The sequence below is a fragment of the Eublepharis macularius genome, chromosome 3 (genome assembly GCF_028583425.1).
Source record: "Eublepharis macularius isolate TG4126 chromosome 3, MPM_Emac_v1.0, whole genome shotgun sequence".
Lineage (NCBI taxonomy): Eukaryota > Metazoa > Chordata > Lepidosauria > Squamata > Eublepharidae > Eublepharis > Eublepharis macularius.
The window spans coordinates 157,839,840-157,953,506 of NC_072792.1; the positions used below are offsets into that span (position 1 = coordinate 157,839,840).

General features: G+C 40.2%; 2 protein-coding genes across 7 annotated transcripts; both read left to right on the forward strand.

Moving 5' to 3' along the window:
- Positions 1–19,931: 19,931 nt before the first annotated feature.
- XPO4 (exportin 4) lies at positions 19,932–92,497 on the forward strand. The gene is made up of 23 exons (XM_054974129.1): positions 19,932–20,009; positions 34,884–34,989; positions 36,420–36,561; positions 39,952–40,090; positions 51,086–51,202; positions 52,197–52,350; positions 57,178–57,290; positions 60,344–60,501; positions 60,700–60,874; positions 64,347–64,523; positions 68,423–68,565; positions 68,692–68,837; positions 73,861–74,038; positions 76,222–76,381; positions 78,545–78,714; positions 79,857–80,031; positions 81,431–81,724; positions 83,094–83,274; positions 84,325–84,443; positions 85,129–85,259; positions 86,194–86,311; positions 88,322–88,414; positions 89,177–92,497. Exons 1-23 carry the CDS (start codon positions 19,932–19,934, stop codon positions 89,372–89,374), a joined length of 3,465 nt encoding a protein of 1,154 aa, XP_054830104.1. The 3' UTR covers positions 89,375–92,497.
- Positions 92,498–99,934: 7,437 nt separating this feature from the next.
- On the forward strand, positions 99,935–107,449 carry EEF1AKMT1 (EEF1A lysine methyltransferase 1). Of its 6 annotated transcripts, none has more exons than XM_054974851.1 (6): positions 99,935–100,005; positions 101,967–102,056; positions 103,607–103,759; positions 104,709–104,791; positions 105,908–106,188; positions 107,290–107,449. In XM_054974851.1, exons 3-6 carry the CDS (start codon positions 103,610–103,612, stop codon positions 107,424–107,426), a joined length of 651 nt encoding a protein of 216 aa, XP_054830826.1. In that variant the 5' UTR covers positions 99,935–100,005; positions 101,967–102,056; positions 103,607–103,609; the 3' UTR covers positions 107,427–107,449. The 6 variants fall into 6 exon arrangements, with proteins under 6 accessions (XP_054830826.1, XP_054830827.1, XP_054830828.1 ...); XM_054974852.1 differs by having other exon boundaries at positions 99,950–100,005; positions 101,970–102,056; XM_054974853.1 differs by having other exon boundaries at positions 99,976–100,064.
- The last annotated feature ends 6,218 nt before the right edge of the window (positions 107,450–113,667 follow it).

Below are 113,667 nucleotides of genomic sequence, written 5' to 3' on the forward strand. Positions count from 1 at the left end.
AAGAATGAAAATCCCAGATGTGTCTCTGCTTTTGTAATCTGTGAAATGTTACAAGGTGCGCAAAGGAGCCCATACAAGTTATTACCTCAAGAAAATTTTTGCCTGCCTAAATGTACCTATATTGGTCCCTTGCATCCAGAAAGAACCAACTTTTTAAGCTCTTACCCTCTTGCATGGCTGCCTGGAGTATTTATGTTCGTTAAGGCTTTAAAAGATGTTCGTTAGGGCTTAGAGCCCAGTTTAGGCCAAGCTCTGGGAGACCATGAAGGAAGTCCAGGGTTGGTATGTGGAGGAAAACACAGGCAAACCACCTCCACTTGTCTCTTGCCTGGAATGCCTGTGGATGGGGTTTGCATAATTTGGTTGCAACTTGACTGCACATTCATGGGTCTCACCTGTTCCATTGAATCCTGACAATAACTCTGAAAGATAGGTGAACCGTTTTGGTACAGTGGCTAAGGCTGTCTGATTCGGACTGAAGAAATATGGATTCAAATCCCCACTCCCCATATTTGCCAGTTCTTAAGCCATTACGATACATTCAAGAAAGGAAAATTATTATTCTTACTAATCTGTGGATCTTTGGTTAGAGAATATGGTAGCCATTCAACATTTCTTTTAGTAACTTTATATAGGATATTTTCAAATAATGCTCCTTTTACCAGATAATTTGGGAATACCACAAATCCATTAATCCATTCTATAATCTATTGTTTATGCCAAAGCTATTCTTCAAAAATTAGTGATGTGGCATTTGCTGAATTCCCAGCACTGCGAGTGACTTGGGGGCGGAGGGGGCAGCATTTTCAGATGGCAGTTATTACAAAACACAATTCTTGTCAATAATGCAACTATATATTCTCACACCTTTTCTGACAGATATTTCTCCACCCATCCCAGTTCCTGGCTGTTTCATAACCCTTGTTGCCTGCCGCACAGTTCAACTTTTACATCATTACTGTAAAATGAAAAACCTCAATAAAATGTCTTTAGAAGTGTTTTTTTATTCTTAGTTTATTTATACCCTGCCTTTCTCCCTAATTAGGATTCAAAACAGCTTTTCATCGTTCTCCTTTTGTCTTTTTTCACTCACAACAACCCTGCGAGGTAGGTTAGGCTGACAGTATGTGACCAGCCCAAAGTCATCCAGCAAGCTTCCATGGAAGAGCAGATAATCGAACCTGGGTCATCAAGATCTTAGTCCATCACTCTAGCCACTATACCATGCTGGTGTAGTGGCAAATATGCAGTGATATTGGCCAAAAACAACTTAGAAGACTTTTTGTGCTAAAGTAAATATCTTCTTGTAGGCAATAAAAATGATCTTGCATAAATATCAAATGCTAGAATCTGACAATAGTCTTACTGTTGGTGAAATGTATAAAACAATGGTACATGATGGAAAACGAGATGTTGGCTTTGCTTTCTGCGGAATGACTTGTACGATTTATATGGCTTCTCTATGCTTTTTGCTTAATGAAGTATGAACAAGAGCTAAAGATTTACATTTGGACAATTTAAGTAGAGCATAATGTTAATGTATTCATTAAACTCTCTGTACACTCAGTTACAAAATGTAACACAAAGACAACAGAACTGAAACAACTTAAACTTATATGTCTCACATTTGATTCATATTTTTCAAAGCGGACACATGTAATACAGTGAAATACATATCAACTAAAGGAACGAACATACATGAAGCTGCTTTATACTGAGTCGGACCATTGATGTATCAAAGTCAGTATACCCCGCTCTAACTGGCAGCCGCCCTCAAGGGCCATTGTTGCCAGCTTTCACATCACCTACTACTTGAACTTTTAAGTGACGATAGCCAGTTGAAGGCATATTCTGCTGGGTTTTTAATGATGCACAAACTATCACTAGGAACATATCTAATCAACAGACTGTACCCAGTAATAATAATAACTGTGCTTATATACTGCTCTTCTAGACAGATGAGTGCCTCACCTAGAGCAGTGAACAAGTTAGTGTTATTATTATCCCCACAATACAGCTCGGGAGCTAGGCCTGAGTGGCTTACCCTTGGCCACCTATTCAGGTCATGGCAGTAGTGGGATTTGCACCAGTAGAGTGCTGATTCACAGCCAGACCACTGAACCATTGTGCTACAGCAGCTCTACAGAATAGTCTACAGTCCCTGTACCTTACCAAGGCATTTCTCTCAGTCCTTTCATACAACACAACCCAATTACCTGAGTAAAAAAGCCCTCCTGAATAATTCTGATTTGCATCATTTGTGGAAAACCAGCAGAATGGGAGCTTTCCCGACCTCCTCAGGCAGGCCATTCTATAAGATGGGGGTTACCACAGAGAAAGCCCATTTATGGGGCGGCTATTGATTTTGCCCAACTGCAGAGTGGTATTTGCCCTGTTCAGATGAGTTGCTGCGGTGGAACATAGGAGAAGTGGTGGTCCTGCCACTATTGGAGGGTAAGGCCATGAATGACCTTGTATATGATAGTCATGACCATGAACTGAGCCCAGTAATTGATGGGTAGCCAGTGGAGTGACCAAAGAAAGGGAGTAATATACATGTTCCACCTAGCTCTAGGGTTGTGCACCCCCTCCCCCAATCCTAGAAATCTGGATCCAGATTTCAGGAATCCCCCCAAAAATTGAGATTCTGGAAATTCAAGAAAGATTCTCCAATCTGGTTCAGCAAGATTAGAATCCCAGATTTATCCCGCCATTATTCCTTATGGGGAGAACTATCTGAGGGGGGGCAAGGGGGAATTTTAAAGCAAACTTTAAAGCAAATTTGCAGGGAACCTGTCCACTAAAGACAACCCCCCCCCCCAAGTTTCAGAAAGATTAGGCCATAGGGTCCAATTCTATGGGCTCCTGAAGAAGGTGCCTCCAGCCACTTTCCATTGTTTTCTATGGGGGAAACATTTCCAAGCAGGCTCTCAGGCATAAACACACAGGGGCAAGGCTACCAGTGGCCAAAAGCACACTCCCAAGTGCAAGAGGAAGCCCAGAAGAACCAAACCGAAGCAAGGGAATGGTTGGAATCCCCCCAGAAGTTAGCATCTGTGCCAAACAGGCACAGAGGTACATTTTGTAAATACGCTTCAGTATTTAGACACCAGTCCAATGCATATCACTTATATGATCAACAATAAATTAACTACTGTATTAAATAATGGAGAGGGCAGATGAACTTCTTATTCATGATTTGAAAATGTACTATGAACCTTGTCAGCACATACAAATAGGATACTTTCTGGAACACTTTGAGGAAGGAAAGAACTCGCTGCATTATTGCTGCTGCCGTTGCATCAATGATTAGCAAGGTAGTTGGGAACTGGGATACATCTGCTTCTAAACCCTGTTAATCGAGACTTGAAATAGCACAACAATTTCACTCTCTGCTATCAGGGTTTTTTTCTTGGACAGATTGAACACTGCTGATAATTTATCATCTGCTGGTTGGCATGAACCAAAGTCTTTAATTAAAGGCTGAGATGTTATATTTAGAACAGCAGTAGAATTCACATAAATAAAATGATCTATCAACTTACTTAGGAAAGCTGATAGAGAAATAGACAGAGGACAGGGCATTTAATGGATGCCAAACAGTAGGCTGGCAATGACCTCCCATCTGTTACTTGTATGAATAGTGAGAATACTCTCCAACTCACAGTCCACAGTCTTGCTCACAGTCAGTGTTAATTCTTTATCCTGTATTCATTCTTACTGTGTATTTTCCTTTTCCATCATCATTATAAATGACATGCAGTCTGATTTTATGAATATAGCTGTCACAGACCCTCTTGCTGGTACAAGCAAATCAAAGTCTGGCCAATAATAATTGCCTAAGTCCCCATCTATCAGGACCCCAAAAATTCTTTTAGCAACCACACAAGGAAAGCAGCAATTATGAATGTGCATTTTGAAATGAATTGATAAAAAGCCAAAAATAATCCCTTGTATTCTGATAGTTAAAAAATAACATTCAGTAAACAGAAGTGACTTGTTCCGGCACCCCGCTGTCTGCTTTTCACAGTTTCACAATATAAAAGGAGAGGAAGCAGGAGGGACAGTGAGGTGAGAAAATGTGACTTGACCAATTATTTGACAGGAGTGTCTTCTAACCAGTCTGTTCTCTGCTCTGGGGCTTAGCCTGCCTGCCTGCCTCCACAGGTGCAAATGCTTTGCTTGGTGGCGCACTCTGAAAGCAGGTGTTGTAGATGAGCTGGGGGGGGTGAGGGTGGATAGAGGAGAGATTACATTCCGTCCTCCTCTCCCACAATAGGCAGCACACCTGTTGAGTAGTGATGTAAATAATTTTCTTGTACACCCTGAAAAGTAGGCTGACAACCAGGTTGCTGCATTGCAGACTGTGGAGGGAGGAATAGAGGTAAATGAAGGCCAGAGTCAAATCCATGCTGTTGAGTGGCAATCCTGTGTGGGGGGCACTCATTGGCTCCAGATCTTGATCTATCTGGGCCAGACCACAGGGGACAGCCTGATAAATGCCTCAGGGTCTTTTCCAAGATGAGTAGCAGGGGGAGCAGAAGCCAGAGCAGGCCACAAGCTGGATTTAGGATCAGCAAAACTCTCCACACTGGCTATCTGATGGGTTACCCCGGAAGCCAGTGGGGACGATACCTGCTACATGTAATCCAGAGCAGAGGCAACAGACAGGAAGATGCTGTGGGAGACTTCCCGAGTGGACCCCCCCATGCGTCTCCCAAATGTTCTGGACTGGTGCAGTAATGAAATAAGGCTGCATAAACAGGATAGGAAGCCTGATCATAGGCACCAGTCCAGTTAGACACCAACAGTAACATGAAAAGGGTTGATAGCCTCGGGTGCTCTGCAGGCGCTGGCCTTGACTGTGTCCTCTGATGCCACCGTGAGGGTAAGGAACGTTATGCCTGCATTGTAGAAGGATATGAGATCTAAGTGAGAAGATCAGTGCAAATAAAATTGCCAAGATCTCTCAACGCCTCTTAATTTTTTTGCAAAAGCAGCCAGGCATTTTCCCTGGCATAAATTGCTCCCATTCTCCATCTGTGTAGAGAGAGAAAAAGATAACATTCCCTTTAGGTGTGAAAAAGAACTGGGGGAATCTGCTTTTTAAACAAAATGAGAGAGTTCGGGTTTGGAGGCCTAAACCCATCATGTCCTTCTCTTTACTCTAGTGCTTGAAGCATTTTTTTCTTGGATCTAACTTCCTTAAATACTCAGTAATTAGGATACTTGTTAACAGCTGTTGACCAAGCAGGGAATGCGGTCGGGAACTTTTGTCAAGCTGTAAAGGAGTGAGTATCTTTAGGGGCAAGAATGCAATGGTTGATGAGAATATAGAGATTGCTGTATCACGTATGTGATTTTTTGCAGTTAATTCCCGTGATCAAGAAACTTATGAAACAGGAAGATACCCGGAATCCGGTTGGGAAAATTACCAGCTTATTATCATCATCATATGGACTCTTCATATTTCTGACCAGGAGCTACAGTGTATTATAAGCTCCGGTCTGGACTTCTTTAGCAACTATAGCAATCATTTTGTAGGTTCCAGTGTATTGTGAGGAGCCAATTATTTTGTCTAGCTCCTTTGTTCCTTATTGGTATTATTTTTGTTACATAATTATGGACGCCTAATTTCTTAGGCAGATAAATGGTGTATAAGCTGTGAACTTTTGCTATTGGTTCGATATACAGGGACATTGGTCTGTTTTTTCTAATCAGGAATAAAGGGCAAGATGTAGCTCTTCTTGTCTACACCCTCCATTATTGTTTAAAAATAGACCCCCCCCAAGCTTTGCTTTTAATACGAACCGACCCACACACACACACACACACACACCGCCTGTTATTCATTATTCATGTCCACCAGGTTTCTTGGATAGCCAAACATCTGTTTGTCTGCCAGCACTATTATTTCCACCAAAGCCAGGGGACCACACTGCCCATTACCCTCCTGGTCTCTGCTTCCAAGATAAAATCTTCCTAGATAAAATTCTCATTCTTAGGAGTTGAGTTCCCTAACACCACTCTTGCATTGTGGGCATTTCTTAATCTAGGTATGCATAGTTTGTAACCGGAAGGAATCAAACACACTAGCTAAGCTGTCAGGTTTGAGAACTCTGTTTTTGTAAAGCAAGACGGAGATCAAAACAAGCATCCGGGGCTGCACCAAGTTTTGTGGAGTTACGGCTTGAGGAAGCTTAACAATCCACCACAATCTACTGCATAGTTGGGGTATTGTATAAATCAGATCCATCCTATAGACTATAATGTGAAAACTTGTTTTGTGAAGTTTGGGCGTTTACATGAAATGTAACACGTCATAGGAAGATTACTATGATGTGTGTGTGTTTGTGTATGACAGAGAGAAAGAGAGAGAGAGAATGTGTGCATGCCTGAGAATGAACCAAGATTTATTTCAATATGCATTTGATGATGGCTGAAAAGAGCCATCTAGTGGTAAAGAAAGGCCTTGCTACAGATAAGCACTATGTCACAAATGAGAACCTTTCTTTTCATTGACAATAAATATGAAAAAATAACAAATTCAATGAATCTATGATTGTAAAACTTAACAATGATGCAACCTGTTTCCTGTAAACATTTAATTAATCACCCCTGATTGTGACAGTTTGGCTTCTGCTAACAGCGGGGAACCTGCAAATCTCTGTGGCAATGCTTTGGCCGCATGCCAAGGATCTAGAGGGAAGTCAGCAAATGTGTGTCTGCCTAATGACACAATAGGGCATAAATCCTTAGAATGTTATGATTACTGCCATGAAATGACCTGTTGTTGATAGTCCTACCCTCTGTGAATGTGTCTAACCTGCTCTTAAAACCCATGGCCATCACCACATCTTCTGACAGCAAACTCTGGGCAGTTAATTAAGCAATAACCTAAGTACTTTCTTATGTCTCTCATGACCCTGATCAGTTCCACTGCACTATCTACCATGACTCTAAAACAGATGTGCATAGCTAGCATATTTGCCCTAATGTACATCAATTCACACTTGCATAAACTTAACTTCATTTGCCTTTTTTTTTTTGTGTCTACTTGCTCAGTTTGGAGAAAGCCTTTCAGAGCTTCACAATCCGCTTGTTCACAATCTCTTCATCATTCTGAATAATTTGGTATAACTTGGCTTCTTGGGTGTTCATTCTGTTACTGTTTGAGGGGGCAGATGAGTGAACAATAAAAGAAAGCATACTTGGCTGGCCTGCTCGCTTGGCCACTGCTCCCTCTTCCTGCTGGAAACGAAGGCACTTTGCAGCTGATTGCCTGAGATGGAAATGGTACAAGTCTGTTTCAGACAGATGCAGGATCCCCATTCCGTAACACGAAGAGGGGAAAGAACAGGCAATACTCACAAGTGGCCTGTTAGAGGTTAGAGCATTTACCTGCATAGGATTTGCTGATAATAGTGAAGAGTCTAGTAGCACCTTTAAGACTAACCAACTTTATTGTAGCACAAGCTTTCGAGAACCACAGCTCTCTTCGTCAGATGAATGGAGGGTATGAAGAAACTGGCCAGAGATATATAGGTGGTGAGGCGAGAGGGGAGTATATGCAAATCAGTTGCAAAAGTCATGAAAGAGGTGGAGTGCACAATCCAGTCTCCCCTCCCTAGCTGAATCTGAATGGAATGCCTGAAAGGCAGATACTTCTGATAATGAGATAAGCTGCTACTGGACTCTACTATTTTGCAACTACAGACTAACACGGCTCCTCTGGCTGATAATAAAGTAACATTAGAGAGTTCAAAGCAGATTCACAGGTTGTTTTTAACGTGTATAAGTACAAAAATTGAATAACATAAGGATTGTAAAACATTTTGCATATAGACCTATTCCAGCTCTTGCTTCCTACACAGAACATGAGTTTCATGCAAGAATAACCAGCAATGGTTCTTTGGACCTTCTTTCTTGTTTATTTTGTGTTTTTCAGAATGCTCATAGACAGTCTTTCTTTGCATTGAGGTATTACTCAATAATAATAATAGCAATTAGGAATATTCACACAATATTCTCTAGTTGTTAAGTTACCACTGAACTGTAATTTTAGCCCAGTGATCAGAACTGGAAAACTAAATCCCTCTACCTCCATACCGTCCCTTATTTGAAATTTTAGATCAGGGCAGAAACATGTCCCCTTGCAGTCTGTACAAGGGCACGCTACGAAAAAAGAGGCAAATACTTGCATTGAGCACCACTGCTGAACACATAACTAAGCTTTTGTCATGTAACATGAACACATGACTAAAAAATTTTCCGTTTGTTTGTTGGAGACCAAGGCCCAAGTGTAGTATTTATCTGAAATTTATAACACAATCCAGTTCTGTTCACGTTGGTATTAAAACTCCCATTGACCAGTAACTGGTGGAAATTAAGAGAAAATTGATCATGTCAGAAAAAAAGGTTTGAGGCTTACCAGTAAATGTCAGAAATTTCTTGACAATCACCAGTAAACACAAACATTCAGTTCCTGACACTGTAAGAGAGATTTTTAAAAATGTCCTTTGCTCTTTTACTGTAACAGATTTTTTAAAATGCCCTTTGCTTTTGCTAAAATAGAATCATAACCTGAAAAAGACTGAAGGAAGTTCAAGACAAGACATCCATACAGACATGGACCATTAATCAAGGGATTTGTCTGAGACCACAGACAAGGATGCTCTTTGTGCACATTAAACCGTTTTTCAGGGAGCCTGTGAACTGATATTGAACCAAATGCAATGTATGAAGGACACTTCTCATACTGGAATAAAGGAAATAGTATATATGGGCAACATTCTATATCACTTGACATATCCAAATGAATTATTAGTCATTCCACAATTAATAGATTGCATTCTATTCATAGCTCAGTGGCTTTCCGAGAAAGCGATGTTCTTACAGACTTTATTATTCTATTAACAGACTGTTTTCAGATTGCTGGAGGAAATATTCTAAGCTATCTATGCTGATCTTCACTAATAACCAGTAAGTAGTTAACAGAGAATTAGCCAATACTACCTGCCTCGCATGAGGAAGGAATGGCCAGAAATTACGACAACTTTCAGGCAGCAAAGCCAGCCAAAAAAGGGGTCACTTTCACATGCAACTGAGTCACGTGTTATATCCCAAAGGGAAGTCGCATACACTGCAGCTGTATACAGTTTGTACAACTGCCCAGTGTAAGTTCCCCTTTGGGCATAATCACCCTCTGCTGCCAACCTAATATGGAACCTTCCATTTATTTGACTGTCATCTTGGGATTGGCATATCTTAAAGCTTCAAAATTAGAAACCATTGAGGAAAGCAACTGTTGTCTTCCTACAACTTGTGCTTTATTTTTTCTTCTAGTACAAAATGACTAGTTCACCTGGGTAGTACAGCTAAGCCCAATCTTGTCAGATTTTGGAAACTAAACAGGGTTGGCCTTGGTTACTAATTGGTCAGGGAATCCAGATTTGCTCTACAGAGGCAGGCAATGGCAAACCACCTGTTAGTCTCTCACCTTGAAAATCCCAGCAGTGGTCACCATAAGCTGGTTACAACTTGACAGCACTTTCCATGACTACCAAAGATCTTAAATGTGGTGAGTTCTGTGAATTGCAGAAGCCATCTCATAAAAACTCTCCGAGTCTAATTTCACTCATTACAAGATCCAGAGGAATTAGCCGTGTTAGTCTGTAGTAGCAAAATCAAAGAGAGTCCAGTAGCACCTTTAAGACTAACCAACTTTATTGTAGCATAAGCTTTCGAGAATCACCGTTCTCTTCGTCAGATGCATCTGATGAAGAGAACGGTGATTCTCGAAAGCTTATGCTACAATAAAGTTGGTTAGTCTTAAAGGTGCTACTGGACTCTTTTTGACTCATTACAAGATCATTGTAGAAAGCAGAAGGGCAAGTGACTGATTCCATTCCTCCATTTTTGTTAGTATTTATTTTTATGAGATGAACAGATGTTTGTGAAGTAGGCTAATCTGCAGGGGAGGAAAAACATTACAAATCTGAAGGAATGAATTATTGCAGAATGTGGTTCAGATCAAATCCCATGTCCTTTTGTCCCGCACTGTGGTGGGCCAAAGATGGAGGGCTGCCTTTCGAAAGATGATGGCCCTTATTTCAACAGCTGTCATCAGATACTGAGGGCAAAACTGATTTGTGTTAATGTAAGTGCTGAGGGCCCATACATATTTCATTTACCATTAAACAGCATTATGTCTTCAGAATGTAATAACTAGATAACCTAGTGAATGCACGAAAATATTAAAATACAATGAAAAAATACTAGTGCACTTTCTGTATGAAATAATGTGCAGCAGACATCATGGAAAGCTGGATTTTGCCAGCTGATTTGAAACAATATTCTAATGAAAATACAGGTTTGGGTGGCCCAATTGGTAAAAACCAAGGGGAAAGTAACTCTCAATACTGTAATTCAAAAATGGAAATAATTAGGTTCAACCTTTTGTTTTTTAAAAAATTATTTCCCCTACATTTGCCCTTTACCACGAGCATCCTGATTCTCTGTGCAGTTACTTGATAAATTTCCTGATTTAACAGGACACTGGACTCTAGAACTGGGTGTATTAACAGTTTCAGCATTTTAACTTTAATGACATTTAAATACATTCTACCTGCTCTCTTTTAACTTTGCTCCTGACTTGTTACGATGCTAGCTGAAACTAGCAGGATACAAGGAGCTTGCTCCAATTCAAGCAGAGGCATAGGGGAACCAATTTTAGCATGATTATAAATACATACTACCCTGTCACCATTCTCTAAGTGGCATGATGATGGATGTCAACAATGAGAAAGTCCATTAATAAGAACACTGAACAGTTAAGGCTGCCATTTGAAATACATTTGCCGAACTATTATGTTTTGGGTCTCAACTTTGAAATCTACAGGACAATACTACACAGCTCAAAGTAAATTAGATAAAATTCTCACAGACTTCTTTTGCTTTCATATTTCTTCCTAATTATTCTTCAAAACATATGAAAATAATTAGTGGACAGAGTTTTGAACTTATGAAAACATCTAACACTAGATTTTACCATGTCCCACTTATCACGATTGGTGATGGCAAGTGTTTTTTATGGAAGTGTATATTGTTTTGATCACGTTTAAATTGCCTTGTACAATGATAAATTACATTTTTCATACCTGTGCTTAATTTTTTTATGACTCAGCTGTCCCAGAGACCTTAATGTCTTAGGGCCAAAGGGAAATAGAAGGAAATCAAAATAAATTTAAAAGTCCTGACTTTCAAAACTTATGCCCAGGACAATCTGCATACAGTTACCACTTAGCAATTTGGGTTTTAGTAAATATTTGGAAAACTTGGTCTTGTTTTTTCAACACAGCTTCTGTTCTTACCATCAAGTGAATTCTGTTACCTAAGAATTTCTGTACAGTATATGGCAAAATACACTGAAAGTTTGAGTCTGGCAGTTTGAAACATCTCTTTATTAAAACTCACTTTGCAGAGGGGCATTAAAAGCCATAGACTGGGATTCAAAACACTGCACTCACCCAGGCTTTCCATTTGGGTTTTTTTAACAGCAGCCCCTCCCCGCATCAATAATTTTGATAAGCAGTGAGTGATATTGCATGAGACGATATGCTGTTCCAAGGACAATAAAGTAAACCTAAAGTAACTCTTTACGTCCCTAGTTGTTAAATGAATGAAAATCTGTGCAGTTAAGTCATGAAAAAAAGGAGGGGGCTTCATATCTAACCAATGACACATTCAAGAACTATGACCCTAAGCAATTTTACAATCTGGAGTGAAATTAGAACAAAACAGAATAGACCGGACCTTTATTAGGCATCTGTTACAGTAAATAAAAAAACTAAAATAATACATGTGTGTGTTATGTGCCATCAAGTCGCCTCTGATCTATGGCAACCCTATGAATGAAAGGCCTCCAAACATCCTATCATTAACAGACTTGCTCAGATCTTGAAAACTGGAGGATGTGGCATCTTTTATTGAGTCAAGCCATCTCATTTTAGGTCTTCCTCTTTCCTTCTGCCTTCTACTTTTCCTAGTACTATTGATTTTTCCAGAGAATCTTGTCTTCTCATAATGTGACCAAAGTACGATAGCTTCAGTAGTCATTTTAGCTTCTTGGGAGAATTCAGGCTTGATTTGATCTAAAACCCACTTGTCTTTTTGGCTATTCATGGTATCTTTAAAATTCTTCTCCAGCACCACATTTCAAATGAATTAATTTTCTTCCTGACAGTTTTCTTCATTGTCGAACTTTCACATCCATACATTGTAACGGGGAATACCATTGTTTGGATTAGTGCTCACGTCAGCAGCACACATACTAAAATTGGAACATTACCATTGTTTGGATTATCTTGATCTTGGTCCCCAGAGAGACATCTTTATCTTTGAGGAGCTTTTCTAGTTCCCTCACAGCTGCTCTTCCAAGTCTCAATCTCCTTCCGATTTCCTTGTCGCAGTCTCCCTTTTGGTTGATGATTGAGCCAAGGAACAGAAAATCTTGAACAATTTCAATTTCCTCATTGTCAGCTTTAAAAAGTGTAACTCCACAGTAGTCATTACTTTTTTCTTCTTGATGTTCAGATGTAATCTTGCTTTAGCTATTGATTATATTGTATTCACTTGCAGTATGTATTATTTGATTTATTTATTTTTTTTTTTTTTTGAAAAATTTTTATTGGGTTAGAACATTTTTATTTTTACATTACAATCAATTTTCCCCTAATTTTTCGTTTCTAACCCCCTCCCTTTCCCCCCCTTTTGTTGACTTCCAACAGCTTTCCCACCCTCTGTCCCTTTTCCCTTACTTCTATTAAATTCCTCTGTCTAAAACAGATATACATTCTCCATTATATTAAGCAGTGCATCATTAACTCCTTTAATTATTATACACCCAAACTATACGTCTTTAGATAAACAATTTATCCCATTTTCCAGTTTTGAATAATTCTATATAAACCTATATATCATAAACCATAAAAATTTCCCACATTTAAATCAAACAATTTGATTTGTTCTCTATATATTACTCATTTCAACTTTTTATGGTAATTCTATATAACTCCTCAGATACTCAATCAATTTAACTCTTCTATACATTCAGTTTGGTGCATATAAATCTTGTCAAAGAAAGAAAATATTGTTAGTTAGTCAATCCTCATGTTTAAACCTTATCATTAATTATTCTCTATCAGTTGACCTATACATATCTATATATATCTCAATCAATTAATCTAACTGCTTATAAATTCACATTTCTCTTCCTCCCCCGGTAAAGTCACCCCTCTCTTTTATACTTTTATTATATTTCAGTAGTTCTCAAACTGCCACAGTTTTCCTCCCACCTCCCATTTCTTCTCCAGGTATTGTTTCAGCTTCTCCCAGTCTGTGTTGAACTGCCCTGAGTCCAGATCTCTCAGTTTTCTTGTCATCTTGTCCATTTCAGCCATATACAGCAATTTGTAGATCCAATCTTCAATAGTTGGTACTTCTTGTACTTTCCATTTCTGCGCATACAAAAGTCTAGCTGCTGCAGTCATATAAAAAATCAACGTCCTATGATGGGCTGGAATTCCCTCCATTCCCAAGTTTAGCAGCAGGAGTTCTGGGTTCTTATTTATTTGAAACTGTAAAATTTCACTCATTTCTCTTATTATTTCCCCCCAGAACTGCCTAGCTACCTCACACGACCACCACATATGATAGAGGGAGCCCTCATGTTTCTTACATTTCCAGCATTTATTAGAAGTATTCAAATTCCCTAGCGCAATCTTCTTTGGTGTCATGTACCAACGATAGATCATTTTGAAAATGTTCTCTTTAATATTAATACATGTCGTTGTCTTCATTGTAGTTTTCCACAAGTATTCCCATGCCTCCATTGTTATTTCTTTATTGAAATTTATAGCCCATTTCACCATCTGTGTTTTAACTATCTCATCCTCAGTATACCATTTCAGCAATACTTGGTATACCTTGGATATTCTTTTCTTGTCTTCTTTAAGAAGGGTCTGCTCTAGTTCCGAGTTCTCTGTTCGTATGCCCCCTTTTGCAAAGTCTGAGTTGTATAAGTCTCTAATCTGTCTATACTGAAACCAGTCATAGTTAGGTGATAGTTCCTCTTGCGTCTTTATTCTAAGTTTAGATACTTCAATCTTAGTTATTTCTTTATACGTTAAACATTGTTGTTCATTATCCACAGCTCTCGGATCTATCACCTCATATGGAACCACCCACAAGGGGGTTCCTTCTTGTAAGTAAGTTCTATACTTCTTCCAGATTGTAAATAGACTTCTCCTTACAAAATGATGCAGGAACATCGAGTTGACCTTTACTTTGTCATGCCATAGGTATGCGTGCCATCCAAAAATTTTTTTATATCCCTCTAGGGCTAATAGTTTCTTATTCTTTAATGTCATCCACTCTTTTAGCCAAACTAGGCAGATTGCATCATGGTAAAGTCTCAGATTGGGCAGTTGCATTCCGCCTCTCTCCTTTGCATCTTGTAAAACTTTTACTTTCACTCGAGGCTTCTTGCCTGCCCAAATAAAATCTGATATTTTCCTCTGCCATTTTTCAAATTGTTTAGAGTCTCTGATGATTGGTATTGTCTGTAACAAAAACATTACTCTTGGTAACACATTCATCTTAACTGCTGCAATCCTGCCCAACCATGACAGGTTCAATCTATTCCATTTGATCAAGTCTCTCTCTATCTGAGTCCATAATTTTTCATAATTATTCTTGAACAAATCTATATTTTTTGCAGTCAGCTCAACTCCCAAGTATTTCACCTTACTAGTTACTTCACAATCCGTTGTTTCCATTAACAATTGTTGTTTCTGCTTAGTCATGTTTTTGCATAATATCTTTGACTTCTTTTTGTTAATGAAGAAACCTGCCAAATCTCCAAACTCCTTGATCTTGCCTATCACTTTTGGCATGTTCTCCAGTGGGTCTTCTACAATTAACATTATGTCGTCTGCAAATGCTCTGACCTTATATGAGTAGTCCTTTATTTTTATTCCTCGTATTTCCTCATCTTGTCGAATTTGTATCATCAGAATCTCCAATACTAAAATGAACAACAATGGAGATAACGGGCAACCTTGTCTTGTTCCTTTACTAATCGTCAATTTTTTGGTCAATTCATCATTCACTACAATTGCTGCAGTCTGGTCTCTATAGATTTCCTTGATTGCTCTGACGAATCTTTCTCCCAGTTGTAGCTTTTCCATAGTGGCAAACATAAAATCCCAGTTTAAATTGTCAAACGCTTTTTCAGCGTCTACAAAGAAGAAACCAACCTCTTTGTCACAACGCTTGTCGTAGTATTCAATAGCATTGATCACTGTCCTTAAGTTGTCTCTTATTTGTCTGTCTGGCAAAAAGCCTGCTTGTTCCTCCTCTATGACTTCCGAGAGCCACCCCTTCAATCTCTCCGCCAATATCTTCGCAAAAATTTTATAGTCATTATTGAGTAGTGATATAGGCCTATAATTTTTCACGCTAGTCAGATCTTGGCCCTCTTTTGGGATCAATGATATATTCGCTTCGCTCCAAGTGTCTGGAATTCTTTGATCCCTAAAAACTCCGTTCATCACCTCTTTTAGGAATGGTGCCAGTTCATTGGCCATTGTCTTATAAAATTTAGCCGTAAGTCCATCTGGCCCTGGCGCCTTTCCTAGATTTGCGGATTGTATTGCCATATTTATTTCCTCATCAGTTACTTCACTGTTCAACTTATTTCTCCAAGCTTCCGAGATCTCTGGAAGTTTGGTTTTCTCCAAATATGATGCTATTGATTCTTTGTTTACTTCTTTTTTATTATACAGCTTAGCGTAAAATTTATAAAAGGCTCTGCTAATGGTAGTCTGCTCCAAATACGTTTTGTTTTCTTCACAAATTTTATTTATTATTTTCTTTTCCCTTTTCTTCTTTAATTGCCATGCCAAATATTTCCCAGGTTTATTAGCACCCTCAAAAGCTTTTTGATTCAGTCTTTTAAGGTTCCACTCCAATTCTTTGTTACTCATTGCTGTTAACTGTTCTTGAAGAATTTTGATTTCCTGATGTATTTTCGTTTTCCCTGGTCTCTTTTTTAACTGTACTTCTTTGGCCTTTATTTTCTCCTCAATCTCTTGTCTTTTCTCCTCTTTCTTTTTCCTTGCTCTACCATTTAAGTCCATTAGTATGCCCCTTACAACCGCCTTGTACGCGTCCCAAACTTTACTGGTTGGTACTTCTTTATTCACGTTGTATTGTATAAAAAACTTAGTCTCTCTTCTCAATGTTTCCATATTCTCACTTTCCTGTAACAGGTCCTCATTTATTCTCCAGGCTTTCCTTTTTCTCCTTTTTCCAAATTTCCACATAATTGGGTTGTGATCTGAGCCTACCATCGGCATTATTTCTACCTCCTTAGTCCATAGCGCTAAGTCCTTTGAGGCCCAGATCATATCAATTCTTGATAATGTAAGATGCCTTGCAGAATAAAAAGTAAACTGTTTGGTTTTAGGATATTCTCTCCTCCATACGTCTTCGAGAGTCTCTTGTTGAATCAACTCAAAAAAAAGCTTTGGCAATAGTCCTCTTTTCTTTTGTGCTTTTGTAGTCTTTTTGTCTAATTCCAAATCTGTCACTCCATTGAAATCTCCAGCAAGAATTATCTGGTCATATACAAGATCGTCTAGGTGCTTCCTTAAGTCCTCAAAGAAGCTTTCCTTTGCACCGTTAGGTGCATAAAGTCCGACTACCAACACTCTCTTTAAGTTCCAATTACATTCCACTGCTACAAATCTAGCTTCCACATCTCTCATAACAAATTTTGGCTGCAGCTCCTCTTTTATATACAACACCACTCCTCTTTTTTTCTTGTTGGAAGCCGCTACAAATTCTTTGCCCAATTTTCCAGATTTTAAATATTTTACATCCTGTTTTCTAATGTGGGTCTCCTGCAAACAAACAATATCACATTTTTGTTTTAGTAGCCAATGAAAAATATTTTTTCTCTTATTCGGTGAGTTTAGTCCATTTATATTCCAAGATAATACTTTACACTCCATATTCATGGTTTTGTTGGTAAGTCTTTTTCATTGTCCTTGATAAATCTCTCCATCTCCCGCTCAGATCTGATACGTTTTTTTGCCCCTCCAAACTCAAAGGACACTCCTTCCGGTAACTCCCATCTGTATCTGATATTCATGTCCTTCAAAGTCTGAATTAGCACTCTATATTTTTTCCTGTCCAATAACACTGATCTGGGCAGTTCCTTCATTATAATAATCGTCTTGCCATCAATCTCCAATGGATCTTGAAATTGTTTGGTCACAATCCTCTCTTTCATATTTCTAGTTGTAAACTGCACAATCACATCCCTTGGTAGTTTCCTCTGGGTTGCAATTCTCGAGTTCACACGATACGCCACATCTAGGATAGCCACAATTTCCTCCTCCTCCTTCCCCAGGTAATCAGCCAACACCTCAGTCATCTGTTCTTGCGCTGACTTCCCTTCCACTTCTGGCAGACCACGAAAACGAAGCTGCTTCTCCATGTGTTTAGTTTCTGCAACTGACATCCTCCCCTTCACCAGCCTCATCTCTGTTTGTTGCGTGTCTATTAAATTCTCCATCGCGTCTTCTACTGTTTTAACTCTCTGCTGCGTTCCTTGTAATTCACTGCTAATCGTTTCCACACCTTTTTTCACTTCTGACAGCTCCGACTTTACTGTCTGTGTAACTTCCTTGACCTCTTTAATAAGCTCCAATTTCGTGTCCTTAAGTTCTTTCATCATGTCTATAAGTTTTTTGTCCAAGTTTTCTATTGCCGATTGCCACTCTTTTTTCGACATCGTGGGGCTTGCTTTAGCTCGCTCCCACGAATCTGCTCTCTTCCTCAGCTCCGTGGCGTATAATTAAACGTTTTCCTTTTTTTTAAATGTCCCAATCTTTGCCAAAATTAGTTTTTTATATCCAAAATGTCGGGCGTCTTTTCTCTATGGTTTCTCTATGTTATTATAATCCAAGATGGCCTACTTCCTCTTCCGCTGAAGCCACGACCCTTCCACTTTCAAAGATGGCGATTCCCCACTTCCTGTCCTTTGGCAAGGGCCGCTTCCCTCCAGCCACTCTATTGTTGTTACGCACTTCCTGTCTCCCGTCTTCCCACAGCAGGTCTCGCGATGGTGTCTTTTTCCCACAGCTCCAAAACCACAGGTATTCAAAACAATAGTCCGATTTTTGTAATAACTTCTTTAAACTTAGTCTCTTTTAAAATACAACTCCTGCCGAGTCTTCACCTCCTTTTCGCTAGTCTGTTGCAGTTTAAAAGTCTACTTTCTTTCCTCTCTGTTTTTGTCAATCTGTCCCGTTTCAAGAGATAGCGATCTTTACCTTCTCTCCAGCTTTCTCGGGTTGTAATCGCTGTTTCGATCTTAAATTCTCCTCTCGACTTCCCTCCCCGATCGAAGCTTGGGTATGTAGGTCTTATGCCAGCCGAATTGGCCCCAAAATTGCCGCAGAGATTATAGCCGACCCGTCGCAAGGTGGGACCTCAAGGATCGGGGGGGAGACTCCTTGTGTAGAGCCCCCCCTCGTCCGAGATCTAACTCACCCTAGGGTCTTGAGCGTTCTTTGCCTGCTCCCCGCCTGAGAGCAGTCGGCCGCGGGTTATTTTCACCCCTCCGGCCGGTTAAAACGGCAATCCGGTCAGCTCCACAAATGGAGCTGCGTTAGACCTCCATGAATCCCAAACCGGAAGCCTATTTGATTTATTTATTTATGTCATTTATACTCCGCCTTTCTCACTGAGACTCAAGGCGGATTACACTGTGAGATTAGTACAGTCAATTTCCAGGACATTTTCTTAAACAATGCCATAGGGTAAATAAACATAATTTTACAAAAACATAGCATTAGTAAGAATCCAATATAGAGCTGAAGAAATGTTGAAACAGAACATAAGCAATTCTATGGCTGACATTAGACCACATGAAACACAAGTAGCTCATAGGAGCATATATTTAAGACAACAGGTAGTATGTAAGGCAACATAATGGTGAAGTCTATGGGCCTTAACTCATTAGTGAATCCACTTTGGATTTCAGTGAGAAAGGTGGACTATAAATAAATATATAATAACAATGACACAAGTATAAACATCAAAAATGACACTAAAAACAATCATAAGCTTTATTTATTTACATTATTCAGTCCACCTTTCTCAATGAGACACATCTAAACTAAAAGGAAATCTAATAGGAAAATTGGACTCTAACAGGAAAAAGATTATCCATGATCGTTCACTAACGTCCCTCGGATCTTCATAGCAGCTAAAAAATACCCAGCAACTTGAATATAAGGATTCTGGCCAGACAAAAGGTAGGAAACCAAACACCCGCCTGAATAACTCTGAAATGCATGTAAAAGAGGGCTAATCATAGAGTTCCTCAACCCAGGGTAGAAGCTACACCATAACAAACCGTAGTGAAATTAATCGAGGAGGGTTTTAAAGAAAACCTCCTAAATGCCGCTTCTGTGAACATGTACGAAACTCCCATCCCCCAAATTCAAATCCCAGACATGTCACGAGCATCCTTCGTTAGGATTCCTTCACGGCTTCGACCACGGTTACAACAGCGACTCGCAGGAGGCGCTGAGGGGCAGAGGCAGCGCTTGGGATGAAGTCTGAGGCGCCCTTCCACTCCCTCGTCGGAAGAGGCTTCGGGCCGGCGAGCGGCAGAAGAGCAACGCTCCCAGCCGAGCGGCAGCGCCTTCGCCGCCCGCCTCGCTCTGCCTCCCCGAGCCCCCGCCGGCCCGGCCTCCCAACCCGCTCCCTCGCCCTCCGCCCGCCGGCCTCCGCCATTGGCTGAGCGGCCGCCCCGTCCCAGAATGCACCGCATGGCGCGTCATTGAAGAGAGACCATGATGGCGGCGGCCGCGGCGGCGGGGGGAGCCCCCGAGGTGATCGCCCAGCTGGAGAGCGCGGCCAAAGTGCTGATGGTGAGCGCGCCGGGCAGCGCCGGGGGAGCGGGGCGGCCGAGGGTCTCTGCCGAGAGCGCAGCCCCCGGGGGAGAGATGCCCTCGCCCTGGGGGACTCTCCCTCCAGGCGGCGCCCCTCGTTTCTTTGCGCTCTGCCTGAGTGTACCCTCTGGTAGCCCTGCAGGGGCTCCCTGGCTTTTCCCTCCCAAGCGACGCCCTGGAAACTTTGCGGCAGCCTGGAGCTCCTACCCTCTCTGCTCTCCTAGGCGCTCTTTGCTTGGGCGCGAGCCCCACTGAGCTCGGCGGGCTCTCTTCCAAGGAAGCGTGCATAAGAAGGATCGCGCTGCTAGGCTCGGTTGGCCCCATTTGCCTCCCTTCGTAGCACCCCATTGCTGCCCTCCTTGCAGGTCTGCGAGTTTCGTGCCCCTTTCCCCTCTGGTATAACCTCTGCTCCCGGTGCGACCCTTCTCGCTCCTGCACCCACGTGCTGCTGTCCTTCAGTGCTGCTGAATCCTTCCTCCCACCTTTTGCATCCCCTTTCCTCACAGGTGAAGGTCTTTACTGACACTTGCAAAAAGTATTTTATTAGTACACGCTAATCTGTCTGCTTTACCATCTTTCTTTTTCTTGGCAATTAGTGGATATGAGGAAAGCCTAAGAATGAACAGCAGTGCTTTCCCCCATAATATAGTGTTATGTAGCACAATAGTCAAGTGGTTGGGTTGCGAATCAGCACTCTGCTGGTTGGAATCATAAGCGACGTGGAAACTCCCTGTTGGAGCATATCTGCATCAGCAAACAGTACCCAGTAGCGTAGCATATAGTCTGCGTCCCTACCAAAGCATCTCTCTGAGCGATTTCTTATGACATAGCCCTATAATCTGGCTAGAAAGCCCTCCTGAATAATTCTGGTTTACAGAAAGCGAAGAGTGTGGGAGGTTTCTTGACCTCCTTATGCAGGCTGTTCTGTAAAGTGGGGGCCACCATCAAGCAACCACAGATGCAGGTACCTGTTGATTTTGTCCAACTGCAGAGTGGTACCTGCAGAAGGCCCTGTTCAGATGAGCAAAGCTGCTGTGGTAGAACATAGGGGGGAAAGCAGTTGCACAGATATGCGGGGCCAAGGCTATGAAGGGCTTTGAATGTGATAGGCATGACCTTGAATTGTGCCTGGCAACTGATACAGCAACAGCAACAACATTCAATTTACATACCACCCTTCAGGACAACTTAATGCCCACTCAGAGCAGTTTACAAAGTATGTTATTTTTATCCCCACAACAAAACACCCTGTGAGGTGGGTGGGGCTGAGAGCTCCAGAGAGCTGTGACTGGCCCAAGGTCACCCAGCTGGCTTCAAGTAGAGGAGTGGGGAATCAAACCCAGCTCTCCAGATTAGAGTCCCGCGCTCTTAACCACTACACCAAACTGGCCCTCTGATGGGAAGCCAATGAAGTAACTGCAGAATGAGACTGATATGCATGCTTCATCTAGGCACCACTAGGGAGTTTCAATGTTGCTTAACATGCCATGTAAATTATGTGTTGTTTCAGAAGATTTAATCTCTATGCTCAAATTTATGTTTCTTTTCAAATTTCTGGCTACCATACCCTATTGTATCTATTCAAGGAATATTCTAACTGTTGTTCATTATGATAGTTGATCAGTGAATGTCCAAGCTGTTAATTATATTGTATTTAATGATGATGATGATGATACTAATAATACTGTGAGCTCAGTAGGTGGCCTTGGGTAAGTCACTCTTCTCAGCTCCACTATTCCAGTTGTATTATGGGAATAATAATAGCAGTAACTTTGCTTACCACTCTACGTGGGGCACTCATCTGTCTAGAAAAATAGTATATGAGCACAGTTTTTATTATTATAACAGCATTTTCTATACAAGTGGAAAACTGTGTGTGTTGAATTGGTAATTCCTTGTGAAACAAGGTAGCTGTGGTAGTATTTATTGGTGATGCCAGAACTTGGTGTGTGTGTGTGTGGGGGGGGGGATCTAAAGTGTAGTTGTTGTTTTTGATAGGCTCTTTGGTCTTTTCTATACTATGAATATAACAGGGACAGGACAGCATGAATTTCCTTAAATCCTTTTTAATGGGAAGTGATTTATTTAACTTTATATGCAACGTATATCTGTTTTGTTTTTACCATATGCGCACAAAATAACCTCTTATGCTGTAACATATTAAAGCACTAAAATCTCATTCTTCAAAGCAAGCTTATCAGTGAAAAAGTATCCTGCAAGCAGATACTTTGTAAATATTTCACCAGAATATAAATACAGTTCTTGCATATTCTCATAAAAAGGCCTTGCTTGTTACTCTGTTTTACAAACAGGAAACCTACGGTGCTCTCCTACACCCTTCTAAATCCATTGAAGTTAGTTGACTTAGAATGGTGAGACTTTGCTTAGGGTCTCACTGTAAAGCTGTGAGATTCGCTGGTGCTCTGAATATGCAAGTAGCACTTACAGCTTATCATGTTCCATATCAGGAGCCTTTTCTACAGAAAATCCCCCTGACAGCTGTAGATCATAACATAGCTGCACAAGTGACGCGTGCAATCTGCTGTGTCACTGAAAACATCTGGTAGTGGATTGGATGATATGCTAATTCTATGAGAAAAGACACATAAAATGATAACAGTTTGCTTGGTGTATTTACTCTGCTGAGGGACACTTGCTTGCAGCTCTCCTATTTTGGTCTCTTAGGAACCATATGAGGTAAGAGAGGCTGCCTTGTCCAAAGAGCGATCAGCAAACTTCACAGAAGAGCTGTGATTTGAACCCAGGTACCCCCATGTTCTCTTTTCTACTATACCACATTGGCATGTGAGTGATCTGTAGCAAACTTATGCAAGGAGCTCCATGCTTTACTGGGCTTAATATTTCTGCTTCAGTTAGTGTTGTCCTTTGTACTGCCACCTTGCCTTTCGTTTCTGTAGCTGTAAACCTTTGAATTTCTACTAGATGGCTGGAGTATGTTAGTAGATTGCGGAGGTCTTTTGGCGTCTCCATTTTCTTGTTGCTTGGAAAAGGTGATGCAGCACAAGAGGCTACTGGACTTCACTTTTTGTTCAAGCATATAAATAAAATGCTATTGGTGCATAGTTCCCACTTAAAAGTTGATAGGCGTGTAAGGAGCCAACATGGTGTAGCGGAAGGTTCAAATCCCTGTTTTGCCATCCATGGGTGGGGTGACTTTGGGCTTGCTTGCGGAGCGACCTTGAGCCAGTCACTCTTGTGACGGTAAAATGCCAGAGGGAAGAATGATGTCATAAGCTGCTTTGGGTCCCCGTTGAGAAGAAAAGCAGTATATAAAGCTCTAAACAAAATAAAAAAAATTACTGTCTAGGCTGTCTCGTTCCTGCAGATTATGAATAGTATGGCTAGCTTCCTAGTATACCATATGGATAGCTAAGGAGTAAATAACAGCAAATGCTAGATTAATAACTCTTGTCTGGAGCTATAGTGTGGAAAGGAAAAACTATTGAGCACAGAGACTGGTATGAGGGTGATTTAGCGCACTCTGCATGTATAAACATTTTATTCTAGATAAAAGAACCATGCTTGTCAGCAAAATACAAATCTTTAATTGTCTGTGCAAGACTTGCATGTGGACTGTAAAATATCTGTAGGATTTTGCTGTTCTAGAAATGGAATAAAACTTAAAAGCACAGGTGTTGTGAAGATTTCTCAAACTCTGAACTAAACATATGGCATGCGAACATGAATGTCTTTGACAATAAAGGAGTCCTGGAGGTATGTGGCAGTAAGCTGCTTCCACAATTTACAAACATTGCATTATGTTACAATCAAAATATGCTAGGAGTCATGTACATAAGACTGAAATGGAGATCACTGGGAAAAGGAAGCACCTTCTAGTATAGACTCCAGCCAGCATCTTTGTATAAAAACATATCATGTCTGCTGATAGTAAGAGACCTTATTTAAGGTTGTCAGAATTGTAATGTAGAAATAACAATGTATCATATTATTTTCAAAAGTAGTAAAAAATAAAATTTAAATATTCAGGGAACATACAGAGCAGAGTTATACTGTTGGTGTACTCTCAGAAGTGATGCAAGTACCCCATTCAATTTACTGTTTTTTATGGCTATGTTTAGACTTTCTCATGTTAATATAAAGTTGTGGTATATCTCTTGTGAATTCTACAAGGGATGTAGACTAGAACCTTAAAAACATTGCCACTGGAGTTCTATAAATTCCTGAAGTATGTTTAATTTTAAAGCCTTTTTAAAAAGGCATTCTCAATTGGGGCTAATTCAGGTATTACCCTTTAGAGTGTATTGGAAGTGTAAGAGTTTTGTAGATATTACATCTTTTAAGTGTCATGTACAACCGCTAGCATTCTGAGCTTGCCTTCGGATTCATATATCTCTGGAGCTAATTTTAAGAAATGAATCTGACTACAGATGAGTCTGTGTGACATACTTTTCACAGATACACAGAACTGCAGCTATGAATATGCAAATATTGCCTTAAACCAAATCAGTCTATTGGTTCATCTTTCTGTGCACTTAGTTCAGTTAGAAGCAGCTCACCAAGGTCTTGGTCAGTATCTTTCCCAGCCTTGCCACCTAGGATACTTTAATTAGAGAAGAAGCGGATTGAACCTAGGGTCTTGTATTTGTGTTACGTGTGCTCTGCATGTGAGCTGTGAACCCTTCATAAAGTGAAAACTCTTGATTAGCTGTTGCTGCTGGATTCAAACTAGAGACTGCAGTGACCTGGAAGAGTGCTATGAGGTTTGGCATATGCCACTAAGGTTGCTCTTTAGATATTTTGTTTGAGATACCCAATGGACCATATTGCTTTAAACTGGAAAGCCTTCATAATTCTTCTCTGCTGCCCTTTCATGAGGCAGTGAAAGAATGCTGTTCATTATTTGACAATGGGATATTTTGGGAGAAATAGGTGGATCTTGATCAGGGTGAATTTTCCCCTCTTTGCCAATGTTGTTAAATATGGAGAATGCTACAAGCCGAATCCTTCTGCACAACATCTGTTAATGTTATTAGCAGACCCTTTCCTTGAGCATATTTGCACAAACAGATTACCAATAAGAGCAAGCTGGTCCTGCTATATTTTGGCACAGTGTCCCAACAACTTATTAATACAGAACACTTACAGTGCAATCCTAAGCAGAGTTACTCTAGTCTAAGCCCATTTATTTCAGTGGTCTTAGACTAGAGTAACTCAGGATTGCACTGTTAATAGAGTAATTCAGATACAAGCCTTGTTAATGGAAAAATGCTATTTTTGAAGCAAAGCCTTGTCTTGTGCATGTGGGAGTTAACTTTCACGACTCATGTAGTCAGCTTTAAAACTGACGTTCTGGACAGGGAAGACTTTGAAGTGCATCATATTATGAATGCTTCAGATAAAGGACCCTTTTATCCTGTTAAAACACTTTTGTCTCTAGGGCTTTTATTTATTTTGTCATGACATCAGTAGATACAGTGAAGCAACCCTTAGCTGCAGACCAGAATTTGAGCCCTTAAGTTCATCACGTTTTCTCTGGATGACAGCAGGAAATCTTTGGCTGTATATATGAGTAGAACCTTCTTATTTGCGACATTTTATATTTCTCTTGTACATTTAACAAGAGAAAATATGCTTTCAATGAACTAGCAGAAAGCATTTTTAAAGTTGTTTCCTCTATCCTTGAGCAGGAGTAAGGGTTCAGCCATAATGGCTGCTTTTCTTGAGAGCTTCAAACATTCCTAGCAACCAGTTTACTCACAATTCTGGTTTTTTTCAAGATATTTCCCCCTAAATAATGAGAGACTCCAATTTATGTGTTCAGATGGGCTGAAATTCTGCATTTTGATTTACTGGTAAGCTGGCAAAAAAGGCCCGTGAGAAATGAAATGGCCCATCTTGGGAAACAGACGCTTGAAGATAACTCAAAACAAACACCTGTGAATAAGAGTGCCATTCCTTTTGATGGACCAAGATGGTGAGACATTAATGCCTGTCAAGGTCAGAAAAGCAGGAAACATCAACAATTAGCAACTTAACTGGAAACTAGTTAAATGTGTGTCAGGGCAGGAAAAGAGCAAGATTTCAATCCAGTGGCACCTTAAAGACTAACAAGATTTCCAGGATATATGCTTTTGAGAGTCAAGCTCCCTTACTTTTAATATGCCAGTTTCAAAATTAAGTCTTCAAAAACTTGACTGTATGTAAAATGGCAATGAAGCAAAGTACTACAAAATAAAACCCAAATTGTCTGCATCAAAAGTTTTGTGAAAGGAAGGTACTGTTAAAACCATGGCATAAATAAGCTTAGGCTTGCAACCTTAGCCAGAAAAGTTGTTTGAGAAAAGGATTTAAAAAAAAATACTTTGCACTCAGTTTTTAAAATAGTTCTTAAAACTCTGCATCTCTTCAGAATGCAGAAATATTTAGGAATTATTGTACATTAAGATAGTTAGAATGCAAGAATGATGAATATGAATAGCAAAAGTGATGGTTTTAGGGTAATAAAATCGGGTTTGCATTTGTATAATTCAAAGGAGATTGAGTTACCGTAAATAAACACATGCTTCAATAAACACTATCTGTTGATTTGCATGTGTTTAGGTACGTAAAATAGTTACACCACATCTCTGTTCATATACTGTTGTGCATTATAGAATCTTTTCCTGTGATGTCACAGGTACTTCTAAGTGTAGTTCCATGTGCAAGCTAGTGTACAAATATTGCCTATGATTATTAAATGCATCTCTGTCATCTTTCATGTTTAATAGAATATGAGCATCTGCAAAATAAAACAGTTATTTGATGATCTATGTGCTGCAATTTCCTAGTATTCTAGTAAGTACCAGTACTTCTATCAACAAATAATGGTTTGGGGTTTTAAAAAATATGTTGAAAGGACTGGAACCACCTGTAGGAGGATGGGGTTTTGTTCATCAACCTAATGAGAAATTTGAACAAGCAGATCCCCCGCCCCGCCCCCCCGCAGCCTAATTAGAAGAAGAATGTGTCACAACCAGCTAATGGCAACTCCATCCGTGAGACTCTCCCAGCAAGAGATGAGCAGAGATGGTTTGCCATTGCCTTCCTCTACATTGCAACCCCCTGTCTACCTTGGTGGTCTCCCATCCAAATACTGACTGTGGCCAACCTGTTTAGCTCCCAAGCTCTGACAAACCCGGACAAAGCACAACCACTTTTTTTGATAGAACTTCCTACATTCTGTTCCATTTGACATTACTTGAATGATGAAGAATCTTTACTATCTTTTTTGAAAAACATTATCTGACCATATCCAGTGCCTACACTCTCAAACAAGGGTACATTTAATTTAGCATACAAATTATAAAGGTATTCAAAATATGTCTGTGGTGTCTTTAATAAAAATGAAACAAACACATTTATTGCTCTTTTTAAGTATATAATATGTAGAATATTTTATTATGAGAAGTTGATTGATTATTTGAATTACCGAGGGGGGAGCAACTGTTTTTTATCACTAGGTATTGGAGAGATGGCAAAGGGGATTGACTATAATGATTTAAATTGAGTTTTCCATTTGGTCATTCATATATTACTTAGTTGCTTTAATAATTAAAATATTGATTTGCAACTGAATAGAGCCTTTATATTGTGTAGGATCATACCTTAAAACCTTTGGAGGTGCAGTCATTTGCACTGCAATATTTATGTCTGTTTAGAGATAAGTGTTGTATAGAAAGAACTGTAAGCTGATCCTTGCTTACCTTGTTAAGTCTCTGGCCACTTGAAGAGTTTTGAGAAAGGTTAGTAGTGAGACCCACCACAAAATGTTTGCTATGGTGGATCCTAACCCTCTCCCATATTTTAAACAATGATTTTAATTACATCTTCAGAGTAACCCTTATCCAATTGAAATGAATTGTGATGAACGTAGAAATGTAACATTTGTGGACATTTTGAAGCCGGGTGTGTGTGCTTTTTTAAAGGAATTTAGGGGGAAATTGAAATGTATGCAGTATTTACTTTTCTAGTAATTCTAAACTTATTTTACTGCTTTAACAAATATAAAATTCATCATATATAGCTGTTAATATATACAATGTACTATTTGCCATATTTAAAAAAATTATGAATCCCTCAGTTTTTGACAGCAAACAGAATTGCATGCGTGCGTATGTGTATGTGAGTGAGAGAGTACTGCACCCTGTGGTAGCTTAACACATGTATCTATTTTAATTTTTGCCATCTGAGCAGTATGAAAAACTGTATGTTGAAATTAAAAACAGTTTTTTGTAGTAAATAAAAGTGTTATTTGGACTGGAACACTTTCACAATAGGACTAGTACCATATTTGGACATCTAGTTTATAACATTGTAGATAGTGAATTCTTTTTAATATATTATCAGACATATAATAGCATATTGTTACCCAGGTCATTCACATTTAAACTGTAAACATATTCTTGAAAATATGTTGTATATGTCTAAAGCATACATAGGAAACAAAAGAAAAAAATTCATAGGCCATTTTTCAGTGGAATTCCAAGTTTCCCAATTTTTACATTGGAAGACTTTAAAAAATAATCTTCAGAAAATGATGAATCCCCCCCCTCCAATTTTCTTTTTTCCCTCTAGACCATCACAGCTGGAAGCAGCAGACTTAGTTACCGTCTGCAGATCTTTGAGGGATCAGGAACTCTGACAAAAGAATCTAGACAAATACTGGAAAACTCAAATCTTTGTTCAGTGGCTTTTATTGGGGGCATATGTAAAATATTCTGAATGTGTTAGGAGTAAGGGATGGGATTCCCTGTTTTGGGGAAGCATAAGTTCTCTTTTCTCCTTCCCTGATGGAGGAACTATTACTCAGTGTTAGAGCATCTGCTTGTTGTACAGAAGTTCCCCGGTATCTCCAGTTAAAAGATCTGGCAATAGGTGATGTGAGACCTTGGAAAGCTGCTGCCATTTTGAGTAGTCAGTACTTATTTTGATGGTTCAAGGGTCTGATTCAGTGTAAGGCATCTTCATATGTTAATATCTATAGATGCAAGCTGTGAGTTCAGGTGCCTTGTACATTTTAAGCTGATGCAGCTGCCCAGACTTCATGGGAGGCTGCTGGAACTTAGTTACCCCCATCCCATTGCCACTGCTGAAAGTTAACAAAGAAAATAGAGTATAGGGAGGAGGGAATATGAATGGGGGATCAGGACAGAGTACAGGGGTAACAAAAGAGTATGGGAAGGGTCAGGAAGTGGGATAGCAAGCATAGATTCCATGGTGGCAGTTGCTGCCTCATGGAATGTATTTTTGCCCTTTAATACTGCGGCAGCCTACACACTATTCTTGAAAGTTCATTAAACATTGGGAGCTGAGCAGATTTCAGGGAGTGTGGAGGGGCGGGGGCAGGATTGGCTGAAAGGGGAATTGATCAAAAGTATACACGCCCCTTTCTTGGATACATTAAAGTGTCCTGCCCTTCATGTATGGAGATGTGGATCCAACTCAAAGACAGTTGTGAAACTGATGAATTTCTGTTTGTTTCCATGCATGCAAGAACACCAAGCAAGATCATTTACTTGAAGACTAAGGCTGGGATCCAAAATACAGTGAATCTCATTCTGTGAGCTCAAGCAATATTTAGTCTCGTTCTCAAAACAGTAGTCTCCATGCCATGAGCCTTACTGATTTTGAATATGAGGGAGTTTTAAAATAAAAAATTAGATGCCCTGTGATGGTTTAATGCAAAAATTAAATCAAGAATTCAACTGAGCTGGTGCAAACTCCCTGTATTAACCTTATTTGACTTGTCAGGGCTCGCCACTGCCACTGTGCGGGGCGCCAGAGTGCCTGGCTCTGCCTCCAGGGGGGTGTCAGAGATACTGCAGGACCCTGCTCTGTGGAAGGAGGAGCAATATACCTCACCCTGACTCCCTCTCGGTTCACTCGCTGTCCCGCTCAACCTGATCCAGCCCTTGCTCTTACTTCCCTCCTCCTCCTCCTCCTCCTCCATCAACCTTCCTCCTTGCATCCTCATACTCTCTTGTTTACAACCACTCCTCCTCTACTCCATCACTCCTACACAACCCACCACCAACTCTCTCCTGAGCCAGCTTTTATAGGGTTTTCTCCAATTTCCCCCACCCTTTCTTCCAGGCTCCTTCCCTCTCCTGATGCTGCCCAGCTGTGCCTGCCCTCAGGTGTTCTTCCCCTATCATTAGCTTATCCTGACATCCCTGGCCTCTCTTGCAGGGTGGGGCTGAATGTATCCCAGCTGGGGCTTCCCTCAGGTGTGCCTCCTTTCCCTCGTCCCTTCTCCCTCAGTCTTTCCTGCAGGACAGGGCTGGCAGGGCCCTTCCAGGTGATGTGGTGCAGCCTCCTCTGTCTTTGCTCACGAGGAGCTGGGCCGGTCTCCTGGAGTTCAGTCAACCCCCTTTGGTGGCTGGGGTTGCTGGTTTCTCCTAGGGCTTGGGCATGGGCTTCCAGTACCCCTAACCCCTCGTTGGCACCTTGGACTGGTGTGTGTGCCTCTTGCCCTTGGGGGTGGGGTTGGGCGGCATGCCCCTGGCTGGTCTTCCCCTCTGGCTCCCTTTTCCTTTCCCTTGCTGTTGTCTGGAGCTGCACCCCCTCCCTGGGGCTTCCTGCGCCTGCCACTGGCATGCCATCGGCTTTCAGGTAAGGGGGCTGTGGCAAGTCCGGGGTGCTTGGGGTGCTCAACCCCGGACAAGACTTAGTAAACCTTTGGATGCCTGAAAGGCTCAGGCTAGCAGATCTTGCTAGCTCTTGGAAGCTAAGTAGGGTAGACGCTGGTTAATACTTGAATGGGAGACCTCCAAGGTCACTATGCAGGGGTAAACAATGGCAAACCACCTCTATGCAGCTCTTGCTTTGAAAACCATATGGGGTCGTTGTAAGCTGGCTATGACTTACAGCACTTTATACACACACACCTTTCTTTGGGTACCTTGTCCAAGTGCACAAACTTTCCTAGAACCAGAAACAGATGCATTCTGATTATAGAGTATTGATAAGTTTATTGGTTTCAGAATAAATTCATAAGCTTGATTGTTTCAAATTAGGTATAGATCCTCAAACGTTTATTCACAGACCCAGACATGAAGTCTAATTTTCCACACAGTTGCCTCTTAGGCTAGAATGAATAAACAGACTCAGTCACAAAGACTTATTTCCCTTGGTTCTTCATGAAGAGAATAAACCCTCCCCTCACCCACACAGACACAGATTCACTCAGGCTTTTCTACACAGACTTGCTGAACCTGACAGGACTCTCTGGCAGACTTAACTCAACTGAACACTTTCCTTCAGCTCTCTGACTAAAAACCACAGTTCACTACTTAGTTTTCACACTGAGGGAAAAATACCAGTTAGATTGATCTGAGCAAACAGCTTAGTTAAAATAGGCACCCACTAGTCAGAAAAGGATTTAATCAACTCAGGAGGGATCAGGTCCTCACCAGAGGACTTAACCAGAGGCCTCCTGTCGCAATGTCTGAAATAAGAAGCAGACCTAGAAGTGGTGTCTGCTCCACTGCCTCATTCTTCAGAATGGGGGAGGGGGCTTCTGAATACCTGGCTGTAGTGAGCATGCCAGTCTTTTGCAGGGATCTGAGCTTACAATAAAGGGGGTGGGTGAGATCTGCCTAAACTGAAGGAAACGAGTTCCAAAACTGAGACTCCCTCTTTTTTGGGCTGCTAGGCTGAGTTTGTATCATTGCAGTTTAGCAAAGTCAAGCTTCCTCTGCCTAAGGAGCTTCTTATAAACTGACTTTAAAGAGATGCTTTGACTGATGATACGGTGATGAATCTGTCGAGCGTAGTGTACTAGCTCTTTCCTGGCTGTTCTGCTTTCCTGATCAAACCACCCTCTGCCCAGATGAGTTACAATTTTAGGGGGTCTGTTGATAGAGAACACAGGTTTGAGGAGCTGGGTTGTGCCTTCAAAACATTTGATGGCATCAGAGCTGTCCTGCATTAATTCTTGACAAAGAGATGTAATACATAATTATGGATTAAAAATATGGTACAAGCACTGTATAGCAATTTTGCAGTTAGCTGTTTGGCATACATTTCATGTTGTTAGATATCAGCTGCTATGAGCTCAAGCCTCTTGTGCTTCTACTATAGCATTGGTCTATGTTCACCAACCAAGCATATATCATTCTTCTTTCTAGCCTTAGCCTTTTGAATAATGGGCTCAGGCCAGAGGGGAGCCTTATAGAACACCATGCTCAGTCTTCTCTGTTCTTTTATTTACTTCATTTATACCCTGTCATTCTCCCCATTGGGGACCCAAAGCAGCACACATCGTTCTGTTCTTCTCTACTGAGAGTATGCGACTGGCCCAAGTTTCCATGACAGGGTGATGATTCGAACCTGGCTGTCCCAGAGCCTCATCCAGTACTGACCACTATACAAGAAGGGTGGGCTATGGAGACTATGCATGTGTCTTTGTCTTCATGGAATAATTCCACAGAGGAAAGTGGAAGAGGAGAGTGAGCAAAGTAGGAGGTAAGAGGCAACTCTTTAAAAAGGCTGAAATATAGTATATTTATTTTCAGAATGTTCTGTAAAGCAGCAAAACATTTAGACATATTGTAATTAAGAAGTTTGAGTAAGTTAATAATAATAACAACAACATTTGATTTATATACTATCCTTCAGGACAGCTTAATGCCCACTCAGAGCAGTTTACAAAGTATGTTATTATTATCTCCACAACAAAACACCCTGTGAGGTAGGTGGGACTGAGAGAGCTCCTAGAAGCTGTAACTGACCCAAGGTCACTCAGCTGGCTTCACGTGGAGGAGTGGGGAATCAAACCCGGTTCTCCAGATTAGAGTCCCACACTCTTAACCACTACACCAAACTGGCTTATCACTTGCAATAGGCTAACTTACACATTACACTAGAGGGCAGTATATCACTGCTGATATCCTGCTCCTAAATGTTTGCAAATTAGTATCTCTAGACTTCAGCTTCTCAGGATTGCCATAGCTCAGGAAAAAAACTTGAATTCATTTTTAGATACCCTGACTTGTCCTAGGAAGTATGCTTTGACTAGCTTTGGTTTATCACATTTTCACGCCTTGCAGAATGTGTCTTGAGTGTTGTAAAATTTAGCTGCGGCTGTTTGCTGCAGGCAAGGACCAGCTTACATATGACAGCCATGGCAAAGTGGCATCTTGGGGCCTGAATCCAGCAATTTTGATTTGGCTCCTATCAGCATGAGGCTGTCATATTGTTGTAAAGAAAATAATTTTGCTGAGGGAGAGGGAGAATTGCATTTTAATGTTACATCTAGTTTTATGTTTCATAACCTCTGCCCTGGCCATAACCAGGTTCGTAGGTCCTGTAAACCAACCCCCCTGAATGTATACCTTGCAGTGTTCCTTTGCTTAAGTACTGATATTTTAAAATTAGTTGCCACATTTTTCAGCGAACTCAGTCACTTGATGAGCACCATGTGGGTTGAACTTTGTTCTGGGTGAAGATACTAAGTTGTTTGCGTTCATTGTGGCTTTAAAAACAGTTGAATTTGTTTTATTTTATTGAAGGTTTTGGGGAGGGGGGCAATAGGACCTGGCTGCTACCAGCAGTAAGCCCAATACATACCTTGAAAGGAAACGGAGACGTGTCTGCTTGTTTTTCTGCCCAGTGGGGATCCAAAGTGGCTTATTACATCGTTCTCCCCTATTCAACTTCATCTTCAAAACAGCAACCTTGTGAGATAGGTTAGACTGAAGGACCCAGCAAGCTTCCACAGTAGAGGAGGCATCTGAACCCCATTATCCCAGATTTTAGTGTGACTCTGTAGCCACTGTGCCAGATTTGTGCATGGAGCAATGTGGCCTAGATGCCAATGTGCCTTAACGCTTTTGAAACTTTCCCCGTAGATTACATTGACTTTACTACAAAACCTGATCAAAATGGGGTTGGGGTGTATTGCAAAATTCTTTTCTGATCCTCAGACTATTTTGTAAAATGAGCCTCAAAATAGAAAGCTTATCTTCCTTGTTATGTATACATTAGATCTGTGCTGTTAATGTGTCCAAGTGTTCATATAACAAAGTATTGCAAGATAAGGCTGAAGTTTGAATTTCCGTTTCTCAGAAGATATCTCCACGGAATTTTCAGACTGCCTTTTCAGCTACCCGAGATGAAAAATCTGCTTGGGAGTAGGTACATACATGTTTTATGGGACATCATGAGCTTTGAGACAAAACTTTTCCAACAGATGTCTTATTGGTGGCATGGCTGATTAAGATCTGAATGACTGAGTGCTGGTGTGGTGTAGTGACCGACTCTGAACTGTTAACAGGGAAATCCCTTAATTAGGAATAACCCTACCGGCCTCCTTGATAAGGCTACTATGTGGAATGCTGCTGTAAAGTGCTTTGAACACTTCAGGTGTGATACATAAACACTAAGTACCACTGTAACTGTTAACCTTTGCCACCATATTTTTGGATTGGGAAAGATTTTTCCCAGTGCTCAAATTTGCAGTGACATTGGCGTCTCAAGAGGTATGCCCCATAAGCATCTTTTGGCAGTGTGCCTGCTCTTTCCTCTTTGGTTCAATTCAATAGGCTGGTTGGACTGGGGTAGATGGATGGGCTAGCCTTGTGGCAGTAGGTGTGACTAGTAGGTTCTCTTTTGGCTCCTTCCTGCTAATGCTGATTAAAGAATTTGCTGTCATTTTCAACTATTCTAAAGGATATAAGTAGTATGTCATCATTTAAAAGGAGGGAAACGATTGCAGTAGTTACCTTCCTATATGTGAGAATAAGTGCTCGTGGTAATTTATATACAATTTCCAACAGAAATGTCACTTTTCTAGATTCCATCATTAAAAGACATGTTCATTTCTCCTCTTAGGCACCACCTTCCATGGTCAATAATGAACAACGTCAGCATGCTGAACACATATTCTTATCATTTAGAAAATCAAAATCGCCATTTGCTGTTTGCAAGCATATTTTAGGTAAGTCCTAAAGTGTATTTTTAAATACTTGACCTATAATTAAGGCAGGTGGTGCAGCCCATTAAGGCATGTGACTTACCCCGAGGGCTGGGCATGCTAAGTCCTGCTCACCAGTTGGATGGCTTTTCCAACTTTGGCTTCAGAGGTCAAAAAGCTAATGATTCTCAAAAGTAAAAACTTGGGGTTTAAGGGCTCAGTTTCCTGTCACTGGCGTGCAGGTCAACTGACCTGCCATACTGTCAGCTGACTGCCTGTCCTTTGACCATGGCCAAGTATTGTCAGATATTCCCTGAAGCTGAGTTGCAGCTTTCATTTTGTGTTTTGTATTGGTGTTTGCCAGGGTTACGAGTGACAGCAGCTTGCCCCCTTAGCACTGCCAAACATAGGGATAAATCTAGCAACATAGGAAAGCATCCACGTACTCGAACAGTGACCATCTCTGAAAAGAATTGGTTTGTTGCCTACATAACACAATTGTCTTTGAAAAACTCACTTTAGTTTTTTAATACCTGCCGATTCTCTCTCCCTCTCTTTCCCCCTCCCTCTCTCCCCCTCCCTCTCTCTCTCTCTCTCTCTCTCTCTTTCACAAAATGGAGACTCAAGGTGCTTCACATAGTTCTTTTCACCTCTATTTTATCCCCACGACCTGGTTAGGTAGGTTAGGCTGAGTGTATATATTGTGTATATAAGCTGAGTGTATATAAGCTGTCATGGCAGAAGAGGGATTCAAATCCTAGTCTGACACTCTTAACTGCTATGCCACACTATTTTAATTTCATTTTTAAAAATAAAGAAACCACACCTTTGATTAATATTTAATGGGTAAATTGACCAAATCTTTTTTGACTGGTGGAATGTTTACTTTTACACTGGCCCCGCTACCCTGCCATGTATAATAAGTGGAAGTCCAGATCAGTGAAAACTTTCTGCATGAACCTGCTGTGCTGTACTATTTTATTATTAATTGGTTGCTGTCAGGTATATAGTTTATGGTCTTTATTGAATGTAGAGGCTAACTAAATGGTTTAATATTCATAAATAGCCAGTATATGTTGGGAGGAGAGGATGAGTGAAATAGAATTCATTGGTGCTGGAGGAGAGACATAATGTGCATGGTATATGTCAATGGTGTCTCTTGCCTTGAACAACTATTTTTCCTACATTTGCTGGCCACAAGTGACTGCAGACATCAGAGGTGGAGCCCCTGCCCCCTTCTCCAAAACTCTGTGATTGGAACAGGAGAATATTTTTGACTCCTGCCAACGGCTTCTTGATTTAGTAGACTGGGTGTAACCTAAATGTTTTGGGAGTAATTCTTTGACTTATTTATTTTCTGGTTCGACTGTTTTTATTTTGGTATATTTGTGTGGAGAATGTCTCTCAGGTGAATTGTTATAAATTATGGACATAATTTTGGGTTTCTTCAACAGAAACGAGTAAAGTAGACTATGTCCTTTTTCAAGCCGCCACAGCGATTATGGAAGCAGTTGTACGAGAATGGATTCTGTTGGAGAAAAGTAGCATTGAGTCACTACGAACATTCCTTTTAACATATGTCTTACAAAGGCCTAAGTAAGTACACTTTTTTCAAAATATTTGTAAGGGTGCTCTAATAATGTTTTTCACTTCTATATTCAAATGGAAACTATTTTAATAATAGACTTCTGTTTCATAGATGCAAATAAATGGTGGATTTTTTTAATATGAACTTTCTCATAAGGCTTATCAGGTTTTCTAAATCTTTTTACTTTTTCCTACCCCATCTTTCTTTTTTCCAATGGGAAACAAGTTCAAAGTGGCCAACAGATGGGTCAGAGTTGGGCAGAGGAAGGGACATAACTCTCCTCCACTCTCCTGCAGAATGGCTGGCCTCCAGTGGAAGGTCTGTGGGACTGAGGAATATTTAAAAAAAAAACCTGTGCAAAACAGAGAACTGGCAGAACATACTAAAGAACAGAGAAAAGAACTTGGAGGGAACTGCTTGAGTGGCTTGTCCGCAACTAGCTTTCCAAAAAAAGTTTTTAAAAATTCAGTGAGCAGAACTCCATGTATCTAATCTCTCTGCTCATATTTGATTATAGCTGTTGCAGTTTCCTCACCTTATTTTCAAGTTCCAACTGCAACTTGTGTGCATTTTTAAAAAATACCAAGTTCTAAAATTTATTTTCCTCCCTTTATACAAAAATTGTAAAGCAGACAAGCTTATTTTTTGGTATTCTGAGACGGGGCAGTCTAGCTTCATGGGTAAAAAATTAAATGGTTTGTGACCTCTACTTGCATCACTACAGCTAAAAGAGTTCAGTAGGATCATGCAGCTTATTTACTTATTTATTTACTTACTTATTTATGTCATTTATAGCCCACCTTTCTCACTGAGACTCAAGATGGATTACATAGTGTGAGATTAGTACAGTCATTTTCAAAGACATTTCAGTAAACAATGCAATAAGGTATATAAATGTGAATTTGCGAAGCCATAACATCAGCAGAAATCTGATACAACTTATTAAACAACATAGAGCTACTCATACTTAAAGCAAGAGATAGTACAGAGTAATGAAGTCTATGGTCCTTCTCTCTTTAGTGAAGCATTTTTGAGACCACCTCCTTACTGTACAGCCCTCCTATCTGAGTAAAAAAGCCCTCTTGAATAATTGCTTTGCATTGTTTAAGAAAAGCCAGGAGAGTGGAGGGCTTTCCTGACCTCTTCAGGTAGGCCGTTCCATAAGGTGGGTGCGACCATGAAAAAAGCTGTTGATTTTGTCCATGTGAAAGGTTGCACCTGCAGGAGGCTTAGTTGATAGGAAAACAGAAGAGCAAGATACTGGTCAGGGAGATTGGGGTCAGAATCAGGGAGCTCTGACTCTCAAATGCTCATACCTTGGAAGTCTAGTTGGTCTTTAAGGTGCTATGGGACATGAATCTTGCTGTTCTACCACAGACCAGCACAACTATTCACCTGGAACTATCTTCAGGGAAACAGAAGAGATTCAAGAAAACATTAGAGCAAGTCCTATTGATCTGAACAGAACTCACTTCCAAGCAAGTGATTTTAGGATTACAGTTTAAATGAGTACTTTATGATGCATAGGTGCCTAAGCATCTCTGAGTTTATTAGAGAAAACAAACATCCTTTGTCTCTGATTTTACAGAGAATCCATGTTTTGAACCGGAGAGTATCATACAGCCATTGAAATTCATAGTTAACAAATTCTTCAAAATTATTGTAACCTGTTGAATCATAAAATTTGGAAGCCTGCTAAGGAGAAAATAACAAAAATATAACAAGTTAGCAATTCCAAATATGTGAAAATGAGGAGTAGGGAAGGAAAACAGAGGAAATATTTTGCACACAATACAATGTAATATTCTATAGCAACTAAGATGCAGCCCAATCCTGTGCATGTTTACTTGGAAGTAAATCCCAATGTATTCCATAGGACTTGTTCTCTAGTAAGCATGCATTGCATCCCATCTTTAATCTCTCTGAACACTTACATAAAACTGTAGATTAAATTCTGTTCTTTGTATGGCCATTTATGTGGATTGTATGATGATGATGATGATGATCCCTACCTTTTCCCCCAGTTGGGTTCTGTGCATTGAAGTATGCTTTTAACTACAAAAACTTGTGCCATAATAAATTTGATAGATTTGAATATGCCACAACTTTATTCAGGTCATGTCAACTCTTATTGTATGTAGCCATAAGCCATTACAATAGAACATGAATGCTTCTTGGCAGTGGCAGGAAAGATTAACAGATATGTTTTACAATAAAAAATTAGACACGAGGATAGTCTATTCAATTGACAGCTATCTAATTCCGCCCAGTAGACCCTTTGTTCTCTTATGATTATTCCTCTAGAATATGTAGTCATTTTGTGTCTATTAACATCATATTTTCATTAATTGTGCTCATGGAAGATACAGCCAACATATTTGACTAATACTAAAACAATACTGAAGGCAAACAACCTCTATAGGTTGTCTGTGCTACTTAGATAAGTCACCAGGTTTGTAGATATAGGAACATCCTAGAACTTTTGAAGGGCTTGAACATATAGCCACTTTTAAAATGCGCTCACACAACATTAATCTATCAAGATCAAGCGGTTTGTCAGTATAATGGTCTAAGAGTGCAAAGATAACCAGTTGTTGGCTTATATCTAGTTCATGACCTTCTGCATTTGATTTCTTCAAACCTCACCCTGTCTCAGGCTGGGAGTGACACAGAAGTCCCAGGAACTGGTTTTGGTTCAGGCAGTTTTGCTTCTCCAGGCAACACTGTGGCAGCTTCATTTCATTCCTTGAGATGTGTCTGCCAGATTTTTCAGCCTGAAGGAGAACTTCCCCCCTCAAGTAACAGTGATGCATGGAACAGGGGGTCAGGCTTCAACTTCTTCAAATGGTGGCCTCAAACCCCCATTTGAAGAAGTTGGCTATCATGTAATGGGGTAAAAGAAATCTCTTTTAAATATCTTTCCCACTGTATTTGGATCGGCTCCAGCTGAAACCTTCATCTTCCTCTTTTTGGCTGCTTAGCTGCCATAGTTGAGATCACTCCTAGATTTAAACCTAAGAGAACCTTCTCCTGGAATATCTTTATGATCTTGTGTATAATTTATAACCATATATTTGTACTAATGGAAGCCACTTTGGGAGACAGTTTTTGGAAAGCAAAAGTGCCAAATAAATATTCTGATAGCATGTTAAAATTGCTACATAAAGTTCAAGGTGGTGGCTGACACACATTCAGCTAAGATGCTGAATTCTTGCAAATGGAGTTGACCTTGTCTGCTTCCATGACTCCAACAATGGTAAAATTCAGTATTTTACATACGTGCCTTGAATTTTGTAGATATGTCTGTAAACCATAAATGAAGAGGAAGAAGATGTAAATTCAGGCTATCTGGCTCAGTATTGATACTAAAGATTTATATTTTGAATTGTTATATGCAGCCTCCAGAAGTATGTACGGGAACAGATATTATTAGCAGTAGCAGTTATAGTGAAACGAGGATCATTAGACAAATCAATTGAATGCAAGAGCATTTTTCATGAAGTCAGCCAGTTGATAAGCAGCGGTAACCCCACTGTGGTAAGTGCTTACAATTTTAAATGTACTTTAATTTAATTGCAGAAACTTGTCCACACAAACTTAGATTCCCAAAGCTTCAGTTATGATTACAGAAAAATGCTGCTTCTAGAAAACTTTTGCATATGAAAAATGAATAGGTAACTGTTTAAAGTGCATTTAGCAATCCTGGCACAGTAACTAGGTAAATCTTCATGGCATCAAGTTAAATTTGTATATTGTGTAAAATCTTGGGCTCGATTTGGCATTAAAATGCAAAGATAATGATTTTTTTAAAATGATCTTTGTGCTTCATTATATCTATCCCCAGTCAAATTAAATGCAATGACTTTATCTAAATGTAAGGATAGGAGAACTGAACTTGTTTGAATCTCCACAGTTTCACATCAAAGTGGTTTTTTCCTTAGCTGGCAGTGATTCCCTCGCACCCGGTTCAGTTTACATCTGTCCCTTGCTGTGCCCTGTCTATGATTCAGCTGTTGGAATTGTCTGAGGAAAGACCTTTTCCATTCCCCCGGGGAAGTGGTGTGGTTGGGAAGAAGGGGTGTGAGCAGCCACAGAACTGAAAACGGCAATACAAATTTTACTCATGTTACATTCTTCGAATCAGATGAGGAAATATCCTCCACCCTCTCATGAAGCTCTAAATAGATTTACAGCACCTTATTTCCACGTCTGCATTTAGTTCAATTCCATATACCGAGCCAGAAGATGAAGTTTAAAAGATTCCATTGTATAGAATGTGAAAACATTAGTAGTTGCCATTGATAAATTTGAAATGCTTATCTTCAGCGAAAGTTTGCCCAGAGATGAGACTTTTTAATTCTCCAGATGGTGAGTGGGAACTACAGGTACTTTGTGCTTGTAAAAAATCGTATTGGGATAGTGAGAGTAATGCAATCGATATCGTAAAACTACAGAAAGTAGAAATTTTTAAAACTTCCTTGCCCAGAGGGAGCAATGTTAAGTGTATTTGAATCCAGATTCCCAGTTTATCAGAAATGGTGTTCTGTCTAAATGATGAACCGTTTCACGCTGATAGATTCCACATGATTATATTTTGCTGGTGTATGCATTTTCTTAAGTTAAATGTGTTTTCCGGCAGAAAGCCAGTTGAGTCTTCCAGACCTATGAAGTTGCTCAAGGCAGCTGTTTATACCTTTCCTGCAACTTTCCTACTGCTTCCTGTTTGGCTGAAAGAAAATAAGAGCCCTGATCTTCCACCCTCTCCTACCTCTCAACAGCTTAATTCTGTTTGCCCACCCCAGCTTTCATACTTGATGTATTCTTCCAGAATTCTGGTTACATGTATCTGCTGACCTGTGCCAGAATTCCTTTACCAACACATAATTAGCATGATTGGGGCCCACGACTCTTGTCCTGCATCATCTTTTGCCAGGGGAGTTTGGTTGCCAGCCCTCTGAACATGCTTGCTGTTCACTCCACTGGTCTCTCTGGCATGGTGCCACCTGTCTTTGGCCTGCATAAGGGGGTTACTGTGACCCCCATATGCAGGCCATTCCTGAGAACACCAGTAATTGTGCCCCAGGCGGTTCCTGTGCCCAGTAGGTGCTTTTAAGGGCTTGGTAGGGGTTCACCACAGGGGGAATGAGCAGCACCTGGAAAGGGGCGGAGTCAGATAAAGTTGAAGGGGTGGAAAGCCTGAAGGCACACTGGAATCGAAGACTGCGTAAGGAGGGGACAGACGAGAGAGAAGGCGAGGACTGAATTGGGAATCGCTGTCAGCTCTTGGTTTGCTGGAGCTTTGGTCCCTGTAGAGTCCCCAACCCTAGACCCTCCAAATAAGAGTCCTAGCACCTACTGATCCCAGAGACAGAGCTGAGGTCTGGGCTGTCACTATACAAAAGCAAGGTAAAGGGGGGGAAATAGCTATTTAGTATCCACATGTTTGCTGGGATAGAGACTTAAAGAACAGATGTCACATTTAGTCGAGTTCAAGAGCATATTGTAAGATCAAAGGGAAGAAGCCCAAATGGCCCTTTTTGATTGCACAGACCTTGGACTTGTGCAGAGGAAAAAGAACATTAAAATTATGATTATTCTTTTCAGGTTGTTGAAAAATGTTTATTGCTTTGTAAACAGTCAGGGGCATAGGTGTATGTGGGTGTGTGAGAGATTCTACTTACCAGTTATTAATTTTTTTCCTTTCTTTGCCTGGGCTAATTTGTGATATTTTCCATTCTTCGAGAAAATGTTGTGTGTATATCCTCTCTTCTTTCCCTTCTAACTTCCCCAGATATTAGAATAATAACTTACTATCTTCATTGCATAAAATCATTGGAAATAATTTTATGGATGTTCTTGCTTGCCACACTTCATACTGAAGGTGATTATAATACAAACATGATGCAAAGTTAACTACCTTTTCCGCTCTGGCTATTTTTATTACACTATAGATCCTATGGTGTGATTGTGAGGGATGCAAATGAGACCCTCACAGCCACATAAAGTAATTAAAGTGCTTTACCCTCCCATCCAAATTGGTCACAATCCATGAAAATCTGTCCATATTCTTATAAAAGTATTGTGGAAGGAACTTAGGATATTACCTGTCTTGCCTGTTTCATGTTTTCCATCTTTCAGTGGACATAAAACTACTTAGGGAATCTTTTTATGGGGTGGGGGAAAGAGATGATTGGATCAGCAGTAGTGGATAACAGCTGATCAGGTTCCAGATTTGTATCCTGCAAGAACTGCCAAACAAAAGAGCACTCTATTTTGGGATTGTTCCATTCTTCAGCAAAGACCCAAACTGCTGCCGATAGTCATGATCACTGATAGCAGTCATGAGCACTGATAGCAATCCTCTATATTCTGGTGACATCTCTGTTCTCCCTCCCCTTTTGCAGTTTTATTTTTTTTAATATACGTTAGGCTGAATGTTCAGTGTCCCCAGTAAAGGTGGTGTTCTCCATGAGAAAAAGCTTCCGGGAACACTTCTGTGCAATGCGCACACTGCATACAAAATCATACAACTGTGAAATGTAGAATATCTTGCAATTTGAAGGCCATCATTCTCTTCCTTACAAGTGAAAGTGTGATTCATTTTTTTTCTTGCCACTCCTCAAAATTTGATCAGGCTTCCATGGGCCAAATAAAATTACCTCGGGAGCCAGATCTAACTCCTGAGATAATTGACCACTTCTGATCTAGATCTTTAAATAGGCAGGTAGACACTTGTTTGTGAACTGCAAAGTCTATTTTAAACACAAGGACTCTTTAAAAGCCATTAACATTTATGAGACGGAATGGTGATAGGCTGCATACACAACCAAAAGCACCCACTATGGGAGAGCCTTAATGAAATGGACCTTATTTCTTGTATCTTTTTGTGCTGCTTCCTGGATGACTGACAAAGCTATTGGTAAAAAGCCCATGACTAATTTTAGCCAGCTCAATTCATCGTTTCCACCACTGATTCCAAGATGTTGAAAAAATGAATGTGGGATAGACTCCTTTAACCACAAATGCTTGTAGTTCCTTGGCACTGGATCTTGGTACTGAATATGCTTTCTGCTTTGGCTATTTGGAGGATTTCCTTTTCTGAGACCTAGAGCACAGCTACATCCCTCACATTAATTCATAAAAATAGTCCGTTCAAGAAGTGTTACACGAGCTGTGTGCTCTTGACTTCTGGTAGATCTCTCCCTAGAGAGGGAGTGTGGAAAGCATGAAAATGGGTTTGAAGTTGGCCTCGGTAAAGCACTGTTAAAATTAAAGCTAAAAGTTTTGTACTAGTTCTTGTATGTCTACACTGTGGCCACTTTTAACGTCACAATGATCTGCAGTAAGGGAAATCAAGCCTTATCAGGCAGGGGTAATCTCATTTCTTGTATCTAGAATGAAATCCCTGGCCCCAGGGAGGCTCGTTTGGCCTCAACCAGGGCCAGGGCTTTTTTGATCCTGGCCCCAACCTGGTGGAACTCTCTGTCTGAAGACACTTGGGCTCACCAAGATCCGGTATCATTTCGACGGGCCTGCAAGATGGAGATGTTCTGCCAGGCATATGGTTGAGGCCAGTATTAGGACCATCATTGAGCCTCCTGTCACCTTCTCCTATCCAATGACATCCCGTCCGTCCGGGTATCTCCCTCTTTGTATTTGAGGGCAGGAATGTGCGATAGGCCATCTGAGTTACAATTTTATGATATGATTTTAATTGTAATTATGTATTTTATGAATGTTGAACCCCATCCTGAGCCCACTTGCGGGGAGGGAGGGCTAAATACCAAATAAAGTAAAGTAAGTCAATAAATGGCATAGGTGACTCTTAAGAAACGGTTAAGCACATATTATTCAAAATCAGGACTTATCATGAGAAGAGCCCTTATGGAGCAGGACCAATGGTTCATCTAGTCCAGCACCTTATTTCATATAATGGCCAACCATTTACTCGGGAGGACCAACAAACAAAGCATAGAGGCCAAGGCCTTCCCCTAATGTTGCCTCCTACACTGGTTTCCAGTGGTTTCCTGCCTCTGACTGTGGAGGTTCTCTAGTAGGCATTGTTGGACCACGAATCTTTCTGATCCCCTTTTTGGAGCCATCTCTGTTTGTGGCCATCACTGTGTTCACTGGCAGTGTTTCCTTTTTGTTCACCTCCGATATGCTAAAAAAGATAGTTGGTAAATATAGCCTTGTATAAGGTTGAGGAATTAATCAAAGATCCACTTGTTTGGATTTCAGAGTCTTTGTTACTGTCTCTACTTCCTCTTGTTGTATTAGTTGCAAGCTAACTCTTGAGTGGTGTTATCAAACACTTCCTGTGTTCTTGGGCATCAGTTAACAGTGACAATATGGATTTCATAGAAGCATTTGTGAAGGACAGCAGCCCTATAAATCATCTCGACAGTATCGGAACATGATTTAAGGCAGCAGGATTAGTTTCATTTGCAATGGTAATGCAACTGTGAAGCATATAAACCCCTCGTCCTGAAGTGCATCATACTTGTCACTTCTCTAGGTGCGGATGCAAAGAAGGGGCATTTTCCAAATGGGTTTTTTCCCCTTTGTCCTTTTCTGTTTCAGTGCTTTATAGAGGTGACTGGACACAGCCAAGTGCTACTTTCCATACTTGTGACTGGAATACAAATGTCTGATGGAAGCACAACAATTTTAGCTGCTGAAATTAATTCTCTGATTATATTCTGTGTTTTGGACAGGTGTACTCTAGCCCCTGTATTTTCCTAAACAGTCTTTGAACTCTTATCCCTTTCATCCTCTGTAACCTAACCACTCAAATAAAGTGGTGCCTGTATTCCACCAACAGCCCTAGACACAAGTGTGAAATCCCTTCAAACATTCACTATGGCTTTAACTTTCATTTTAAATTGCATTCTTTTTGAAGGTGGGGTCACACTGTGTAAGAGGACAGCTACTCATGGAAAGTGTAGCAAAAGTCCACCTACTTCTAATATCATACACTTCCTATATTTTTCAGAAAGTGAGGGTTTGGGGGGGGGTGCATTAAATCTTCAATTAAAAAAAAAAAGAATTATTGTCTGGATTGTGCTGCTTCAACCGGGTGTCTGATTGCCAAGTTAATCTCTCTTTGCACATTCTCATTGATCTTCTGTTAGAGCAGCTGAAAGTCTCTTTTAAGTATGGCAAACTTTTATAAAGTATATTCCTGGTAGTAAAGCCCCACTGGGGTTAGTGCCAGGCTATTCTAAGAGACAATCCACTCTCCAAACAAGAGAAGTATTTTATTTTGTCAGATGGAGTTATTGTTTGGGTATGTCGTTTATTCGTGTGGTGGAACTAATGAAATTTCTGGTGAGTGAGACAGACTAGTTTCATGAGGTACACTCTTTACTGGTATGAAGCTAATGTTCTTTCTCCAGTTACGTTCTGTAAAAGTTTATTTTTTAACCTCATTATCGAGAGCTGACCTTTTTAGCAGGTTTTAGTGTTTGATTTTCAATAATTGAATTTAGTGACACATTATTGTGACTTCTGTTGACTCACCTGGCTCAAATATAATAGTACAAGTTTAACCATAGTTAGGAGATGGGAGGTTTACTGTGGCTTCCCTGCTCTTATTCTTTCTCTTAACATGAACCAAGGTGTGCCATTGTGAGTACACTGGTGCAAAGACTATGCACATCATGAGGCCAGTCTGGTTAATCAGGGCAGATGTAACTATATTATGGCTACAACAAGCCGTGGAAGACAGGATGGAATTCATATCATGGATGCTCTGGTATCTTAACCAGGAGATCAGAATGTATCGGCATTGGCCTGCTATAGTGGTGCAGTACTGCAGTAGAGATGAATGGGTTAGATCCAGAGAATCCTTCCTGCCTCTCTTTTTCAGTAGCAGCCCATCTTGCTCCACAAAATGCTGTTCCAGGAATATTGTGGGGTATAAGGTGGAACTAGAGTAGGAAGGAGGAATCAGCAAAAATAACATCTCTCCCTACGAATGGAATTTTCTTCAAGATAAAATAAAGATGCAGACCAAGTTCCTTAGCAAGATTTCAAGGGTTTTTTTTATTTTTATTTTTATGATGGACTGGCAAAGACAAGCAGGCCAGAATTTAAAACACTTTCTGAGGCTAAGCTTTAAGACTAGAACCGTGACCAGCATTGATTCCAGCAGCAGACAAGAGTGTACTTTTAGAAAGGAAAAATTTACTTCTTTGGAGTGTGCTTGGACACCAGACTTAGTATTGCAATAAGCTACTAAATTAAAGCTTAAAGGCATATTGCACATAAAAGACTCCCCCCCCCCTCTTTGGTCTGTCTGGGATTTATATAGCAAGGAAGAATGTTAATTTTGTGTATACTAGCTGAGATAACTAGCTGTCTGTGGGGTCAAGGTACTGACATCAGAGGCATTTCTGAACAAAGATGTTGCAGTTGGTGGGTGGATGGCACTAGTGTCAGCTGTTGGGTGACCTCGCATAAATAGTATCATCACGACTTTAATCTTTCGGGTGTTCAGAGGTAGTGTGCATATTTCTGTTTAACCCCTGGATACTTGCCGGCATGCATGACCCTTTAACAATTCCTGTTCCTCTGTCCATGCTTGGCACCTTGGCTCCAAATAGTCTAGGAGTAAAGCCAGTAGTTGTATACATCTATTGTGTATTTGTCTATTGTGTGAAGAACAAAAATACACACTTTTTAATGTAACATATTGGGGACGTGGGCATATAAAAATCCATCCTTAGTTAAAGTTGATAGTGTGATATTGTGAGTTAAAAACTGTAAACATAAAAACTGAACAAATCTGTTAGGAGTTCAGCAATGTATATATTCCAAAATACCTATGTACTTCATGCAGTTGGTAATTTTAGACTATTAATTGCTTATTGTTTTGCATTCTGATGCAAAATGAGTGCATTACTGCATATTCACATCCATATTTCATTGTGGTGCAATGGTTAGATGGGCATTGGCCTAGAATTGGGGAGACTTAGGGAAATTGGGTACAAAAGTCCCCCCTCATTGTCTTTGGTTACCTTGGGCTAGTTATTCACTCTCAACCTGTTCTTTCTCAAAGGATAGTTAAGATACAGTGGAGTAGAGAAGAACTATCAACACTGCCCCGTTCTTCTTGGAGGAAGAGTAAGATAAAATTATATTAATAGCTAGAAATCTTCCGATTGAGGTACTGGCTAGGCTCAGATCTGTTTTACCACAGAGGTTAATAAACACCAGGTTACTCCAGGCCATTCCCAGGGAAATAATCTTATATGAACAATGCAAAATTTAAAAACTTATTTTAAGGTTGTTAATCTTTTAGGTCCCATAAGACTCCTGTATATTTCTCGTAATAACTGGTTTCTGTGCTGACGTTAACATAAAAGTAAATTCTGTTCCAGTACTGGATTCTTTTAGAGGTACTAGCCTTTTGGAAACATTTTAGAATTGATGCATTTCTTCTACAATAAATTGTCTCATATTGCTCAGTGATCTTCATTCTTTTCTGACCCAAGATTCACCTTTAACCTCAGGATGATAGCATGGACACAGTGAGCTGCAAGCGTGCGACAGGAAACCATGTGGCACGACAGTCGTTTGAAGATAATTGTCATGTGTTTACTTCACTTATATGCCGCCTTTCTCCCCAGTGAGGGACCCAAAGCAGTTGACGTTGTTCTCTCTTCCTCCATTTTACCTTGACAACCTATCTAGTAAGGTAGGTTAGGCTGAGAGTGTGCAACTGGCCCAAGGTCACCCAGGATGCTTCAAAGGAAGCAAAGTGGAGCTTCGAACCTGAGCCTCCCAGATCCTAGTCAGACACTGTAACCCTATACCACACTTGGTTCTTAAGAAGAGGAAGATCCTGAGTTATGATCTTACCCATGAAGGGCTTCTGTGCATCAAGTGTGTATGTGGAACAGTGGTGGCTGGTGAGAGTGGCTGGACAGGGCTGTGCATTGGGGGGAGAGAATCAAGGGGGAGAATTTTTTTGTGAAAGGAGGCCCCTGAACCAGCATTTTTTAGTGATTAAAGTGGCCCAGGTTTGAATACCCACTCTGCTATGGAAGCTTGCTGGGTGACCTTGGGCCACTCAGCCTAACCTATCTCACAGGGTTCTTCTGAGGATAAAGAGGAGGATGTTGTAAGCCACTTGGGATCCCCTTTGGGGAGAAAAGTAAAGTATAAATGTAGTAAATAAACCTACCTGTGACCTTGCCTCAGTGTTACGTTGCTTCTCTCAGTGTGTGTACAAAGAGAAACAGGAGGTGTGGCTCCCTTCTCCCCTATTAATAACAAGTCCTTTCAAAACACAGGAAAATGGTTGCTGTATAGAGACTTACGACCTAGCTGATCTGGCTCCATGACTCATCTGAGGTTCATAACCAGTAAGTTGAAGATTACTGACATAAGAAGATTATAGTAAGAAGTAGATTATACTAAGAAGGCACAGATGTCTTAATTACTTACTTATTAAATACAGGGAAAAGATTAACCAGAACAGATTCAAAATCGTCTGGTGCTGTTGTTACCTGCATGGACACTTAACCAAGTTTAAGATGCCAGGAGTAGGCCATAAAGTTATGCTCTGTGCCTAGCCCACAAACTAGCCCATCTTTCCTCCAGTTAGGGATCAATCTGCTGTGATCTTAATCATTGTAGTTAATGCTAAAGGTTGCTTCCTTCTTAGGTATATTGCAGACATAACTGAGCCTGGTCTAAGCATAGTTGGGAGATAACAGGAAGACACATGGGCTTGTTTGTGTCTTCTCTTTCCCATATGGAAATTCCCCTCCTTTTTATTTTCTGAGCAAACCATGGTGTAGTGTTACACAGGGCCAGTGCACCCATGGAGGCCGTGCTGGCAGCTGCTTCGAGTGCTGAAGTCTGAAGGAGGTGCCGAGCTGGCCCCCGACGACCCCACCTGACCCGGAAGCAGGCTGCGTCCCTGCTCGCCTCTCCGCCCCTTTGCTGCATGCACCCGCCTCAGCTCAGCCCCTGGCGAGCCTGGCGGTGCGGCAGCGAGCGGGAAAGCGGGCCGCATCCCTGCTCGCCTCTCCGCACCTTCGCCACTGCCGACGTCATTGTGCAGGGCTGGGGCGCGCGTGCACATACACGCGTTTTGCGCATGCGCACCGGGCAGGTATCTCCCCTCAGGCACCAGAAACCCTGGCACCGGCCCTGGTGTTAAATCAACTGTTACATCAACTGCAGAATTTTCACTAACGGATTAGCTCACTGCCACAGACTTGGATCCAAACATCGTGCTAGCAGCAGTGCAAAGTGTTTAGAGATGTGTGTTTTTTATATATATATATATATATATATTTCTGGAGATGTTTTGTAGCCCTACAACCCCAAAAAACTGCCCCCAGAGGGTCAGAAGATCTCAAGTGGCTTTAGAAGGGAGGTTCTTCATATGTGAGACTGTATGCTTGTTCCGTGCTTATGGGGAATGCCTTCTGCTTGTGCAGTGCAACCAAACTGCACTTTCTAATTATGGTTAGTGATGGATTTTCAAACTAGCTTGAACTGAAAACACCAGTGCAAATGTTTCACTGTCCAATCTTTATTGATGAAAATGAAAGGGAGTTAGAATTCATGCGTGAAAGGAGAGTGAGAAAAATGAGTGCATGAGCTTATTGAGCTCTCCCTATTTCTTAAACACATTTAAGGGGGAGAAGAGTCCTGTTACACTTGCACTGTATCCAGGTAGAAACCTGGTTTAAATTTATCATGGTTAAAGGTCAGTATAACTATACCCTTAGAGGTCCAGAGAAGCTTGGGCCACTTCCAGCTTTTGAGGCCCCTAGTCATAATACAAATAAAAAATGAAAAAATGTTTCAAGTTAAGCCAAAAAATTAATGTGCCTAAATGTGAGACTTTGAGCTTGAGGCCCAGGCCAAATAGTCCTCCTAGCTCCCCCTTCCTCTGATTAGCCCTGCTATTACCCTTAACCCATAGTGTCAGTCAGTCAGTCAGTCAGTCAGTCAGTCAGAGTTTATTGTCTATAGCCATAGGCCATCACAAATTTTCCAAACATCATGTCAATTAATAAACAGTTAACTTCCAGTATCAGTAAAAACTTCCAGTAAAATATTAATTAAAATTAATTAAAACAGTACAGTATACCAAACTATCCCAAAAGTCCAGAAACCGCCTCATTCAGTACCACCTTAACCCATAGTGTGTAAGTGGTCAGGGGAGAGCATAATCCTGTAGCCAGCTTTCAGTCACTTATAAGGAGTGGGAATGTTATATTGACTTCAGGACAATGAATTGACTGATTCTCAAAACATAAAATTCATTGTTGTGAGTTTAGACATAGAGTTATGAACTGGCAATTTGGAATTTCAACTTTAGAGCTTTGACACTAGTAGAGATTATCTGAAAAATTGTGGCTGCTCTAGGGGAAGAAGTGTCATGGTGAATTAATGGGGAATTCTTGATTCACAACTTTATTTTTTCTGATCAGAATCTGAGACACTTGGAAACATTATTTCATTCTAATTCAACTTAGTAAATATAATCTCCCTCAACTCTTACAGCAAACTCTGGCCTGTTCTATTTTAACGGCATTGTTGAGTGAGTTCTCAAGTTCAAGCAAAACCAGCAATATTGGACTAAGCATGGAATTTCATGGTAATTGCAAACGAATATTTCAGGTAAGTTAATATTGTTTGCTTTGGTATACGGAAAGATCAGTTTTGTTTCCTAATAAGTACATGAAACAAGCATACATCAACTTAAGCAATTGTTAAATTGAATATTTAAAAAAAAATTAAAGCAACATTGCAACTCAATTTTGGATTTTAAAAATAATTTAGTGAGCTGAGAACTGGGAGTAAAGTAGTGTCTGTGGAATAGATCCTTTACCACCTCCCCTTTTTTGCTTAAGGTATGTCCCCCTTCCAGCACAGGGTTGAGGGAACATGGGATGTGGCACACGGGACTACTGTCTCTAGGGGGAAAGAAGCAAAAACGCCTCCCTCGTCTTGAGTGGAAGTGCGCCTCTGCTCACATAATAGTGGGACAGTTTTACTTCCAACCTTGTGAAGCTCATATACTATTAACAACTAGATCTAGCAAAAGCTGGTTCTTTCTTTGCTTCAGCAGGATATGATGAATGATATAAGTGGTAGTTTAACATAATAGGGAGAACCTGTAGAAAAACTAAGTAAATTAAGTAACTTGCTATATATGGGAGCATTTAAACATATTTGCCATATATATGTACATATTATTGTATCTAAATGAGGCTAGCCCTGCCAGAATAAATGCATTCCATAAAAGGTTCCATAAAAGGTTAGCCCTGGTAGAATAAATGCATGCCATAAAAGGTTAGTATTTTACTGTAGTTTTAATAGAATGTTGAAAGGAGTCATATAAATGTTTACTACTGCAAGTTGTACATCTGTGATGTGATGCTTGACTATGTTTTTAAGGTATTATTCTTCATTTTTATATTCATAGCTGTTTATCATGCAAGTAGTTACGCTAATTTTCTCAAACTTTATTCATCACTGAATAACTTAAGTGCACTCAACTGTATAAATACAGAAAGCAAAATGCTTTTTTGGTTTCCTCTTTAGCCTGACTAATTTAAGAGTGTCCTAGTGTGAGATTATTAAAAAGTTTGAATTTATCCTGATTGTCTAGGAGGATGATCTCCGCCAGATCTTCATGCTCACAGTAGAGGTACTACAGGAATTCAGCCGGTGTGAAAACCTTAATGCTCAGATGTCTTCAGTCTTTCAGCGTTACCTTGCACTAGCCAATCAGGTCTTAAGCTGGAATTTTCTTCCTCCAAATTATATCCTTTATCAAAGGATTCTAAGTTTTCAAGTGGGAAAGATTATATGATCTTGACAAACTATCTTGTGGGAGAACCATATGTCTCAAAATTTTTGTTCTCACATCATTGACACAGAGGTACCTCTTATGAAGGGTACCTCATAAGTTATACCTAATATTATTGGATTGGAGCTCTGAAGAAAGATATACATTAGCACATCATTACATGAGCTTTGTTATAAGCTAGAACTGGACTAATAAATCTTGAGGGTGCACACTTAACATTCTGCTTTGTATGTTCTTCCCTCACTCACGAAAGGAATGTGAGAGGAAGCCCCATCCAATGGTGGTTCTCTTCTCTGCTTGAAAAAAACTAGAGTATATCATTTATAATATACACTTGGGGATTTTTAAATGGATCCATTTGAGTTATGCAAGTTTGCTGAGCACCGTTGAAATTATGTGCAAATACAAATTGTAATCAAGTCAGGACAGACACAGGAGCACTGTGGTGAGTACAGAAATGCCATGTACATACACTTCCACAGTTGCTTCCCATTCTGATCCTTATGTGTCCCATTTGGCAACTACAGGACTACAGAGGTAGTGGCACTGATATCTTCAGTCAAAACAAGAAAATGCATAGAGATCTGCTCTCAGATTGTATCTAGCTGTGTGCATTAAAAGTGCTTTGGAATAATTTGGTTGATCCTAATAATCATGGTTTGTAAAACAAAGATGGGCGAGCCATAGAGTTGCACACTCCCTCTCCTTTATTGTTTAGTTGTTAAAGTTACATCTACACTAGGAGTGTGCAACCCTTCCCCCCAAATTTGGTAAATCTGAATTTTTTTTTACCAAATCTGAGGGGGGGAAATCAGAATTCTCTAAATTCCAAATTGATTCTCTAATTCGGTTTTGATACTTCTGAAAAATTCAGCCATTGTTTTCTATGGGAAAATCAATCTGGGAGATACCCAGTGGGCTGGAGGGATAATTTTTCAACCAAACTTCACCAAAACGCAAGGGCCCTACTCCTGATCATCCTCGAAAGACCTCCCAAGTTTCATGTAGATTGGACCCCAGTGGCCAATTTTATGGGCCTCCAAATGGGGCCTCTCCATTATTTCCTATGGGGAAAAATATCTGGGCGCTATCCAGGGAGTTGGGGAAGCATTTTTCTGGGAAACTCCACCAAATTTTCAGGGAGTCTACTCCTGACCATCCTCTAATGACCTCCCAAGTTTCAGGAAGATTGGACCCCAGGGACCAATTCTGTGAGCCCCTGAACAAGGTGCCCCCAGCTACTGCATTGTTTCCTATGGGGAAAAAAGTCAAAGCTGCCTCCCATTGCAGAAACACAGTGGGGCAAGGCTGCCATGGTCAAGGCACACTCCCAAATGCAAGCTGAGCACATCCCAAAGAAAGCCCAGTAGAATCAAGCTGAAGCATAGGAATGGAATCCGCCCCCCAGAACCAAAGTGAAGGAAGGAGAACAAACCACCACCACCCACTACCACCCTCCAACAACAACAACAATCCTCAGAGCAGTTTGCAAAGTGTGTTGTTATCCTCACAACAATCACCATGGGCTGAGAGAGCTGCAAAGAGCTGTGACTGACCCAAGGTCACCCAGCTAGCTTCAGGCGGAAGAATGGGGAATCAAACCCAGTGTTCCAGATTAAGAGTCCTGCCGCTCTTAACCACCACATCTATTCCATCCAGCATGAAGCAAGGAAATGCCTTGTGCTTATGATTGGGTACTGCTTGGTTCTGTTCTGTGGTGTTGCCCCACTGGCTAAACCCAGAGTCTGGCTGCTGCTGTGAATGACACTGGTTCTCTTGGGCTAAATTGCAACAGTGTTGCTTGCTTCAGCTTGGTTTGGATAGGATGGATGTTATTCTCTGTGGTGTTGGTCGCCTTGCTTCATTTTGGTTCATTCCTGTGCTTTAGTTTGCTTCTTTTGGGCTAAGTTGCAACAGTGACCCTTGCTTCAGGTTGATTTGAGTGGAATGGATGTGATTCTCTGATATGGTGCTGGGAATAATGAGGAATGGGTGGGGGGCTGGGGGCATTTTCTTTGGGGGTCCATAAAATTGGCCCCCATGGTCCAATCTTCATGAAACTTGGGAGTCTTTAGAGAACAGCTTGGAATAGGTTCCCAGAAAATTTGGTGAAGTTTGGTTGAAAAATGACACATACACACACTCTAGCCCACAGGATAGCTCCTGGAGTGATTTCCCCATAGAAAACAATGGCTGAATTTTACCAATTAAAAAAAAATTGGTAAAATTTCAGGATACCTGATCTTTTATTTGGAATACCTGAATTTTACCAAATCAGCCAAAAATTGGTATTTTAATCCAAATTCCAAACCAAATTACTTACCCCTAATCTATTCTACAAGCAAATAGGTTCCTTCTTCCCAAGGTTTGAAGCAAATTTGCAAACTCTGCACAAGAATATGCCAGGTTTAGTTTAGTTGAAGATACAACAAGCTAACAAGGGGAAGAGAAGAATTTGAATAAGGAATGGCAGATCCAAGTTTGTGGCCCACTTCAAAGTTTTTAACCATGATTAACAGTGCAGTATGAAGCAGAATTACACCCTGCTAAGCACATGTCAATGAACTTAGAAAGATGCAATTCCGCATAGGACTGAACTGTAAGAAATCAAGCAATGATACTGTGCCTGTGGGAGTGATCCCATCTCAACAGTACTAAAACTATTCATATGAGAGCAAGGATTTAAAGGGGAAAATAATTAAAGAAGAAAGAATATTCTAGCTATTCATAATTTCTTTTTAGAATTGCCTGAACATCAGATAGTTTATTCTTTTTCTGTAAGTAAGTATTATTTTAAAGGGATAAATGAGCCTTACTGATTTACAAATTTCAGCAATGTATCTCACTGTATTTTGAAATACAGTAATGAGAAAAATGAATTTTCAACCAAAGTAAACTGCTGTAACTTTGGCTAAAGACTGCATTTAAGTGTGATTGTCTCCTTTCCAGTGTATTCATCACTTGTTTTATATTATATATTTCTATATAAATAAAGCTACCTTCCCTGACCCAAAATTAAAATGGCAATACTTTGAAATTTAACCCAGATTGGATTTACTATAGGTTCTAATGGCAGGAATCTTATGTTTAAGATTATGTTCTAAAATAAGCTTTTAAAAACAACTACTAACTGCTGTGCTTACTCTTAAGAATAATTATTACTTAATCATAGAACTTTATTCTGTTGGGCAAATTAAGCAGTTCACAGATCCCTACAGAGTCAGCTTTTTAACAATAAGCATTTTTGTTTATATCTTTTTTTATAACTCCTGTCTTGTCCTCATAGTAAATAATTTTATTTTATTTAATATCTGTTTATTTACTGAAGAAAATAGAACAAAAATAATATTTTTTAACATCAAAGAGATCCATCATATTTCAACATTGGAAATTCACAACAAAAATTATTAGTAGTATGTGATACAAGAACCTGTGGAATACAGCTCTGTTAGAAATATTCATTCATTAGATTAGAACAGCAAACAATTAAGTTAGTGTGAATGGGGTTTTTTGCCATCTAGTTTGCTTTTAAGTAAGTTTTACATTTACTTTTAAAGTAACTGTTCATTAAAAATCATGTATCTTGTTTAAAAGTAATTACATTTCAATATTATTAAATTTTTGCATTATATAGACTTGCTTGCAGCTTTCAGAATCCTATTTTTATGATCCCTTCTTTGTCATAGGGCAGTATTAAAGTATACTTTAACTTTCTTCTCTCAGTCTAAAATAAACCAAGTATTCTTTATTCTTTGTGAGTCCTAAAGCCAGGACCATGCAGCTTGGACAAAATGTATTTACTTAAGAGGTTTTGCCCTTAAGGCATATCTCCTATTTCAGTTTAATGGAAGAACTCATAAAGGAATTGAATATCTCTTTATGGGGGTAACAAACGGAAGATGGATATGATAGGCAGAATGGCATCCAGCATTTTGAATAGTTGATGTACACAGTAAATATTCATAGCTTGTTGTAACTTGTGCATAGCATTGAATGCAAATAGATTTGCATGTTTGTTAAATGCTTCACTTTATTGCAGAAACAAATGTACGGGATCATGCTTACATATTTTTGGGCTATCTTCCAAGGTTGATAGTTGATGTCAGCTATAATTTTTGATAATAGCTCTTGCCTCTTAGCAATATTGGTCAGTGTCCTATTTTTAGAGGATTTTCCATTCTTTTAGAACTTCAGTCCCGCAGAACTTGATGCGTGTCCCTTGTTTTGGACACTGAAAGGTGGGATATAAATATTTTAATAAATAAAAATGATTGTTCAGCAATCTGACTCTGCAGGCAAAATATGTAATATTTTTATTTGCTTTTAGGCATGGCAGGGAATGAAATCAGTTTAGTTTTACAAAATATATTCTAGTGTGTATCAGGAGAGATATTCAGAAATACTAGTGCTTCTTCCTAAAACCAGCCTGCTACATTTTAAAATAAAAAAGCATGTTTTACACAAATTTGAATACCTGTCAAGTGTGGTATCGTTTTTGTTTCCCTTTTGCCGCCTGTCACATCCAGATGATTATTAAAGTGATTGTGCCATTGTGGAATGTCTAGTCATTGTGATCACTGTTATCTGGCATTCCTTGGGCATTCTTTTTTTCAGTACTTAATACCTTTTATTCCTTGTCCTCATGCATGAATTATGCTGTGTATGTGAAGAGGCTTAAAGTTTGTTTCCATTGCATTCTTTCTGAATGGGACCTGTTGTATCTGGGATCTTTTTTTTAAAGTCAAGTGGAATGTTGTTGTTGACCTTGACACCAGATAACTAGGCAGACATTATATAGTAATGTTTGAATCCTCACAAAATGTGATGCTAAAGCCAACAGAGTCCTGGCGTGAGACCCTCCTGGACAGCAGAGTTATGGAGCTTTTCTTTACAGTAAGTCCCATTCTTTTGTTTTGCTAATTCAATAGCAAAGAAGTGCTGCTGCTCCTTTCTAACATCAGGTAGGATGAATTCTAATAAGATAGTTGTAGTTCTGTACTTTCCGAAGTAATGATTCATTAAGTTTGTTTTTCATTAGATGCTAATGATGTGCCTGCATATGAACTTATTGACTAAAAGCTTGACTTGTAGTTTAGAACAAGTAGTAATGAAATGATACACTTTTTTGCACGCTGGATTATATTGGTTGCTCTTGCAACAAATGAAATCAGGAAACAGAGTCAGGCTTTTTCTGCTGATAATAATTGCTGTGGTACTGATTTTTAGACATTGTTCTGGATCTGGGTAAGCTTTATTGGTATTGATATTCTATGAAATGTCTCCCAGCTGATTATGAAAAGGAGACTGATCTTTGCTTGCTGTCCAGGGAAGTCTGGTACTTATGCAACGTAAAATAACTAAATGTTACTCCTAACAGGGCAATTGTCTACATGAATAATGCTTGCATGTTTAAAGAAAATTATGTTATGTTTGACAAGTGCAAACAAATCGCTATGCACCTCACATGTGATAAGTTGTGAACCTGTATATGAAGCAGCCTTTAGTGCTTTGAACTCCCTGTAGAAAACCTGTCACCTGATCTTGTGTGTTAATTAAATGAGGCTTGCTCCTATGTAAGTGGTCACAGGATTGCTGTATTCATTGCAAAATCTGCAAGTTATAGAGGGAAGGTTCTGTGCTTTTAAATTACTGACTTGGAAAATCTATGAAGATACCAGTTCAGGTTTATCTCCCAAAGTAGAATTTTGTATTGATGGAATTTGAGCATACTGCTTTCAAAGCCAAGAAGTTTATTTAAAACTTTGTCTAGATGATGGATAGCATATTATAGTAAACCTTTTGTATACCGTATTAATTCTCCCGACAACTTTAGTGTTGGTGTGTACATAGTTACTTGTAAGTTTTTTTATCTTGCTCAAGCATTTTCAAAAAAGGTGAAAAACTTGCAGGCAGACCATTTAACAGCTGCATACAATGTGAACAGCTGTCTAGACAACCCAGACAGTTGCTACTGTCAGCTGGGAACCTCCTCAAGCAAATAGCTGTTGAGTTTACAGGTTAACCCTTTCTAGCATTAAGTTTGTTTTTATTAAGCCTCTAGGTTGAAACTTTTTGGAATCGAGCACTTCGCTTTTAAACATTTGGCACTGGATATCAAAATCACACTACATTTAGATTCACATTTGGGTATCAAATCTGTCTAATCATGAATAATACCTCTGAGTTTATCTTATTTAGTTCTCAAAGGTTGCCAGACAGAAAGCTCTTTGTTGTGTTTATGGATTTCTAGCTTGTAGTTAACATACAACATTTGTGACTTGGTTTAAGGAATTCATGCTTTGATTAATTGTTATCAAAAACACAACTGACCATTAAGAATCTAGTTTCTGACTGCCTTTCAGAAAATTTAGTATTCTAGAGCCAGTTTGGTGTAGTGGTTAAGAGTGCGAGACTCTAATCTGGAGAACCGGGTTTGATTCTCCATTCTTCCACTTGAAGCCAGTTGGGTGACCTTGGGTCAGTCACAGCTTCTAGGAGTTCTCTCAACCCCATCCACCTCACAGGGTGATTGTTGTTGTGGGGATAATGATAACATACTTTGTAAACTGCTCTGAGTGGGTGTTAAGTCATCCTGAAGGGTGGTATATAAATCAGATGTTATTATGTTATTATTATTATTATTCGTTTATGCACCTTCTAACTTTCTAGAAGCTTACGGTTGTTTATACTCTTTCTGAGATGACTATTGAGCTTATGTAAACACATCCAATTAAAAATTAAAGACTAAAACCATGTCTCTCTTTTTATTTAAATGCTGCTACTATTTGCTTTGTCATTTTCTTGAATACTTGAAACACAAATTGGTCTAACAATGGCTGAAATAACTATTATATCAGATGATAGAATTAGCATGTGTTGGATCCAACAATCTGCCAGTAGATAAGAGCATGAAAGCTTGCCACTTTCCCCTCCCTCCAGCAATCCCTTTTTATCCCCAGAAACTCCTGGGGGGTCACTGGTCCCCCATGAACAAATAGCCCTATGGGGGGGGAGGCAATGAGGAAGGGGATAGAAGTACCGATTCTCCCTCTTTTGTCAGTGAAGCCATGCTTATGGAAGATTACGGCAATTTCCCTTTTCCTTCCTGCAGCCCTACCTGCCATATGGTGGTTTGTCCATATAGGTCCCATAACCCTGGCAACTGACTTTCCAAGAGTTGGGATGAACTGCTGGAGGGGGAAGAATGCAGTAAAAATCCATATCCACCAAAGCCCTCACTGACAGATCACTGGATTTAACCCTGTGTCTTCGTGTCAGATTCCAGATGTTCTGCTTTGCATGTATGCAAGAATAACATTTCTTTAAATGAAGGCCCTTGATGTCCATATCTTGTCACTAACAAATATGAATGTTGGTTTATTGAGGTTTATTTTTGACAAAGACAAGCTAATACTGGAGAGCGGCACAGTACTGCTTATTGACTGAGTATTAAGCTATTTCTAAAGTAATAGGATTTTGCTACAAGCTGTATTTGCTTTCTTGAGGGTTCAGTGTTTACCTCTGTTAAAGAAGCATCTTGATTGAACTTGTCGACTAACTTTAGCAAGACGCTGTAGCCCAGGCATAGTTAGCATAATACAGATGGCTGTCATTATTGCTGTTTTTAGAAGTAGCAGCATGTCTGACTGGCTGGCATCTGTTTCTCTCTTTAAGACTCAACATGCATAGACAGTTCAACATGTAGGTAGGTCTCAGTGAAATGGTAGCGTTTGACTAATTGAATGTGACTTGTGAAGATTGTATATGGAGAGCACAGTTGGAAAGGCTTAAATATCTGGAAATATTTAGTCGAATTCAACTTGAAATCAAGAGAAACTAGATAAAGCTTTTTGTGTGTGCTCCTTAGGATTGCAAGCCATGTGACTGGTAAAAGAACATCTTATTTTTCCCCTCGATGTGGTGTTAACCCTCTCGCTTCCTAAAAGGTGCATCGAAAAATTAGAGAAGACACAGATATGGCACAAGACTCGCTGCAGTGCCTCGCTCAGCTAGCCTCTCTTCATGGGCCAGTGTTTCCTGATGAGAGCTCACAAGTTGATTATTTAGCTCACTTCATTGAAGGATTGCTCAACACAATCAATGGGTATGTATGTAATACCTTTTCTTCCTAGAATTTACGTTTGTCGTTGGAGGGAGGGGCTGGCTGCTTCTTGTCATTGCTTGTCGTTTGAGCTGAGATGCAGAACTGGTTAAGGATATCTTTCCAAAGGTACCCTAGTAGGCTTGATTTTGAACAGAATGATTCACCCTAACACCCACACCCACAAAATGTCTTCTGCAGAATTGAAATAGAGGACTCTGAAGCAGTGGGAATATCCAGTATAATCAGCAACTTGATCACTGTATTTCCTCGCAATATATTAACAGCCATTCCAAATGAACTGTTTTCTTCATTCGTTAACTGCCTCACACACCTCACTTGCTCTTTTGGAAGGAGTGCTGCTTTGGAAGAAGTGGTAAGTACTAACTTTGAACTTCCCAAGATTTGTTTCAAAATACTGATACTAACAGCTGCATTTTAATTTTTATTTGTGCTGTATCTGACTTAATATACGTTTGGCCTTTCGAAGCCTGATTGTTTTAAATTAGTTGTATCTGTGTATTTTTTATTATATGGGAAGAAAAAAGCTTCATTTAAAGACAACTGATGGCCTCCATCAGGTTAGAACTGAGTGCCAGTTGAAAAATTTGCATGTATTTTAAACTCTGTTTTAATCACAGCCTCCATTCTTTATATATAGTAACCTCTGAATATTCCTTAAGAGTGCAACTAAGTCTGCTTAGTATTGCTTAAAACAAACTAAGTCTGTTTTAGTTTTCCATGTTGGAAAACTGGAATAACTTGGTGACAAAACTGAAATACAGTATTTGGTCATATTAAACTGTTGCTGCAATTTATTCATATACTGTGATCACTAGCTAATTTTAGTTTGTGTTAAAATATTCTTTTAATGGGCTTTCAGTAGGTACAAGAGGCTTGTATTCATTATAGCTTTATTACTATTATGCTCCCAGAAAAACCATTAAGATTAGCTAAAAGAAATTGTCAGTAAATACTAGATGGATCTAAACTGGATCCAAAGGTGCCTTTGCACGAGTAGAAGGTGCTTCCACTCATGAGGAGTGGGGATCCGTGTCTTTCTGCAGATTTCCCACTTCAGCCGTGGTCATCAGGAACAGTTTTTCAGATGGTACAGAAGACAGGGAGAGGCAAGAAAGATCCATTACCTGAGCATGTTTCACTTGCCATTGTTTGGAGCCAACCCCAAATTTACCTCAGTACACATCAATTTTCTTGTGTGGAGCCCCTGTACATATTATGGGCACTGACTTCCTGTGTCCCTGCAGAATGAACCCAGAGGACCAGAAAGCCTAATTTTTACTTAAAGGTTAGGAGGAAAGGCAATCTGTGTTTTGGGCTCTAATAGATGATGGAAGGAGGATTTCTCTTCACAGTACCCTTTTTCCATTCCATGTCCATTGTTCCTGTTTACTGCCCACCAGAGTCTTGTTCTTTTTAATCCTTCATTCCACTTGACTATTTTTATTGCCTGGTTTTGCAGTTGGCAATGTCTGAAGCGGATTTACCACTTCTGCTGCTAATTTCTTAATAGTGTGCAGCCTTTGTAATTGTACTCATAAAAGACTTGAAGAATTGGCTTCACTGACTACAAAATTTAACTTAGTGAAAGTAAGAATATGAGTTTGCAAGAGACATCTTGCAGAGTGAAAAATCATTATGGCATGAGTAAAGGTGTTATCAGCAGCTGTATATCTTTAGCTGGTAACAAGGAACTAAATGGGGAAAGGTTAGGGTTTAGAGTGTAATCTGAAAGCGTCTGTTTCTGAAGCTGGATGTATCCAGACCAATTGCTGGAGAGGGAGCGCATGAGGACTCCCAAGAGTGCGTGGATACATGATGCTTGGAGGAATGGTAGTATAAAAATGTAACAAGCGAGTTAATCAGCAAATGCACCCTGGGCTCGTCTCTTACATCAGTGCACTTCGCTGAGAGAAAAAGTAGTCTAGGCTTATACCTGTGGTTGAGAAGGCTGGTGGACTAAACCTGCTCTTGGTTCACCAGTATTTCCTCTGCCACATGCACCAGCTGTTTCTGAAGCCCTTTCAGAGCCATTTTGTCAATGCGGATCGAATGGCAACAAGAAGAATAAAGCATTTGCTGCTGCATAATTGTGGGTGCAGTTCCACAGTGGCATTTAATTTTACTGGTTGTGGATTTTATTTTACATGGTTGGCACAGATCCCTCTGTCTCAAACACCATATGAATATCTGGTTTCCTGCAGAGGGTTGTGCACAGTTCTTAATAACTTGTAGGTTCATATTGGTACAGCATGTCCTTGTGCCTGAAGACTCTTTAAGCGTGTGCTCTGATTTAAATGACCAGCAAGGGATGAAACAGGATTATTTAACAATTGCTTTCAGAACTGGCCTAATGGCAGTTAACAGACTGGAAAGAGGCACGCCAGTGCTTTGATAGTCGAAGTTTGTCCTCACAGGAAGACTTGTTGTGGCATTAAACTCCAGTGCTCAGTTTCCACAGTCTCACCCTATATCTGAAATAGTGAACTTCTCATAACATTACTAAAACCAAATGTTTGTGTTACCAGATCACGGTATATAACAATATTAATTGTTTCACTTTTCAAAACACATTTTTTTTCTTTCAGATTTGATTTTCCCCTTTGTATTTACTAGAACATTCCAATCAAAAGGAATGATAAATCTGTTCAGATTGCAGAAAAGTAAGGGGTGAGAGAATGCAAGAGTTTGATCAAGTTTCCTTTTCCCCGCCATCATTGACAAGCTTTCATAAAACCACTTGACAGGAGCCAGGTAGTCCTTTAGGCAGACAGGATGCCAGCAGCACATAGAGGTTTTCCTTTAATGGCAGAAAATTTGAGGGGGGGGGTATCTCTTTTTGTGGATTTGCAGAAGGATTATGCAAGACTCTTACTGTTTGAGTATTTTTTAATGTTTAACAATACATGAGACCTCACCTCCCCAAGTCCTCTGTTATATCCAGAGGGTTTGAGGGGGAAAGAGTTGAAAAGGGGTAAGGCACAAATGTCTAGTTAATCCTTCCCTTTCCAGTTTGTTGCTAGCTACAGAATGGAGTAAAAATGTGCAGACAGTCAATTGAAGACCAGAATGGTTTGACATCCTGTAATAAACATATTTCAGACTATTAAATTACAATACCTTCCATCTCTGAAACTTTACTGTGGGTTTAGGGAAGCTACATAGATAGCAGGATTTGAGTCCAGTGGCACCATAGAGTCCAAAAGTTTTTCAAACCATGAGCTTTCCTGTGTGCTGAATAAATATTGTATACTATCAGACATGCACATACCAAACTCAGCATATTAAATATGTGAAAAAGACCTTCTGCATCAGGATTGAGCAGGTGCAATTTGGCTGCCCCGGTGTATGTCAGCTTTATTGAATTTTAGAAATGTATGAATAAGGCTATGATTCCACACATGTGCAGTGAGGTGGATTGCTACCAAATCGAGGATTAAAGTTTTATTTTACAATATTGGATTTCTTACCTCTTTTAGTTTTCAGAATCCAGTTTTCCTCAGTTTAGTTTGCAAATTAAACTGATTTCAGGAGTTATCTGTCACTCTGTTAGGACTTGTTTTATATTCTGTCACATATATTCAAGTATGTACTTAATAAAATACATCTGCTTCATGTGTCAGTGGATATGTTGTCGTTTTTCAAAGATGCCAGCCACTTACCGTCATGAAACGCCAATTACAACCAACTTGGTATAAATTATGTGTGGATTTTATAAAATAAGTTGATGTATGAATGGAAATCTTTTTGCATTCTTAATGGGCAACAAATTGTAATTAGGTGAAGCTCGGACAAATCTTTGGTAATATTTTTGTTCTGTATCCTAGCTTGACAAAGATGACATGGTCTATATGGAGGCGTATGACAAACTCTTGGAATCTTGGCTTACTTTAGTACAAGATGACAAACATTTCCATAAAGGCTTCTTTACCCAGCATGCTGTTCAAGTTTTTAATTCTTACATCCAGTGCCACTTAGCGGCTCCTGATGGTACAAGGAATTTGGTAAGTTCGTGATTTGACAATGAAATTCTTAGCTTATTGTAAACATTGTTTTAAGTACATCGTTTGTCTAAATGTATTGATGTAAATGGTGATACGGCCAGTTTTCTTAGTGTATGGTCAGATGGGAAGTGTGTGGTCAGATGTCTAATAACAGCCCACTGTTTCTTGTCAGTGCGGGGTTTAGAGCTTTTCTGTAAAGTTTTAGTGGTAGGAGTTCTGTAACTGGATTCAGATTAGAGCTGAACCACATGCTTACGTGAAAAGCCTTCTGAACTTTTGAAGGCTTCTCAACAAGCAAAGAGGAGGTAGTAGACAGGTAAGGAGAAGCAGCTGGCAGAATGCTTTTCCTTCTGCAGTACATCTCCAATTGTCTCCCTCTCTGAATAATCAGCCAAAGAAGAATAATTTACTCTATTCAGCGCCTGCTTTTCACCAATAATGGCTCCCAAGGCCATTTGCAAAAAAAATCCCAATTCAAACCAAGCGCTAAAAGCCAATCCCCAAACTAGTGGGCAAAACAGGCTACCTAGCAGCAGGACAATAAAAAGCAAATATCTGAATAAACCCTCCTCTCCCCAAGTGTCTGAAGAAGAGAGCTTGTGACTCTCGAAAGCTTTCACCCTGAAAATCTTGTTGGTCTCTAAGATGTCACTGGACTCAAATCTTGCCGTTCTGTTATAGACCAGTACGGCTACCCACCTAAAACTGCCCTCCTCTCCCAAAGTTCTGCCTGTGGCTCTTCCTCCTCGTTCAGGCTCTTCCAGTTTTCATTCCCTGTTATGAGGGCATGTAGAGAATCTGGCTGCTTTTCATGTGATGGTGCTCACTGAGTTCATCACTTTAAGCACAAAGTTCATCACTTTAAGCACAAAGGAATGTGATTTTTAACTTTGTTTTCCATTTTTGAGGTGGCTTACTTGGTATGGAGCATCTCTGCATTTTGTTGATATTGTAAGAATGTTGCTTTGTGAAAGCATAAAGAAATCCTGAATGTAATATTCTTAATAGTGCTAATAAATGGTTATTTGTGTTGGTATAAGAAAATATTTCATAGAAGAGGCTTTTAATTTCATAATTGAGGAACATTGGCATAACTTGTTTATGTAGGTTAATTCATGGTGTTCTGTGAGATAAGTCATTCATCCCACAAGTAACCATTTAAAAGTCACAGCTGGCATTGCAAAGCCTGGCTTGTTCAATATCAAAGCAGTAGCTGGGATTTTCAAATAGAGAGACACTCTTCAGTAAACAGCTGAGGCTTTGAAGTTTTAAGAGCATTATTTGCCCGTTTGCATAAAGGAAAGAGGGTTTAAAGAGCCTCTTGGGAAGAACACAAGGCAAGGATCCAGTTTCTGTATCCTCTTCGGTGACAAAAGATGGTGTCATTTGAGTTTTTATTATGCGTGTCTGCTTTAATTTTAGAGATCATCTTTATTGCTGTGGGGAGAAAGTTTAACCCCAAAAGGTTAACCATAGTAATGGTGGGGGGATACCAAACATTTAAATCTGTGATTTTAAAAACTAATCTGATTCATTATTGAAATTTTGGACCCCTTCTAATTGGGTATGGATTTTCTTATGCCAAAAAAATTCTTGCTTTTAGTGTTTGCAACATTATTTGTAGTTGACACCTGTTGTTTATAACTTTGACTGGGACAGAATTATAATGAGAAGATTTAAATCAGCCATAGCTGTATTGTTATAAACAACGTAAATCTTAGCAAATAGGGATTCTGTGAGCTAAACATGGAGCCTTCATTTTAATACAATTTTCTGGTTTTCTCACCAGTTTCAAGCTAATGATTTTTCATAATTAGTCTTGGTTACTAACCTATAAAGCCCTATGTGGATTGGAACCAGCGTATCTACAGGACCTCCTCTCCCCATATGAGCCCCGGAGGATGCTTCGATCCAGTGACAAACAGCTGTTACTGGTCCCTGGCCCCGGGGAGGCCCATTTAGCATCGACCAGAGCCAGGGCCTTTTCGGTCCTGGCTCCAACCTGGTGGAACACTCAGTCTAAAGAGATCAGGACCTGGCCAGATTTGCTATCCTTCTGCCGGGCATGTAAGACAGAGCGGTTCCGCCAGGCATATGGTTGATGCCTTGGGCCTCCCTGCCGGCCACCTAGAGGTAACTGTGCCCCTACAAAGGGTATCTACCACCTAGCCTTTGCCATATATTTCTGGAGGTGGTTGGGTGGTGCTTCCTGGAGGAATCTGCTGCTATATATCTTCTTAAAATCTGCTGCTGTATTGTTTGTTGTGTGTTTTTAAATATTTAAGGAGTTTTGTTGGTTTTAAAGGTATTTGCATTTTATATTAGTGTATTAATTGTAGTCCGCCCTGAGCCTGCCTGCTCATGCGGGGAGGGCGGAATACGAATTAAATAAATAAATAAAACATGGAGTTTATCTTTGAACAACACCAGTGTGTATTGGTAGACACTTGCGGGCCACACTCTTAACCCATCATCTGCGATTTTTCTCCTATAACTGGAGGGTTGTCTGAATTGAGCAAAGGACAGTGGTTTGGGAAATTGGAAAGAAGCTGTGGACTCGTGCGTTTTCCTCTTCTTTCACCATAGCTTATCTCTAGTTTAGTGCTAACTGTAATGTCTGAATCAGCAAGGTATAGTTAATTTTTGCCCTGCAAATGAGAATCAGAAACCATGGAATGAAAAGGGTTTCTGATTGTAAATGTGACACACACACGCTAAGCACAGTTAGCTGTTTGAAGAATGGTTTAGAAGACTGTCTGAACTGAGCTTGAGAGTTCTGACTGTATTCTGCAACCGCGGAGGGTGACGCCTTAAGCCCGTAGAGGAATTTTTGGCCTCCTATTTAGGCTTTTACCCTTGCAAGCTGTTTGTGTATAAATTATTATGCAGACTAAACGGATCAGATAAACATAATTTAGTCAGAGTTTTGTCAGAGCATGTCATAAACTATATTAAAAGGCCTTGGTATCTCATCGCTTCAAAGCAGGCTTACACAGTTTAACATAACTCACTACCCATGTATGGTAGCATCATAAATCTTCCTGTTTTGAATCCCAGCAAAACCCACAGCATCTGATAGCTCACCACATATGACTGGAGGGCTGCCCTTGGCTTTGTGCGTTGCAGATTGTACAGGCATACTTTGTTCCTTGGGAGTCGCAAAGCTTTCTGTATTTTGTTGGTTGTGTTTAGTTTTTTTGGATGGAGTAGGGAACGTTTCACTTTTAAATGGAGATTTTGCCCTCTATAATAGTATGTGAAAGAGAGCTCAGATTTTCCAGATAAGGAACTGAGAATGGGAAAAGGCATAAGATCAAGTAATTTGGTATGTGCTATGGCTCAGTGGGAAGGGGTTGAGGCTTACAGGTAAAAACATGTATTTTGAATGCAAATGGGACCCAGGTTCAGTCCTTGATCTCCAGTTTAAGGGAGCAGGTGTAGGGACTGAGAGCCAATCCCAGTAGATACATACATACAATTCTGTATTGCAAGAAGAGTGCAGTTTGCTTTGGAATGAAAACTAATACCATACTAAGCTAGGTGGAGTAATGGTATGACACTCACTGTAAGGCAGCTTCATATGCTTAATTTAAGTCTGTAGCTGAACTGGGAATTCACCAGTCCAAGAAAAGGGAAGTCATGCACTTTCCATCTTGCTGCTTGCATGTATTTTAGTATTAGCAAAGTCAAAACAATTAACAGGTATTCAATGAAGAAGACTGTATCTTCATTGCAAATTAGTATTTTCCACCACGAACCCCCAACCCCCCCCCCCCCCGGGTTTCTTCTGTTAATTTTAGTGCATATAGGATTGTCAGCTTATCTGGATTCTTAAAAGGAGAAATGCTATGCAATTATTTGCTACAACACAATGTCCTTTAACTTCTTTTAAATGTCAGACTGCCAATGGTGTGGCCTCGAGAGAAGAAGAAGAAATAAGTGAGCTACAGGAGGATGACCGAGACCAGTTCTCTGACCAGCTGGCCAGCGTAGGCATGTTAGGAAGAATTGCTGCCGAACACTGTATACCTCTCCTTACAAGGTATGTGCTGCTCCCCCCCTCCCCGCAAAGGGATGCTGTAGCGTTCAGAATCATCTCTACAGGGTTTTGTTTTGTTTCGCAATGTGCGCTTAATGACTGTCAGGCTTGCATGCTGTTTCTCCTCAGCTTATTAGAAGACAGAGTGACAAGGCTTCATGGCCAGTTACAAAGGCATCAGCAGGAGTTAATTGCCTCTCCAGGATCAGGCTCCGTTGATAATAAAATCCTTGATGATCTGTACGAGGATATTCATTGGCTTATTCTAGTCACAGGTGAGTGAAAAGCTTTTAAGAAACACACACGTGTTGATGCTATTCCATTGCAAATGGGCATTCCTTTGCCACACTTGTTAGTTTAACTGGTAGTGTGTATTGATGAAACCTTCATAGTGAGTCTTCAGAAAGCTGATATGCACCTCACACACAGCCTTGTGCGGCCATAATATTCAGGTGCAATACCTGATGCTATGTTGGGCTTTTGGTAGAGGAGTGCAGTTTACTTCGGGATGAAAATCTCCTCCTGTAGTATGTAAATCTGCAATTTCCTTCAAACAGGACGTGGAGAGGAATCCACACACACACACACACACCCCACACTCCTCAGATCCTGCCTAGCAGCTGAGTGGGGTAATTCATGGGCTCTAGTATAATCACTAAGCTAAGTAATCCCTCCGTTTCCAGGCTCTAATTTCTCATGCAACTACTCTAGATCTTCAGGAAACCATGGGTGTTAGTAGGAAGTCTGTTTATCCCAGTTCTTGGAAGTAACCCGAAAACTGCTACCCAGAATAGTGGTCACAGCATAAAGAAGTGCATTGCTCAGCCTTGAGGCCTCTGAGACAGCAGATTGAAGCACTGAAAATACGATAGTAATGCTGGTGATATTGATCTCTGCTGCACTAATGGGGGTGGCAACTTATACAATTGTTCTTAAAACCCACTGGGTTCTGGTTCCCTGCCAATGTCGAAGAAAGTTTGTTATTGTGGACAGAGAGAGATTTCAGCTTGATATAGCCTCCCTGATGGTTTAAAGCAGTGAATGCTAGTAGCCAGAGCCAGCCCAGAAAGAAGAAGAAAGGACAAAAGCCACAGATATAAACATCACTGAAGGAGCCAGAACTTATCCAGCAGCAGTAGTGGCTCCCGTGCTTAAGTCATCAAAATGAGCCAGCTTAGTCAAGAATAAGAGGAGGAAATCACAACTTCACACAAACCTTTGAGAGTAGTAGAAGTATTTTTCATTTCTTTTTATGAAAGGGCAGTAATGGTGTGCCCTTTCATAAAATGTTCCTGTTTTTATTTATTTATTTATTTATTTATTTATTAGATTTATATTCTGCTCGCCCTGCAGATGGGCTCGGAGTGGATTACAACAAAAAGATATAAAATCAACAGGGTAGCATAAAGATCTAAAAACATCAGTTCAAAATTCATTTAAACAGCAGCACATATATTGCGCAACCCTCCAGTTGAGATGGAGCGGTTCCTTCCAGACTGAATATTCAGTTACGTGTTGTTCCCTTATACCGAGTCTTATTCCAGTGGTCAAGGTAGCTCAGTATTGTCTGCTCTTGCTGACATCAGCTCATTCGAGATCTGAAGCAGAGGAAAGTCTCTGCTGCCTGACACCTGCTTTCTGACATCTACCATGAATTGAACTTGGAACTTTTTGCTTGCAAAGCATGTGCTCTACCATTGAGCCACAGCCCCTCCATTGCTCTTGAGGAGTTCTCATGGAGAAGTCATTGGACTGAAGGGATTGAGTTGGCCTTACTTAGCGCTTCCACGATAGCGATGTGAGCCTTCCTCCCATGTGAGCTTCAGTAATCTTGAGAGCAACTATCCTATGGGCTGAAGATCTTCCTTAGACAATAAGGTTTTTAGGGATGGTCTTGACAATCCAACAGAAGCCTTAACTTCCAGATCTGGTCACACCTTCAGCTCAACAGTTTTGACCCAATGGTTTTAGTCTGAGTTGAAGCCAAGATGCGGTGCAAAGAGTGAGGGAGGGTCCCAGTGTCATTAACACCCTCAGCCTGATGCAAGCATGCCTCAAGCGTGGAGGCAGTTTCATGTTCAGCAAGGTTTGGAATCTCTTTAACACAGACAAATAAGTCCGAGAAGTTCTCTCTTCTGGCTATGCTTTGGTGCCAAGGGTGGTCCCAAAGGACAAGTGTCTTCCACTGATCTGAAAATCTCACAACAAAATTATAACACTGGGAACAACCATTCAACGTCTTAGCTGTGAGGACACATGCAAAGTGCCGTCCCCCCTTGCTCAGAGAGACTAGCAAGAACTTTTTCCATTTTCTTTACCGTGCCCCAAGTTGCAGGAGTTGGAGAGTGGTCTTGTACCTGCAGTTCTTCGGCCAAACATAGCCAGTCAGACATGACGAAATCTGTTCTGCGCTCAAATCAGCCGGGATACTCTTGCATCAGTGGAGGTTGCCAAAGCTTACTTACATGTATCAGTTTAACCTGACAATAGGGTTTTTTTTTACATTGCATATAGTCTCTAGGGTTATAAGCACACATGGACTTTACCAAGAGCTCTCCTTTTGATGTAGAAAAGCGGTGTGTATCTAGTTATGATCAAAGTATATGCTCTTATGGTACCGCTTGTGCCTCTTGCATCTCTACCAAGAGCAATTCAGATTCATAAAAAAAGCCAGCCCTATGTTCCTGACAGAAATTATGAATTTGGTGATGTGTTGCATGGAGTTGGTCCAATGTACACACCCTCTCTGTTGCTGAATGGCTCTATTTAATTTATCCAAGGACCATCAAATATTGGATCTGAAGAAGAATTGCATAGGATGGGATCTCTCTGTGGTGAGAGAAAAGTCAGTTGTTTCTGGATGGCATAGGAGGTTCAGCTGAGCATAAACTGGATGGAGCTTAGAGCCAACCATATCATGCTCCATAAGTTTTTCTTGGAGGCCTCAGGATTGTGATGGGGGCATTACAGCAAAAGTGTAGCAGTTACCAGGGTGGGAGCGGTTATTTATTCCTCACCAAGAAAGCAATGGTATTACTCTAATGGACAGACTTCTGCCTCCCCTATCTGAAAACTGGACATCTTTGAGGCACTCTGAAAATGGAGGTGAACAAATTGTGCCATGAACAGGAGGATCAAGCAGAGTGGTTTCTGGATTGGGATGTTTTTCAATACCTCATCATTGTGTCATGCATTGTTGAGCATAGTTATATTCCAGTTCAACAAAGCCAATTGACTTTTGAACAAGTATCAAAACCACAAAAACAGGACTTGTGAAGCAAAATGAGGAAAGGAACTGCATTACGAGTCTCTCTTTTTGTTCCTATCCTTGACAAGAGAATCAGAAAGCTTAGGAAGGAGAGAGTGTAAAAAAATTTTGTTACCCTCATGTTAACTGACAAGCCATCTACCCAGAGAATCTGTGGGACTATAAGCAACACCATCTCCAGAATCTTCAAGCATTTTCATCTGTGAAGGCTAAAGTCTGACACATTCTGGGATTCTTTCAGTCAAAACTACACGAAGAACCAGTACTCTTAAGAGACAGTCTTAAGAGACAGTTAAGTCCCTGGCAAGTCTCCTTGATAGTAATCATGCGATGTGTTTGTTGTATCGCATTCTGGTTACTCCTTGCGTTCTTCATAGACCTCAACATGAAGTCTGAATGTAGTTGTTTGATAGGCTTTTACAGGCTCACTCGGAGAACCTCATGGCTGAAGCTTGTTATAAAGGAACTCTCAAGACTGTTTTCTAGGTGACAGCATCTTCAGCTCAAAGAGTTTTAAAAATAGCTTCACTATCAGTTAATAAAAATAGCTGTAATGAGATAAAGTTTTTCTCGAGACACACCACATCTATATTAACAAAATAGTAGATCCCAAGATATTTTCCTCCTTTTTCCAGCACAGCAAGAAAAAGTGGTATATTCTTTATATCTGGATCACTCTGTTTTTGGTATATTACATAAAATGATGAAGTGTGGGGAATTTTAGTTTCCTTCAGGCAAGGTTCTAATGGAAACATTTTACAGGGAGGAAGGCTTCAAGGTCCAGTATTGATATTTGAGAGATTGGATTATTGTTGTATGTAAGATATTGTAGTGTAGTCCTTTAGAGGAGCAGCAACATCAATGATCTTTCAGATACATTCCTCTTTGATCAGCCCGGCTGGGCTCTCACTGTTGTCTAGCCATACATTCACTCCATACAATTGAATTGATGGTTTTGATTTTGCAGAATCTGATCTGTGCTACTATTAGAAAAAGAGAAGCTGGATGTCCCCTAGATGAGGTGCTATGGGGATATTCCTCTTTCTTCTCCATCCTACTCTTCACTTTATGTGTAGATCATACTGTTAATGGAGGGTGTTTAGTTTCATTTTTATTAAAGGGGAAACCAGTCTTTTGCTTTCTAGTCGAAGAATTTTCTGGCCCTGCTTACAAAAATAGGAGAAATTTCATCCCAGTATAAGCTACTCTCCTCTTACCAACAGGAACAAAATATTACAAGTCCAGTTTTTCTTTTAAACAGGTACAGCTGTCTCTCTCAAAGCTGTCTTGCTCTAAATTGACTATAGCAAGAGTAGTAATAGTAAAATTGGGATTGTGCAGGCCAGCCATGCCTTTGTGGTATGCACTTCACAAACCTGCATGGCTACTGCCCATTGGATCACATATTTTAAGAGGAGCGTGCGTACGTGGAGACCAACGTGTGTTGCCCCTTGTTTGAATGGAACGTCTAACATAGGCATGTCTGGGAATGAGGTGGAGCGGTATGATCTCTGTCCCACATCTTGTATAGGTTTTGTCTGCATAGAGTTTTAATTATTGTTTCCCCTGGATGTTCATTTACTATAACTCCAAACGCCATACTCCTCCTTGACATTATGCATTTCCTGTGGAAAGAAATAAAATCTTTTTTGGTTTCCAGTATTCTGGAAACTTGGTAGAATTGCAATGAAACATTGTTAGACAGTATTAGTGTCTTGTATTGTGACAAAGAAATGCACATTTTAAAAGTTGGTTTACATTTGTTGTGGTATCTTATGATGACTTAAGTATTTTTACCCCTGTGGTTTGTTTTCCCAGTGTTCCCATTTCATTGTATATTTTAATTTGTGTTCTCATAGGCAGAAAACTGAAATACCTTAAGGTCCATAAGCCTATGATAGAATTTAGTCAAATGTTGGTGCTGGTTCTCTCAGCATCTCTTGTGATGGCCCTTAAAGCAGTATTTAACTTAGGCCAGGTAACCTGAGGTCACTACTTTCTTGTTTTGTTTGTTTGCTTTTAATTTTAAGGCTACCTCTTAGCTAATGATACTCAGGGAGAGACTCCGCTAATACCTCCAGAAATAATGGAGCATTCCATTAAGCATTCAGCTGAGGTTGACATCAATACAACGCTTCAAATTCTTGGATCTCCAGGAGAAAAGGCCTCTTCCATTCCAGGGTACAACAGAACCGATTCTGTTATTAGGTAATTTATTTAGTATCTTAATATCCAAATATCGGGGGGAGGAAACCTCAGAGGTAGACAGAGATTCTTAGTCCACATAACTCCAGAGATTACTAGTCCACATAAAAATGATAGCAATGTGTATATTGCTAATGGTGAAAAGTTTAATAAGCTTTATGTCAAATTGACCATAGTGACCTGGAAATGATAGTTTACCAAAAAAGCATAAACTGCTGGAAAACGGTTAGAGTTGAGTAACAAAATCAGTCTTCAGTGCTGGAGCAACTTAGTACAGGAACAAGAACACTATGTTTGGAGGGCTGAAAGTCAGAAAAAGGATATAAATAGCTTGTAAAAGGAAGTTGAAAAGTTGTAGTGTACATATGTAGAACTTCCATTAACAGATTATTTGAACTCAGATAAATGGTTGATACCAAGGTAGAAAACATATACACCTGCATGCCCCAAGCCAATATGATGTTGTAAAACAAATGGCTTATACTTATTAAAACTGGGCAGATTTTCTCAGTTTTAGGCAATCTGCTGCTTCTAGGAATCTGAATCAGAAAACCCAGCATCTAAAAGAGTTTGCGTGCTGCTGTTCAGTTGACTCCAAGGTAGTATTCAGAGTTGAGTCCTTTACAGGATTAAGAAAGTACTATGTATCTGAAATCTCATTTTGAAAAACTAGTAATTGCGCTACTTAGTTTTTAGTATCTCCTGGATTCAGCCCAAATAAAATAAGTTGTGGTGTTTTTCAAGGTTAATGTTCTGCAAGTTACTAGCTAAGTATACTTGCTAAGCCTTTGATCCCTAAGTTGTTACAGTTTAGACATAATAAAGTATTATGTTCTGAGGCTAAATGGTTTGTAGTGATATGTTGTTGCAATAAGAGGTTCGCTCAGTGCTGGGCATCTTCATGGAAGTGCTGACAGTCATGGTATCAGACGGCTAATTGCTAAACATAATGGGTTTATGCTGCAAAACTGCATAACTGCAAAAATGGTATTAGAAAGTGTTTGCCTGCTTCTAAAGGTTCTGACACTAAAACTGAGAAAAGAAGATGGCTGTCTAGCTCAACATAAAAATATGAAATGTGAATTTACTGATATTAGCGGGATTTAAGATTTATCTGAATGCTTCAGCACTTGAGTGCCACTGATGCTTAATGGGATTTAAGCATATCTAAGAAGTGCTTGACACATTACATGGTAAACACATTTTAAGTAATTGCGCTTTGTGCTCCAGGCATGTGTGTGTTCGTTGCTTATCCCTGGGCACAGTCTCCCTTTCAAATATGATGGTATTAATTGCAGAAACACCTTATAGATGCACTGCAAATACAAATATAAAAAGTTGCTTTATACTTATTTATTTGTTTTATTTATATATTGGATTTATATCCCACCCTCTCTGCAAGCAGGCTCAGGGTGGGTCACAACACCATATTAACAGCAATTACAACAATATATAAACACCATAATATACTTAGTCATATGATTTATCCATTTAGCCCACCACCTCTGCCTTTTTACTGGCAGATGCTCTCCAAGGTCTTGGGTAGCAGGGGCAGATCAGACTTTTACTCCCAAACCTGTAACTGGAAGTTTGGGGGATTTAACCTGAGACCTTTTGCTTGTTCTACCACTGAATTATGGCCTGTTTGTTCTTATTGTGCAAAGCAGCCTTTTCTGGGTTGTACATCTTATTATAGCAATAAATATAAATCATAGTTCTGTGCACCTTTCTGGTACCAGAGCACTGCAACAGTACTAAGAGATCTAACCAGTTTAGGACTAGTATAAGCGACAGTGATCAACTGTCATCGGCATAATGTCTCAAGAGAAATCTCAAGTACTCCAGGCAAGGTTCCAGTTGAAACATTCCCACCTACCCTGTTGTCAGGGCCTTCGAAGTCATTCCTGCTGCAGTAATCTGAGAGTCCAGGTTCAAAAGTTAAAGGCTATCTTTTCACCATGTGCTAGTCTCCAAGGCAGAGGACAAGCAATTATGTTCTAGTGCCTGAATAAGCAGAGGGAATCCTTGGAGAACTTGTTTTTTCCAAAAAGAAACATTGGATCAGGACATGTCACTCAGTTATTTCCCATTTTTTGAAGATTTCAACCCCGTGTGTGAGAGAGAGAGAGAGAGTGAAAAAGAGCAAGTTGAAGTATTAGAAATAATTATGGCTTTAATTTCCTCAGGTTACTCTCTGCTATTCTAAGAGTTTCAGAAGTGGAGTCTCGAGCAATAAGAGCAAATCTAACGCACCTTTTGAGCCCCCAGATGGGAAAAGATATTGTATGGTTCCTTAAACGGTGGGCAAAAACCTATCTCCTAGTGGATGAAAAACTGTATGACCAGGTAATCAATATTATCTAATTCTGAACATGGTTCCATCTGTGGATACTTAAATCCAGAGACTGGAGCCATGAATGGACAAGACACATCTTTCTACATACCTGAGAAAAGTCCCAGGTTTGCAGAAAAATCTGAAATCTGAAATAAAAGGGAGTCATTTTGAGGGAAGACTTACTGGGGCCAGGCCCGGCAGCAACCACTGGACAACTTGCTCCCAAGCAATTTCCATGACTCGCATAGGCCTAGCTACTTATTGCCGGTAAGCAGCTACCACGTGACTACATGAAGGCCAGTGTGATGTAATGGTTAGAGTTTCAGACTAGGATCTGCAATATCCTTTCTCTAGGTGACCTTGGGCCAGTCACATGCACTTCGCCTAACCTACTTCACAGCATTGTTTTGAGAATAAAATAGAGCAAAGGAGAATTATGTAAGCTGCTTTGGGACTCCATTCTGAAGAAAGGAGGGGGTATAAATGAAGTAAATATATCTGAAGATGGAGGGGCAAATAAAAGGTAGTTTGCTTGGTGGGTGGGAAGGAGAAAAGGAAGCAAGGAAAAGTGAGGATATTGGGGCTGCAAGAAGGACAGAAAGAGGAAATTGTGCAGGAAGTGGGACAGAGGAGAAAGTGAATTGCTCAACTGCAGGTTCTCGCAGGCTCCCTGTTGTGCAGCTGGGCCTGGTCCAGTGACCAGTGCCACACAGGCTTTTTCTGAGGACAGGAAGGAGGGGAAAGCTGAAGATGGGGACAGATAAATGTAGGTTAGCTTGTGGGTAAGAAGGAGATAATGAAACAGGAAAGGGGAAGAAGCTATAGGAGCTTTCAGGGAAGTGAAAGAAGAAACTGTGGGGGAGGAGAAAATGAAATGCCCCCCACAAGTCCTTGAGGGTATCCCATTTGTGCTATTTTAATGTGGGAGTGTTCTTTCTGTTCCGGTATGTGAAGTTCCATATTTGCCAAAGATTGAATCCTAGGATTGGCTTGGATCCCCCAGAACATTTTCAGAGGTGGAAGGGGAGGTGGCTTTCACTGATTTGCCCTCCAGCTTCAGACATTCACCTCTGCGACCCCCACCCATGTTGTTCCTGGGGGTTTGCCCATCTCCATGTAGCAGCATTTCAGGGAACATTTCAGGCTGCAGCAGGAGGGAAAAGGTAAGAAAGTCGTGGTGTTTGGAAAGAAATCCTCTGTGGGATCCAACCTATTGAATTGCTTGGGGATACACGAGGTTTTTCCCCTTGCAATACAAATGTTATTTACCATCTCTTCCTAATTTGATGAAATACAGGTAGTTATTGGTCATGAATACAACAGAATGATGTAGCAGTGGTAGTCTTTGTCTTCATCACCCCTTCAGGGTGGTCAGGGAGGTATACTTGGTTTCCCCCTCCTCTTTTATTCTTGCAGCAATCCTGTGAGGTAGGCTGAGGTTGGCCCGAGTTCATGAAGTGAGCGTCCTGATAGAATTCTGAGGGGGTGGAATTGCATTCTTCACAAGCATACTGAACTGATACAGTCTACTGTACCACCTCATTCTGTTACATGCATAGACCAGACTGGTGCGCCTCTGAATTAATACCTCCTTCCCCGCTCCCAGCATGGAAGGGATTTATAGGAACTTCAAATCACACTACAGCCTTTTGCTTTCAGTGTAAAAATCCAATTTTTAAGATGTGCCCATGGCATTGTCTGGGCAGTATACTTCCTGGTGCATTTATGATATTTGTAAGGCTGATGTTATACACCTGTTTGAGGACAACAAAAGTTGGAGCATAGGTGGAATTACAGGGAACTCCAATTATTTTACATGCCAGGATCAGCACGTAGGATATGAACAGAATAGAACTTGACAGTTAAAATCATGTAGTATTTTGAATTCTTGAAAGCTTGCTTAACCGGTTCAAAATATTTACATGGAAATTATTTAAGTTGCCTTGTTAAAAAGATTTTTATTGGAGGTTGTAGTCAAATAGTAGCTACACTGAGACTTAGGAAGCTAAGTATAAATAGTCTATTCTCCTTACTTAGAGAAAAACAAATTTGGGTGGCTGCCAGTCTTATCTTCTGTTCTTAGTAGATGTGTACATTGTCTAGCAGGTAAAGGCTTAGAATCGAGATGAGAGTTGTGTTTTAGTTTTAGTAAAATGTAATCACTTCTTTTGTAGATAAGTCTGCCGTTCAATACAGCCTTTGGTGCTGACACAGAGGGCTCTCAGTGGATGGTGGGTTACCTTTTAGAAAAAGTAATCAGCAACCTTGCAGTGTGGAGTTCTGAGCAGGACCTCGCAAATGACACGGTGCAATTGCTAGTAACGTTGGTAGAAAGGCGAGAAAGGTAAGCTTAACGTTATAACAAGGTTAAAATAAATGGTGGTCCAACTCCCTTGAGAGAGAGTCTGTTAAAACTGATTATGACAATGGAATGTGCCCCAAAGAATCAGTTAATGGGACAATTTGTAGTTTAATGCATTGCAGGAACATTAAATTGAAGTGTATGGCCTTTCCACCTCGTGGCAAAACTGTCCATGATTTTATGAGAATGTTCTAGCCGGTATGAGCACCTGTACTGCTGTGCTGTCAAGGTGACATTGGGGTGGTTCATACTTGCATGTTGGTTCATACTTGCATGTTAACTATTTGATGAATGCAGCGTCATATTGCACATATGAACGAGCCGTCCCAGATATAACACCACAGTCAGAAATGTGCTTGTCAGTGGAATCGGCTGCAAGTCAGAAAGCAGCGTTTCCAAATGATGAACATGCATTTGTGAACCAAGTAAAAGTAACTATTTGGTACAGCCCACTGGCTGTCTGACCAGGGTAGCAAACAAAGCTTGCATTGGTTGTACGATTAGTAACAAAGGTTGTATTCAGACCCCATGTCAAGCTGACATTAAGCCCCTGTGTGCACAAACTAAGGCTTAGCTTGAACTCTGCATTGCCATCTTGCGCCACTCTCCTCCCTTCTTGTGCACAGTGCAGTGAAGGAATCCCAGTTTCAAATGATCTTGGGTTACGTGTGACATTCAAATGCAGGTGCATGCCGTATGGCCATAGTCAGTTTTCACTCCACAAACAAATGCTTTAAATTTGGATGAAACTCTTGTTTTGGAATTTTGGTTTGTGGAAGAAAAACAACTCTGGTTAAGCTGTACACCTGCATTTGTACATCCTGAGTAACGAAAGTTTTAAACCTTGCTGACTGCACAGTAAGTGAGGAGTGAAGCATACCTGGGAACAAGCTGGGGTCATTCACATTCAGGCTTCACGTCTGCTTGATATGTCATCTGAATGTCATAAATAGGAATGTATGAGAGAGACAGAGAGAGAGAGAGCTACTGAGGCATTAAAAAGGTTAACCTAAGTAGAAGCTAGGTATCTTGAATTCTAGAACAAATCTAGATCTAGCAATGCTGTAATTGTGGCATGTAGTTAAACATTTATTTTTAGTGTTCATCTGTCTTTCTACTTTTAGGGCAAATTTGGTAATTCAATGTGAAAATTGGTGGAATTTGGCTAAGCAGTTTGCCAGGCGGAACCCACCTCTTCATTTTTTGTCCAGTTCTGTGCAGCGTACGTTAATGAAGGCCTTGGTTCTAGGAGGCTTTGCTCATATGGACACAGATACTAAACAGCAATACTGGACAGAGGTAAGACTGTTTCTTTAAGCTTCAAAGGCCAGGTTGGTATCTTTGGGCCTAGAATCCTTACATGTATGAAGGATGATATGGACATAATTTAAAACTTTTGAAATGAACAATTGCCTTGATCTTTATTTTGCTAAAGTATCTTTTAAAATTATTTTTTCATAAACCTTAATGCTAGAACCTATTGTTAGTATTATGGAAATGATTACTAGAGTCTTTTAACATCATCCCTTTTCATAATTTTTATTTGCTTTGTGCAGTCTATCCAGAAGTATCATCTCTTGCCATCTAACATATGTTATTGTAAGTTAGTTGAGGAGGAACAGTGTACACTAACACTTCCTTGTCTTTTTTGTCTGAGAACAAGTAAAATAAATAACTTTGTGAATTACAGTAGTAATATCACTAGACTTTATATCTAATTAAATAGAATTCAGCAAGATCTGAATACACTGGAAAAGTGGGCAGATTTGAATAAGATGCGATTTAACATGGGTAAATGCCAGGTTCTCCACCTGGGTAACAAAAATGCAAAGTATGCATACTGGATGAGGGATACACTTCTGGGTAGCAGTGTGTGTGAACAAGATCTTGGGATATGGGTGGATAGGAGGCTAAATATGAGCAGTCAGTGTGATGCAGCAGCAAAAAAGGCGAATGCAATCTTGGGGTATATTAGCAAAGGCATAACATCCAAATCACAGGATGTCATTGTTCCACTATGTACCGTGTTGGTCAGGCCCCACCAGGAGTATAGTGTGCAGTTCTGGAGGCCTCACTTCAAAAAGGATGTAGACAAATTGGAACAGGTGCAGAGAAGAGCAGCCAGGATGATCGGGGGCCTGGAGACCGAGGCCTGTGAGGAAAGACTGAGGGACCTGGGAATGTTCAGTTTGGAGAAAAGGAGATTGAGGGGAGACAGTTGACATTTAAGTATAAAAAAGACTGTCACTTAGAGGAGGGAAGGGAGCTGTTCCTTTTGGCAACAGAAGATAGGACTTGATATAATGGGTTTAAACTACAGGAAGGAAGGTACCAGCTGGACGACAGGAAAAACTTCTTCACTTTATTACTAATTCAGCAGTGGAATTGGCTGCCTAGGAATTTGGTGGGTTCCCCCTCATTGCCAGTCTTCAAGGAGTGGGTGGACGAACACTTGTCAGCAATGCGTTAGGTTGTTTCTGTGTTTGGCAGGTGGTTGGACTAGATGGCCCCTTGTAGCTCTATGATTCTAAGTCCTGATATATTTGTTTAAAATTAAAAAGAACACATATATACTCATACTTCAGTGCCAGGTAAAGAGAGTGTGTATTCAAAAGTTTAATGTCTGTAGCTAAGATTTTCATTACTTAGGAAACTATAAACTAGAAAAGCAAATTTCTGTTTGCTTTTTGCCCTGTAGGTTCTTCAACCCCTTCAGCAAAGATTCTTGAATGTGATAAACCAAGAGAACTTCCAACAGATCTGCCAAGAGGAAGAGGTGAAACAGGAAATCACTGCTACCTTAGAAGCACTCTGTGGCATTGCTGAGGCTACCCAGATAGACAATGTAGCAATTCTTTTTAATTTTCTAATGGATTTCCTTACCAATTGTATTGGACTAATGGAGGTGTACAAGAACACACCAGAGACTGTTAACCTCATCATCGAAGTTTTTGTTGAAGTTGCACATAAACAAATATGCTATCTTGGAGAGGTAATAATACAACAAATATACTCTGAGTGTAAGCACAACACAGTTTTTAAAGACTGAAAATCTTCACTTTGGTAATTGAATCAACTTCCTCTGTGTACTCATGCTGGATGTTTCAGCCTATTCCAGGCCCTGTTTATTCAGATGAGAATTTAAGAACTGCCTTGATAGATGAAGCTAAAGGTCCACCTGACAGCCATTCTGTATTGTTTTTCCATGCCATTTGGTGTTCAGAGGTATGTTGCCTCTGAACATGGAGATTCAATCTAGCTATTGTGACTGATGGCCAGTGATTGGCCTACCCTTGATTCATTTGTGTAACCCTTTTTAAAAAGTCATCAAAGCTAGTAGCAATCATCCCATCTTGTGAGAGTGAACAGAGGGAATACCATTGATAGACGATCTGAGCTGTGCCAATTACACAACTTTTCACTTACTGCAGGGTATGCCAGCAGGTAAAAACACTTCCCTTTTCCATGAGTGCCTGCTGTGCTTCTGGTTGTGTGCTTTGGCACCAGATCACAAATGCAGGAAGCTAAAATAACTGTCTGTATGAAGTTGCTTTGAAAGTCTAGTAAATCAGACTTGAACAGATTTTAAATATAGTCAGCTGCTGGCTGAAGTAGTTCTAAGAGCCCAAGGAGGCATTACACTTAGTGGTATCTCACTTTTCAATATCTCAACAATGTCTCTCCTTTCTCTTATACCATTATAATCTCCTTTTGCTTTGCTTTTATTTTCCTGCACTGTGGCAAGTTTTCTTCCTGCTTTTTACTTTCCTTCTCTCTTTTCTGTCTTGGGAACTGTGATAGGAGCTAGTTGCTCTTTTGGAACAGAAGGAAGAGGCGTGGGAATTGGTATTATAGCACTAGGTTGCAGCAGCTTTCAACTTGCTGGACTGAAAAACACAGTCAGTATTGGCATGTGGGTTTCTGGGATGCTGTCAAGAGTCATACTTAAATACTGAGAAATCAACAGTACTTAAATGGTGTTATCCATACAGCCTGATAGGTATTAATGTATGATATGTATTTTTTCCTGATATTCTGTGGTTTTTTTCCAACAGAGTGCTAAAACAACATGACTGTAATGGAAATTTATTAATTTACTTTATTGCATTTTTATTCCAACATTCCACCCAAAGGTCAGGGGAGGGGGTGTTACATGGTCCTCTCTTCCTCCATTTTATCCTCACAACAACCCTGTAAGGTAGGTTAGACTGAGAGAGAATGACAGCCCAAGGTCTCCCAGTAAGATTTTGGGCAAGTGGGAACTTAAACCTGGGCCACCCAGATCATAGTCTAACACTCTAACCACTATACAATTATTAATGTACTTCTTTATTAAGCTTCCCTTTTTCTTTCCTTTGTAGTCTAAAGCCATGAATTTATACGAAGCCTGTTTGACCCTACTTCAAGTATATTCCAAGAATAATTTAGGTAGACAACGAATAGATGTTACAGCAGAAGAGGACCAATACCAGGACCTTCTTCTCATCATGGAACTTCTTACTAACTTGCTATCAAAAGAATTTATAGACTTCAGTGATACAGGTAAGAGGAATAAATTTTGTAATAAATAAATATTGTAGTCTGCCTTGTGTCACAGTGAGAAATGTGGAATGAAAAGAAAGGAAACAAATAAAAACAGAGAACTGGAGGCATAGTGCATTGACTATGGGCATGGCGTCTTCACTCATCAATCTTTAAATGTACATTTAAAAATGTCATGTGTAAACAAGTGTGTAGGAAAAAAATCATACATATGTACATGTTGAAGAGCCAGAATTCATTGTGGCTGAGTATATCGATGATGACATACCCATTTTATTCCTGTGTAATGGCGACCTAATATATAAATATAAGAAATTCTAAAGTAGATTTTAATTTGACCTCTTTTGTACTGAACATAGAAGAAAATGTTGTGGCTTATGTAATTAAAGCTCGGATCTGGTATTTCCTTGACTATGAACTATAAGAAGATTCAGTTTTAACTGTAGCAGCTAGACTGCTAGTTGGATTACAAGTGGGCAATGGTTCCAAAGCATGTCAACTTCTAGATATTTTTGATATGAAACCTTAGAAGTTGGAGTAGCTAAAACCTTAATGAAACATTTCCATCTCAGTGTATTTTTGTGATTGATAGATTTTGTCAAATACCTTCCAAATTGAAATTGCAGTTGCTTCGGGGTTTACAGTTGTTCTACACCCTTTTCTAATTGGGTTTCAGGTTTCTTTTTGTGTCTGTATTAGAATCAAAACAGCTATAATTAACAAAATTTCTACACAGCATTGTAGTGTTAGTGAGTTTTTAAAAATACATCTGTGCCAACACTGAACACAGAACATGCAGAACTGGAATGTGTTCACTACTTAGTGCCTCTAAGATCAGCTGCAGAATTTGGAGCCAAGTTCGGTTCGGTTTTGCTGAAATGCACACCCTGAACTCTAGTTGCTTTTAGTGTCATGTTTTTTTTGCGAGGGGCAGCATGCTCATTGACAATATATTGCACGGTTCTGAGACTAGGGTTCAGAATGGGATTTTGGAGAGGTGAATGTTTTGACGTGGTAAATGTAATATGCGGTGCTCTCCCCACCCCTTAGATGAAGTATTTAGAGGACATGATCCTGGGCAAGCCACAAGTAGATCTGTGTCAGCAGCAGACGTGGTCTTGTATGGAGTGAACCTAATTCTGCCTTTAATGTCTCAAGATCTGCTAAAAGTAAGTACAACAACACAGCTCTTATACATCAGAATCTTGCAAAGCCTTTCGACATCTGTTTGCAGATGTTGCCTCATGCCTTTATATGTGGACATAAAGTTTTGTACTATTACCTGCACCCGTATGCCTGGCTGGGAAGGCCAACCCAATAAAACCTCTCTCAGGCCTTCATCTCTGCCATTCTTGAAGAAGACGGCAGTTCAGGCAATGGCAACCTGCCCCGTGACATTAGAGCATCTTAGCCAGAGAAACTGTGTCACCAGCACTGCACTGCCCCTTATTCCCATTATGTGTTGCTTCTTAAGTTTGTAACTTTTCAAAAATCTCTTTGAATTTCAAACCAGATTGAGAGTGATTCAGGCTGATTCCGCACACGTTGGATAATGCACTTTCAATGCACTTTATCAATTGTTTGAGGTGGATTTTTTGTTCCGCACACAAAATATTCGTTCCAAATGATCTGTAAAGGATTCACCTAAAAACCTCTCCCATGCTTTAAGATATGCCAGTGGCCCTCTTCTGTTTCAAATATGAGTTTAGCATCCACAAGTGATGGAGCTTTTTCAATGGGTTAACTTTGGGGGGGGCAGGAGGGGATGTAGAATGGAAATATTATTTCTCCATTTTAAGGAATACATTTTAAAGGCCTAATTAAAACAGACGTATTTGCATTTTTCCTTTACAGTTTCCATCACTGTGTAATCAGTACTACAAACTAATTACATTTATCTGTGAGATATTCCCTGAGAAGATTCCGCAGCTTCCAGAAGACCTGTTTAAAAGCCTTATGTATTCATTAGAATTAGGGATGACATCGTATCCTTTATGATTTAACTTGTATATTATTGGTTTTTACTTATGAAGACTCTGAGTAGTCTTAAGGGCTTCTTTTTCTTTGTTAAGTTTTGCTGTATAAGACTTATTCCTCCTGAAGTATAATATACTTTCTTAAAAACAAAACGGTATTTGCTTTCAGCTACCATTTTCTGAAAAGCTGGTTCTGCCTTTCTTGAACTTATTAAAACTACCCAAACTCACATTCTTATGTTGGTGTTCACAGTTGCCTCATCCTTTAATCTTGCAGAGGCTCTCATATAGTCTTCGTTCGGCATCTCAGATCTGGAAGTAGCCTCTTTGGTGACTCACCTGCTGCTGTTTTTCTGTCAACCTAGATGAGCAACGGGCTCCTGTGATAAATCTGCCACTGTAGCATGCCACAAGACTACATGTGTCTATGTTTGCTTTCCCATAACAATAACAACAACATTCGATTTATATACCGCCCTTCAGGACAACTTAATGCCCATTCAGAGCGGTTTACAAAGTATGCTATTATTAACATTCAGTTTACTTACCCCTCACTGTGGGGGGAAGTGTTTTAACCCACACTTCTTCCTGGCATAATAACATTCTTTGGATTTGTTTTGTTTTGTTGGAAGACCTCAAACATTCCTCCTTGCCCCCTCTCTGAAGTGGTGTAGCAGCAGCTTCGTCACTTGGGCCTGCTTGTTCTAAACTATTTTTCTTTTCTTTTTTTTTAAACTGTCTCTGTGAGATAACCAGATACCTGTTTTCGAAAAATCACAGAAGAAAAGCAGTAGAAATTTCAATGTTTGTGTAGCAGTTTTAAAATAGCCAAAAAAAACCCACCCCGCATAAGTTTGTTCATAGTAGCACATTGAAAACTATGGTTGAGCAATTTGACTGTTTCCAAAAGAAATAAAATAACCCTTTAACATCAGTTAATCAGAATGAGTTCTGACGTTTGCCAGCTTTGCTTAGAAGCTTTGACGCCATTAGCAGAACAATGTGCAAAAGCACAGGAGACGGACTCCTCTCTTTTTTTAGCAACAAGGCACTTTCTTAAGGTAAGAATGTTTTACTATCTTATGAGTTGTCTTGCTTATTGAATTTTATCACAACTCGGTACTTAGTGTAAGGACATTGGACAATGACTGTGCAGAATAAAATCACATTATCTTCCATGGAGTGTGGCTTCCATAAAGCCTGGCTTTAGGTGTTTTCTATAAAATAAGCAGCATTGGTTGCTAGGTTTCCAGATAAAGAAAGCATCTCTGGTGGTGGTTTCTAAGAAGCGTATGAGCTGTCTGCCAGTGAGTAAATTCCCCAGTTCAGAAACTGGTCATGAACTCGGTAGACAATCTTAGCTATGCCAGTACCTCTCTGCCCTCTCACCTTGCAGTAATACTTGCAATAATACTGTACTAAACTATTTTACAGGTTGTTATAAGTATTAACTGAGCATGCATATCAAGCATTATGTATGCTTTGCATGTGCTGTATAAATACTAACTAAATATAAGGGCTGGGGTCCAATTAAAGAAATCTTGGTAAATTAACAGCCCAGTCTTGGTGGTGACCAGGCACTGCCGTACCAATGGCACCTCTAGTCGGTTCCCTGTGGATATTTCACAGGGGAGAAAGACCACACACGCCCCTCTACGAGGTCCAGATTGCATAGTGTGTGCAGCAGAGTCCTAAGCAATCTTGGTGTCACCTGCCAATCCAGGAGCATTGCCCAGTGAGTGGCACATGAGTGGCAGACAAGGGTGCAGCCAATCACCAGCCTCCAAATCAACCGTGGTCATCTGACCCTCGCTCCACAAGCCTCTGTTGGGATTGCATTGTTGACCAGAAAACAGGAAGGAAAGACCCAATAGAGATGTAACCCCAGTGGAGGCTTGAGGCATGAGCAGCAGACATGAGTGCCCATGCGCTCCAGGGCATCACACAACCGTGTGTTTGAGTCTCAGCCTGTTGCCATGTTCCTTTTTGCCATGCAGGGCAACAACAGGGGAGCACGCAACAGCAACCCAGCAAAGTATTTTACATACTCTCCCACCCTCATTGGGTGGGGGTGCTCATGTGTCAAACAGAAGGGATGGGTTTGAGTCGTGATGGGGGAGAGGGAGGCAGCCAAAAGGCAAAGCCTAATTTCTGGTCCTGACAATGGTCTGACTCACAGCAAAACACCGGGCCGAGGCTGGGCTTGAAACCACACTTCCCAGATCCCAGACCAGTGCCCTTACCACTGGGCCAAGCAGGCAGACACAATGGAGGCATCATTCTGGTATTGGAGCTCAGATATCAGTAGTGGCCATATGGAGCTGGGCAGGGGACAGCACCAAGGCAGTCGGTGAAAAAGCAGCACTGGGGTAGCTTGGCCAGCGTCCTCAGTTCAATCCCTACATGGGGGAGAGCCCTGTGTCAATCCAGGCATGCATAGATAATGTTTTGCTCCTGCCAGCAGCATAATGGGAAAGAGGGTGGCCCTAGCAATGGTGCAGCCCAGACTTCTATTGCTTTGCCCAACACAACCTTTGTAGTAACGCAGCCCCATTCCCACCAACAACTCTCTTGCTCTCCAGCACCCATTCCTCATGTCATTCCCTCCAGTCATGTATGTCATGCGTATCCACACCCCCTCACTAATGAGAACAGTTTGCTCTTTCTCCGGGTGGCTGCTATGGTGGTGGTTTTACTTTCTCCTCTTTGGCCAGCTGGTCTCTTCCTGGCAACTGCCTGGCAACTGCCTGAGATGAAGGTGCAGAGGCTGCAGAGAAAGATGGGGGGTTGTTGCCCTTGACTTCTGTCCCTGGCACAAGGCCAGCACTCAGTCTACCCATCCTCCAGCCTTGCTGGTGGTGACTGTTTCAAGGTGGGAACCACATGCCAACCAGAAGCCGTACTGGGCAACAGCCCTGCCCACTTTCCTGAAGCATGGGAGGGAAGTGCCACATTGGAGAACAGTCTTCTGCAGAGCCACGGCTGGCATGCGGTTCTCAAGCTATCACGTGAATATATATCATTCTTTCTTCAAGGTTATGAAGATTTGATTTTCTTTTTTGGAATTTCAGATGGTTTTTGATATGCTCGTACTGCAAAAGCACAACACAGAGATGACAGCTGCAGCAGGTGAAGCATTTTACACATTAGTATGTTTGCATCAGGTAGGCTATTTTTATATTATTATATCTTACAAAAACATAGGTATAATCACTTGTCAGTTATTCACAAGGATTTCAATGGAAGTAGATTATAATAAATAGTTTGTCAGATGCCTAAAATATTTCAGATTAATGAATTTAACTACATTAATATAGATATTATTCAAACATCCTGAGGGGCTTGAAGTTGAAAGTCTCTGGGTGTTTGTTCATTTCCCCTTTCAGCTGCAGTTCCTTCTGCCTCTTGAAATGATAAGAGTGGCTTAGGAGAGGAATTGGGTAGGAAGGATTAAAAACTCCCCTCATGTGTGCAGAAGTATCAGATATTCTTCTGTGTCATGAATTTGCCAGTCTTGGGCAAACCATGTGTGCCCAAACCACCTGTCCCAAACATGCCTATTAAGATAACCATAGTTTTCCTTAAGTGCCTGCTGTAAGAATTACTAAGACAATATATGTGAAGTACTTTGAAACTCGAAACTAAGTATATAAATGCTTCATTTTATTAAATATTATTTACGGCAGTAACTTTCTGTTGTATATTGGGTTGGATCCAGTCTAAACTGGCAACTTCTACTGATTCCCCATTACCTCCTGCGGACCTCCCTCATGTTTTTCCTCAGGGTCTCGTATCCCTCAGGAGCAGCATTTTGCAGAGACCAGTGAGCCAGGGAAGGTGATAAAGTTCCTTCCTCCCACTGGAAAATTTAGTTTGGATCCAACCCATTTTGTCATATTGATGATATAACTCCTTTTTCTTCGCAGGCTGAATATTCTGAATTAGTTGAAACGTTATTATCAAGCCAACAAGATCCCATCATCTACCAGCGGTTAGCAGATGCCTTCAACAAGCTTACCGCGAGCAGCACTCCGCCTACGCTGGACCGTAAGCAGAAGATGGCCTTCCTCAAAAGTTTAGAAGACTTTATGTCAAATGTTGGTGGACTCCTCTGTGTAAAATAAAACTCCAGAACTGTATGCCTAACTTAGACCCTTTCTGCAAAATGCACTGAGAAACGCTGAAAGCTGACTTAATCTTAATGCCTGTTTCTGGGTTTTGTTTTTTCCTCAGCCATCCTAAGATTTTAGAGAGCCTGGAAGTTTGGATATAGCAGAGTGGAATAGGAGAGGACAGCTTTAAAATCAGCTTCTGCTAATGTGTGTTAGCTACAGTCTTGTTACACCTTTCTGTGTTGCACAGAATAAACAGAAACTGAAATCTTACAAAGAATTCCACAAGTGCATACAGATAATGGGCACAGTTAAAAACAAGAACCAGTGCCTTGCCCCAAATGGCCCTGAAATAGTGACCATTCGGACTCTGAAAAATTTGGTTTTTTTGTTGCTATAAACCCTTCTAGTGTGTGGTGTAAACACATACTGAACTGTAAAACAATCCTAAGCTTTATTTTTTCCTCTGAAAATGGAGTGTGTGATCCAGAAGGAGAAGAAGAAGAAAACCACCAAATGATATTTTTTAACTTGGATTTAATTTTGGGGGGGTTGTTTTTGTTTTTACATCAACCTGGCGTTGCATGTTTTTGTGTAATACAAGTTTCTACATTATATGCTGCTGCCTAAAGTTCAGAAAGAAGAAAGGTGTATATTTTTGTTTCCCCAGAAATGAACTTTAGGAACTGTAGCCATTTCATTGCCTTAATTTAAAATACAAATAAACATGTTAGGTGAGAAATCTAAGGCAAGGTTTGGGTCTTCAGAACTGGTCTAGAATGTTGTCATTAAGCTGCTGTGTACCTGTTAGCAGCCCTTCTTTGTGTTAGCAGCCCTTCTTTGAGTGGCAAGTATTACGTCAGTGTGAGTGTAACAAAAAAGTTCATGTGTAGTTTTACTTTTGGTATCTATTGATTGATTGCCCAGGTCATACACAACTAATGCGTATTTCTAGACTGAACTGTTTGCTGAAGCAATAATGATTCAAAAGGTGTAAATTATTGATTTATACGAACTGTTTTTTTATGTTGGGGCATTGGATGCAATGGCTAGATTATGAGTCTCAAACTCTTCTAGCCAAAGGCCATGCACATTTTGATTTCAAGATTCAGAATACTGAACTGGGATCTGATGTCTTACCACCATGGTCAGATCTGCGGTGCTGTCTTCTGCTGCTCTGATCTCACTTGTTCAGCGTGTTGGCACTTTAAAGATTACCTGTATGGTTTCATCCTGCATCCACCAAATAGGAGGCTGCAGTGGGAACAAAGTGGCAGGAACTCAAGAATATAGAAGCAGGGAATTTTCTATTAGTTACAAGCCAAACTAAACCAACGCAAATATATATGCTGCTGGTTAAGCTGAACCATTTTTGATGAAGGAAGGGGATAATTTGTCTCCAAGGCCTTGAGCTTCATACCCCTGCAAGATTTGTGTTAGTGGATATTTTCCCAGTAGCGGTTTTTACGTTTTATATGGAGGGGATGTATAAAACACTCACCTTTTCAGTGCTGTGTGTAGCATCATGTTTGCAAGTCTGTGCCATCTTTCAGATGTTCATCTCAAAATGTAATTTCACTACCTAGAATTTTATATAATACAAAATCTTTAGCTCTATGGAGTGCTGTAAGGGTCCAAAACCTAACTTCTTTAATTCCTTCTTGACAAGCCATGAACCCAGAAGAGCAGGATGTGTCACTGATTCTGTAAAACCCCGTTCTCTAAATGTTTGATCTTTCCATAAAATGAAGACAGACAGGAGCAAGTTGTCTCCTTTGAATAAAGTACCTGAAGTGCTCATTAGAGTAAGGTTCAATTCAGATGTCATGACTGTCGTGAGGAACATGCTTTGTGTTTGCATGCGCCTTCCTTCTCTTGCACACTCCAATACCTCCTCCTGGTTCTAGCCTAGGTAGAAACAGTTTGCCATGACATTCAAATTGGCCAGATTATAATTACCTCGAACCACAGCTTGCCACCCACCAGAATGGTAAATTGTGATTTGAAGCAGGGGCCTTAAGTTCCCAGTGGCCAAAATCCTGGTTTGGCCATGACATCTAAATAGAGCCTTAAATCTCTCCCATCACAGTGAATATTACTTCTGCTGTTTCTGAGATGGTGTTAGTGATACATATAGAATGAGGAAATATCTTTTATTACTTCCTGATTTTTGTTTAAAAGTTTGGTTCCTTTGGCTCCAGCAAAGCCATGCGTGCTCTAATTATGGGAAATTTTAAGAGTAAAATTATTTGATATCGTTTGAGTTTTTATGGACAGTGGCTTTCAAAGGGCCATCAATTGTGTTAAAGATTGTTATGATTAGAAAAATGGGCAACTCTGTAGCCAATATTTCATTGAGAACAACTGTATAACTGCTTTGGGTGTGATTGAATCAGTTGTTTTCATAGTTTGTGTATAAACAGTTCTTTATAAAATTGGTGCTTAAAAGTGGTACCACATGAATCTCTAATTCTGGAAATATGACAAATTATTTTAGGAGAGAGAAAAATTAAAATTTACAAGATCTCACTTCATGTGTAAAAATACCTGCAATATAGTAAATCTTGCCTAAAAACTCTTCTTAACTGGATTGGGGAAGATTCTGTCCAACATTGCTGCTGTACAACCTATCTGTCCAAAATGAATGGGATTTTTACACAACAGTAGCTGGTTTGGTACTAAAATTGAGTTGTCAAGGATTGTTTGCAGTCCTTTTTTTAAAATTTACTTCCTCATTTAAATGTACATTATATTAAGGGGACACTGTCAGTACGTTTTTATCTAAAAACTTTGTAACTGTTCGTAATATCTAAGAAGGTTGACTTTCTTTCCTGTCTTTGTATTTAAAAAAAAGAATAACATTTGATCTCTTCCTTCCCCATGCAACATTTCCAGATGTCACATTATCTATGTACATCTTCTGAATGTCATTGGTTTTTAACCATTTCAGAGATACCACAGTAGCTCTGGAAGCCAGTATTGGTGCTTGTGTACCTTCACCACACTGGAGAGCTTTTTGTTACTTGACTTTATCTGTGTTTTTTTAAAGCCATCTTTAATGGACTATGATGTTTTTGTGTGAGCGAGGGCACAATGAAAGCCCATGGAAGTCAATAAAAACCATAATTCATTTCAGCAGGCTTTGAATTAAGCCGTGATATTTTTGAGAAATTGGTATGCTAATGTTAACAGAACAGAGTTTTGACACAGTGAATAGTGGCTGAAAGATCAAAACACTTTGTGTGCTTTTTGTTAGATCCGTTATGGAAACTGCAGTTATATAATAACATTTCTCAAATATGGTTCTTTCAGCTTCCACTGGATGCCTCTTTCAGCATGTCATTCCTGCTCCCCACTTCTGCTAGTCTACATTCAGGGTTTGGAGTAGCTTTCCAAAGAGTTATGTTTTTCTTTCTATTAATTGCTATATATTTCAAGGATTATAAACTGAAAGCATCTGCTGCAGAAAAAGGTCTGGAGCTTTTATCCAGGTTTCTATCTGGATCATGTAGAGCACTTAATATCTAATACAAATATCCTGAAGTCCAGGTAGATGTTTTCTTAGTAGGTAACTTTTATTGTTTAATCCTAGAAACTAGACATTTTTTAAAAAAATCACAGTACCAAACTTAATTAGTAGTGAAGTTTTTGCTGGTGAACATGCAGTTTCTAAATTCATATAGCACCTTTGAGCTTTAGCTTTACTTCACACATATACTAGTGATAGTGCTAACCAAGCTATGAAGAATTAAACTATTTAAAACCCTGCAATGTGTTTAGCATCCAGAATGCTAAGTAGGATATCTAGTGTTTGACAGCTAACTGTTCACAGTGGAATCTGAAATAAATTGAAGGCACACGGAAATCAGCTAGTCCATAAATGTACTGTCATATTGAAGTCTGATACAGTAATAGTAGTATACCCATAGTAGTATACTAATAGTAGTATTCTTCAGTCCTGCAATGCAGCATTTATTGTGTGCAAGTTGTGTTATGCAAATTCCCAGCATGCCAAAAAACGATAATTACAGCAAAAGAGCCCCACAGTTAACCCCCTTTGTGGTGGTGGTTATTCATAACTCCATAATAATAGTAACTCAGCAATTTCTTCTTGCATTCTGAATAATACTATGGAAAGAATATATATTGAGTTGGCAGTCAGTTTCTAGGGTCTTATCTGTGACCTAACACTCACTTCACTTAAGTGCTTGTTTTGAGATCAGCTGTCTTAGTATTGCATATTCTCTTTAGACACACACAAGCAAAAGTGTTTTTAAGTGAAACATGATCGTTTGAAGGTCCTGAACATTTGTAGCATATACCTCTTCAAACACAGTCACCAGAAGGTTGTTCTAGCATGTGAAACCATTTCAAGTCTCAACCTTGCCTGAACAAAATAAAATAGTGATTGCACTGAATCCGCTCATGCATTCTAGTGTCCCGCTACACACCCGATTAAATGAAATACCATACGGACAATTACAATGATTTTAGGAAGCCATTGGCTATGTAATAACACCAGCCTCCCCCCTCTGCTGAATTTTTTACTTCATTTTGACCATGTGCAGTTGTTTGTCTTGCTTTACTTGCAGCTTTAAAAAATGGCTTTCCAGCTATATCTGTAATACACATAACAGCATAGGGGGAACCGCATTTCCCGTGTACCGAGCCTTCTGCGTATACCATTAGAACACTGACCCACTTGCTCTTGGTAATATCATAGGGCATTTTGCATGGAGAATGGCAAGTGGACAATCAAACTGCTGTCATAGGATGTAAGAGGACATATATTACAATAGAAGGCCAATTTCGGAAGCAAGGAAGTAGGTTAATCTTGGACACTTGAAATTTATTTTCAAGTTATTGTAAGTGATGCAATTGATTTTTCTGTTTTTTTTTAAACATCTAAAGCTTGCATTTAGCTGAATGGTACAGGTGTTTCTCAGACATTCTTGCAGGTCTGAGTTTATTTTTGTGTAAATTGATTTTTTTTGTACTCGTATTAAGAGCTTTAGGTTCTTTTCCCTTTTTTGTTGAGAAATCTGAGACTTCTCTAATATTCAAGTGAAATGATTTAAACAAAAATATTAAAGCAGCAAGAAAAGGGGAATATTGCTAATTTTTCATTAGAATTTAATCCTAGCAGGATAATGAAATATTGGGCTATTGATTTAGTTGACAGTGTGGCTTTTTAGAAAGTAAGAGTGATGTGTTGAAATTGCATTTGAGACTTGTCCATAAATGTAGCATCACAATCTTGGTGCTTCAGTACGTGCATTTCAATATTTACATTTTGGAGAGGTAAAACAATGCAGTAGTCATGTTTTATACTGCAGTTTTGTTAAGTATAGATATTGATTCTTAATTATTCCTAGTACTTCTTTCCACAATAATATTTAATATTCAGAACGTCTATGTTTGACTCTACTGTGCATTGCATTGCCTTTCACCAACAAGTGAGATTGTAGAGCAGGTTTGTATGCTTTGTATCTCAGTTTTGAAGCAATTGGGTGATTGCTTACTGCATTCGGGTACAATTGTCTGGATTTCTCTCATTCTTCCAGTAATTTTCTAATCAGTCAGAAGCTCCATCGCAAAATTTAATAATGCGGGGGGGGGGGGGGGAATCTCCAATTGTCATTGGGTATACATTTGTCCCACCTGCTCTATTTTAAAATATTGTCTGCTGTGCATTTTTCTTGGTGTGTTTCAGTACTTTTAAGCAGCAATTTGCTACTTTGAACTGTTGCTGTATTAATCTTAGGAAGCTCTCTCAAGATCAACACCACGGCAATGAATGCTTATGTTCTACTCTCATGATGAAAGACTGCTCATCTGAAGTACTCTTGGACTGCCTTCAGGCTTTTTATGCACTTTTGTGACTTTATGGCTGTTGAAAATGAATTGTCTTGCAAATATTTTTATAAACACATATTAAAAAATAGCTCTGCCTCAGGAAAACAAGTTGCAATAAATGCCAGCCTCTTATTTTGAATTAGTGATGTTAATCTATTTAAGGTTACCACATCATATTTTGAGCCCAGGACTATAACTTTTTAAATTGCTAGTTTAACCTGGAGAAGAAAATCCTTGCTTTAATTTTTATCCTTAAATGTTAATTTTTATGTTATGTTCTGAAGTGTGGACAGAACAAAAGAACAAGTCACGGATTAACAAGTCTTGGGATATCCATTTTTCTTGGGAAATTCTGTTGCTGTACAAATTGTTAGCTATTTCATTGCATTTTTGTTCCAATTCAAATTTTATTGGTTTTGCTAAATATATCTTATATATTTTTCTTCCTGTTTCTTGTGATAGCCCAACGACGACTAGGATATGGGAGGGAAGATATATTAGTCGTGTATACATTTTTGGGGTACAATCAGGATATTGTATATATGGTCCCATTGGAAATCTTGCATTACTTTCATGTTACAAAACTAGACCATGTTGGGTTATTCCCTGCCACTACTGCTCTGATGAAATTTAAGTGCTGTATTAGGTGAGCAGTGTGCCAACTCAACATCAGGGGTACCTGCAGCCTTGCAGTGGCTTTACACAATTAGCATGGTGGGGGGGGGGGGGACTATCATGAACTAGCAAAATTTGCTCTAAAACTCTGAAACCAGAAGTGCTACTTTCACAAGATGGTATTCTTAACACCTGGCGTAAGGTACTGTTTCCAGAGAAAAACTGTAAAGTATACACTGATTATCCTTATGCAGACTTGCTGTACAATTAAATACAGTCAGTACTCTAGAATAGGATTAACATTGAGAGCTCTAAAAGATGCAGCTGGGCTGTTTAGCAAGAAGTAAATTTATCTAATATTTATATCAACCTGGATGTATAAGACATGACCTTCTTTTCTGACCCTTATTTGTACCATCCACCAATACCCTTAGTGATTTCTTTTGCCAGCAGCTTCCTGCAGTTGGAAAATGGCTCGTGAATAGTGGATTACTAATAACTTCTGCCTACATCTAACATAATTTGATGTCATATGAATTTTTAGCATAGAAGCAAACATAGTGGCAAGGCTGGCATCCAAAGAACTTCAGAATTAATTACGTTTTATTTATTTAAAACACTTGTACACTACTTCTCTATCAAGGTGCTTGAAGAGGTTATAACTCATATGCTACTATAATAACAAAACACACAGTTCACCAGTACTAACCAAATTTTAAAAACTGCAGTAGCAGTAAACAGCAAAACCAACAAAATGGCTTTCTGAAATCTTAAGTAACAAAACACATTAGCTGTGTTCCTAAAAGTTCTTTGAGCTTATGTTTCTCAAAAAGTAGCCTTACGCCATGCAGTAAGACATTTCTAAAACTAAGAGATTTCCCAGCTGAGATCAGCAGCTGGAAAAGTAGATTCCTTCTAGCCCTTCAATTGTACTAACTCGCACTGTAAAATCAGCCTTGAGTCTTACTTAGTGAGTAAGATAGTAAAGAGTCCAGTAGCACCTTTAAGACTAACCAACTTTATTGGGCCATGCATCTGACAAAGAGAGCTGTGGCTCTCGAAAACTTATGCTACAATAAAGTTGGTTAGTCTTAAAGGTGCTACTGGACTCTACTATTTTGCTACGACAGACTAACACGGCTAACTCCTCTGGATTAGTGAGAAAGGTGGATTATAAATAAAGGTGAGATGATACAAAATCTACTTACTTGAGAGGAACCTTAGATTCACTTTGTGTGTTACATTGTACACTGTCCAATCACAATGCACTTCTCTCGCCTGTCCAGCCTCCCTCCCTCTAGCTTTAGAAGCCTACATTTTTCACCACAGTAAACACATTCAAACCCCCACATTACTTAGTTGAAATAAAATACGCAAAATGTTTACATAGCAGAACATTATAAGGACCCTGATTGTTTTAAGCATAGCTCACAGGAATTTTGTAAGCAAAGATAAAATTATATACATGTTTTTAAATTGAAAATTATTTTTTATGTACAAAATTGAACATCCTCAGTTTTTCTGGTTTACAGATAAAGTGTAGGTGTGCTCAAAGTGGGAGCATACAAAGTAATGTAATAACAGGACATCTAATAACAGGCTGGTGTACTGTATGTGTGCATGGCTGTGCGCTGGAAATCTTCCAGTTCAATTCTTGGCTGAGCTATGCATGTAGCTAGTGGTATGTTTCATTAGAAGTATTTTATGGCTTGTCTGTAAACCATATGGGGGCCATATTGGATGGGAAACAATATAAAAGACAAATCAATCCTACTTCATATATTGTAGAAAAGTCACTGTTACTTAGGGTTGCCAGCTCCAAGCTGGGAAATTCCTGGAGATCTGGGGGGTGAAACCTGGAGAAAATGGGGTTGTGGAGGAAAAGGACCTTGGCATGGCATAATTCCAGAGTCCCCCCCCCCCCAAGTAGCCATTTTCTCCAGGTGAACTGATCTCTGTGGCCTGGAGACCAGTTGTAATTCCAGGAGATCTCCAGCCACTACCTGGAGGCTGTCAACCTTACTGTTACTCCATTATCTGTGGATCTTAAATCACGCCCCAGCTACACTGCAGCAAAATGGAGCCATTTCATAAAAGATAAGGCTGCATTGTGAGCGTGACGAGCCTGAGAAGGCAGAGCGGTGAAGTTTAGATCAGCATTTTAACACTTATCAACTTCACTTCTCAGCCAGATTAGTTGTTGGGAATAGAAGGGGAGGGAGAAATCTTGTCCATTACCCAGTCTGACTCGCTTTCAGCTTCTTCATGCCACAGTGTAAACCAGCCGCTTGCTAGCACTATAATGCATCACATATTGAATCCAGTTACGTTTTCATTTACTAGCTTTAATTTAGACAGACGTGGGAAGTATATAATGAATAGGTTTACTCTGATCCAGCAACCGGGCAATATTCTCTTGTTCTCTGGATTGGTATGATGGTAGCCCATTAATTTCAGTGACCTTGAATGCTGGGGGGGGGGGGTGTCATGTTGATAGGTGTTTATGTAAGTGCTGGAATTAATTTTGCAACATTTATAGGGAATGGAGTTATCTGCCCTATGTTGCTTTAAAACATGAGATACTCATAAATATACAAAAAGCATTCCTAGAAAGATATGTTCCATTTACATCTAGACAGTGTACAGAGACATTAATGCTTAAGATCCAGATGCTTCAGGGCTTTTTTTCTGGGGAAAGAGGTGGTGGAACACAGTGGGTTGCCAGCACAGGGAGCAACTCTTGGCGGGAGGTGGTGCCTCTGGTACCACATGTGCACATGCAAAGTGTGTGCATGCTCCCAGGACCAATGATGTCACTTTGGGTCAGCTAGAACAAGGGGGAGTTTTAAAAAGTTTAAATCACCCTTGGCGAAAATGGTCACATGGCTGGTGGCCCCAGCCCCTGATCTCCAGACAGAGGGGAGTTTAGATTGCCCTCCGTGCCATGGCAATCTATGGCAATCTAAACTCCCCTCTGTCTGGAGATCAGGGGGCGGGGCCACCAGCCATGGGTCCATTTTCAAGAGGTTCCGGAACTCCGTTACACTGCGTTCCAGCGGTGTTAGTCTGCCTGTAGCAGTAGCAGTGGAAAAGAGCAAGAGTCCAGTAGCACCTATTAGTCTTCTGAAGAAGTGAGCTGTGGCTCATGAAAGCTCATACCCTACCACTAATTTTGTTAGTCTTATAGGTGCTGCTGGACTCTTGCTCTTTTCCATTAATGCTTAAATATTTTATCTAAGGATTGCCAGTCATCATTATAAAGAAGCTCTTTAAAGACTGGAATTTTTACTGTGTAATGCTATGCCAAATTGCAAACCTCAAAGGCATACTCAATAAGCACAGCGAGTATAATAGAAGTGTTCCTAATTGAGATTACATACACTACCAATTTACCACAAGGAGTGGGAGAGATACTTTGACTCAAGTTATGTTAATTTTTAAGATCCCTTAACTCAAGTTATGTTAATTTTTAAGATCCCTTGACTCAAGTATTTTAGTTTTTTTAAATGCCACAAGCCTCCACTCTGCTTTAACTGAATAAATAGCGAATTTTCTGGAAGGCAGAACCCAGGAACAGTCTGAAAAATTACTTTGTGACATGGTGGGTTGGAGATGGACTGTGCAAACCCTGGTTCAAATTGCTGTCCGCGTTACTTTGGGCAAGCGGAGAAGTACAAAACCTTGTACTTCATCCTGAGCGGCATAAAATTGCATGAAAATTAATCAACATCTCCCCACCTTCCATCTTCGTTTTGCTTTGTTTCCTTCCATCTCTTATCTCTCCTCCCTCCCCATTACTTTTCTCATCCACCTAATAATTTTCCATATCATATTGGTTGGTTTTATTTGTAAATGTAATATATTTAATTATCGGGGGGAAGCAATAACGTATTTTTTTAATGAGGGGATGTGTCATGAACGTGAGGGAAAAACGAAGACACCGTTAGCGGGTTGAGGTAAAATCCAACCAGTTGCTTCCTTGAGGGAAACAGAATCCTAAAGCGCAATTCTGTGCAGAGTCACTCCAGTCTAAACCCGTTGACTTCAACTCCGCATAGAATTTGCACTGGACCAATCCAACTGAAGCGGAGATTTGTGGAGCCGACACCAGAGGGAGCCGCGAGTAAAGTAGAAGGCGGAATGGCGCCGGAGGGAAAGAGGCCGCTCTCTGAGTGAGTGAAGCGTGGAGCGGCCGGAGCGGAAGGAAGGCGAAAGGCCGGTCGTGAGCGGAGTAATGCGGGAGGGTGAAGTTGGAAGAAGGGGGAGGTTGGGTCGGGCTTTGGAAACAGTCGTTGCCGGGTTGGAGGTGTGGAATGGGCGACCGTAACCCAGGCGGGGGAAGACATGGTTGGTGCTTCCAAAAATATGGCTGTGGGGAGAAACTGAGTGATTTCCTCCCCTACTAAAGCCAACTCACTCTGATATTTTTTTCCTGATATTTTCCCGACCTTCTTCCTCTTAAAACTTAGTGGGGAAGTGTTGCTCTTCTCGCTCAATTGACATTATGATTTCTCACAATCTTCGTTAAAAACAGTTGCTTGTCCACGGGCATTGTCGGTAGGGGCCCCCACCTTACGGAAAGGCCTGCCTGAGGTGAGGAAAGCGCCCATTTTCCTGACTTTCCATAAACGGCGCAAATATTCCAAACCAAATTATTCAGGAGGGCTTTCTTACGCAGGTAATAGGAATGTGCTGTAAGGAAATGATTCAAGGGAATAGGAACTATAATATTACTGTGCACTGTCACTGTCAATTATGTCATGTCAATAGAACAGCAGGATTTGACCCACAAAAGTTTCAGGTTATGAACTTTCTAGAGTCAGAGTGCCTGTCTTCAGATATCCTTTTTAAAAAAATATATTTTATTAATACAAACACATTGTATATAACAAACAGGTAACAGTAATTATACATTAACTGTATATAAAAGCTTAAGATACCCTTTCTTCTTGGTATCTGAAGAAGGGAGCTCTGACTCTCAAAAGCTTCTACCATGAAAATGTTGTTAGTCCCTAAGATGCCACTGTCTCAGATCCTGCTATACCCATTGCAGTGTTTCCAAATTGTTTTTCCATGAAGAGACCCCTAATTTAATTTTTCAGATTTCAAGGACCCCCACCCATGAAAATGTTTACAGGCCCAAGAAAGTTGATGACAAGGAGTTCGCTTGATAGGCTGCTGAAGCCGATCCTGGCAGATGCATGTGCTTGTTTGGTTCATATGGATTTCTCATTAATTCATTACATGTTAGGCAGGGCTTTTTTTCTGGGGAAAGAGGTGGTGGAACTCAGTGGTGGAAGTCAAGACCGCACAATGATGTCACTTTGGGTCAGCTGGAACAAGGGGGGAGTTTTTTAAAGTTTAAATTGCCCTCAGCTAAAATGGTCACATGGTCGGTGGCCCTGCCCCCTGATTTCCAGACAGAGGGGAGTTTATATCTAATGTCCCCTCTGTCTGGGGGGCGGGGCCACCGGCCATGTGGCCATTTTTAAGAGGTGCCGGAACTCCATACCACCGCATTCCCACTGAAAAAAAGCCCTGATATTAGGTATACACTTAAATACCTGTGTGGTGCATTGAAAAATACAAAGTGCAAGAGCTACTGAAATTGGAACAATATTTGCTGAAGATATCCATACTTCCTAAAATTGCTAATAATTATTTTAAAAAGTAGCCAATCCTAGAGAGAGGGAGTATGGGACAAGCCCCTCCTACCTCCCCCATAGCCTCCTGAGACTTCTATTGCCTTGACAGTTGGCTTGATACTCAGGGAATAGTTAGCTATCTGAGGGAGCTGTGCCACCTGCTGCGGAGATGGGCCTGCTGCTCAGCTAATTAGCAGTGACTCTGAGACAGAAAACATACAGTGATTCAAGACTTGGGTGCTGAACACATACCCTGCCACCCACAGTCGTAAGGCCATAGGTCATTGGTATACCATCTGCTTTCTATGTAGAAAGGCTCAAGATAAATCTCCAGCATGCACATTAAAAAGTGTCAGGTGACAGGTGATGTGAAAGACTTCTCTACCTATGCTTCCAAAGAAGTGAGCGCTCAGTCATGAAAGGTTGTGATGGAATAAATGGTGTTAGTCTTTACAGTGCCAGTGGGCTTCTGTTTTGTTTTGCTTCAGTAGACAAACACGGCTACCCCTCTGGCTCAGTCTGAGATCCTGGCAACCTTCAGCCGATCTTCATAGCCCAGTTGTCAGACTTGGTATAAGGTAGGTTCATATGGTCATATGATCAGCTGTTTCTTTGACATCTGCAATCTCATTCCATAAAAACTTTTTATTATGAAGCACATCTAACATAAATATATACAGCTGGATGCCTATAGGAATGAAAGCAATGTTTCTTAAAGAGTTAGTGGCTATGCTGATATTGGCTCAGAAAAGACTAACAAGAGATGAACTTCAGCTAGTTAAAATTTCGCTTCATCAGGAAGTGATGATCTGACTTCTGTGTTCTTGGATAGACCTGGAATAAATATCCAATGAATCAAAATGTGTATCTGTGGGCATCTGCATATTTTAAGCATTGTCAAAGCTAGCATGCAAATTTTATTCATACATTGCCAGTAAGCTTGCCTGTGCAGAAATGACTTACGAGATATTCTAGTTATGCATTGTCCTAAGTTGTATAACAGCAATAAGGTCCAAGGAAAAATACAGGCAGGACTCACTACTGAGGCAAAAAATAGTTACAGGTTCCCTTACTCCTTTCTATTTGTATCTCTACTGCGCTCAAGGACAATGTAGTGACTCCTTCTAATCAGTGCAAAAGAGTGTTTCAGATTTCTGGAACATTGCAGATGGACACAGAATAAGAGGAGTTGATAATATGAATTGGGAAAATTAAGGGCCAACTGTATTTATCAGCAAGATAAGGAATTGCTTTGGCCAGATACAAAACTCACTCCAGACTTAATCACAGTGTGGGCAACTTGGTGGGATGCAAAAGAGTCAGGCTTCTTCTGTCTGCGCATCCCTGTATTCTGGATGAGGCCCACCCTGGCTCTGAGCATATACTGCCCAGTGTCCTCCTTGCCAAGTATTTACTAATGCGTGAGGGAGGTGTGCCGCGTCCTTTCTCCCGGTGGATGAAATGTAATGGCATCCCCAAAGTGTTCCTGACCCAGTTCCACGAGAGGCACTCCAGCCCCAAGGTCTGAGGAATTTCCCCTTTGTCCATCAAATGATGCCTCAGGGTGCTCACCTAAATGTTATCTGTAGAACTGGACACACTTTACCCACACTGGTATTTCCTCCTATACTGTCCCTTCCATGTTGTGCATGGACCTGCTATTGTCCTCCAGTTCCCTTCTGTAGGCTGCCTTAATCCTTTGCAGGGGAGGGAATTGAGAAGCATTATCTATCTTGATACTGTTTTCTGCTATAGTAGAATTCCTTTCCTGGCTATTTTTAAGTACTTTAGAATTTTGTATAGTCCTGTTTCTTTTCCTTTTATCTTGATAATGAACATGTTGAAATTTGGGGGAGAACCTCTCTTTAGGGAAGAAGTCCTGTGATTTGTATTATGATATTATCCTATGCTGTCTTAATTGCTTTTATTCCCAATCTGCTGTTGTGGGAAACAAAAGAGTGATTTGGGTTTAGGAGGATGTAACTCTGTTAAAGAGTGCATCTTGTCAGTTATCTTTCCTTCTGGATGAGCAGTCCCGTTTTATGGCCAATCCATGCATTGTTTCAGGATTGCTAGAGACAAGAAAGCCTAGTGTTTTTCGTGTGTCTGTTCTATGGTTTACATCTAGAAAATGAGTGACACTGATGATGATGTACCTCAGCTTTCATCCCAAGCCTTAGCTGCTCTACAGGAGTTCTACATTGAACAGCAGCAGAAAAATGACATTAAGACAACAGAAAGATGTACTGACTATTCTCTGGGCTCAGTAGAAGAGAACTGGGTAAGCTGGCTATCCCCAAGTTCAGTGGAACAAAGTTATAAGTGTACAGCAGGAAATCATGGGTTGGATCCCGTCTAAAATTTCTTTTCATGGAAGAATGATTTTCCCAACTGCAGCCCTCCGAAATGTCTCTCCTGATGGAAACCTTCTGCAACAGGAGGGAGGAGTTAGGCTGCTGCAGAAGGGGATGGAATTTGCTCGCTCTCTCTCTCTCTCTCTCTCTCTCTCTCTCTCTCTCTCTCTCTATATATATATATAGTGCGTCAATCTTTCCATTGGGATACAAACCATCAGAATAGATAATACACAGGAAGGCTGCTAAGTGATTCAAATTGTACAACTGCTATGTTTATTTTGTACTTGATTTTAACTGCAATGCAACTTGTAATGCAGGACATTTGCTGTATTCAACAGAGGAATACTAATTGGGTGGATAAAGTAAACATAAACATAAATTAAACAATAAATGGTAAATTTCTGGATGTATCCCCTTCTGTTTCTCATCGTGAGCAAGTATCTGGAAAAGTAAGATACAAGTGCTCTAAATAAGTAAATGTTCTCCTTATCCACTACTCTTAGATTATCTGGATCTGGAGTAGAAAGTTCCTAACATACAAACCATATAGATCAGCTGTTTCTTAGAGAATTGTCTTAAATGCAGTATAAATCATGAGTGTTGATGTTGTTCATGAATGTGTCTGCTGTTAGTTCCTTGTTAAAAGTAATAATTATCCTATCTAAACTTATGTTCTTGCTGCTGCTACCATTTTGCAGTCTTTGCACCCTTTTTTCTTTCTGAGCACCCTCTACTGGTAAACGGCAGTATAGAGAATTAAAAGGCTAGACTATTCAATATTTGTGACCCTGAGCCCCAGTTTTCTATGAGAAACTTAATGTATTGTATGATGAAAATATTAAATTGTTTAGATATATGTTTTATTTTTCCTAGCAATTGAGCCAGTTTTGGTATGATTCTGAAACTGCACTTTGTTTGGCTAATGAGGCTATACAAACAGTTGGAATGGGTGGCAGGTAAGTTGCACTGATTCTGTAAATCAAGCATTGTATATTGTTATTGGAAATGTTGTAAGAATATTGTTTCCTGAGTTCCCTTTACTTTTTGGTAATGTTTTAACATTTTGATAGCATGCTGTTTTGGTAAAACACTATCATTTGACAGTATAAGACTGTCAAATAAGAGGAATGACATACTTATTACAACTGGTATTTATGATTTTGATATTGCTTGTGCTGTGCAAAATTTTCTGTCATATTACACCCTCACAATATGCTACCTGTGTATATATTTCCTTTTTGCAAACAAGGAACTGAGGGAAGTTGACACAGTAACTTGCCAGAAATCACCCAACAGTACTTACTTTCTGTGTGGGAATTTGAATCTATAAATCCAGTATCTGTGGACATGTTCACAAATGTTGATAAGAATCATTGTTTATTGATAGGACCAATAGTAGAGAATATGATTAATATATCATGTAAAACAAGAAAAAGTCATTTGATTTTAAAATTATAATTCCCATTAAATTTGAATTCTTTAAAGGGCAAATATTTTCTAGTGATATGGTGCAGTTGTAATTTTATCAAGAGCTAATTATCATTTTTGCTGTACAGAAATGCAGAACTTTGGCTCACTTACAGAAGGCACAGTCACCCTCACATTAGAAAATGTTGGGTATAGTATATGAGTGTGTGAAAGTATTAATACTAAGTATGCATGTAATGCAGGTCAGTGAGATGTCATTGCAAAAACCTGAGGGGGGAACCCCCCCCCCCAAATAATCTTTACTTCATGTAAACCTAGCGCTTCTAGAGCCGTGAACTGTTTGACTGCTTTATGGTTGTTGGATGTGGAGGACTGTACAGTGTTCCTTTGTGCAGAGCTCGCAGGTACTTTAGAGGGGGCCATGGGACCAGCAAAGTCGTTTCCTGTATCTTTCACTTAGTCAGCTCTGTTGCAATTCCACCCCTTCATTAAAAATCTGTTCTTTGCATTTCTGTAATTGCTAGGCAAAAGTGAACCTAAAAGGTCAAAAAGATCTAAATGTTGATATTTTGGGCACATTCTAGTTTTTAATACTTTGGTTGTAGTATCCTTCTGAAACTCTGTAATTATTTTTATCTTCATAGGATAGCATGTGTCAGTGCACCCAGCGTTTATCAAAAACTGAAAGAGCAGGATAGCAAAGATTTTTCAACATGTTTATTGGAATATGACCAAAGATTTTCTGTATATGGAGATGAATATGTTTTCTATGATTACAACAATCCTTTGAAACTTCCAGAAAATCTCACAGCACACAGTTTTGATATAGTTGTAGCAGATCCACCCTACTTATCCGAAGAATGCCTCAGAAAAACAGCAGATACTGTCAAATACTTAACTAAAGGAAAGATTCTGCTTTGTACAGGTATAGTATCCCTTTAAACATTTGTGCATTAATGTATTGATTAGAATGGGGGAAACTGCAACTGAGTAATCATTTATTTATAGCATCCATTTTAAATAAAGTTTCCAGAGCATGTGGTTTCAGTAAAATTGACCACCCTATGAGCCTTGGAATCAGTTCTCTGTTTTTTCGTGTGCTGAATGTGACCATCAGTGGCCAGTTTTGCAGCAGTACAATAGGGGTGTGCATCCCAAAAAAATTTAGTGATCTGGATCCAGGTTGTAGGGATACCAAAAAAATTCAATCTCCCTGAAATCCAGGTCAGATTCCCTAATCCAGTTAGAGAATCCTGATTTATCTAGCCATTATTCCCTATGAGGAAAACCACCCAGGGTCTGGGGGAGTTTCTTTTTCAAGCAAACTTCACCACATTTATAGGGAACCTACTCTTTCCTGTCTACTAAAGACTTCTGCACAAGTTTCAGGAATATTGGACCCCAGGGTCCAATTCTATGGCCCCCTGAACAAGCTGCCCTCAGCCACTCTCCATTGTTTCCTGTGTGTGTGGGGGGGACATTTCCAGGCAAAGGGAAATCTTAAGCAAAGGCAGAAGGCCAGTCCCAGTTGCAAGCCCCACTCCCATGCAAGCTGAACCAACTAAGAGCCAAACTAAACAAGATGAGTTACTCGAGTTCAACATGTGTCTGCTTACCTCAAGGTTTGATGGGATGTGTAGGTGTCCTTGCAGCTTTAAGTTTAACGTTTACAGAGCAGCAGGGAGAGGAGTGCAGGCGTTGGGCTCTTGCTGGGCGCCCCCCTTCCCCTCCGCTGGGTGTGGGGGGGGGTTTCAGGGCCCCTCTCCTGCCCCCCCTTCCCCACACAGCAGACAGGGCGCCTGGAGCGTTGCTGCATCTCCCCCACCCCACTCGCCCAGCCCCCACAGAGCGATGCCGGGCTATGCAGCTCCAGGCTGTGCAACACGGCTTCGAGTGGGGGCCGGGCGAGCAGGGGGAAAGGCAGCGATGCTATGGCCCGACACCGCGCCGGCCCAGGCGTACATGCTGCGTTGCATGTGTTGTTATTCTTTATTCCAACTAAAAACATTTTTTATTTCTGCTTCAGGTGTAGTCATGGAGGAACAAGCAGCAAAATACCTTGGTGTGAAGATTTGCAAGTTTATTCCAAAACATACTCGAAACTTAGCCAATGAGTTTCGGTGCTATACAAATTATGATTCTGGACTAAATTCTGTGTATTGACATTAAAAAACTGGTAAATTTCAGTCTGGGGCATATTTCTCTGATTGATGTGAAGATCTGTCACTTTTGTCTGTTAGTGTGCTAGTCAACAATTTTTGTGCTAACTGAATATGGCAGCTTTTGGTTATATTTAATTGGGCAAATATTTGGAACAAAAAAAATTTTTGTATCAGTTTTAAAAAAGGTTTGGGCCAAGATAGCTCAAGCTATCATACATATTGTTACCTAAATTTTTTTTCTCTGAAGTACTTATCACAATCTATAACTCATAAGAATATAAGGACAGCTATTGGATCAAACCACTGGTCTATCAAGTTCAGCATGCTGTTTAACCACATGACTAACAGGATGCGCCCAGATCTACAAGCAAGAAGTGGAGCCAAAGCCTCCATCTGCTGTTGTCTCCACCCCAATCCCCACAGCTGATATTCTGAAGGTTACACAGAGGTTCATTTTGGTCATTGTGGCTTATAGCGTGTGATGGACTTATCTACCACGCAAAGGATGTCCTTTGCCCACCCTGAGTTTAAAGGTGTGTGTGTGTGTGTTATAACTATTAATCAACTAGCTGCCAACTAAATCCAAACTGTTTGGAACACTTAAGTTCTGTTGTAGACTATTCCCTTCAAATTCAAAGCAATCGGTTCTGTTTTCTCTTCATCTGGTTCTGTATCACCATATGGTTCTTACCTTCTCAGGTTCTTGTGTCTTTTTAAATAAGTGTAATAGGCACATGAATGCTAGGAAAAGTGGAAGGCAGTAGGAAAAGAGGAAGACCCAAAATGAAATGGCTTGACTCAATAAATGAAGCCATGCCCTCCAGTTTGCAGGATGTGAACAAGTCTGTTAATGATAGGACACTTTGGAGGTCTCTCAGTCATAGGATCACCATAGGTCAGAGGAGACTTGACGGCGCATAACACACATACAATAGGTACGTATCATAGATGTAATTGGACAGCTGCAAAAGTCTCCAAAGTGAAGGAGACGTTTTCCAACTAGAGGTGGGAACAGAAATTGTAGGCTTCTTTTTGCCTCCATGGGATGATGGAAAAAAGTTACCAGTTTACAAAAGATACCCTGAGTCCTAGCTTCAGGTAGAAGGAACTTTTATGTTAAGTTCCAGTGTTCTGCAAAATCATCTTGTCGCCTAAAAATTTAGTCCCAGCTTATTTAAATTTATCATCATTTCAACTTTAGTATATATTTTGTCATGTAAGCAAGACTTTAATTTTACTCATCTAGAAGCATGCTGGTTTTCTCACAAGTTTCGACTTCCTTTTTGTACAAGTATTTTTCATTATTAATTGCCACCTTGTAACTTGGTCTGTGCTAAATTATTGCTACACTTAGAGAAAGAAAATATAACTTTTTATTAACTTGTTAAAGTTTTGTGCAGAAATTAGAAACTATACTGTAAAAATAATATGTCAGAAGTACTGTGTTTTTAAAATAACATTTCAGGTCATTAAGTCAGCATTTTTTCCAGATGTATTTTGGGTAGAAAAATACTCATTTTCTGGTTAGGAAAAGTGTGACCCTCATGAAATAGTTAACATTTGTCTCACAGAATTTTAACTTGTATAAAAGTATCTTTTCAGGCCACTGTCCATTAAACACATCCCTTTGTCTGAAGGAGAGGCTTGAACAAGCTTGCTGGTCCTCTTCTTACATAAAAGCCGAAATTCTGTGCTCAGCCAGCCTTGTATCATGGCAGTCCCCCATAGTTGCCAGCATCCCTTAAAGGTATATTCTGCAGGTGACACTCTTCTGTGATTAAAGTTATCCACCAAAGGTTTTTAACTTACGAACAAAGAGAGCAAAAGAGAACATTGAATACATATGTCTTGGCTCAAGACCTTCAATGGCTGAGTCTGTTTTGTATTCATTACCTCAAAACTCCAGGCTGCGACCATATAATGCCCGTTCTTTGAAATCCTACCCTTAACTAAGCAGCCAAATACTCTCTTCTTCAAATGGAACAGGTTTCTTTTCATATCCAATCAGCTTCATCTGTTAGCTGGATAAGCATTGTATATTAAGATTATTTTCCATCTTAACTGTTTTGTAGCTAGTTCACTCTGCATACTCCTGATGTTCTTGAGGCATATGTTTATATAGACAAAAATGTAAACTAGGTGATGGTAGATGAGGTCACTAGTGGTTTGCAAGATCATAACATGTTTCCTGAGATGAAGATGGGAGGCATAAAGGGAAGGTAACAGAACTGGGACAGGGTATGGATACTGGAGGGCCACGGAGCTAGCAGCAGGAATACAGATTTGTGTAAAGTAATGCACCCCTCTGTGTGGACTCTGTCGAACAGGCATGGCCTAAAATTCAAACTTTTCCTCTAAGGCAACAGTTTTCAAATTGTCTTGAACCCAGATGTTTATCACGGTCCACAATGAAAAGTTGGTAGAAAAGCTTCCCTAAAATACAAATGTTGCATCATTTCCCATCATTCCCTAAAATGTGCTCTGGTACACACAGTTCACAAGAACAATGGGGAGTCCTAAAAGGCCTGCCTAGCATTCTTTATGATCTGTGAAAGTCTGAAGAAACACCGAAAGTGTTTCTTCAGACAAAAACGTCAAAACCACTGCTTTGGGATTAGAAATGTTCACATTCAGGGCTTTTTTCTGGGGAAAGAGGTGGGGGGACTTTCACTCGAGGCAACTGCTGGCAGGAGGTGGCACCCCTGTCACTATACACATGTGCGCAAAGCACGCACTTCCAGGAAGTGACATTGCGCACGGTGTGGCCGCCTCCCCAGGGAGAAAGGAAGGGAAAGAAGGAAAGAAAGGGAGGGAGGAAGGAAGGGAAAGAAGGAAGGAAGGACATGGAAAGGGAAAGGAAGGGAAAGAAAAATAAGGGATGGAACAAAGGAAAGATGGAGAAAAAAAAGAGGGAGGAAGGGAAAGAAAGACATGGAAAGAAGGAAAGAGAAAGGGAGGGAGGGAAAGAAGGAAAGACGGGAAGGAAGGGAAAGAAAAAGACATGGAAAGAAGGAAAGGGAGGGAGGGAGAAAGGGAAAGAAAGATGGAAAGACATGGAAAGGAAAGAGGAAGGAAGGCTTCAGCTGGGAGGGGGAATTCCCCCTCCTCTCAGCTGAAGTTTAAAGCCCATTTGGGGCTTCCCCAGCTTCAGCTGGCCGGTGGGGAGGCTTGAGCTGCAGGGAGAGGTACCGGAATGCCATCCTGCTGCATTCTGGCTGAAAAAAAGCCCTGTTCACATTTATACACCTATTCCACAAATACATAGTATATGGGGTCCTGTATATAACCTGTATTACAAGTGGGCAAATGAACAATTGATGCGCTCTGCTTGATGAACCCTGTTCATAGCCATAAAGTGCAGAAGCCTGAATGCTTGAGGCTACCATGATGGTGTAAATTGCCAGCTGTGTTGTAACACACAACTATGTGGCAGTTAACATCCTCTGCTTGAGATTGCTCACATTGTGAGCTGCAATCTCCCCATTTTGCACCCCTTACTATATTCTGGGGTGAAGGAAGACATTTTTCCTGGCCTGAAGGAAATTCTTTCAAATTATGTACAGACACTTTTCAGTTTGAATTCCTCTCAGCTGAATTGCCTGGACGGGTGGGGCATTTCTTGTGTTGATTTGATGACCATCTGAAAGCCTTTAACCAACTCCTCATAATCTTTTCCTCCTCTGTACTAATGTATGACGTGCAGGGCTGCTGTGAGGCCTTGCATTTGGAGCTGGGATTTCATCTAAAAGGAATCCTTGGTTGAAAGAACATCAGGTTATAGTCATCAACAGGCATAACTAAGTTCGTAATTGAGTGATACTTTAAAAAAAAAAAAGACTACATGTGAAATATTTTAATATCAGGACTGGGACATGAAAATAGATGCCAAAACAGATAGGCTTCTGGTACTCTTGTATGTTTGACACTTACAACTTGTCATGCAGGGGTCACAAAAGCTAAAGCAGCTAAAATTTGCCCCTTCTGTCTACACAGCTGTTGGCGTCTGGTCACCCCTCTATGCCTTGGTGAAAATGAATGGGTGTATATTAGATACATGAGTTGAACAATGATTTAGAACAGGGGTGGGCACTTATTTTGGCTCGGGGGCCACTTTGTGGGAGTGGAGGTTAGCGGAGGGCCGCACCTTTTAAAATGATTGCATTCATTAGTTAACTTTGCATTTCAGAAAAGGTATAAATTGTATCATAAAAATCAATAAATATAAATTAAATAAAATAGTGGTAGTTTTATTCAATTTATTTATTGTGCTAATTTCATATCATCTATAGCTGCAAGCACATTTAATTTTAGAATCAGTTTAATGAAACAAATGTACCCTATCACACTTTTCTACTGTCTTGGCGGGCCACAAAAAACTCTGTAGCGGGCCGCATGTGGCCCGCGGGCCGCCATTTGCCCACCCCTGATTTAGAACCTCCACACTCAAGCAGTAAACTTAGGCATGCCAGTTCTGGGAGGAAACATCAAGGGGAAGCCGTTGCTTCTATGCCATGTGTCTTGGCTCTCCAGGATAACAGGTTGGCCACCGTGTCACACAGAATACTAGACTAGATGGTCCACTGGTCTGACCAGCAGGGCCCATCTTACGTTCTTAAATTGTCTGATGTTTATTTGAATATCCAACCTGGATGGTTGACTTGGGATAATAGTCCCATCAAGGAACTAGTCATGTAAGAAGATGCTTGAAATTAAGAAAGAGTTGTGAACCTGAAACTAGAGCCTGCAAGTTCTTCTACCTCTCGGAGTTGGGAGCCCCTGACATACACAGTTAATTGAACGCTTGGTATTAGAACTTTTGGCTCATACATAATTTGGCAGTTCTTCTCTCACTAGTGAAAGCCAAGGCACACTTATTCCCCCCTTGTTTGATTTGGCAAGACAGATTGGATTCTTTTATCTGATCTTTGTTCCTCTTATTAAAGGCAGTAAGGCAACCTGATAAATCTAAAACTGGTAACAGTGCTTGTGTAACCCAAAAGCTAGAGAATGGATTGAAAAGGCAATTGGCAAATGTCCACGCTTTTAGAAAGACTGTTTTTAAAGAAATGCATCGTCTTTCCACAAGAGTAAGTGAACGGATGATCTCAGAGTACATAGCTAAATACTTTACAGCAGCTGTAATATATGCTTTGTGTTTGTAGCTGTGAAGAACTATGCAAATAAAGGTATTTTGCTTTTGCGAGAGAAGTATATGCCTGAAATAGAGGTGCATTTGAACCTGAATTTTCAGTTATTTCCTCCCACATTCATTTCAGCAATAAAATATTGCTTCTATATTATTTGCACTTCAGTGAACAACTTCTATGGTTCTCTACTTTGTCCACAGGCTGAGATGTACCAAGTGGTGGCTGACATGGGGAGCCGAAAGAAGCCAGACGTCGTCGTCCGCAGTGAGGAGAATAGGAAGATCATTATTGTGGACATCACAATCCCATTCAGAAAAACAGAGGGCTGCCGGGGAATAGAAGCACCAGACATACACCTCTCTGGCAGATGCACTCAGACAGAGGCAACACAAGGAGTCCATGCATGTACTGCTGGTCAGAGCCCTAGGTGGCTGGAACCCCAAGAACCAGCCCATACAGCACTCTTGTGGCATGGGGAAGCACTATGCCAAACTGATGAACAGGATTATGATATATGACGCCATACTGTGGTCCGACTCCCAAGACATCTATATTGAACATATCTTGGGACTCCACCAATTTGAGGAACTTACTGCAATGGGAGGGAGGCATAACCAGCCTGCTCCAGACAGAATAGGCAATCCCTGATTAGGATCTTCTACTTTTTTAAAAGGGTAAAGAGTCCAGTAGTACCTTTAAGACTAACCAACTTTATTGTAGCATAAACTTTCGAGAGAGCTGTAGTTCTGGAAAGCTTGGGCTACAATAAAGTTGGTTAGACTTAACGGTGCTACTGGTCTCTACTATTTTGCAACTACAGACTCACATGGCTAACTCCTCTGGATTTTTTAAAAGACTGCTTTGAAAACTGGGGAATGGTTGCTAAAAACATTTTCCATCCATGCTTCTATGATGCAACTAGCCCCTCAAGCTGTGGAGAGGAAGGGGGCAAGTACATGGATCTGAACCTGTGTTTTCCAACCCATGGCGTTAATTGCAGAATGAATACCTTCCTCCCCAAGCAGTCCTTCCCGAGTTTTTGGATAGCTAGCAATAATAAGGTTTCTTTGTTTTATGTCTGTTGCCTGTGTCTAA

What these genes read in the sequence shown, in the direction of transcription:
- XPO4 (XM_054974129.1), top strand. Translation starts at nt 19,932, where the DNA reads ATGATGGCGGCGGCCGCGGCGGCGGGGGGAGCCCCCGAGGTGATCGCC. An exon ending in GAATTTTCTTCCTCCAAATT is followed by an intron (nt 52,351 to 57,177) that starts ATATCCTTTATC and finishes ACACCAGATAAC; the next exon opens with TAGGCAGACATTATATAGTA. An exon ending in TGTCTCAAGATCTGCTAAAA is followed by an intron (nt 84,444 to 85,128) that starts GTAAGTACAACA and finishes TTTCCTTTACAG; the next exon opens with TTTCCATCACTGTGTAATCA.
- EEF1AKMT1 (XM_054974851.1), top strand. Translation starts at nt 103,610, where the DNA reads ATGAGTGACACTGATGATGATGTACCTCAGCTTTCATCCCAAGCCTTA. An exon ending in GCTCAGTAGAAGAGAACTGG is followed by an intron (nt 103,760 to 104,708) that starts GTAAGCTGGCTA and finishes TATTTTTCCTAG; the next exon opens with CAATTGAGCCAGTTTTGGTA. An exon ending in ACAGTTGGAATGGGTGGCAG is followed by an intron (nt 104,792 to 105,907) that starts GTAAGTTGCACT and finishes TTATCTTCATAG; the next exon opens with GATAGCATGTGTCAGTGCAC.